Below are 144,179 nucleotides of genomic sequence, written 5' to 3' on the forward strand. Positions count from 1 at the left end.
TCCTTACCATTTGCACCACTATTTTGAGAAGAAATAAACCTTTGTTAAGTGGACTGACGTTTTCTTGGCTCTTGCATTCTAACCGAAGCCTCACAATGATAGCACTCAAACTCAGAAAGTGAACCCTCCTCCTTGACAGCCACAGTAGATTATAAAGGTTCGCAACCTTCGTTTATTTAGATAACCGAAGAGTCTACAGCCATGCTAGCAGATCTATGAGGCTGTACCTAAACACAGCAGTGCTTTGAGCTAAATGCTAACATCAGCATGCTATTCCACAGTAAGATGTGGACCACAATGGAAGTTGTGTCCATCTATTCATCTGTAATGGCTGTGATAAAATAAAGAAACGTGTTCCATCCCATATCTAACCAGCTTCCCACCTCATCCCAGCTGCTTCCCTGTCTCTTCCCCTTCATCCTCTTCCTTCAACCTCCCGCCTGATCCAATCAGAGCAAAGGGAAGCTGTGGAGCATGCAGCAGCTGTATGGCAGAGGAGAGGGTCATAAAACGCAGAAGGGCGAAAGAGGAAGTCAAGGGAGCTGGTGAGTTATTGCCCCCCAAACGTACACACCGGGCCCTGGGAACCGGGAACTTCTCACAGGGGGGGTCAGTGTGGAGTGTTTTCCACAGGCCTGGACCTGCTCTGCACTCTGTGTGTTCTTTATCACCTCATCACAAACCAACGATGACCACCTTGCCTTCATAATACTGCACGAGTCTATTTAAAAAAAAAAAGAGAAGACTTTTAACTCTGTAATAAACTGAAGTAATAAATGATCCTTTTTTCCCAGCACTACATAGATACCCACACCTCACATTGAGAACTAGGATTTAGGTGTTTATGAATATACCATAAACATAAACAGGATATAAGGTGGGAAGAGAGAAATGTGAGAGAAAAAGAGGAGGATCAAAAGACATGTCACACTTTGTATAGTCATGACATAATGCCTGGAAAACACACCTCTGCAATATTGAATTGCCCCAGATTTATATTTTAATGTAAAGTACAGTAAAGGCTGAATAATGTTTTTTCAAATCTTTCTCTCATTTCCCATTTATTCCTTCAAACAGATAACATTGTTGGTTTATTAATAGTGTCCTATCTGACACACACACACACACACACACACACACACACAATGCAGGGCTGTGCCTGTGAGAAAGTGAGGACTTGAGTGTGAATTCCAGCCATGCCTGTCTTTTAGCAGCTTGTGAATTTATGACACAATTAACCCTGGAAGATATGTCGAGCACACTCGCTTTACACTCTCTATAACTTTCAGCGTGTGAGTTAAACACACAAACATGCAGAGAAACATGGTCTGCACACATATGTTATGAATTGAAAATGGCAAAAGAAAAAGAAGTACTGGAAAAGGCTCAACCAGGTAGAGATGCTGTGCAAGTCTTTAATCCTGCGTCATGCTTCAGATTTATGCATAACACATAGTTCATGGTTTTTTACCCCTTGCATGTCCATGTTTCATATGATTTGAATCTGCTTTCCAGTTCACGTTCAGGCAAAATAAAACCAAACCAATCACTTCAACCCACATATTGTGTTTTATTTTATGTTTTACTATCATTTCTCCTCTCTATTCTGTCCCTGCTGTTCTCATCCAGTCTGTGTGGTAAACATCATGGACTGTGGCAGATTAGTTTGACCTACTGCACCCCTTGGGCCTCAGGGACCAGGGGTCCAAATGTGCATGTCAGTATTTTTTGTGTTTATGTGTGCATACATCTGTGTTTAAATGTGCATCCCTTAATGTATGATGACCTTGGGCGGGAGTTGGCAGGACTGAATTTGCCCTCACTGAGACCTTTCTCAAAACCAAATATCACCAGCAGTGGATTACATGCAGAGGCCATGGTGTCAACCTCAGGTCCTCTATAACTCCTTTTACTAAATCAGTCTCACCAACTTCCCCCATCTAAACAAACACCAAACCTTGATGCAGTTAACAACAACCACAAGTGTCCATTTCAAGTAGTTTCTCATAAGGTCATGTTAAAAAGCTATTGTTTTATCTTCAACTTTGGTGAAGGCAGTTTTGTGCGTCGTCACGTTTGTTGCAACATAGTTCAGGGTTTAGGTTACACAAGAGTCATATGGTAATTTTGGCTTAATCTGGCCATAATTTCCACACATTACATTCATTGTAATAGTTGTGTCTTCCTCACTGAATTGGGCTACAGGAGGCACCAAACTGTCAACATGACATCATGACTGCATAAACATACACACCACTTTACTAAATCCAAGTGGCGTGTTATCTGTATGCATTTTGAGCTATCCGCGTGTATGTCTACGCTGTATACAGCGCACGGCAGTCTGCAACGTCATACACAACGCTTTCTAAAACCTTGGGTTTTGGAAAAGAAGAACTGGGTTGGGTTTAGGAAAAGAACAAATGTTGAAAGGAAACGTCACATGCGGGACATGAAGGAAGCGTGACATGTGGGATGTGATCCCTGCTCTCCTGGGTGGAGGTCCTGTGTTTTACCCATCTTCCACCCCGACCAACCTCCCAACAAGGATTTTCGCCCTTTCATACTACTTGCTACGGCGTCGATTCACATGCAATCGCAAGGTAATGCAAGTCAACGGAGGCCAAACGGCGTTGATAAACACGCTACAAAGCGAGTATGCGTCTTGATAACACGCCAATAATGACATATGAATTGACGTGTCATACATACGCCACTTCATGAGATCAGTCTGAAACTGTAGAGAACACTCAAAATGTCTTTTGTGGAATTGTTTTCATGAGTCAAGAGAAGTGACTGATTGAACCATTCAGTTGCTGTGTGTTTGCATGCTTAGATATTTCAAAATGTACACCCTTATCTTATTTTTAGCTCCATATTTGCTTCCTGCAGCAGACAGTAAAACTATATTCATCCCTGAAGCACAGTTTGAGAGGTTTCATGAATGTTTGCTCTCCTCAAATGAGAATATTGCATGCATGGGTGCCTGTGCATTGTGTGTGTGTGTGCATGTGTATTTTTGTGTTTTCAAAACCCTATCAACGTATTTAAAATCTGTTAAGGCATTACAAACTATCGTGTTGCCTTGTGTTTCTAGCTTGACGACTTGTCCTCTGCACACATCTAAGTCCAATTAGTCCTAAAACATCTGAATACTGTGGCTCAAGGATAATTGCGAGCACCAGCAGTGATAACAGATTGTACAAGGCTAATATGCCAATTATGCATGAGATTGTCCTGAAGTTGTTTGTGACTGAGGGAGTTGGGAAGCGGTGTTATGTATGTATGCGTGTGTGTGGAGTATAAACCTTGCAGAACCCAGATGACACTGTCGGGGCCGTTATTTTCCCACAGTGCAATATAAATAGCCTGCTAGTGTGGGGTGACGGTGGGCAGGCAGGGGCGCTCAAGGGAGGATCCCATCCACACACAACCACATATTCCCATCCACCTGGCCCTGCCAGAGCCCTAGGTCACTTACAGGATGGGTTTTCACACACTCACACACTCACACACACACACACACACACACACACACACACACACACACACACGTCCCTCCTCCCTCCCCCTCACACCTTTCCTCTATCACCTGTTTCCTCACCTCTCTGCCAAATCCCCTTTTCTCCTCATCAGGGACCCCTTGGCTGAGGTCTCTGCCCCCATCACGCTTGGTCACATCGCGCCCCCGCACTTGCTGACTCTCCACCTTTGACCACTGTGGAACGCCATGACACACACATTCACTCGCACACACTATCTTGGTTTCTCACACCAACATACTTACAAAAGCCCTGCTTTCCTCAAGGAAGTTGACAACTTCCTAACGCTACTTTAGTCTAACATACACTTTTATATCCAAAGCAACGGGATATCGAACAGCTAATGATATGTGCTGGTGATGGCGTTACAATTTGTGTGATAGGGCTTTACAAAGTGATTCATTAGCTTGACAATGAATCAAATAATTGCACAAACTCAGCAACTTTATGGTAAATAAGTTTTGAGAGATTACATGCAATGATTACACTATAAAAGTACTCCTTTTATGTATGGCTAATCTGCAGCACAACTTTTATCTCAATATTTTACAATAAAACTGAGGCCAGTAGAAAGAACTTGCACATGTATGTTTACTTCCCACCAAGTAAATGATTACACTGATTTAGTGTGGCTTTGTGTGCTTTTTTAAATTATGTGCGCATTATCTGCTCCGATGTTGACATTTGACTCATATACCTGCAAGTTCACACAGGAAAATGATTTACTGTGATTAAATACATGGAAACCCTTGAATCAGCTCTGTAGTGCTCTGTAAATTATAACACCACGTGGGTTCTCATGTTGATGACCCGGCTCTTGTGGCCAAACTTCCCCTGTTGATGATTTTGTCATGGAGAAACTGCTCTGATATGCTCTTAGATATGCTCTTAGATATGCACTACTGCATCTCCACTGATTTCATTCAAGCCTTTACTCAATACATCTAGGGCTGTGACGGTATAGTTTTTTTCTTACCGCGGTGAAGAAGCAACGTATCACCGCGGTATGCCGGTTAACCGCAACCCCCTTACGAGAGTAGCGTAAGTTAGAGCGAGAATGGCAGGGTGCCTTAAGTGAGTGACGTCAGTGCCCGTGTGGTCGCACAAGGAGAGCGAGCGGTAACGGAGAGTAGCGTATGAGTGCCGCTGTGAGGAAAAGAGAGAGGAAAAAGATTTAGCAAAGTTGATGTAAAGTGAGTTAAAAGTGAACAATAAAACAACAAGCTAGAGCTTCTCAAGACACGGTGGCTTTATCTATTGTCAATACTGCCGGTAAAGTGAATGGCGTTACCCCCAAAAAAACATCGGCTTAAACCTTACAACATGCGTACGTTACAGCCATAGACTGTATAAAAAGATTGCCGCACAGTGTTTCCATTTCAGCTCAATGTGAGAGTCTTTACTGAGTTTTGCTGTCATTTAGGGCCACACTGGTGTCCCTCATCTTCGTTAATCCATTCCACAGACAGTTCAGAAAGCTCTTGTAAAATATAAATAAAATAGTTTGCCGACAATGCCGAGTGCAGCCCGTCTAGCACAGAGAGCAGAGAGGGCGACTCGGCAGTTCGCTAACTTGTTGCTCTCTATACCAATATAAGCCGCTTTGTTTTAGGCTACAAAACGTGCATGCAGGCTGAAATTCAATCGTGCTGTTTTATCGGGATAAAACTATAAACAGAAGGAAACTCCGCTAGCTGCTAAGCTAATGTGCGGTGATGACGGTGACGAGCTCAGACCCGCTGTAGGCGTTGCGTGACCGCGGTATTGCGGTAATGCGGTAACCGTCCCAGCCCTAAATACATCCACAGATCTTTTAGTCTATTGCAGAAGGGGGCACATGTAACACAAATGTAAAGCTGTCTGTGGGATGGCAAAAAACAGGTCAGTGAAAAGAAAGAGGTGATAATCAACCCTAAATATATCCCCCTTAGCTTCCTGTCCCCCGGATCTGCTTACACAGTAAAGAAGACATTAGATAGACGATGCTTCCGTCTTGAGGAGGGCACGCGGGGGGGCTTCAAAACTTCACACCCAAAGCTCGAGGTTCATGAATGCTCATCTCAGCAAAGCCAGCACAACATGCCTGCTGGTCAACACTTGTGTTAACTAAACCTGATCTCGGTGGAGCAAACATAGCTGCTTTAAAGGTTAACAGTTTGAAAAATGCTATGGTGCAAAAAGCAGTGATTATAAGTATGAAGTGTCTCTGAAGCGCATAGAAGCATCCAGAACCAAGAACAAAGCCTGCCTCAGTTTATACGACTGTTTATGCTAGCAAATCAGTTGCCACAGCTGGGAAAAGTAAATCAGTCCCTGCCACTACTAATTATAGAAAGGCATCATATATACACTCCATCCTGACTCTCCTACCTGCCATCTTAGAACGTAAACGCCGGAGTGACTTCTTCTTGGATTACAGGCACTGATTTGGTTTCCCATGGCTATCACGTTGGGGGAAGATGGTGTGTTTATGGTTGAGGGGAGCACATAAGAACATGCACACACCCTCATACTTTCTAGTGTAATCAGTCATTACTATCTGCCCCTCTGAACACCATGTTCTGCAGTATAAATCTACCGGCTGACAGCTGGAGTCACCCTGACTGATGAGCTCCAAATCAGTGTGAAGAGCCCCAACGTTGATGAAAGCAGCTCTCTCAACAGCGTGGCAGAGGCTGATGGCTCCGATCCAGGCCAAGTTTTATTACTTCTCTCTGTGGTATACCTGAAATACAAAGAACTTATACGCATGCTGTGGATGCAAAATGTGCTGTATCAAAGCTAATGTTCTGATGACATTGATTTCCTTTGATCCCTGACAGTACTGTATTTACTGCTATGAAACTTTAATTTACACACTTTTTTTAATGTGGTTTGTAAATGTGTTTAGTACAAACAAAGCTGTAATTATGTAATCTACTTGTATTACCTGATAAACTCGAGGGGTTGTTGATGTATTTAATACAAAGGTGGCTCAAAGGGATTTAAAGCATCGTGAGACCGAGCTTCCCCAACACTTTGCTTATTTGTCCTTGTTTTGAAATTGTGTCAGACTTCTGTGGTAGAAGGCTTTCATCAGCGCAATAGCAAGGAGGAACTAATCAGCGTGTTCTGCTCACTAGGCAGATCCACACCCTTTCTCACCCCATCTTCCCCACCAAACTACAGAGGCGCACATCTGGAGTGACATCATTAGGAAAACAGTGCTGCAGACAAAAGTGATCCTCTGATGTGATTTATATCACGTTACTATTGGCTCACCGTGAAATGAGAGAATTATTGAAGTGTAGTAGAAGAATTCTGAATTTAAATTTACAACCTTACAATCTTGTGACAAAAGAAAAATGCAACTCAGAAAGCGCTGCATCTGTGGCAGTGGATTGATTGTTGAAAGATAAGAAGAATAAGCAAACACCAGTTGTGGATGATCAACAAAAACAGCATCTGACCAAATGCCTGAACAGTGTTTGTACTGGTGCCAGCACCTGACACCCAACCACGCATTGGAGAGCAAGAGCTTGACATTGGCCACAGCAACAAAGCGTTGTCAGTACGGACTCCCGAGGAGATCAATTTGCTCCCCCCAGTTCCAGGCCTTTCAGCAGGGTTGAATAGAGGACAGAGGGCCGGTCAGAGCAGCAGGAGGCTCGGCAATGTTTCTCTAACGGGGTGTAAAGACAAACAAATCACTGGGATGAGAAGTGGTCTTGTTATTGGGATGAACCAGTGACTTACACCTGGATCATTAAGGCCGATAAGAGATAATTAGTTTGGGATTACTGTGGTCACTAACAGTTTATAAAGCCAGTGTGTGTGAGTGTGTCTGTCTGTGCATGAGTGAGCGAGTTTGTGTTGGGGGTTCACTTGTGTTTCAGATGTTAGTACTAAAGTACGACCTTGTGCTTCAGAAAAATAAAACAATAATGTGATCTAAAAAAGGATGAACTATTGTAAAATACTTTGCTTCTGGTAAGCAATGAGGAACATGTTTCATTATGCAAGCTACTGACGACCTCCGCATTTAACCTTACCTCTATGCTAACTGGGGCTGCAGCTTTTTTTCTCTGTTAATCTAGAAAATATTCAAATTGTTGTGAAAAATGCCATCATTTCCCAGAGCGCAATATGACATCTTCAAATGTTTTTTGTTTTTTCTTGTTTTCTTTTTGTTTGTTTTGAGAATGATTGGCTTTTTTGCTTGAAAAATTATGAATCAAATCAAAATAGTTGCCCATTAATTTTCTGTTGATTAATTAATTGCCTAATAATTTCGCCTCTAGTGGTAACAAAATGATAAAAGAAAATACATTTAAAACTACGGTTATAGTAATGTCTTTCTTTTGAAAAAGAATGACATCACTATAATACGTTTTGGAAAACTCCATTCTTCCCTTATACATTATTATGTTGTTTTTATTTTTATTTGAATATGACTCTTAAAGATCTCCCCACCACAATAGTCCTATAACAACATTTAACTTGTGGACTCAAACTATTGCAGAACTTAATCTGCACCTGAGTAAGTGGTGACTAACCTGAAACCTGCAGGTAAACTGCATCAACACTGATTAAAAAGCTGGAGCAACGCAAACTTGATTTATCACATCTAGGCTATTATTCCTTCATTCACAGCACCAAAATCATATTGTATGGATCTTAAACCACAACAAACATGCAAAGTTAATTGGTTTTGGTGATCGCTGGAAGTCATTTTACCCCCCTTTTTGTCTGTCTTTACAGTCTTTCAAAGTCAAGCTTCTCATGCCCATAAATTACCTGAAAACGTCGTAGACCTGAACCCTGAGACGCAGCGTGGCATGAATAGTTGTAGCTATGAAAACAACTGCAAGTAAAGAGTGGGCGTTCAAAGACATATCGGGGAAAAAACGTGCAGTCCATGGGAGAAAAAAACATTGAACGGGTTAATTTTGAGTCATACCAGGCTCCGAGAAGTAGAAAAATGAGAACAAAAATTCCTCCGCCGCGACGACACATTGAAAGAAAACTTTAACTTCTACTGCGTTTTGACGTTGTGTCCACGGTAATATGAACGAATATATCGAGTAATACGAATTTTCTAAAGCGGTAACAGACACTCTAATTGAGGTATAAGCTTTTAACGCGTTTTTACCATCTTTTCACCCCGTCGATAGATCTCTGCTGACTTCAGCGGAAGGATATGGATTTTTGTTTCTTCACCCTCAGTGACTTTAGTGACTGGTGAGCGTAGAGGGGTGGAAGACTTTTTCGGTGGCGTGTCTGACTAATAGAAGTTAAATTGTGTATTTAATGTAACGGCTCGTAGAACACATGTAACAAATTACTGAAATGTTGTAATTTGGCGCTACAAGTAGTTTTTCCCCTCTTAATTGCGTGTGAGCCATTTCCAACAAGACTTTTTTTGAGAACTTACCGTCCTGGGAGACCGCTCAACTTTGGGCTGGCGACCTTATGTGGATTTTACAGAAAATATGGAGCAGATCCCCGGTTTCTTCTCGGGCAAATCACTAGTCTTTGTCTTCTGCTTCATTCACATCTCTTTGGGTAAGTTGTTAATTATGATAAAGCTCTATTGTTATTTTCTAATAATTCATAACTTGTCATGATCACGTTTTGTTACTTCTGTATCTGCGGGACAAGGGGCAGACATAGCTAGATAGCATCTCTACACACTGCTTGTACACTTGTCTGAATAAAGTTAGCTAGGTGAGTTTCTTTGAAAAGGTTGACGTAACTTTTGAAAAAAAGCAAAGCCTGTTCCTGAAAGTAACTATATGCTTGGCTGACTTATAGAAAGCATTTTGTGGTGATTGTGTCGTTCTTTCTGCATTTGAAGAGGAACTTATGTCTCAAAACATACGCTAGCCAACGTAACGTTACTTTGATAACACTTTATCCTCCTTTATAGGGGTTGAGTGTGTCACATACTCACCTTTTTGTTTCTGTGTTATCACTACTATTACATTATTAATACCTTTGCTGGACCATTTTCACATAGTTTAAAAGACTAGAAATTGATGGATCATCACTAAAAGTAAAGCTTACATCGCCCTGTGTCTAATTTAAAGGGTTAAGGTCTGGTTAATATGGATACTATGGCAGTCCTACTGCTATTGACTGTTATCAATCTGAGCCCAGTTGCACCGCTGGCCAGATGTTGAACAGCGAGAGCAAAAGAAAGAATTCAAAATGGACACTTAACCATGTTTAGGCTGCCCTGCTGAATTAAGAGAGCTGACAGTGATGAGTGAGAAGATACATGTAGATTTTAAGGCAATTATCCACCAATATCTTTATTGTTAAGTTTTTCCCTTTACAAGACCTTACCTATGTATAACATCAATAACACTGCTACTAGGGTTTGACCACCCTGCAGTTCAGAACTTTGGGTCAGTGGTCAAGTAAGTGCCCAGCACACTCTGTTAATTTGCTCTAAAATGTGGATTAATAAGAAAGGAATGTGTGTATAAATTGAGAAATATTTGTGATTTTCTTAGAGATGCCCTAGATCGATGTAATCAGGCACCTGCACTGTTCATTTGTCATCGTATTGCTAGCAGTGTCTATGTGTATAGCATATTTAGGGACAACTGGTTTACTTTCCAGTGCAGTCTTTAATTAAGCACTGACTAGTGTCCACTAATTGGAGTCCAATAGCAGGTCCTAAAACACACAGGTCTTGGGTCAGCTCACAGTGATTAGGAAGTACTCAGATGAATGAAAGGTTCTCTTGCATTGAAATTGCAAAATCCAAATGCTAAAACATAGAAAAGCACATGTTATAAACATTTGACTGACATTGTGCATGTTTGTTTCTCCATGATTTATAGTGATATATGCATTTTAGTCTGAGATCATGGCAAAGATGTTCTACAAATACAAAGTTGTATTCTGTTAGATTACTCTGATTAAGATAACACTTACATGTTTAATTTCCTGGGGATCCGACATTTATGAATGCAATGTTGAAAACTTCATTTGGAGTGTGCCTTGTTTGTATGACCTTTTTCACAAATTTCTTTCTCAGCAACTTAAAATTTGTTTCTTTTTACGTATGTGTTTGCTCTTAGAAATGTGCAACACGACACAGCCTGTAGCCTTTTAATGGTGCCAAGGCAGTGAAACTGATTTCATCTCACATGTTTTTCTTTTTTTGCCTTTTTAGGCAGGTTTGATACATGTAGTCTTGCTATTCTTTCTCGCGTTTTTTTCATGGACTATAGGTGACTTTTGAACAGAGAAGTTACACAAAAGAAGAAAAGACAATGTGAAAGTGCTGCAGGCAGTGCAAGGAGAGGCAGTGGAATGTTGTTGGTGTTTGACATTCCTCCCTCCCTTTCTGTTCAGGCACACACACACACACACACACACACACACACACACACACACACACACACACACTTTGTGCCCCATGATTTTCTTTTCCTTCCTCTCTCCATCGATCTATCCTTTTTCCTGCTGAACATCCAAATAGTTGGGACTCTGCCCCGTAAGGTTGTATGGAATAAGGTGTTGTTTACCTTACCCACTTCACAGTTTTTTTTCTTTTTTCTATTTCTTGTTTGCAATATTTGCAAATGATTTGCCAACAAAACCGTGTAACAATGTCTGTCTTGCTGTGTAGACTAATTTTGTATCAAATTGCTAAATATTTCTAACTGCTGTGACAAATACAGCCGCACCTCCTCTAGCTTCTTCCCAATAAAAGCCTGCCAGATGTTTGCGATTGAAAGCTTTAAATGTTAAGCAGCATGTTTGCATTATCTTAACCTGCCAATTAAAGCTCCAATTTTGCACATGAATCAGAAAAGAGCTGCAAACTGCTGAATATAGAAATTAAAAAAATATATGGTTTGTATATGTCCCCTCGCATGCCACATGTCAAACAAATCAATTTAGTGCATCACAGCTCAGTTTGGGAGGAACAGTTTAACCTTACTCCTAAGCAGGGCCACAACAATGATCCCCTGCTGTGAAGTGGTGCAGTGGAAATGCTTATTATAATCGCAACTTTGCACGCAACAGCAGCAAGCAGGGTTTTATACTTAACTTTTTGTCCACCAGCCAAATGGCTAGTGAATGTTCAAATGTTACCAGCCACTCAATATGTTACCATATATTTTGGCTGTTGAGTGCGGCAAATCTACCAGCCACTTGCATATTTTACCAGCATTTTGGTGGTAAATGGTGCTAATTTTGAACCCCTGCAGCAACTAAAGCATGTTATTCCTGAGACAGTGGAAACGGGGCATTTATTGTCTGAAGTAGATGATAGTGTCTGTATTTTCTCTTTGCTCAGTGTTATAAGCTCTGAGTGCAAAAATGGATATGTGACACATTCATCATTAAACTACCTGTAACAGCATACCAGAGGCTGCATTGGCATTTGTCAGTAAGTTCCAGTGGTTTGCTTTGCTAATTGAGCTGAAAACGTTGCTAAAGTCTAACCCTAAAGAAGAAATGCTTATTCCCTGTTCAATTATAATCTGAAGGCCTGCAAAGGACAATGAAGCCCCTCTGTGGTGATGCAGAAACATGGCTAATAATACTGTGCTACATAGTGTTGTAGCTGATTGTTAAACTGATTCTAGAGGAAGCTTAGGTGCCATCTTTGTGGCACACGACATAGTGTGTTACCCCTATGGTGTGGGTATGTGGATGGTTGCATATATTTGCCCAGTGCAAACAGCAGACAGCTGACATGCTTGTGCATATCTATTTGCGTGTGTGTATGTACTGCATTGTGGATACAAACTGACACAGGCTGGCAATTGTGCCGCCCATGGTTTACTTGCATCTGACCCAAGCTGGAGCCTGGTGTGAAATGTGATTTATCTGCGCCATGCTTCGCCCTGTGCTCTGAAGACAAAGATTTTATTATATGAGATTTATTGAGCTGCCCACAACACTGCATTATTTACTGACCACCAACTCTACCCACTGCTTTGTGGCTGTAATATTAATGTGGCTCAAGACACCTTCTCTGTGACACTCTCAAAGCTTTCCCTTTGGTTTCTTTCGTATCTCTTCTCATCTCAGATACATTTGCCATTGCTTCTGTTTCAGGTTATATTCAGTTCAGCCTTCGCCACCCTTTTGATTAGTAGTGTAGTGGAAAAAACCAGGCCTCCACATGTGTTTAGGTCCCATACTTGTTGGTTGTAGTGGGAGAGAGTAGTAAATAATATGTCGACCTGTATGATTCAGTGGGTGAAAGTCTGTGGTACTTGCTCCAGATGCACGTGTGTCTGTATTTCCATGCACACATTCATGCATACGTGTGTGTGGCTTAAAATAGACGTAAACCTATAGACCTACTGTGATTAAGGTTTTGAAGATGAAATGCATAGCAGGCAAGGTGGAAGTCACAGTCATGGGCCTGTTACCATTTTGCTTCACAGTGCTAATACAGCGCCAATGCCTGCTTTACCAGTTTGCTCTTACTGACTTTGATCCTGACGCATTTAAAAAATACCAGTCAAAATGGGAATGAAGCTAGGTGCATGCCCTGCATGAACCACATGCACTGTTACTATAGTCTTTGTGGCTGTGAAGGTCAAGGGGATTACAGAGCGTTGTGTCTGCACTGTTGAACAGGTTAGCAAATTAACAGGGAATTACTGCGGACTGCATTCCTTGGCCAACACTGCCCCGTAATCCTGGAGACAGGCAGGCAGGTCGCATGGAGTAATGAACCAAGTTGGCCCCATCAGGTAGGAGAAGGAGCAAAACTACTTTGTAATAGGTCGCAGCATTAGTTTATTCATAGGCAGTGGTGGGGAGTAAAGCTTGATTTATTCTTCTGCGTAAAATCTACGCCGTGGCTTCGTACATAGGTACAGTAAGTGGAGACAACCTACGTCGGACCCTATGCCGTAGCCTGAAGGGCACATCTCAAAAAATGTAAACGTCGCTCGGCCGTGGATTGTTAGCGCTGCATCTCACCCAACTCATTTCCTGGTTCTCCTTCTCCATAAACAACATGAAATCAAGGAGAGGGTTAACATTTCCTGCTACAGATTTCCCACCGTGGTCAGAAAGCACAGGGGCGACACGTTTTCTCTCACTATGACTCTAGAATCAGTACTCGCTCCGAAGCTAATCCCCGTCACTCTCTCATTCTCTCTACCAGACACACACGCACACGCGCGCGCGCTGGCCCTGCTGAGATCTACGCACACACCAACGCACAAGTATAAACTTCAGGCCACTTACATAGGCTACGGCGAAAGCTCTGCGTGGAGCCTCCGCAGGACCACAAATCAGGCTTTACTAGTTACATTAACAGTGTTATGTAATTAAATTAAAAAATAAATGCAATTGTAATCCGTTACTGAGAATTTTTTATTAAATAAGGCTACAGGTTCTAATCAAAATGTTTGTGATTACAAAGGGCTTACATCTGAATATATTCTTTTTGGTAAAAGCTTATTTTACAGGTTTTTACAGCTAAGGCGCCGAGCCGCTGTATCAACATAAAAACAACGTGGGAGCATCTGTCCGAGTCGACGCATGATGGGACGGGACTGGATGCTGCAATGTATCGATAAAATGTTCCCGTCCCGCCAAAGCAGTAGGCTACATAATATTGCAGATGAGAGCGAATCATAAAACTAACAGTCGGGTCGGAACTGGTTGTTTACTAATGTGGGATGATGAGCACTGTTGAAACGATGATCCTCACACTAATTGAGTGCCAAATAGCTCGGCAGTTAGTGAATAAGTACAAGAAGACTGCCGCTTATTTTTGCCTGTGTTAAAAATGTTAATTTTCCACAAAATGCGAGCGTTTTTCGACCGTACACACAGTCCTTACTGTGGCTGAGCATTTCAGCAGTTCAGGTGTGCCTGAGCAGAGGAACTGGAAAATGGGCAGGTAGGGGGTCTGGAGGTGGCAAACCAGGGTCTAGGCTGTAGGCAATTATTATTAATATCATTTAGCCTGACAAGCCAGACCCACATCAAGATGTTGGGTCTGGGAACTCACCATTTACAGGGCTCAATCCGAGGGGCGGGATAAACTGTTGTCTTTCAAATTCCCTCTGCACGCAATAGGATAGCGCTACAACCAACCAGAGCAACGAAGAAGGTAGCGGAGCTGGTTGATAGATTCAACTTTTGCCGTATCCGGTCGACAAAACTCCGAACACATCTTCCTTTTTTAAGACTGACTTCAGTGCCGTTCTTTTCTCAAAGAAAAGCTTAACTCCAAGTCTTCCAGAGTCGCGGCCAAAGCCGATTCAAAAGGCCACTGTTCGCCAGCAGCAGCAGCCATCTTCTTTGTTTTCAAGTAGCAGGGAATTCACGCGGAACCTTCGCAACTCTGCCGTCGTTATGTTAAGCCCGCCCACCGACTCTGTACACGATGTGATTGGCCTGACTAAGCCAACGGAGAGTTGCTAGACTGACCCTGGCTGCAAATTACATTTGCTGCCGCTAGGGTGCGTCTAGATTTCTAGGCTAAATATCGTTAGCAAGCTCTGAGGAACTGTTCCTTATTACTTTTTTTGTGAATAAATACAGTTATGAAACCACAGCCAGTAATAAACCAAACCCTTTAAATCTCTACTCTGATTAGTCTAACTAGGAAAAGTTTAGATATTTTGCCCGAGAGTCTGAAGAAAGAAATACTAGGAGAGAGGGGAGAGAGAGAAGTCTTTGTTTGGCCAAACCAGGCCAGTGGAAATGTTTTGTAATGGTTAACCAACCATGTACGTTTGTATCTTGATATGAGAAAATATATTGACATATGGATTATCGTCATTATACTATCTTAGAGACTGGTGGTTCAGTTCTGATAACTATATGAATGCTGACAAACTTTAGCGGAATCTGTCACAGCATAAGATCTGAAATACACTCTGAAGGAAAAACAAACAAACATTTCACACAATAGGATGAAAGGGAGTTTGTCTTTTGTACCGTGTGCTTCTGAATTCATAATACCACAACATATTAAATAAATATTAGATAAATGCTGTGATAATTTCAAATGTTGTCCCTGGTCACACCTCTTATATGTAAAGTTAGAACATCCAGCGCTGTCAGCTTGTGTCTCAGGAGCCATTGTGTTGAGCCGTTTCTGCAGACATGGTATTATCACCGGATATGTGTGTTATTTACATGTTTTATATGAATATACATTTATGGACACAGTCACACAGTCTGTCACAGGTTCCAATAATTGTTGTTGCGCTAAAAATACGCCATCTCTTCAGTTTAAACAATGTAAAAACCCAATATGATGTTACTGAACATGTCTGAACAATAGTCCTGATTTTTTTAGTTTTGACGCTGGAAAAAAAAGTTAGGATGTGAAAGAGCAAGGGAAAGTCCCTACATTGCCTTGTCTGGTCTGCCTTCCCTGTTTCTGTCTGTCTGTTTCTCTCTTTCTCCCTCCAACACACACACACACACACACACACACACACACACACACACACACACACACACACACACACACACACACACAGCAGGCCAGTACTTTTAGATGAGACTCTCCCAACTTTTCCCAGTGATTACAACAGCAAGGCGATGTCTCCATTGAGAGGGTAATTACTGTGGCTGTCCCAGTCAAGATTTTTTGTCCTCCATCTTAATGTCATTTTCATTGACAGAAACTACTGGCATCTATTTGATCTTTTATGCTATTCAGTGGTTTACTTTAATTTTAATTTATTTTGAATAGGTTCAAGAATAGGTTTCAGTGTTTACCGTCAGGTGGTTTTGACAGCTGGTGTACCCAGAGTGCAATGGGTTACATAAAACAAAGTAACGGATATGGATCAGGTTTAACACTGATTTTAAAAAAAATGTGTTTATCTGCCCTGATAAAGATCTAGGAGATGGATTCGAGACATCCCTGGTAATCACACACTTTTGCTGTTTGGGTTGGCACTGATCTGTTTCTTACAGTATGTCACCACCCTCTAAACTAAAGCTGAACTTGGAGACTAAAGCCTTAAAGTCCCTGCTCTGTTGGTCTGCTGTTTGTGTGGTGCCTGTAAAGCTTCCCTCAGGGTTATAGTGTTTAGTTTGAGCCTCATCTCCCTCCTTCCATGCTGAGCTAAGGGTATTTTATTGCAAGTTACCATGACGACTGTTTGGCCTGCTGGATATAGAGGCTTGTACAGCAATTCCAGGAAATAGGGTTACTTCCTCACTCAGCGCGAACAACTTCCTGCCCTCTGCTGTATGGATGTGTGCCAGGGCTCAGGGACACCCGTTCGTGTGTAGTCTTTGTCTGTAGGTCCGTAATTACTTCCCCCATCTCAATCCTCAGCTCCAAAGCCCATCTATCTCTCTCCGTCCCTCGCCCCTCCTTGTTCTACCTCTTTGACAGTCTGTTTTTCTTCTCATGACATGGCTGGATCCCTCCAGGGACCCGCTGTGGTGTCTGTGACAAAGCAGTGGCGAGTGCTGAGGGAAGAACCAGCGTAACGCCAGCTGAGCACAACAACCCTTTTTCTTTTCCCGGTCTAGACCATTAAAGGCTGTGATTTCTGCCTTCTCTTTAGTTAAACTTTATTCACACTAAAGGCTCGGCTTTTTTTTTTTGTTTTTACACATTTTCACAGACAAATATCCAGTTTTAAAAAGAGGAGAATGGTTTAAACCTATTTTTACTTGGAATTTCTGTCACCATATATCCAAAAGTAGTTTCGGTTGCCGTTCACTGCAGTTTACTCTTGCGACGGGGACAGCTCAGTAAATGCTTCTAGTAATAGAAAGTGTATAGCAGTTAAATGAAGAGAAAAACAAAAGAGCTGCTGATAGAGAGTTGCTTTAAATAATAATAAAACAAGCAGCCATACCAGCAGCTCTGTGAGGCTGTACTTAGAAACAGCGGTGCTTTGAGTTAGATGCTAACTTCAGCATGCTAACATGGTCAGACACCAATAATAATGCTAGCACATTGATGTTTAGCAGGTATCATTTTTACCGTCTTAGTTGAGTGGGTTAGAATGCTAACATTAGCATTACATTAAAGTACGGTTGAGGCTGATTGGGAATGTCTGACCTGATGATGGCGCTTCTGGAAAGGTCATGGGATCAAAGTTTCCTCATCGGACCACAAATGTCTGTACCAAATTATACAACATCCAACAGTTGGCAAGATATTTAAATAAAAACCAGAAATGTCAACCTGCTAGTGGCGTTAGAGAAAGAGTCAGGCTAACAATGAATGAGGTGATTTGTCTGAACTGTCTCAGTGCATTAAGATGAGGCAATCCGCTTTAAAACTTCCATCCTCAGATACATGATGATGATGATGATGCAGCAAGCCAGCTGTGACACCAGCAATGATGGGCTTGCCTTTTCTCCATATTCTAAATACTCTGGAAGGTTATGTCAGGTGAACGTTAGCTGATTGATAGTTATATATTTCAATACCTGTGCCAACTTCTGTGACTCAACCTTTTTGATCTAGAGTGAAAAACAAGCCACTGACGTTTTTCTTTTAAACATTTTCAAGAGTTACAGGGCTTATCATGGCATTTCTTTTCTGCTTCCCACCTAAAGACGCTGACACACCAACCCGATTATCGGCCGTCGGACAGTCTGGCGAGGTCGGTGACTCAAGTCTGTTTGGTGTGTTCCGTGCCGTTGTCAGTCTGAGGAGCCGTCGGCTTTTAATTTGGGCCGATTTGACTTGTTGAATCGGCCAGTGGGAAGTCGGACTCAATGACCAATCTGATTGGTGGAGTGCTAGCCCTTGACTAGCGAATCAGCGCACTTATGTTAAAACACTTACCGGAAATGATGAGCGCGACGAATGCCTCAAAATCTTTGTTGATAAAAAAAAACAGACATATTCAGCAACTGTATGGCCTATTTGTCGTTTAAAATGTTTTCAGAAACACATTTTGGTGAACTATTTTCGTAAAATACGAGATCGTATTCCGAAACGAGCCGCCATTATGTTCGGTTTTGAAATTCAGGAGAAGCCAGACCCACGTGACCACGTTCGTCATTTCCTATTTTCATTTATTGGGTGACAATAGAGATTAGTGCCACCTGCTGTTATGGAGACGTATTACGTTACGCGCAGAACGTACGCTCAAGTTGGTGTTGCTTCGGTGTGTTCCGAGACACTTTTTTGACCAACTCGGGGAGACGGGAGCCGAATGATCAGTCCGACTGCCTTTTCTACCGACAGTTTGCTGTCGGGTTCGTGTGTCAGAGCCTTAAGCAGGCATCTCTTATTTTTGAATTAAGAAGTCTCCCCCGATCCTTACAACAAGGGCCCCCACCTGGAATCAAACTGGGGACTTTATGGTTACGTACCCCTTTTGCAGTTTTTTACCCTTATTTTAGGGCTTTCTGCTTTTTTTCAGCTTTTAAAAAAAAATTTACATAAAAACAGGTAGATGGAAACATACCTATCACTACAGCTTGGATGACCTCTCTTATTTTCCACCCAGCCCAACAGTGAATAGTTTTCCTTTCCCACATCTACAAACTGAAACTCACAGCAGATCAGAAGGTTCTCCTTCTTTTTGTTAACATTTTAGTATTCATTGTATACATTTTCATATATCTTTTGTTCTTTCTCTCTCAGAAGCACTTTGTAGCTATGTTTGAGAAGTGCTATACAAATAAAGTTACTTGTATTATCATGTTGAGGTCATTGAGGAAAGGGTTAGGGTTGCCTAAAACACTTTGATATCTACAGTATGTATATAGACCCTCTACTTTCAAACTGTGCAAAATGGCTTCTTTACAGATACATATTTCATCAGCAGGGATCACACACAGCCATTCTCCCAGTCGCGCCAGACTGCAGACATTGTAAATCTCCTGCTTTTTTTCTCCACTTAAACTTCCCTTCCCCTCATCACCTTTACACACACACATCAAACACGCACAAAGCTGGAAGATGTGGTGGTAGTGAGTGAGAAAAGGAATGTGGACTATTTTTTTTAATCAGGAATAGTCCACATAATAGTAGTCATTCAGTCAGGTAACCGTGTGTTTTTTCTCAGCTCTCACACCATCTGCTTGTAGTTTTACTGTTGACTTTGTCGATTGGGGCTTATCAAGGCTCTCATTCCTGGGAAATGTTCCTGTCCATGGTTCATCGATAGTGAAGTGTGAGAACAGCCAGGTAGGGAGGATACAATGCTGGTGATATGTATCTGAATCACAACACAGGCCAGTCATTTGAATGTGTGTGAACTTCTTGTTTGTTTTACTTTAGAGAGACGGATTGCTGAAATCTTTTCAAAATTTTCGGGGAATGTACATTGTGTGTATGTGTGTGTGTGTGTGTTTAAAATGACGTAATAGCAGGCAGGCTGTCCCAAATCTGGTAAGATCATTGTGTCTGGCATGACGACAGCGAGCATGGGAAACTCGTCAAACCAGGCGGGGAATGAGAGTAGCCTTTTCCGGTCCGTGCTGTCTTGCTTCCATTCCTTCACTCCCTGCAATGGTCTTCTCAGCCCTTCCTCTCTCCCCCCCCCCAACATTACTCTTTTCTCGTGCTGATTTTGCAATTGTCTGCTCGCTTCTAGAGGACTGGTATCTCGTCATGCCCTATGGTCTGATTTACTGTACTGTAATCACATTTTATGTCCTTTTTATTATTTATTCAAAAGCAGATTAAACAATACATTTAGATTTAAACATGATAAAAACCAAAAGTGAAAGTTCCATGTGTGGATTTTCTGCTGTCTGCATTTGTTACATGTGCATGATTTTCGTGTGTTGACTCGTAGAAAGCGTGCATACCGTATGTCTGCTCAGTACAGAAATAGTCCCAAAATAGCACAGTATTTTTCTGCGTACTGCAGCAGTAGCCTGATATCAACTCATACTTTATTACAGTGGGTGTCTGTGCAGTTGTGCACATAGTGGCATGCGTGTGTGTGTGTGTGTGCTTGTTGGGATTATGAATTTCACAGTGGTTTATGTATAGTATCCCCATGTCTAATGGACTATGTCTGTCAGCCTCGCTCTAACGCAATACACGCTCTCTGACCAGACCATTCAGAGACTGTACCCTGAATGTCCATCCCTTGAAAACAAACTGTGTAACTTTTTAACACCGCAAAATCATATCAAGTATGCTGTTAATAATAGTTAGGGGCCTTCACAAAGACTCCTCAACTTTAGTGACGCTGTGATTAATCTAGGCGCAGGAAGTAACACCATCGCTGAGCGCACTTCCTGTAATGCAATGACTCTTTTCTGAAGACGTGGTGTTTCTTCGAAATCAGCTGACCTACCCTCAGTTTTGTACAAAGAGCTCTGTTCTGCAGAGTGGGGTTTCATAGACATACATGGGACTATAAATGAAACCAAATGTTAATATAGCAACATTTGTATAATCTGTGCAAATGATTTTTATAGCGATTTTGCTTAATTACTCACACACACACACACACACACACACACACACACACACACACACACACACACACACACACACACACACACACACTTAACTGTGGCTTCCTTCATTTGGCTACTACATCACATTGAGACTGAGAACAGCACACTTCATGTTGGGCCGGCATGGTGTGCGTGAAGACTACTTGAGGCATGTGTTTCTAGCGGGCCACACAATAGCTGATGTGTCTGGCTATGAGTGTTTCAGTGGCGGGGAGATAGTTGGGCTTTGTTGTCTTCGTCAAGGCTCATTTCTGTCTGCCTTCCCATCCGGCTGCCCTGTGACCACAGGCTGACTTCAGGCTGGCTTTGCATAGTTGGTTAGATAGGTGGTGAGCCTTCTGCATGATCTCTGTAAGGGGGGAAGGAGGAGGAACTTGTAGACTATGTGGAGGGTTTCCCTGAGAGGGGGGGTGTGTGTGTGTGTGTGTGTGTGTGTGTGTGTGTGTGTGTGTGTGTGTGTGTGTGACAAATTTTCTGGGGGGAAACCCTGAATACGCTTTGAGAAATGCCAGCTTTGAAATTCAGCAGGAATAAAGCACTGCAAGCAAGGCTAAAACTACCCAGATTGTGAGGAGCTTTCTAGTAATTCAAACAGATACACATAAATATTTTGTTTATTTTTTTTGGCACATGATGCAGGAGGACATCATCATCATGGTGTCTCTGTATGTCTAGACACAATAAGACAAGAACAAGATATGATGGAAACTGAAAACCAGTAAACACGGTGGATAACTGACTAGATTTGGGAGCAGTCATTGTCACAAATCTGTGTATTTAAATCGGTTAAAAAAAAAACATTGCAACTTTGTACTGTTTTAAGGTGTGAATATTGTCTTTAGATACCGCCATGTGGGGACACGTAATTAAAATGTCACACTTAAAATATTGCCAATATTTAAAGTGTTTAGCAGATGAAGTGCCTCTCCGATTGTCCACTCTAACTCGTCTCTTCTCTCTTGCAGCTTTGCAGTGTATGGATGATAAGGCGCCTTGTGTTAACAACGCTACATGTCTGATCTTCAACAATGGCACTGAATACTGCAGGTAAGATTAACTAGCTGGATTGTGACCAAACGCACAACAGGGCTTTCAGTTTAACTCATGCTGTCATCCCAACACTGTAACAAAAATGTGAACACAGCAATAGAAACGCATCATAAAGGGGATTGCTGGATGTGAAAGCCAGTACAGAAATAGGGTTTTTAGATCAACCCCAGCCTGTTCACGGGACCATGAGGTTTTGCTCAGGCACGGAAGAGGGAATAAAAGGCTGCTCTGTTTGAGTAAGTACACCAGTACTGGGAACAATACCAATACACACATTTCCACCTCCAAGATGTTATTTAGGACATTTCGGGGGTTTTGTTACTAACTCTCTTGTTGCTATAAATTGATAGCTTGAGGCATTGCCAACACATTTCACTACCCATTGATTTGTTGTTGCCGTGGGATGTCCAGACGATGACGAGACATTTTTATTACATGAGAAAGTAACTATTCATTCTAATTGATGAGGGGAAAAATGGAAATGGCATGGCTCATTGTTACCACACATGTTAGTGTAGCCTTTCTTTTCCTGGCACATGCCATGTTGTTGTGGAAACTTGACATAACCTGCAGTCTACCGGAGTCTTCTCTACTACCGGAGGTGCAATCAGATCATTAAGGAAAAGGTGCTGTAGTGAAAAGGAGAGCAGTGGCCTGTTTGATCTATGCCTTCCACTCTCTGACAGCTTAGCCTAGTTTGTAATTAAGACTAAGCTATCTTTATAATTGCGTTGCCACTCCTGAGCCAAATTCCCAATGAACACACACCATGAACCTGCTCACATTTCATCAAATGTGATGTGAATCGCACTATGTGTCTGTTCCCAGCGCTTTTGGAATTTCAACACTTTGCTAATTCTGGAAAAGTAACATTCCTTAATCAGTGTTTGACATCCCCCCTGTGTAATTGAAGGTCAGATAGGCATTGTACTGCAGGTGCAAAGGAGCTCATTCTCAGTGTGTAGTGTGTGTGTGTGTGTGTGTGTGTGTGTGTGTGTCTGTCTGTCTGTCTGTCTTTGTCAATTAGACCCTTCATGATGAAGAGAAACAAGCTAAATTCTTTTATTCAGAGTCAACTGTAGACACAGGATCAGTCAGACAACCAGTGAAGTAAGGTAAGGATGGGTGTGATATGATCTTGCTAGTTGGTTAACAGCTGCATTTTGAACTAGTTTGGTGTGGGCGATTGCTGTACAGGTTAATGCAGACGTGATGAAACGTCGGCTAGGATGATCTTTAGATGGACAGCTCACGATAGGCATCTTTTAATTTTGGACATTTTTCTCAGGTGGAGGGAACATGATTGGATTGTCTTGGTTAGATGACTTTTAAACACGTCTGGATCACAAATCACATTCAGAGCTGTTTTCTTAATATTGGGAGACAGGGATACAGTACCAGTAGAGCAGTGCTTTATGCCAATACTTGCTGGCATATGTCTCTGAAACAACATTCAAAATCATTTGCAGCTGTTTAAGGTTTAACCACATCCTCCTAAGGTTTTATTTTTTTACGTTTTTATTACCTTTGCTACTATTTAATTACAATTGTAAATAATAATATGACGTATAAATGTTTTTTTTTGTACTAGGGAGCCAGTACTTTTTAATTTTAAAGTCTGACGATATATCAGCTGTATTTACTCACGCTCTTCTATGAATTAAATGATGTATTGATGATAAAAGAAAAACAGCAGAGGGGCTTCTTGCCCTGAAGACACAGAGAGGAGTCTCTCAGTTGAGAGGGGTCAGCTGACAGAGCGCAGGCCTACTGTTAGAGCGATTAACTAGTCCGTCAATTCTTTTTGCTGTGCACATGCACACACACACACACACACACACACACACACACACACACACACACACATACTGTATGCACACACTTGCCTCTGTCTGGTCCCGTCTGCACTGTGCTGCTGGTCAAAAGGCTCATTGTGTAAAAATCTAATTATGTATTTGTTAGTCTCCTCAGTATATTAAAGGCAGCCGGTTGTAAGTAAACAGTCACTTTGGCCTTTTGGCTCGGAGCAGCCTAATTATGTCACATGGATCACATCTGGGGTCACATTGGGATTACATGTATAATTAAACAGACAGTTAATAGTATACAACTGATGGACAGTTACATCTGTTTTCCAATACATTTTAAGACCTACCTACTGTACAGTTGGCCAGCCTGTTTTTAATGCTGAGAGTGGGAAGCAAGATCAAGTCATCATGTTTTTAACTTTACTCATAAACTCATACTTAAAAACATATCCTACCATACATATGCTATATACTAATAAGTTGTAGTTTGATATTTTTAATAGGTGTGTGCTTGCATGCATCTCAGTCGCATAGACCAAGGCAATGACATTTGCAGAAGAAATGCATTTGAAAATGGGTTGGAAATTCGTGTTTGCATAGAAAGCTCATATGTCTGATTTTGGACAACAAAATGTTAAAGAGAGTTAAAGTGCATGGGAGAGGTTGACTAGCAGGGTGCAGGGAAGCCATCTAACCGGTGACACTGCAAGCCATCAGAAATGGGTGTGAGAAAAAGGTGGGTGTTGTGAGTGCTTCTCTGTTTGGATTGAGCACGTCACAAGCTTGCTTGGCAAATATTTGTAACTTGCAAAATTGCTGAAGGGATACCTAAATAGTTTCTGATGAGGTATTGGCGAAGAGCACAGAAACAGTGGTCTTGTTTGTGGGCCACAGAGGATTCCTGACACTAACATGGAGTCTGACTCACTGACTTAATACCTGAGCTGTCCAATCAAGAGCGAGGCTACACACATTAAGTTGTCCAAACCCTATTTTCTTCCAGAACAAGATCTCTTTGTCTGCTGTTGGGCCGTGGTGCAAACTGATTAACTCTCCCTCCCTTTTCGAAGCCTTTTTTCTCTCACTCTCTTATTCTCTTGCAGTCACTGTCATGCCTTTATGTTTATTAAAAAACTTTTCGTGAGAGGAGAGTTACTGTGTTGTGTAGACTTGCTACCTGTTTGATCTGACAGGTCGAATTTGCCTTTGGGGCAGACAGAGGAAGAGAAAGGGCCAACAGAAAAGAGCATGTCTTTTTTCAGGTAATTTGAGGAGGAATACCTCGGAGCACAACTCCTTACTAATGATGAGAGAGCAGCGAAGGGGGGGAAGGGAGACGAGCGAGAAGCGAAGCAGAGAGGGGAGTGTAATTTCCCTCTTGCTACGCCTCCTTCATCAAACTGTCACTCATCCATCCATGCCTCTGTCCCTCTCTCTGCTTCAGAGATTTAGATGCCTCTGGACACAACTCACCAGGCCTCCTAATCCTTCTCCCACAACCCCATTATTGTCCAGATCTTTACCCTTTTTGCCTTTATCATAGCCATATCTGCTCCCTCTCTCATGCATAGCTGTGTGTTTATAGAGCTTAGTTGAGGATTTTTTGCTCTGACTGTTGTTCACTTTGTGTCCCCTCGTTACCTCACAGCGAGCACTGGTGTGATTTCACGTCCACATCCCCTCTCAGTTTCTTTGATTGAAAAGAGGGTACCAGAGTAGAGGGATGACACAGACGAAGAAATACACACACACACACACACACACACACACACACACACACACACACACACACACACACAGATTTTAAGTGGATTAGGCATTTGGGTTGGGTTTAAAAAAATAAATTGATACTCATTTGAATGATCTGATATTGATTCATAAAATCCTCAAATCGATCTTTTAAGATGCTCCGTTTTAAATGAAAATGAAACTATGATCCAAGGAATCCATGTTATGCTAAATAACGCTCCAAAGTTAGGCAAACATTTTTTCATGGACATTTTCACAGATGTATGGCTTTAGGTATATCGTCCCTACATCACACCCTCTGCACTAAATAAAGCACTTTTTCTGTCTATGTAACTGCTTTGGGGTCAATTCTTAACGATAACATTCATATTTTTAATAATGCACCAGGTTAGAGGGTTCTTTGTACAATTTACAGCATTAGTTCTCTGAGAATCTCTTTCATATTCAAGCAAAATTGGTATAGTAACTGAAATATTGCTGATCAAATCGAACTGATATATATATATATATATATATATATATATATATATATATATATATACAGGTGCTGGTCATATAATTAGAATATCATGAAAACGTTAATTTATTTCAGTAATTCCATTCAAAAAGTGAAACTTGTATAATGTATACATTCATTCCACACAGACTGATATATTTCAAGTGTTTATTTCTTTTACTTTTGAACTGACAACTAATGAAAACCCCAAATTCAGTATCTCAGAAAATTAGAATATTGTGACAAGGTTCAATATTGAAGACACCTGGTGCCACACGCTAATCAGCTAATTAACTCAAAAACACCTGCAAAGGCCTCTAAATGGTCCCTCAGTCTAGTTCTGTAGGCTACACAATCATGGGGAAGACTGCTGACTTGACAGCTGTCCAAAAGACGACCATTGACACCTTGCACAAGGAGGGCAAGACACAAAAGGTCATTGCTAAAGAGGCTGGCTGTTCACAGAGCTCTGTGTCCAAGCACATTAATAGAGAGGCGAAGGGAAGGAAAAGATGTGGTAGAAAAAAGTGTACAAGCAATAGGGATAACCAGATAACCCTGGAGAGGATTATAAAACAAAACCCATTCAAAAATGTGGGGGAGATTCACAAAGAGTGGACTGCAGCTGGAGTCAGTGCTTCAAGAACCACCACACACAGACGTATGCAAGACATGGGTTTCAGCTGTCGCATTCCTTGTGTCAAGCCACTCCTGAACAAGACACAGCGTCAGAAGCGTCTCACCTGGGCTAAAGACAAAAAGGACTGGGCTGCTACTGAGTGGTCCAAAGTTATGTTCTCTGATGAAAGTACATTTTGCATTTCCTTTGGAAATCAAGGTCCCAGAGTCTGGAGGAAGAGAGGAGAGGCACAGAATCCACGTTGCTTGAAGTCCAGTGTAAAGTTTCCACAGTCAGTGATGGTTTGGGGTGCCATGTCATCTGCTGGTGTTGGTCCACTGTGTTTTCTGAGGTCCAGGGTCAATGCAGCCATCTACCAGGAAGTTTTAGAGCACTTCATGCTTCCTGCTGCTGACCAACTTTATGGAGATGCAGATTTCATTTTCCAGGACTTGGCACCTGCACACAGTGCCAAAGCTACCAGTACCTGGTTTAAGGACCATGGTATCCCTGTTCTTAATTGGCCAGCAAACTTGCCTGACCTTAACCCTATAGAAAATCTATGGGGTATTGTGAAGAGGAAGATGCGATACGCCAGACCCAACAATGCAGAAGAGCTGAAGGCCACTATCAGAGCAACCTGGGCTCTCATAACACCTGAGCAGTGACACAGCCTGATCGACTCCATGCCACGCCGCATTGCTGCAGTAATTCAGGCAAAAGGAGCCCCAACTAAGTATTGAGTGCTGTACATGCTCATACTTTTCATGTTCATACTTTTCAGTTGGCCAACATTTTTAAAAATCCTTTTTTGTATTAGTCTTAAGTAATATTCTAATTTTCTGAGATACTGCATTTGGGTTTTTCATTAGTTGTCAGTTATAATCGTCACAATTAAAAGAAATGAACATTTTAAATATATCACTCTGTGTGTGATGAATGAATATAATATACAAATTTCACTTTTTGAATGGAATTACTGAAATAAATCAACTTTTTTATGATATTCTAATTATACGATCAGCACCTGTATATGATCCAAACTAAAGTCTACTAAAGGGTTGGTCATCATCCGATGGATGATATCATTGTTCATGGGTGATGGCCAACAGCCGTTGTGATTTCACAACAGACATTGTGATGCTTCCCAGTTCCCAGTTTGGATGACTAGCGCAGCCCATGTCTGCAGTCCGAGTGCTGAGCACTGAGTCAAGCAGCGCAGCAGAGAGGAGAGACAGATAATTATGTCGACCAATGACGTCATCGTCCATTGTGATGTTTCTCTGTGGACATCATCATCATATGGCAATTCAGTAAACATCACCCAACCCTAACCCACGGCAGTGATCTCTCTCTCTTACTCTCCAAAGACTTATCTCCTTCCCCTCAGCACAGCAATGTAGATGTGGTTTGGACTGGAACCACCACGATAAGAGTTTCTTTGTATATGTGCGTGTATCTCAAGGGCACCACACACTGGCATAGAAAGTCACGTCAGGTTCAGTGTTTGGATGGTGGACATGTAGTAATTCTATGTGACTCTTAAATGTGTGTTTTAAGGGCCCAAATGATGAGGTTAAGGAGACTGTTCATTAGTGACAGCCATGGCTGCAACTAAGGATTATTTTGTTTTATCAATTAATCAGTGAAATAATTAATTAATTGTTTAATTTGTTTAATCACAATTTCTCAGATGCCTGAGGTGACGGTTGCTTGTTGTGTTCGACCAACAGCCCAAAACCCCAAAGATATTTAATTTACAATCGGACAAAAAACAAAAACTAATAATTTTTTTATAAGTCTTGTATTTACATAGTATGTCTTGTATTTTTGCTTGATACATAACTTGTAATCAAATACTAAAACAGTTGTCAGTCAATTTCCTGTCAATGAATGAATTGACTGATTCTTTCAGCACTAGTGCTAACATGGCCTGCTGTCAGAGCTCACTGGGATCTGACCCTCTCTTTGGGGATCACCACGATAAAAGACCCGGTCAAGAACAAACCAAAGGGTAAAACAAACAAACGGATAGAAGCAGATGCACGTCGGGCTGCTTGGAGATTTGGAGATTCAAACCCACTCTCAGAAAGAGGAAGCCTTACAAAGCAGTGGGGAATGTAGCAACCAGACCATAAACCCACATACAGTAAGGTGACAAGTGGCTCTCTGTCACACATGGACGATGACACTGTGGGGTCAAAAGTACCTCCGTTTTGTTATGTTATTTTGTTTTGTAAGGTCATAAGGCATTCTCTATACATGCACTGTGATGTAAAGGCTCTGACCAGGATGAGTTTTAGTGCATCGTCACTTAGTTAATTATAAAAAAGAGTCAGTCAATAAAGTAAAGCAACTATTATTACTTCATTCGATTACATTTGACTGAACTTTGAGTTGTTATTAAATCATCAACAGACAAACTAACGAAATACATAAAAGAAACACAAAAATACCTTGTTTTTGAATTTACTACTTGGTTGTGTGCCAGTGGGAAGTTCTAAGCAGACTTTTGAATAGACCTAATAAATGCCAAGGACAAAAAAAAAAAAAAAATTAGCTGGAAGAAAATCTCCTTGGGTGGGCTGCAGCAATACATTTGGTAAACACAAGCAATTCAGTTAAGTGACCTTAAAGTGGCCATATTATGCTCAGACTTCTTCTAAATGAGGATGCACTTCCAACTTTGTGTGGAATACCTGCAGAACAGGGACATGTAAGTAGTTCTATACAATTTATTTAGTAGATTAGTGTGAATTTGTGTGTGTTGTAGCAGTGTTTTGCCATTGAGAACGAGCTAGCATGCTATACCCGGTTAGCCCCCTAGGCCTCTCGTCTCGGCTAGTTACGTAGAATGCCGTGCAGATTTTGAACAGCTCACCCGGAGACTGAAGGCAGTACACATTCAGAAACCGGTATCTTACTCAAAACAGCATGGATAGTTTTATTTTTTTCAAAGTTTGTATGCGTGTGGAAATCCCAGAAAAAGTGATTTTTTCATAATATGGGCACTTTAAGTAAAGAGTGGATACTGGACACTATATTCTTTTTTGTTATAAATAAGAATTTTATTTAATTTTATAGGCCGACAGATCTTTTGTTGGCAAGTCCACATTAAACAACTGCAGAAACAGGATAATGACAGAACAACATGGAGAGGCGGGCAGAAGGAGCGCTCAGGGAGAAAATGGGTCATGTGCTGTCTACCACAGGCACTCAGATGAGTCTTTTTAAAAATGTTTCTAAACACAGTCTGAGATTTTACCACATGTCCCTCGTTTGGACTCCACCCTGCTCTGCACTCCTTTATTCTGTCTACACTGATGCTTTTCAGTATGAATACCTGGCTCCCTTTTCTTGCTGTATGTCTTGCTCTCTTATTACTTTTGTGGCTTTTACTTGCACCTAATTGCGCTCTCTTCACTTTGTCCACCTTCCTCTTTTTTCCTAGTATTTTTTATCTATACAAAGTTGACCTCATTCTCACACCTCCCTCCGCCTGCCTCCTCTGTGATGGTATTTTTGCGGCCTCTGTTCTTCTGTATCAAAATAAGAAGTGAGAGAGTGTACCAAAAATACACCTCCAACCCCAAACTTCCTAGTCTCCCTCCCCCCAAAAAAGAACCCATAATTAAACCTTAGTTTTCATCTATGTTTGCATTTTAATTTTCCTGGCTTCTTCTCTATGGCACTGACTGATGTATGGGCCTAAATGGTACGCTGCTGCCAGTCTCCCATTGCCAGACCTATCCACACACTACATTTACACTGGCAGTAGAAGAGAAGGATCTGGCAGAACTCGCTCATTCTGTGATAGGACAAAAACCCTCTCTGGGATGTCTGAATTATAGGTGCTCTTCCTTAATGTAGTGCTGGGGATAAGGCTGTGGTGATATTGAGAAACATCTGTCAGTATTAAGCATATTATATTACTTTAGATTGGCAAGATGTGACTGTTTATTCTCTCTTGCTTTTTTGCTTTAGTTCAATTCTTGTCTGTAATTTCAATACTTATTGCATCAATGCCTCTGTAATTTAACTAACGCTCCCTTCTTTTTAGTGTACAGTAGTAGCAGCAGCAGCAGTTGACTTGACTGCCTGCAGGAAATGGTCTCAAAGCCTTCAGTGTAGACTTTCCTGAGTCGAGGTGGAACAGATAAAGGTCACATGCTGGTGTAACTCCCCATTGAGATATATTTGACCACACTCAAAGCAGTCTTGGGAGCCTTGTAAAGAAAGTGCTTCTCTGTTCTGGGTCTTATTATGACTGTGAAGGTTCAACTCAATCATCCAGGTAATATAGTGACTAGAGATGAAGACTGAAGTTTTTGATTTAAACGGAGAATTTGGTCTCATGTAATGACTAACACACTCCATTGCTTTGAACATCCCATTTATATGTGATTCTGAATGTACATTTGCCATACAGTGATTTATATAAAAAATCCGAAAGATGTGATAATGATTTCAAGCACATCATCCAGCCAGCTATTCCATCGCATGACACATTAGCCTTTGTCTCTTTATTTATTTATTATTATTTATTTTTTTAAAGCAGGATCTAAAACTGTCCAGCTTGATCCCACTAGGGAATTTTAAACTCATTTTAATGGTACTGGGAAAAAACATCTTTGGAATCTTGTTCTTGTTTTTAGTACTTTAGTGTTTTAAGTCTACTTGGGACTTTCGTTTAAATATTGTATATAGTACATATTGTGTATACTATTGGATTTTGTTCTGTAGCTGATGTTGTGTATTGTCCTTAACATGTCTCTCTTGAGAATGAGACCCTATGTCTCAATGAGATTACCTGTATAAATAAAGGTTATTATAATAATAATAATAATAATAATAAAATAAATAATAATAAATGATCTACCAGGCATCTTGCAGCTACAATTTCTATTGCTAGCCGAGGATTCCTGAGTTCCCGATTAACCTCCACCACCAAACTAACAGCATAACCATGCATTGAAGCAACAGCAAAGCCCATAACATGTTCTGCACTTGACTTGGGATGTCCATGCATGCTCACACAGGACTACAGTTCAGTGAATAGGCCACCTATGCTCTAGACAAGCCAGGGAATGATCCAGGAATTGAAATGTGAGCTGGTTTATGCTCTCTCACACTCTTTCTCTGTGATGGCCGCAGGGGGAGAGCATGATGAAGTTATTAAGCGTAGCTGAGACTAGAATAGTGGCTGGAGGAGGAGTTGGTGGTGGGGTTATAGTTGAGGAGAGGAAGGTGGAGAGGTAGGAGAAAAGAATTGGCACACAAGAAAAAGGGGAATTACGGATTTGGGATGGGAGGAGAAGGAAAGATTATGGGAGCTTGGGACATAGGAATTAAGGAATGAAGGAGGTGGGAGACGTTACATGAGTGAGTGAGAATCTCACTCCTCTCTGCTCATTGAAGCCCCCACGGCCAGCCAGGACAGGCAAAGGTCAGCATGAGGTAGAGGAGGAGGAGGGAGAGAACGAAGTAGAGACGGGGTGCAGAGGGAAAGGGAGAGAAAGAGGGAGGGGTGTGCGTGAGATGGGGGGCGCTAATGTGAACCAGCTGTAGAAACCTGACACCTCGAGAGTGGGTTAGAAATGAGAGGTGGAGGAGTGAGAAAGAGAGGGAAAGAAGGGCTGCAGGAAATTGCAGCGTAAGAGAAGGATGGGGGAAAAGAGGAGAAAAAAGTCCTCATGAAGCAAAACAAAGAATCCCATAGATGACTTTGGCTGCAGAAACCCCTCTCTGCCGAGTTGTTCATGAAAGAAGAGCTGACTGTATGTGGGTGTTAAGGTATCTATGTGCATTAGTCTGTGTGCAAATTCTTGCCCGTGTTCTGTAGTGTCTATGAACATTTGTCCCACTGAATCCCACTGCTCTGTGCTGCATTCAGTGACAGACTAATGTGTCAGTGTGTTGGGTTATCTCTTCCTCAGTGAGACACCACTCCCTGACAATAATGTGAACCATGCTTAGCCTTGTCTGTTTGCCCCAGAGTCTAGCAATACAGCCAGAGGCTAATAATGAGCTCTCTATCTGGCAGTGAAACCTGAAGGACAGGGTGGTATCGTGTCCTGACGCCATGGCATTTGGCTTGTCAATACTGGTTAGATAGCAGTAGTTGAATTGAATAGAGGTTACTATGCATCTTTACTGTCAGCACTTTGGAATTTTCACATAAATCTAAAAGTTGTAAATAGTTCTTGAAGGGTGGTATAGGGTTGTGTAGGCGACTCTATAGGAATTATAATTGTTTGTGTTTTTATAAATCAAATAAAAATCTTTCTTGTGATACCAGGTTAACTTAATAGTTATATTTCATGCAATATCATTTCAAAATGATTCATTCTAAGCTCAAAAGACTTTGACAAACATTAAAACAAAACACGTTTCAAATTTCCTCGCTCACTTTGAAGTGGCTATACTTAACTTTGGAAATGCCTCTCATATTCCCCATGTTTTAACAGTGAAAATGTGTGAAATGTTCCCAGTGAAACGTAAACCTGGCATTAAGCTGGACACAGTGTTTTTTGTGTGACAGCCTGCTAATGTGATGTATGTCACAGGGCAGAGGGCCATGTCATTACTTCTTGAGAGGGGGCGGAGAGGTTGTCCAGGAGAAGAAAGCAGTCCTAATTCCCACGACAGCCTTCTTGTTGTAATATCATGTGCAAGCTGTGTTTGTGCTCAGAGTGGGGAGGGACATCTTTGTGTTTGTGTATTTATCTGTGTGTGTCTTTTGAGGTGTGTGTAGGGTTGCACTGCAGACATGCTGATACAGCGACAGAGACAGGAAAGAGGGTGGGTGTCTAATCTGACAGAGTTGAGGTGAAGAGGCATGAAGTCTGTCTTTTCTTTGAAGATTATACGTCACTATTAATCTACCAACATGTTTATCTGTTTACCAGCACCATGAGTATATAAAATAGCAGATAAATAGCAAATAGCAAATTTTTAGTGAATATGTATGTATTTATAATATAAGGCTGGCAATAAAACAAACCAACAATGCGATTTCTCTGTCTCTCAGTACTTTCTAACGTGCCTTGCCTCTGTTCGCCTCTGAGCCCCAAGTCTATGCCTTCCTTATGAAGCTGTAAATCTTTAAAAACGAATTAACACATGTATACTTTCATATTTGTTATATTATATCTGGCCTATTTATGAAAAAAAGCTCCGTCTCTCTTTTAGCTAAGGGGTCCTTGGCCTAAAAAAACGTAGAAGACCCCTGCACGAGAGAGGCATTTCTGGCAGCAGGACAGAGTATGTGGACTTGACTGAAAATGAACTACATTGCCCATCATATTGAAGAATCATGCCACTCAATTCTACAATGGGGCTCATTAATGTGTTTTTACTCATCTTTGGACAATAATGTAGGTCTATGGAATAAGATCTGTCAGTCTTTGGCTGCACAGGCTACTAATACTTCTTAGTAGGATCAACTACTTTGTTCACTATAATAAAAAATATATATATATATATATTCTATATTTTTTTATATATATATATATATATATATATATAAAATATTCCTAAACTTGAATATTATTGAGGTTTCTGTCATATCTAGACTAAACAAAGATAAAACCGGAATCATGAACGTATTGCTCAATATTATCGTGTTGATTCAGTTTTGTGTTTTTTTGTTGGTTTGTGCACACGTCAGTGCATTTGATATACTGTATAACTGTGACCTAAATATGTTAGTTAGAGTGGGACTTTGTTGTCAGATGTTGTTTGTCATATGTGAGGAGACATTGGGTGACTCACACATCATACCGAGTCTCACAGATGTAATTGATCTGTAAGACTTCTTGCAGGCATGATTCATGACTGTCAAGCTGCTTTGGGGTGGAGTAGCCAATAGTAAATAAAAGCCAGTAAGCGTGAGACAGATGTTTTTCAAATCATTACCATCTCCAATGTTTCGTCTCTGTTTTATGTGGCTCATAACACCTATTTCTGATTCTTCACTTTGTTTTTTTCATTTGGAATGGTTATGAAAGAAGGTATTCATTTCTCTGTGCATGTGTATGTGTGTGTTAGTAACTGTGCGGTGTATCCTATTATGTTACCTGAGCCCCTCTAGGGAGGCAGGTTTAGAGGCCTGTGTAAGAGGCAGCAAGTCACTAAGTCGCCCACAGTCCCCAGACAGCGTGTCTGCCATGTGCCACACGCACAATGCAACAGACAGCTGACCAAAATAGCCTGCGCAGGAAATTACCTGACTAACATTTTAACTCGGTAACAAAATAACCTTTCTGACCAAATGCTGTCACACATAGAGAAGTGGTGAATGAAAGTGGGAGGGACGGAGAAAAACAGAGGAATAGAAAGTGACTAAGGCATCATTGTCTCTGATGAGATCTCCTAGTGGACACGTTGTGTAATATTGCAATTTCCTCCCCACTGCTCGACATGTGGCTGAATCACTTGACTGAAATAGAAGCAAAAAGAGAAATCAAAAGAAAATGATTATACTGTAGATCACATGTGGTCATAACATGATAGATAAGTGTTTCTTTTCTTTTAAGCCATACACCGTACTGTTTGTTGTGAGAAACTTGCCGTTGTCAAGAAAACGTCCTTAACCTTTACTGTGGACACATTTCTGTACATTATGGCATTATCTGTTGCCATGACTATTGTTCGTTTATTACATTGCCCAAATAATTGCTGGTGCTTTTCAGAAGTTGATTTTAGTTTCTGCCAGGCTTCAGTCAACAACTTCCAGATAGCTCCACCTCACATCCTTCTACTTTTAAACTTCTTCTTTTCGATCATTGACCCGAGTTTAACCCTTTCACCAAGCTCAGCTTCCTCCTTTTCTCTTACAGGGTTTATGGGGCAACAGCTTACTTTTCTCAGTAATCTTAGGGTTAGTGGTTTACATCTTAACAGCATGTCAAAATGTCCTTCAGCAAGACACAATACTCTTAAGTTCTTTTTTTAAGCATCTCACGGTCATATTAATGTGTGTACTTTTACTGTAAATAGCTTCATATTTCTCTGAAGGGCATTAAATAAATGCAGACTTTTAACCATGTAATAGTAAATGAACAACTAGTTTCTTTTTATGCACAACCACACATCTCTTATATATATCCCCACATACAGTTGTTTAGATCACTATACAACAGGGAGACTGTGTCAGACATTAGTGTTTGTTTACCGGTGCTGTTTCTTTGATGTGTGTGTGTGTGTGTGTGTGTGTGTGTGTACTACAGGACTCTCGTGCAGACGTTATGCTCCGCTATCAATACTGCCGTCTGATGTGGTGCATTATAGCGCATCTGACTGAAACTCACTCTTTTGTTTTGTTTTGTTTGCCTCTCTGTCTCACACACACACACATCAATATTTGTCTTTTTGTTTAACTCATCTTTCAAATTTTTCGTCTGTAGTGATTAGGTTTAAGTCCTTGTATGCATGCCTTGGCATGCTCCATCATTGTTTTCTGTGTGTGTGTGTGTTTGTCTAGGTGTGCACCAGGCTTTCTGGGTGAGTACTGCCACCATAGGGACCCTTGTCAACCTGGCTTCTGCCTGAATGGAGGAAACTGCTCTGTGTCCATGTTAGCTGGTGTACCTGTACCAGGCAGCGCTGTCTGCACCTGCCCTCTTGGCTACACCGGACAGCACTGCCAAACTCCCCAGAACTCCACATGTTACCCCAAAAACCCCTGTGCCAACAAAGGTGTCTGCACCCTACTGTCCCTTGACAAATACAAGTGCGAGTGTGCCAGAGGATGGACAGGTGAGATGCTGTTAAATCTATTCTATTGCAAATCTGTTTGCAAATCCACTTGCTAACTGTAAAGACTGCTATGTCCTGAGTAGGGTTGGGTACCGAAACCCGGTTCCTACGCAACCGGTAGGAATCGGACCGGATTACAATGAAAATTTCGGTTCTTCATTTCAGTTCCACTTAACGTGTTGAAATATTTTCCCTCTTTCAAAATGCCATTTTTTTTTCCTGATGAAGGTCTAAGACCGAAACGTTGTATTTTTTTTAAATAAATTATTGCTTGCGTAATGGTCAGTGTGCGGGACTTTCTCTAAGCTTCTGATCTGCTACTTTTGATCATATCCTACGCACCTGCAAAAAAGCTTTCCTACGTCCCTCTGGGCTCACCAAAACATACGTAAAAGCATATTAACCATTCACTTTTCAGTTTTTCAAGAATCGGTTTAGGAATTATAATCGTTTTAAAAGTACCGGTTCGGCATCGGAATCGTAAAAATCCAAACGATACCCAACCCTAGTCCTGAGTGCAGTTTGGTGACATGATAACTAACTAACTAACTAACTTATTTAGAGAGAGCTAAACAGTGTGCTCTAGACGTGCTTTTCCTCTGGTATCTAAGCCATAATTCTCCAGAGGTGGACACATTGATAAATGGCACATATGATAGCTAAAGCACTAATGCTCGGCTCCTCTCCTTCCTCTCCATTCCCAGGACTGCAGTGTGAGCATGAGGACAGCTGTCTATCTAGTCCCTGTTCCAATGCTGGAACGTGCAGCTCTCTGTCTGGTGGTAGCTACACATGTTCCTGTCCTCCTGGCTACACAGGGCCTCGCTGCCTTAATGACACAAATGAATGTGATGCCACACCCTCTATATGCCACAATGAAGGACAATGCCACAACACCCCTGGCTCCTACAAGTGAGAATCTAGTGTATAATAACCAAATGTGAAATATGTCACTATCTGGAAGATTTCCTTGATTTCCAAAATAAGACTGAATTTAATGGAATGTGCTCGGTCATTGCTACAGGTGTACCTGTACCCCAGGATTTACTGGCAGACACTGTGAAAGCTCATACATCCCTTGTTCACCCTCACCATGCCTAAATGGAGGCACCTGTCACCAGAACTCTGAAACTAGCTACTCGTGCCACTGCCTTCCAGGTAGGAGGAGTCAAATTCTGAAATGCCTAGATTTTTGTTCCTCTTTTTTTAAAGCTGAATATGAACTAGAAACTCATACCACATTTAAAAAGTTATCCAGCCACCACACGTCAAGAGACATATGGACAGTTTAGTCAGAGAGAGAGAGAGAGAGAGAGAGAGAGAGAGATTTAAGAAAATTGAATGTAGGAAGAGAAAAAGAGTGACACTGTAACTGGTATTTATCTTTAAACCAATATAGCTTTGAGTTTCTGTATTGTTACATTGTGTTGTTTGTGGTGCAAACAGTCTGAGCCTGTTGGCTGTATTGTATTAGACACATTCTATCGTCAGACACAACAAACATGCTCACAGCTGCTGTTTATATACACTACTAGGACATAGCATAATACTTACACTAGAGAATATCGTACTACAGTTTATGTATTTAAGTGCATGTCTTCCCCAATCATTTGCGCCAGGTTTCAACGGGACTAACTGTGAGAACAATATTGATGACTGCCCCGGTCATCAGTGTGCCAATGGAGGAACGTGTATGGACGGAGTCAACACCTACAACTGCCAGTGTCCTCCAGAGTGGACTGGTAAGGGATTGTTTGTTTATGTGTTCCTGTGACAACTATTGTACTCAGTGTTTGTCCACTCTGGTTTGCTGTGATGTCATAAGGTTACCACCCCAGATCCTCAAATCCATGCAAGATATCAGGGGTTTCCCTCATGTGTCTGAAGGGGATCTGTGTTATATGTTGAAGCAAAGCATTAAAAAAAGCAGTATTGTGTATTTCAGACATGTCCGCTTAGCTGGCATTCAGACTGAAAACAGCCCTGCGTTAAAACAGCGCCAGGGGCTGTGTCGTTTAAGGTATCGGTGAGAAATGAAATGCGATCCAGGAAGTCCAGTTAGAGTAACAGATCCATGAGTTTGAAGGCTTATTAGACGGCAAAACATGTATTATACTCTGACACAGGATTTCAAAACTCTGGAAAGTTTTCACACCAGTAATTAGTATTAGTACAATTGGTAACCGTACAAATAGGTTGTTCATGTTTCGAAGTAATATACCAGGAATGTGCGTTTGCACTTCTTTGATTGGCCACCGCTGCGTTCGTTCTGGATGAGTCACATTGGCGTCCAGTAGAAGTAGAACTTTTTTCCTCGATGACTGTGTTTTTTTTGTTTTTTGTTGAAGCCCTATGCGTTGGCATCGCCACTGCGTCACTGGACTCAGAGCTAAAGTTTGTCTAAACACTGCTTTTTATATTTACGTATTAAGTCTTAAGTATTTTGTATGCCTCCTGTGTTTAAAAAAAGCTGTTTGTTGAATATGTTTTGCAGACTATTTTATCGTTTTTCACATTTTTTTAAATTAAATCCACAGCGGATTGTTTGTGTCTTTCCCTTTTTAATTTTCTAGACATTCTAGCCATATCATTATGAAATGGCTTTTCTACTTTTAAGCCGGTCGAGCAGTGAGGTGGAATACATGTTTGTGTTGTGATCAGATAACTTTCCTTTCATGTTGTTTCAATGTTATACTTCCTACCAGTCTTCTGTACTCTTTCTTTATCCTACGGAGGCTCGTACTTCACACAAGGCGTGTCTCTGCTAACACACTTATGTGGCATACGCAAACTTTCCGTTTATAAAGCAAACATGCATGCATCAGCTTCCTTGGGCCTGTCTGAGTTTATGTTGCACTTATTCAACCTGGGGAAGCAAAGCCAACGTGAGCGGAGTACTTAAAAATGGCCATCGTGGATTAATAGTATTCTCACACACTATATTTTTCATGTCTGCAAAAAATCTCTCTAAATAAGACTGTAAGCATCTTAAAAAAAACGGGTCACTATTTTTAATTTCTTAACCGGAAAACCCATGAGGTTACACCTTGAGTTATGTTGTAACATGCTACATAGAGTATTAACTTAATTTGTTTACATTTCCTCCTCTTCTTGTCCACCTCCCTGCCTCTCCACAGGTCAGCACTGCACAGAAGATGTGGACGAGTGTCGTCTGCAGCCAAACACTTGCCAGAATGGAGGTACCTGCAGCAACCTGTTTGGCAGCTATGTCTGTGTGTGCGTTAACGGCTGGAGTGGACCCGACTGCTCTGAAAACATTGATGACTGTGCTACAGCTGCGTGCAGCCCAGGCTCCACATGCATCGACCGTGTTGCATCTTTTGTCTGTCTCTGCCCCTACGGAAAGACAGGTAGGCCAGGAGTGAGACATTTTTATACCTTAAAATGCATTATGCTAATAACAGCCTCTCTGGCATAGTGCCATACTTCTCTTTAGATATTGTGTTGTGTTTACAACTGAAGAAAGAAAAACAACAGTTGCTAAATATATGAAATGATATATCAGTATTGGTCTTTACACTGGAACTGTGTATTTTCAGTGCCCTTAATGTTATCCATGTCACAGTCAAATACACTAATTATACCAAAGAATAGATTTGCATTTCCTTGTATATCATTTGGTGGTTAAAGACTAATTCTTAGATTTGGATTAAGCCTTGTCTGAGAAATAAACCACTCCCTAATAGCAAATTTGCATTGAGTTTGTTTTACTTTGAAGTGGGCATAACCGTGTATTGGTAATTCTCTGGGGCCATTTTTGTTTAAGCACAGACAAGATGTTTGTTTAGTGTAGTTTTGGTTGGCAAAGCGGGGCCGGTCCTATAAACATAAATGTTTGCCCCCGGCTGAGCGTGTGATGAAGTTACACCATTGGTTTGTTGAGTGTTGGATTTTACCAATTGGCTGTTGCTCTGTCAAAAGGAATAGGCGTGAACTGCCCTCAGATTGCCGGTAGACGGCAAGAAACGTTATGAGGATAAGGTGGAAATAAGACACTGGTGATTTCATGCAAACCTCTCAGACCATCTTCACAGCGCTGCGGAGGAGGGTCTGGCGAGTCCACACAGCATTTCGGGATGGGAGAATAACGTGCTCTGATTTATTGGCATTTCTTTAAACCAATCACAATTGTCTTGGCTGGTGCTAAGCTCCGCACGGAGCTGCTGCTTAATAGCCTCTGGAAGGAACGTGTTTTGGTGGGACGTGTACATTCAAAAGTTGTTTAAGTCGTGCGATAGAAAAATCAGATTGGACGGATAGTCTAGCTAGCTGTCTCTATTTACCTTGCAGAGATCTGAGGAGCAGTTAACCATAGTCCTCATAAGTCGACCGGAGTTTAAAATGCCAACACAAAGAAAGCGGAAGGTAACGGACATCGGTGAAAAGACATGCAACCGGCGGAATTTCCTGCGGCACCAGAGCAATCCCGGAAGTGGAACGTCAGGGGATATAGACTAATGCAAAACAAACTGTGCTTTAGCTTGTATTAACAATGTGGCTGCATTTTGCTCCCAACACTCTGATACTGTATTAGTGGACATGTCAGGGATAAACTCTGGAACTCTCGACCTATTCTTGTTTACTCATTCCTTGTCAACATGGTGTTCTTTTCAGGCTTGCTCTGCCATAGAGATGATGCCTGTATCAGTAACCCCTGTAGAGAGGGTTCTCAGTGTGACACCAACCCCATCAATGGGATGTTCAACTGTAACTGTCAACCTGGATATGTAGGCAGCACCTGCAACATCGACAGAGACGAATGCAGCATTGGTGAGAAAGTTCTAACCAAGTATGCACAACATGTATCTCTGCCTGGCTTCTGATCTTTTCTGCTTTTAAACGCAGCTCTTTCCTCTTCATCATCAGGTACCAACCCTTGCGAACATGGTGGTCAGTGTGTGAACACTGATGGCTCCTTCACATGCAACTGTGTTCGGGGTTATGCTGGGCCGCGCTGTGAACAAGATGTCAACGAATGTGCTTCGAACCCCTGCCAGAACGATGGCACATGCCTGGATCGCATTGGGGACTACACCTGCATCTGCATGCCCGGTACATCTCTTGAGAAAATATAAATAACTGTACATTCCAACCAATTTGATCAGACATTCTCATCCAAAAAAGAAGTGCAGGAGTTCGAAAAAAGTGCAGCATTGCCGGTCTTGAGTTTCAAGATAGCGATATTGTGGAGAATAATTTATTTATAACTAGAAAGCATACCTCCACCAAGGCTGAAAAAGTAAAAAAAAAAACATATTAGCATCTAAATCTGAAGATCCAGAGTGATCAACTCTAATGTGACACGTGCCACAATTTATAATGTATAAAATGTTAAAAAATATAAAATATATATATATATATATATATATATTTTTATATATTCTGCATCCAGATTTACACAAAAATGGTCTATTGTACCTTGGCCCATAGCCTACCTTTTCAAGTCCCATTCAAATGTGTGTTACTATTTGTTTGATATCCTGCTAACAAATAGACAAGAAGGACCAAAAACATGACTTCCTTGGTGGAGTTGATAACAGCCTGTTGAGGCGGCTGACACCACTAGGTTTAAATGAAACTGCTTAGAAACGGCAAAGAATTGGGATTCAAAACATAACGTCTTTGGCTTCTGTAACGTTTGAGAAAAGAAGTAATCTCATAAAAACTTGTTTCTCGTCATGCATGCAGGGTTTGAGGGGACTCACTGTGAGATAGAGGTGGACGAGTGCCTCAGCTCGCCCTGTCTGAACCAGGGGAAATGTCTGGACCAGGTCAGCCGCTTTGTCTGCGAATGCCCAGCAGGTTGGTACACATGTTGATGTATTTTTTTAGACTTCCATCCACTCAAAGTAAAAATGAATTAGATTATGAAGCCCTGTTCTGTTTTAAAACTGTGTTTTAATGTATAAGTTTGTTACTATGTTCATGTTGTTCTGTTTTCAGGCTTCAGCGGTGACATGTGTCAAATAGACATAGATGAGTGTTCCAGCACGCCCTGTTTTAATGGGGCCAAATGTATCGACCGACCGAACGGATATGATTGTGAATGTGCTGAAGGTAAAAGGGAATAACCATATGTTAAGTTAAAGTAAAAGCAACATATGTGTTGTTTCTGCTCTGCTATTGTTCTATAAAAAATGGTAGACTGCATCAGATTAAACCCCATATCCTTTTTAATTTGGAAAATCTTTTGAAATAATCACTTGATCCATGATGCAATAGCCTTTGTTATTTTTCTAAGAAGAAATGTCCTCCCGCAGGCTTCACTGACCTACTTTGTAAGGAGAACATCAATGACTGCGTACCAGAGCCTTGCCACCATGGTGTGTGTAAAGATGGCATTGCCACCTTCTCCTGTGAGTGCTATCCTGGATACACAGGGTCCATCTGTAATATCCAGGTCCAGGAGTGCCACAGCAACCCTTGTCAGAACCGAGGACGCTGCGTTGACCTGGTCAATGCCTACCAGTGTAACTGCCCATCGGGAACCACAGGTGGGTACTTTGTGTGCTACAAAAATCATTGCCTGATAGTATATCGGTGAGACAAGTTAATTCTAATTTATTCTTCAAAGAAAAAGTGTCATTCAACATGTCATATGTACAGTAAATGATGCAGTTGTACAACTGTGATCAGATGTCTGTGGGCAGCATTATTCATTGATAAAAACTTTTCACTACATGAGTATAAAGAGGGTGATAGCAAGTCACTCTGAAATATCCACCAGACCGGTGTGAGTGCTGAGTCATTAATGTACAGATGGATGTAATCATCAATATGGTTAATGTGATTTCTCATCAGTCTCTCATCTTGACTTACAACACAGCTCTGCTCTTCGTGATATCTGGTGGCTATAGTAACCATACAGACTGAACTATAAACACAAAACATTGTAAGTTAGTTTTAGTTCCTCTGACACTTTGTCACTGAAAGATAAATCAGCTCTACATATTGTTATTTGAAAGAGTCTGAGCCAGATCACATTTAATTGCCTCCTGAGAGTTTTCTTGTGATTGACCCTTGTGGCTGTAAATTGGAGGTAACAGCTTGAGTTGAATGTAAAGACCCCCATCCCCCACCTACACAGCTTCCCGTATAGCTTTCGATGTATAGTGTGTAGAGCACTTTGTGTAGCAGTCACAAGTCTGGGTCGAGTGGTTCACCCGTCAGGTTGCTCTGTGGATTAATAGGCTCAGTTCAGCACGTTGTACCACCCTGAGGCCTGATACTGACATCTGTACTATCCTTACTTTACCAAAATTGCCGTCAGGTCTCACTTTCTGGTTTCATGCACTCACTTCCCCTCCTCTGATGTGCCTTTTTCTCTCTCTGTCTGGTTTTCTCTTTGTATCTCTCCCTCCTTCTGTTTCTCATCCTATTCCTCTCTCTTTCTCTCTCCCATTTCACAATTGTTCCACTAATGTTTTTCTTGTTAGTTTTCTAACTGTATGTCATAGTCTGCTGTATTAATAGTTATTGTCAACATTTCTTACTTTTTGCTGAACTACATTTTTATGGAGTCTTACTCCCTCTGGTGGTAAATCAATTAACTATCACATTTTGTAACAGCCATTTGATCTGCTTCACCTCTTTCTTATGCAACCCCTTGTTCACTTCAACCGAAAGGGACATGAAAGGGTGTTTTTGGTGTGCTACTTTTAAAATCTAAACAAACATACAGTCCGATAAAATGATAAAGCATATAACCTGGCTTTTGTTACCCTATATGAATTTGTCTTTCTATTTTTTCTACTCAGGGGTAAACTGTGAGATCAATGATGATGACTGTGCCAGCAACCCCTGTGAGTACGGAGTGTGCCACGATGGCATTAACGAGTACAAATGTGTGTGCACCCCAGGATATACAGGTATGTTTTGCTAGATACCCCAGTAAAGTCACGGTAATAACAGTACAAAGTGTTTCAGAAATGGGGCAGGAAAAAATAACCATATAGATATAGCACTGCAAGCTAATATTTGGTTGCTATTACTAAAAACTACTGGATAATCAAGAACTAATTCCCTCTGAATTGCTCTCTAATAGGAGTTAAATGTGATGTGGAAATCAACGAGTGTAACTCAAACCCATGTATGAGTGGGGGAACCTGCGTGGACAAGGTCAACGGGTTCCACTGCCTGTGCCCACCCAGCACCCACGGCCCTCTGTGCCTCTCTGGGACCGACCACTGTGCTCCTCAGCCTTGTGTGCACGGAGAATGTATTGAACAGCAACACGGGTACATTAACCTTATACTGCTACTCTGAAATGTTATGTTCTGACATCCATCTGGCCTTCTCCAATCCAATGTGTGAATATGAGCCAACACACAACAGTTTTATAGTGTACTTTAAAAGATCCATTAGGCAAAGTAACATTTTTTACATGTTGTTTTATTGTAATGGTACTTTCCTTTACTCTATTTAGATGTGGAGGCTCCCTACTGTTTCTTCCAGCCTGCTTTGCTTTTCATCAGCACAACTATGTGTTTACAATGATATAATAATCCAAGTACTGGCTATTCTTGAACTGATGCTGGAGATAGCCCAAAGACGAGCCGCCGCTGCTGCTGCTATTATTACTTTGTAGCCACAAATTTCTCATTTTAAACTCGTGCTTGCCTTTCTTCTGTGCAAAGGTATCGTTGTGAGTGTGAAGCTGGCTGGGTGGGACAACACTGTGAACAGGAAAGGGATGAGTGCAAGTCCAGTCCGTGCCAAAATGGTGGCACCTGTTTGGACCGACATAATGGCTACACCTGTCAGTGCCAACCTGGATTCAAAGGTAATAATTATTATTGTTGTGTGTCCGCATTTAATTTTTTTTAACTTAGCAATCATTAGAGGAAATGGCACTGAATTTTAAAATGAAATATTTGAATCACCCCGCCTCTCGCATTAGGTGTGAACTGTGAGAAGAACATAGATGAATGTGCATCCGGGCCCTGTCTGCACCAAGGCATTTGTATAGATGGAATCAACAATTATGCCTGCCAATGTAGTCCGCCATTCATAGGTTAGTGATTTCACATTTTCAGCATATCAACATCCACTTATTAAGATGCAATATCAGTTTTTGTAGCAGCCAATTAAATATCTTTTTAGCAAAGATTTTCATGAACCTGTCATTATGAAAAATATGTGCTATGCACAAATAGGTAAGCACTGCGAGATGGAACAGGTTCCCTGTGCCTCTCATCCATGTGAGAGGGGAGGAGTGTGTTTTCCATCTGCAGACTACACCTCCTACACCTGTCGATGTCCTGCTGGTTGGCAAGGTATGTGTGTATCCGTCAGATATTGTGTTCATATGTGTCTGTCCGATTGAGTTTGTATGGAAGTAAGAGAGTGACACTATGAGACGGTGTGCCTGATAGCAAAATCATATCTAATATTATATATTACTGCTACTGATGCAGTACTAATCCTTTTTCGTTTGTTCACAATTGTGTAGGAACACGTTGCACGGATGATACGAATGAATGCAGAATGAACCCTTGCAAAAATGGTGGTCGTTGCATTAACACCCAGGGCAGCTACACGTGTAAATGTCAACCTGGATACAGCGGACACAACTGTCAGACAGACATTGACGACTGCTCACCCAGTGAGTTTCACTTTCATCTAATTCAATCACCCTATTAATGGCTGCATGCATCCCAATGGAAGCCGCACCTCTGCATTTATGACAGCCATGTATAATGACGCCTGTGTAGTATTATTCTTTGACGTTTCATCAGACACTGGAGATATTCCAAGCCTTAGTGGAAAGCAGCATAAAAAATTCCCCTGAGATATTGAGTTACACATGGGTGTGCGCATGATACAAAACAATGTACGATGTAAAAATAGATTTTTCAGCCAGACTGCTGGTGGATTATTCATGGATACCTTGGATGAATTGTTCATTCAGTGACGGCTGTTTGGTCATTAAAAGCCTCTTTTACCCTCTCTGTATTCCCCTCTATAGACCCATGCCTGAATGGAGGCTCTTGTGTGGACGATGTTGGGAGTTTCTCCTGTGACTGCCGCCCGGGTTTTGAAGGCGACCGCTGTGAGACTGAGGTAGACGAGTGTGCCAGCCAGCCCTGCAGGAACGGTGCCATCTGCCGGGACTACGTCAACAGTTTTGTGTGCGAGTGCCGACAAGGCTTTGATGGAATCTTGTGTGAACACAACATCCTTGAATGCACTGAGAGGTCAGCCATTCATTCAAAGCATGAATCCATAAAACCTGCATTTTATTTCCATGCTTAATTGTTCTGTTCTTCTGCAATTAATTTCTTCATGGATGATTTCTACTGTGTCTCCTGCAATGACCTGACGGAAAGGATGATAACTATGTTGAAAACGAATCATATTTTGTTTGCCCTGCCTCTTCATTGGTACGTCTCAGCACTCTAAGACAGTCATTAGTCATTACTTTCCTTACTATCCCTCCAGCTCCTGTCTGAATAATGGGACTTGCATTGATGGCATCAACGCCTTTTCTTGCCGTTGCCGTCCTGGTTTTTACGGGGAATTCTGTGAGTTTGAGCAAAATGAGTGCGACTCTCAGCCCTGTAAGAATGGAGGCACCTGCACTGATGGCCTGGGCAACTACCGCTGCACCTGCCCCTTGGGATACAATGGACAGATCTGCCAGGTAATGTGTCTGTGTGTCACTGCAAGTGTACAGAGTGGGTCTGCAGGTAACGTGACTGAGCTGGGTCATATGTGTTTTAGCAATTTAATATTTGCCAACATTTAACTAAAGTACCCAGGGTTTAAGTATATAGGGTGTTGTATGCTGCACAGATTGTAAAGCTCTTTCAGGCAAATTTGTTAATTTTTGGTCTATATCAATACAGTTGACCAAAGTAGAACAAATGGTCCACACACACAAAACTGAGTGCCTCACAAACTGAAAAGGGCTTGACAATTTGAAAGTTGAGTTGGGTTGGATGCACCCAACTTAAAGTATCAAACTCAAGAAGATGGCTAGATGTGGTGTAAGTCTGTAACATTTACAGCCAAAAGTGTAACTCTCTTCTTTCGTTTTCTTTTGTATGCAGAACTTTGTGAACCTCTGCAGCCAGGTGCGCTGTTACAACGGCGGCTCCTGCTCTCAGACATCGACCTCCTGGACCTGCCACTGTCAAATGGGATGGACGGGACTTTACTGTGACGTCCCCAACATGTCCTGCCGGGACTATGCTGCCAGGGAGGGTGAGGAACTATTTCTGTTGAGTTGTTATCTCAACGACTAACAACACAATATATACAGTATCTCACAAAAGTGAGTACACCCCTCACATTTTAGTAAATATTTCATTATATCTTTTAATGGGACGACACTGAAGAAATTACACTTTGCTACAATGTAAAGTATTAAGTGTACAGCTTGTATAAATGTGCTGTCCCCTCAAAATAACTCAACACACAGCCATTAATGTCTAAACCGCTGGCAACAAAAGTAAGTACACCCCTGTTAAATTCCCATAGAGGCAGGCAGATGTTTATTTTGAAAGGCCAGTTATTTCATGGATCCAGGATACTATGCATCCTGATAAAGTTCCCTTGGCCTTTGGAATTAAAATAGCCCCACATCATCACATACCCTTCACCATACCTGGAGATTGGCATGGTCTTATTTCAGTTAGCCTAATAGCTGGTTTGATTTGCATTGAGAGATGATTTTATGGAAAGTACCCCATGCCAATCTCTAGGTATGGTGAAGGGGATGTGGGGCTATTTTAATTTTTTTAGTGTTGTCCCATTAAAAGATATAATGGAATATTTACTAAAATGTGAGGGGTGTACTCACTTTTGTGAGATACTGTATATATAATTAAGATAAGGGCAGATATCATCCCCACAATACAGTAATGATGCATTTCTCTTAGAGACAGTCACCACAAGAGAAAAGTTGCATTGTAGCTGAACAAATTTACCATTGAAATGTGTTCACTATAGCCGGACCAAGATACTTTTGTTTTCCTGCCCACAGTTTCATCAGACCAAACCTTAAAATAAGCAACAATTGCACATCTTCACATTGTTTTTCACTATATACTTTTCTTTTTTTTTTACTGTAGGTCTGGAAGTGGAAAATGTGTGTAAGAATGCCGGGCGGTGTGTGAACGTGGGCAATTCCCACCGGTGTCAGTGCCAGCCAGGATACACGGGCAGCTACTGTGAAGAGATGGTCAATGAGTGCCAGTCAAACCCCTGTCGCAACGGAGCTACATGCAAGGACTATCGGGGCACATACGAGTGTATAGTAAGTAAATTCTCAGCTGTACATGTTTGTTGCTGGTGTATGTGTGCATGCTTTGTATGTTTTAAAGCTTTTATGTTACAAGTTGTATGTTTATAACAAACTAGCAGCAGTTTTCCCACAGCACACAATGAGCTAACCTCTGTGTCTTGTTTCATTTGTCCAGTGTAAAGCAGGCTACCAGGGGGTGAACTGTGAGTATGATGTTGATGAATGCCACTCTAGGCCCTGCCTCCATGGAGGAACCTGTATCAACCTCATTAACCGCTTCACCTGCGCCTGCCCACCCGGAACACATGGTCAGTCTGCATATTGCATACGTACACACACAGGACGATTAAAACGGTCCTTTAGACATTCATAAAGCAGATTCAATGCTTTACTTGATACAAACAGTCTGTTCACTGCTCTGTAGGGCTCCAGTGTGAGGTGAACTTGGATGACTGTGCCCCCAAGCCTGGCTCCTCTGAACCTCGCTGTCTGAATGGAGGACAGTGTATGGACGGTGTGGGCCGTTACACATGCTCCTGCCCTCCAGGATTTGTTGGAGAACACTGTGAGGGGGATGTCAATGAATGCCTGTCTGGGCCTTGCCACGCTCCCGGCAGTCTCGACTGTGTGCAGCTGGTCAACGATTACCAGTGTCGCTGTCGCCTGGGATACACGGGTATGTTCGTATTAGCCGCTCAAAAGGGAAATCATAACAGCACCATACTGTATTACAGGAACACGCCGACTTATTGGGACTTTAGCTTATTCACCATATCCCCCAGAATTAGATAAGTCCATACATACTCTTCTCATCTTCGTGCGTGTTGTAACTCTGTCTGATGCCCCCACCGCTAGCCTAGCTTAGCACAGATCCTGGAGGTAACCGGATCCAACTAGCCTACTGCTCCAATTAGTGACAAATTAATGGCAACATTTTCCAATTTACATGTTGCGATTTGTATAGTCACAGTGTGTAGAAATAACAACGTATACATACTGGGAACTATATTCTCAGAAGGCAAAACACTGCTACTCTCTGCTCCTCACCACGGGGCTTCTCAGGTGCTGCAAGCAAATCACTCCACCCAAGTAGCAGAAGTAGCAGCTTTCTGAGAATATAGTTCCCAGTATGTATACGGTTAGAAGATGGCTGTGTCTCATGTGACCTTGTTATTTGTACACGCTGTGACTATACAAATCACAACATGTAAATAGGAAAATGTTGGCGTTATTTTGTCACTTATTGGGAGCAGTAGGCTAGATGGAGCCGGTTACCTCCAGGACCTGTGCTAAGCGAGGCTAGCGGTGGGTGCGTTAGACGCACGGAGATGAGAAGGGTATGTATGGACTTATCTAACTCTGGGGGATACGGTGAATAAGCTAAACTCCCAATAAGTCGGCGTGTTCCTTTAAGTCTTTTTGTATGTTAGAAAACTAGCAAGGCATTCGTGTTTTTGTCTCAAGTGTTTCAATAATGTGAATGTTTTGGTAATCCTGCAAAGTGTTTCAGTTGTTGATTAATTCATTTTCAGGTCGTCATTGTGAGTCCATGGTGGATCTGTGTCTGTCTAAGCCATGCCACAACGGTGCCGTCTGCTCTATGAACATGAGTTCAGTACATGGCTACACTTGCTCCTGTGTTCCCGTAAGTTTCTCAAACGTCACTCCTTTTTCTGGCACCATAAGAAACAGAAACATGGTGTCAATCGATTCTTCTCTTTTATGTTCGCTTCCTGTATAACACTTTTTCTATTAATTTCTCAGTGCAAACAGGCTCTGTGCTCTCATTCATCATAATCATGTCAAGCTATACTTTCATGTTTTTACATTAAGGTCTTAATTGACAGTGCTGGGCTGGTCTATCTTTCACATAACTATTGGTATGCATATGCATATTTTTGGGGGGTTTTCTGTCTTGATTTTTGCGCATAAGCTACAAAGTTCACAGTGTGAACTGGATGCAAAGTGGCGTGAAAACAAATTGGCAGCTGGCAGTGGTACGAGAATACAAAACACTTATTTTGACAGGGCTGTCAGATATTGTGTTACAATTTATTAACACAAAAAAACAATCAATACCAGTAATGTTCCTCCATTTTCTTGATATATTCTCATTAGTCTATTGGCTACCGCACATCCCTCCAGACTCGACTATCGAACCGTGAATGTTTTAGTTAATAAGGAACACCGCTTACCGTGAACTATGTTTAATGTGTAATTAAGATTTTTTTATATTTAAAAGTTTAACAATCTCCAAAATTCTATTAAATCTTCAACAGAACACAGCATTTTAGTATATAATAGTGCGTTTGTGATGCTTAATTATCCCTTAAGTCTAAGCAAAGAGGATATTGGATCTGTTTCATTAATCTGTTATTCATTGTATATAGATATACTCAGTGAAGGGTGACTGACATTACTACCTCAGTGTTTCCTTTCTTTTGCTCTCAGACTAGAACACCAATCTCTTCAAACTAAATGCTTGTTTTTCTCTGCACTAACATCTTGCTCCCTCTTATTTTCATGCTTGCTTCAGAGGGCCACACCATGGCTCAGGTATAGTAGCAGCAGATTTGTAAAACCTAGATGTATATTAGTTCTAGTAGTTGGTTTTTGATTAAACGTCAGCTGCCAAGTTTTATTGTCCCTTTACAAATGTGTAGCCAAGCCTAACTTTTAAAATGACCATATTACTATATCACTTTTATAGGGCTTTACTGGGTTCAACTGTGGCGAAATAGAACACTACAATTGTTTGAAGCTACGTTGCCAGAATGGTGGGCGCTGTGTGGAGTCACCAGGCCACCTGTACTGCAAGTGCCAGCCAGGCTTCAGTGGACCACACTGTGAGAATGAACAGAGGTGTCCATGGCGCTGCCAAAATGGAGGAACCTGCATCAGAGACCCATCCAACCTGTACCAGTATAGCTGCCGCTGCCCCATGTACTTCTCCGGACGAACCTGTGAGAACAAACTACTCACACCACGCACTCCAACCTGCCCCTATCTGCAGTGTGAGCAGCATTCTGGGGATGAAGTGTGTGACGATCAGTGTAATAACCATGAATGTCAGTGGGATGGAGGCGACTGCTCGCTCAACTGGAAGAAGCCTTGGGTTAACTGCACCGCCAGTGTTCCCTGCTGGGATCTCTTTAAGAATGGAGTTTGTGACAAGGAGTGTGACAACCCTGGGTGCCTCTTTGACAGCTTTGAGTGCCAGGAGACCCCACCGTCCTGCAAGTATGTGACCCTTCTCTTTATTTTTGTCATTGCTGTTGCAGTTATGTATAAAGTCCAAAACATTTTGAAGCCAAATCACTAAACAGCCACCCTCTTTGGTCTGTGTATTTTCAGGTATGACCAGTACTGCGCAGACCACTTTGGGAACGGCATCTGTGACCAGAGCTGCTACACGGAGGCTTGTGGCTGGGACGGCCTGGACTGCTCAGCTGACACTCCAGCCAAAGTGGTGGATGGCACGCTGGTCATCGTGGTCCGGCTGCAGCCTGAGGAGCTGCTTGGAGACTTGAGGGGTTTCTTGCGCTCCCTGGGAGCCCTGTTGCACACCAACGTGCAGGTGAAGCTGGATGAAAATAAGAAGCCAATGGTGTACGCTTACTATGGGGGGGAGGAGGAGCACGGACGACATTTACAGAGGAGGAAAAGCAAGCGGGAGCTGGACAGGGAGGTTATTGGGTAAGGATAGTTCATGTTGGGGTCCTCACATAATTTCTCTTCTTTCAAGCTCTCTTTTAATTCGCAGTAGCTTGAAATAAACGAACTGCTTGTCATTAACAGTCTTTGTATTTTTACATGTTTGTCTGTGCAGATCTGTGGTGCACCTGGAACTCGATAACCGCGAATGTTCTCAGAGCTCTGTCGACTGTTTCTCCAGCACTAATGAGGCTGCGTCATTCATTGCAGCAGCACACATCAAGGCTGAATTGCCTTACCCTCTAGTGTCTGTTAACAGTAAGTAGGCCTGTCATTCAACAGTTAATGGAATTTACCTGTTTTTTTTAATGTAAAAACCAAAATCAAATGTATCCAAAACAACTGGTATTAAGACTTGTTTTCTTCAGGTGACCCGACAGTTCCACCTCAGCCACCGTTGCTGATGATCCTGGTTGGAGTGGCAGTGGTTATTATTCTGCTTATCCTGGTGCTGGGGATGCTAGCAGCCAAGAGGAAGCACAAACATGGCATCCTGTGGCTGCCTGATGGCTTCATGGCCAATAAGAATGATAAAAGGAGAGAGCCTGTCGGACAGGATGACTTTGACATGAAGTGAGTGGATATACAGACCAACAGCTTGCTTGAGATAATTTAAAACAAGATATATGAAAACAACTACTGGGTGGGAATTCATACCAGAGTGAAAAGTGAAATCTAAGGTTTCTCAGTTGACCTTGACGTGAGCATACAAAGTATCCCTCCTAAGAGCTCAATTGCATCAGTAGAAGACTGTGGTTGTACTGCCCAGCTCCCAGTGATCAATACTGCTGTTTGATTGAGTGTAAAACATAGCATGCATGCTGCGTCCTGGAATAAAGCAGAATGAAATGTAACTGTAATTAAAAAAAAATTCTTTTTCCCATATCAGGAATTTCAAGAGCCAGGATGGAACCATGATTGATGGAGGTCAGAAATGGATGGATGACGAGGTCCAATCCAAGAAACCAAGAGTAAGTGAAAAGAAAATAAAGAGAAAATGGAATGGTTTAAGTAAAGCTGATGGATTGGAGTAGTTTAAATGAAATTGGGTAAGGGATGTTTGGAACTTGAGGAAAGGTTTTTGGTTGTCGTAAATGTTGTTTCAAGCATTTTTTTATATATATATATATATAGACTGAAGACAAACCCTTGCTGCCCATCGCTGTGGATGGAGGTGTTGACCGGAGAGAGTGGACCCTGCAGCACCGCAAGGCTGCTGACATCTCGCTGACTCCCCCACAGGCCGACCTGGATGCTGACTGTCTGGATGTAAACGTCAAGGGACCTGGTGAGAAATATTTACTTCTAAACATTCCCAATTTTCCCGACTTTTTTAAGAACTTCTCTAATATTGAATTTATTTTCTCTCAGATGGCTTCACCCCACTGATGTTGGCATCGCTGCGTAATGGTGGAGGCCCAGACTGCAGCCTGCATGGAGAAGAGGAGGAAGAGAGTGGAGGAGATGAACCAGGACCGAGTGTCATTTCAGACCTTATCGCTCAGGGTGCTTCTTTAATGGCTCAGACTGACCGTACAGGAGAAACGGCGCTCCACCTGGCTGCTCGCTACGCCAGGGCTGATGCTGCTAAGAGACTGCTGGACGCTGGAGCTGATCCCAACGCCCATGACAACATGGGCAGAACGCCGCTGCATGCTGCCGTGGCAGCTGATGCCCAGGGAGTCTTCCAGGTGAGACAACTGTTTGATCATAATCGGTTATAAACTTGAGGTGAGTTTAAAATAGGTCAGCCAAAACAACTCTACCATTGTAGTTACTAATTTAACTGTAATCATAAACAAAGGCAAAGGTAATTCCTATGAACAGATAATTACCTGTGAAATCTGCATCTCTATTATCCGTCATGTATTTTTCATCATATCTCATGTATCTTTGTCCTCTCTCAGATTCTGATCCGTAATCGTGCAACAGAACTGGATTCCCGGATGAATGACGGCACTACTCCACTGGTCCTGGCAGCCAGGCTAGCTGTGGAGGGCATGGTGGAAGAGCTGATCCACTGCCATGCTGACATCAATGCTGTAGACGACCATGGTCAGCCAACTTTTCATATATTTGCTATTCCCGGGGAATGTCTCATTTTTGTACTGTAGTTCTGGTGTGAGCATTTCATGCACGCAGGTATTTGGATTACAATACTGCTCATATTGAAACTGCAGTATTAGTATGAAGAATCATGCTAGTAGGTAAGCAGGACAAGCTAATTGGAAATGTTAGTGGTAGGAAACCGTAACACTGTAATGTTTGCTTCAGTCCTTTAAAATCTAGTAAGATAGTAACATTTAAGACTTGAAGAGTTTGATTAGTCACAGAAAAATAGTCATGAATGGAATGTTACTTAACAAAAAAACTAAATTGTAATGATTTCATTCTGGTTAAACATGGATGTGCTTCTTTGTCTTTTCTACACCTTCCCAAAATTGTAGGCAAATCCGCTCTGCACTGGGCAGCTGCAGTTAATAATGTGGAGGCCACTCTTGTGCTTTTGAAGAATGGAGCCAACCGGGACATGCAAGACAATAAGGTTGGTTGTTGTGTTTTCATTGCTGCTATTTCAAACCATTGTTCCTTCATTTGTGTGCTGATAAAAATGACTTAAGTAAAAGTTAGTCTGTAAAAAAAAAAGTAGTATCTGGAGGTGAAACAAATACACAAAGTTGTATTTAATCTAAATAAAATGTATTCATCAGACTTTTATTCAGAGATTTATTTTAAATGCACGGATTAAATTGAGACAGATCTTTTGTGTATTAAAACTGGCTGCTTGCTGTGTTTCCTTCAGGAGGAGACCCCACTGTTTCTTGCAGCCAGAGAAGGCAGCTTTGAGGCAGCTCAGGTTCTCCTTGACCACTACTCCAACCGGGACATCACCGATCACCTGGATCGGCTGCCCCGCGATACCGCTCAAGAACGCATGCATCATGACATAGTGCGCCTGCTGGACCAGTACAATTTGGTTCACAGTCCACACAATGGCCCTAACCACATGGGCGGAGGAGGAAACTCCTCCATTATGTGTGGGGCCAACGGAGCAGGCTTCATCGGCATGCGCCCCGGGCCGCAGGGCAAGAAGAGTAGGAGGGGCGGAGGTGGAGCGAAGGTGGGAGGTGTTGGCGGGGGAGCTAAGGAGCTAAAAGACATGAAGGCAAAGAGAAGAAAGAAGCCCGCTGGAGGAGAGGGGCCGGGTGTGAGTGCTGGAGTCGGAGGAGGAAGTGGAGGAGGTACAGGCGGAGGGAACGCAAATGGCGTCAAGGCAGCAGGAGGACTTCCAGAGAGCTCTGTCACCATGTCACCAGTTGACTCCCTGGAATCACCACACTCGTACACAGGCGACGTGTCCAGCGCCGCCTCCACCACAGCAACCTCCCCTCCCCTCCTGAGCAGCCCCACCTCCCGACCAATGCTGCCCCCCGTCAGCCACATGCTGGGACAGCAGCAGAGCTGGGTGGGTATGACCAAGCACGGCTACAGTGGCCACATGTTTGGCCTTGTGTCGCACCAGATGGGGGGTTCTCATCCCGGCATGGGCCAACACCACAACCAGGGCCCGATGCTGACTCCCATGAATGTCACCATGAGCAGAGAGCAGCTGCCGCCCATCGTCACGTTCCAGATGATGGCCCCTGGAAGAGGCCAGGCCATGCTGAAGCAGCCTCAGCCAGGGCAGGTACAGGCCACACAGTCCCAGGGGCAGAACCAGAATCAGGGTCACTCCCAGCAGGGGCCAGGCCACCTCCGATGCTCCCAGGGTATGATGTATAAGATGCCTGAGCAGATGAGCATGGCGCACGGGCTCTCCCACGCCCTGCAGCACCCCCACACCGTCAGCCACGGGGGGATTGAGGCCCAGTCTCGGCCGCTGCCCTCCTATCCACCCATGCAGAGCCCTGTGGATAAGTACCCCACTCCCCCCTCCCAGCACAGTTACACCACCACTAGCTCAGAGGGCACCACCCCCGGCCACTCTGCCCACCCACCCAGCGAGCACCCATATCTCACCCCTTCACCCGAGTCCCCAGACCCTTGGTCGTCCTCTTCGCCACACTCCAACTCGGACTGGTCTGACGTCACCACCAGCCCCACCCCTCGGGGGAACCCCCACCACGCACTGCCGTCTTCACACCACACACACATTCCAGAGCAGGTGCAGCTGCAGCTGCAGTCGCAACAGGCGCAGCAGGCCTCTCAACAGCCTCAGCACGGTAACATGCAGGTTTTTGCGTAGGCCGGCCCGAGGAAAGCATAAACAGACTGACTTTGGGGTTCTGTGTAGTTGAATAACAACACATAGTAACTCATACAGTGCTTTTCTCACGTCTCGTTAATTCTTTTTTTTTGTTCTTCATTATAATAATCAGTCACCTCCCCTTTTGTGTTTTCTTCTCCTCTTTGCACTTAAGATGCTTAAGTTGTTTGTATAGTTTCTAAAACGCCGTTGAGTAGTATCAGCTAGATATCAAAAGTTCTCAATACCAAAAAAACATGCAGTTTCCATGTCATTCTGCGATCCCAGCCGAGCATCCTCTGCTCTCTGTTGGCGAAGTCAAGACTTTTCTTTTCGGCCTTTGGCACTCAAACTGTTTATCGAGGGATCAACGAGGAAGTGCCTACCAGATGGCGGCCGGCTGGTATTGGATCAGAAAAACAGACTGAGATGGACTCTATGACATGACGGAGGACGTTCTGCATTGATATTGTCTGTTTTGTAGGACATTGTCATTTCTCTCTGCTATATGCTATCCTTACGTGTTGTTTAATGTGATAAGCCTGCCAATACTAACTCGTCGTTGCAACCATTCACTCTACTTTTTTAATACGATGGATCACATTCAGTTGATGCCTTAATTCAGCAAAACTACCTAGTTGTTGCCTTATTGTTTTTTTTTATTCATGCATTGTTTTTTTTTATGTGCTAAAGGTTTTTTTTATAAAATGCTGTTGCATGACTAGAAAGACAAACATCGAGTGAATTACAGGTTATATATAAATGCACACACATGCATATTGTTACTAAATGGCTCTACACTTATGCTAACAACTTAAATATGTATTTACTGCATTGATTACAGTTAATGGATATTAGTGGTTTCCATTAATCAAACCCACAGAAGGTTTAATAAATGCAGTTTTTCCTTGCATGCTGTTGGTGCAGTGAGAACAGTGTATGTTTTGAAGGCAGTTACTGTTACCGAAATACAAAAGTTTGATTTGAAAACCAAATCAGAGTTAATGTGGATGTAGTTATATCACGTCTTGGCACAGATGGTGCCACTATATGTCATGTGTTGTTGAGGGATTAATGAAGCTTGACAAACTTTATGCAAAAACATACATTAGTTTTAGAATGTTGTATGATGAAATGGACATAGATTTACAGCACATTCTGCTTGTTATTACTGAGCTCGATTTGGCAAAGACATGTTGACATTTTAAAATGTCCGTTTCTGTTTTTATATGAATTCTGTTCGCACTTCTTGAATGATTCTGAATGTTACAGAGGCACATGTTTATACCTTTTAAACTGCCTCCTTGCTAAATGTTTTCTCTTCCAAAATCATTTAACCAGTTTTGCCTTTTGCTTAACTACAATCAGTTTATCTCTGCAGCTTTTTAATTGTAGTGATTCATAAACCAAGTCTGGAGGTGAGTATGAGAAAGTATTTTGTCTTCTTAAATATGTTGTTGAACATAGCTTTGTGTGACTGCTCTGTAAACACAATCATTCACTGTATTTGTTACTGTTATTTTTGAAACTTCAAAAAAAAGAACATCAGTGTCTCTAAGACCAAATCATTTCTTTTTTTGCCAAACATGTACATCATGTCCAAATTTGTATCAGTTGTCCTTGATTCAGTTATTGTTGTGATCTATAAAAGACTAAAGTTAGACACACAGCACACACATCCAATACCAAGAAATGTTTTAGTTTAGAGTATTTGTGTGATCAAACCAAATTATTCACCAATATTCCCAGTACCTGCCACTTCAGGGTCTTTTTCTACGTACCTGTGATGTATCTGCAGTTTCACAAAACATATATACTGTACATTGAGGTACTGTGTCAGTCAGCATTTTTATTAAGAATTGCGCATGTCAGTTCCCATTCATATGCCAGGCCATGTGTCAATTTTCTGTATAGAATTTTTTTTTGTATTGTACTTTCCTCTGTTAACCAAATAGCCTATAATATACATGCCATATGAAGTAGTTGTCGCCATGTTTGTATAAGGTAGAAGAACTAAAAACTGATGAAAAAAATAATTGTCTGTTGTCAAAATACCAAATGATCAACCAAATCTGTTTACTGAAATAAAGCCCAGATCTTCATAGACTTTTCACTTGCCTTGCCTTTTTTTTAAATATACTGTGTATTTGTCCACAAGTTCAGACACAGTGCTGGTGTTTGAAATAGTTTTATAATGGTTTCATGTGGAAAGTTAAAGTATGACACAGATGAGTATACAATGCAAACAGATGGACATTTGATATTTTTTTGAAAGAATACAGTTCAGGACAGCAACTTGATTCCATCAATGAATTTTACTGTGCTTCCTCAGGGTACACAATATACCGGTTTAATAAATAACCGCACGTTGTATTTCACTGAAAATTTTATATATATATATATATATATATATATATATTTATATATATATATATATATATATATATATATATATATATATATATATATATATATATATATATATATATATATATATGCTCCCATCAATCTGAATGAATCTTTGCAATGTAAAATATCACCAAAGTGAAATATGTAATGTGTTTTGGTCAGTGGTTCGGCCTTGCCCACTCAGCACTGTTAATATCATGGACAATGTTCTACAGTACAACGTTAAGATATTGATAATACTAATTGATAAAAGTAAACATACATTACTATAGTACAGAAACAAGAAACATGTCTTGGCTTTTTGCACCATTGTACATATTCAAATCTTTCAGCATTTTTATTGAACTACTTGACACGGTGTGTTTCACTACTTGCCACTGGATGTTTAATAAACTGTTTTCATTCAAAAATAATTTTGGTGTGACTTTGGCCATACGTGTGTTATTATTCCGATTATTAGTGCTTTGTTAGTTCTGGAAAGGAAGTACCTTAAGTCACCAATTCATACTTCATTTTACAGATTGAAATAAATACGAGTAGTGCAGTTTTTTGCCAGTCCAGCAGAAGGCGCTGGGTCGCACAGGAAGCTTTGACAAAAAGACGAGGAAGAAACGTACACGGAAATCATTCAGGATTTTACCTACCATACAGTTTACATGCTTGAGATTTATTTTCATCTGCAGACTTTTTGGGTATAATTTTCTCTTTCCTCTGGCGGTTAGTTAAACCGTAATGGCACTTAACGATGGGACAGTCGGTGTGGACACCCTGATAAGATAACGTGTAGTTCTCAGCAGACGGTTGATATCCAGTGCGGGTCAATGGACGCCAGGACCTGAAGGGCTGCTGTTTTGACAGCTGGGTTGAGCCTCCAGTACCTGGTCTTTCTGCCCGACAGAGAGAGCTGCTCGAGAACAGACACGACCCGAGGTTCAAACACTAAATAGGGGGTTATTCTATGTAGAGACAAATATACGTATGTACTTACCGTGAAGTTGCTTTTAAAGCGCAATTGAAGGCACGGCAGAAAGGTGAGAGTCATTCCCAGTCAGTGTCAGCGACTTCTTCTCACCAGTGTTTGCTCTGTGAGTAAAAACCTCTTTTTGTTTCTAAAAAGTCTTCTTCCACTCCTCACTGTGGTTCTGTATTCACCTCCCAACAATACTTACATTTCGAACTACTTGGACCGTACCTTTTTTATATCGTAATTTTTACCATTTCTGTGTCCAGCTTCACACCGACTATTGGTCATGGCCTCTCCCCGGCTGAAATACCTCTCTCTGGGCGTGCTGGTGTTCCAGACCACGTCCCTGGTGCTCACCATGCGGTACTCCCGCACCCTGCAGGCCGAGGGCCCGCGGTACCTGGCCTCCTCGGCGGTGGTGGTGGCCGAGGTCATGAAGATCCTCACATGTGTATTGCTCGTCTTCAAGGAGCACAGTGAGTGCACCTGAACGCAACGCTTATCACCATAATCATTAGTAGAAAATAATGCCACAGTAGCCCATTATTTTCATTTTATTATAATAATCTAATATAGTGTTATTGATTAATTGTGAGGTCTATTAAAGGTCAGACAATTGTGAAAAAGGCCATCACAATTTCCTAGAGCCCATGATGATGATGTCTTGTAATTGATTGTTTTGTAGTATAGTAGTTTCAATAACCTGGAAATTACATCAACATTGATATAAAGCAGGAAAAAAAAACCTGGAAAAAACTCCAGTTTCAGCTGTTACCTTCTTATGTTTGTCATTTTTGATTAGTAAATGATGTAAATTATCAAATATCGGAATTGTTTTGGATTCTGTCATTACACTTAAGGAATCAAGCCCTTACTATAGTGTTAGTGTTGTTATGATAGCCAAGTTTGGTGATAAAAACAATTCTTTTCTCGATACTTTGAACGTTGAATGTAATAATCCGAAGTTGTCACGTGTTCAATGTTGTCTAAACAGAAGCAGCTGCTTAACAACTTTGCCTAAAATACAGTCTAAAAATGGCAAAATGATTTAAATCCAAAACAGTCCGATCAAAGAAATTTAAAAAGAGCTGATAGACTTAATTCCAAAATGAATTTATAAATGTCTTATGGTCTAACCTGTTTGTTTTCATTCGTTAGATTACAGCATGCGAGCTCTGAACAGCCTCCTGCGTCAGGAAATTGCCCACAAACCCATAGAAACGCTGAAGCTGGCGATTCCCTCTGGGATCTACACGCTGCAGAACAACCTGCTGTATGTCGCCTTGTCCAACCTGGACGCGGCCACCTACCAGGTACAGCAGAGGGACGGTGGGGTTTAACGGGACCGTGTGAATCTGAATGACTCACAGCATGACTCACACAGGACCTGATGTGTCTTTCTGAGACATCCTTGTCTGTGGATTATTTACAGTATACCCACTTTGTCTCCATCAGGTGACATACCAGCTGAAGATCCTGACCACGGCCCTGTTCTCGGTGTCCATGCTGGGCCGCAGGCTGGGCGTCTACCAGTGGCTCTCATTGCTGATTCTTATGGCTGGAGTGGTTCTAGTGCAGGTCCAGTACAGCTTCTTGTCTGTTTGCTACTTGTAGAAATGGCAATCACATTATTTCACCATCATCTAGAAATATGAACACAGAACATCCTCTCTGTGGTTCCTCTTGAACAGAGCCTTTTTATTCCACTAATAATCTGTGTAAAAGTCCACGTAAATATGTTGGTATGAACTAAGGCTTTTTTGCCCCAGAGTAATGATGCAGCCTTGCAATGGTTAGTGGTCCTTTTTTCACACTCTGTTTATTAATATTTTCCAAATAGAACAGATAGACAATACAATAACATTTGGTCAGTAAAATAGTAGTCTATATTGACGACGTTTCATTTCAGGGATCGTTCAGGTGCCGGCGGAGGATCCGGCGGATGTCCCTCATTTTTCGGCCGGATCTTCCGCTTTCTTTGGGTTGGCGTCCTAAACTTTGGTGGATTCATGAGGACTATGGTTAACTGCTCCTCAGATCTCTGCAGAGTAAATCCAGACAGCTAGCTGGTAGTGATGTTACGTTCTGTGCCGAGGCTTCGAAGCGTGTGTCGGGAAATCCCGGAATTTTTCCGAGAAGCGCATACCGAGGCTTGTATCGTTTTTAGACAAATGACGTCATTGATGACATCCAAAGTGACTGGTTTATGAAGTGGTTCGGATCTACGCGGTTTTATTATACATCTATGATCTACACACGCACTCAGCCCAGTTAAACCATTGCCACATACCAGTTTTAGAATAGCCTACTAAAATTTCCCCTCCTGCTATTATATTATGCCCAAAAGGATTGATTTACACAGAAAATACACACTATATTGATATAAATGGATTACGTGGAAATTGATTTTTTTGTAAGTCTTTACTGGTGCAAAATTCAGTCAAAAACCATCTGATACAGTGTATCACAGATCACTAGACCATCTGTAATAGATCTGCCTGTTTTACACTCTTTGACCAACAGCTGGTATTGTGAGCAAATGAAGCCTCGAGAAATGAACCCTTTTGCGAACCACGTTGCTGGAAAGCTTCAGCACTTCATGAGGTTTCATCTCACCATAACAACTAGGTAGACTATCTGTCCAATCTGAGTTTTCTGTTGCACGACTAAAACAACTTTCAAACGAGCACGTTCCACCAAAACAAGATATTTTCCCGAGGCTATTTTGCAGTGGCACCGTTGCTCCGTCTGGCTTAGCGCTGCCCAAGACGATTGTGATTAGTTTAAAGAAATGCCAATAAACCAGAGCACGTTTTTCTCCCATCCCAGAATGCTGTGCGGATTAGCGAGACCCTCCTCCGCAGCGCTGTGGAAGAAGGTCTGGCAATGCGAGACTAGTAAAATAGTAATAGAGCAAAGATAAAAAATAGTACAAAACCAAGACAGGACAAATACTACAAACCAAAAACAGTACCCAGACCAAGTCTAAGGACATAAAATGAATTAGTAATAAAATGTAAAAATATATGTATTATGATAATAATAACATCAAATACAAAAAACTAAAATAGTTATTTGTGGGTTCGCTGCCTGCCACTAAAATGTTGCTAAAATACCTGGTCACTTATTCAGGGACATCTGGTTAGTTCAGCTCTAGTATATTCTCAAGGGGTAAAGGGGTTCATCATGCCAAATGTTCTCTAGTTTGACAAAATTAAGGACTTCTCTTTTCCATAGGCTATGCTAAGGAGGTATTGGAGATTTCCACTTGAGCGTCTGGCTAATAGGGTAACAAAGGCTGCCTCTAAGGAAGAGAGTGCTACTGTGGGTGGGGTTACACCGAACAATGCAATCATAGCATAAGGATCAGTGGGTTTTCCAGTAACTTTCGACAATGATCTAAAGATTTCCCCCCATAAGGAATGTAAAGTGGGGCAAGACCAGAACATGTGTACATGCCTCGCCGGTGCTTAGCAACCCCTGTCGCATGGTGGGTCCACATCTTTATAGATTTTAGAGAGCCTAACCTTCGTGAGGTGAGTGCGGTACAGTTTTGCATTGGATCAATCCATGTTTTGCACATCTAGTTGATTTGTGCAATCTATCAAGGGCAACCTCCCCAGAGGTATTTAGAAATGTCCACTCCCAGATCCGTTTCCCAAAGTGCTTTAAAGGAGTGTAAGGAAACTAGACATAGGGAGTGAATCTGAGCAAAGAGATGACATCTTTCCTTTCAGAACAGCATGGCTTGAGGGATGTGTCAAATGGTGAATCAATGGCTAGTTTAGGAAGTCTATGGTTAGTGGTCTTTGAGATTATGGGGGGCAGGCTAACAAATCTCTGCTGGAGCTGAAAATAAGATTTAAGCTACGCGTCCTCTAAAAGAGCTACAACTATTCCTTCAATGTATGCAGTCTTTATCCACACGTCACGTCCAAGATCGCCAAACATTCTCTAGTTCCAGCCTTTCAAATGTGAGGATACTGTATGCTGGTCATTGTATTTGGGTTTTGCACTGTTGGTGGAATAAAGCGAAACATTGGCATTGGAAACATGGGCTCTAGGTAGTTGCTTTGGATATTTTGTCACCATTTTTAGACTCTTGTAAACTTTGGACTAGCCACTAGTTAAGTAGGTTCAGTATCTGGCCTAATCTCACCACATGTAGAATTCTCAGCATGTTTCCTCTACCTCTTTGCCTTCAGGTTGCTTTTATGTCTGTACAGAATCATACCAAAAGACTTTAGAAAATCCATCTCGTTAGTGCTTTTAAATTTAAGAAGAAAGAAAATGTGGCCAATTCTGTAGGTGTCACTTTGTTTAATTAAGCATTTACTCAGTTGCGTATTGCGTTTTTTTCTGTATTAATTGTGTGATCTTACATTTTTTTTCCCAGTGTTTAGATAAAGAAAAGAATCTCAGTGGGAGTTATGTGGATTTATATAAAGGTTAGATAAATAAAACAGAAATAATGAGGCCTGAACTGAACAAATGAATAAATATTGGCCACCAGTGGTTACGAGGGATGTGCTGATGAATGATGAAGTGTCAGGAAAGGAAAGACTGTTGTGATATCACCTCCTCCTCCTCCTCCTTGGCAAAACAAAGACAATGCCAGTCAATTAGTATTTCTCCGGATGTGATCTTAATGCTGGCTGAGCACTCAGACAGAAGCACAACGGAGAAGGAGGAGATGAAGATACACCTTAAAAAATCTACAGGATCAGACAGGTCGAAACAACATTAACTGCGGAGATGTTGACAGTGACTTATGAAAGATGCCTCCCGAAGGCTCAAACAACAGATGATCACATCACACAGCCTGTTTGCAGTCTGTATCACTGCACACAAATAAATGACTGCATGCTAAGAAATAATTGGCCGGTTTTGAATGAATGCAACTTGTTAGTTTCACTGTTCATTTAAAAGGTTTATGCTGTTAGTTCTCACTCAGCAGGGTTTGTTTTGGCGCGTGGAGGAGGTAGAGAGGTGGCAGGCAAACCGCATCTTTTTCCAAGAATTGTTTAACTTATTGAAATGATCTTGAACAAAGAGTGACTGACTCGTTTTGATATTTTGTGGTTTCATCCAAAGAAAAAGTGCAGTAGCTCCAATACTTTTCTTACTTTGCACAACCAAAGATCATGTCTTTTTTTTTTTTTTTTTGCATTACCCATTTTCCTGCTTACTGCAGCACATAACACAGGAACTCGCACTCTGCAGCATTTTTACAACTTGGCAAAGCTGTGAAGATGCCTTTGTATGAATTTCAGGTACCCAGCATCTGGCTTCAGAAAGCATGTAATTGTTAACCATTAGAGAGAGTTCAGACCTTACGAAGTTTAATTGACATATGGATATTTATTTATTGGATACACAATGTTGTATGATAGGAACTGCTTTTCTTTTTCTTCTTTGTTTAAGATTATTTTTTTGGACATTTTCAGCCTTTATTTTTGACAGGACAGCTGAAGACATGAAAGGGGAGAGAGAGGGGAATGACATGCCGCAAAGGGCCGTAGGTCGGAGTCAAACCCTGGCCCACTGCATCGAGGAGTAAACCTCTATATATGGGCGCCCGCTCTACCAACTGAGCTATCCAAGCACCCAGGAACTGCTTTTCTGGACAGAACCACACACTGGTTGTACATAGTGCTGTTTCCTTTTGCAGAACTTAAACCTACGTAAGCGTAGAATCTGCCATTCAGAATCATTCAGAATACATACGAGCGACTCGCTCGAATGACGGCCGCCATGTTGCGCCTCCATCTTTAAAATACATTAGCCAAAGAGGGACATACCTCCGCCTTTTGCCCTCTTACACCTATTGGCACCGTGACGAATGCAAGGGGGAGATTAATTCAATTCAATTTTATTTATAGTGTCAAATCATAACAGGAATTATCTCAGGACACTTTACAGATAGAGTAGGTCTAGACCACACTATAATTTACAAGGACCCAACAATTCCAGTGATTCCCCCAAGAGCATGCATGAGACAGTGGCAAGGAAAAACTCCCTTTTAGGAAGAAACCTCGGACAGACCCAGGCTCTTGGTAGGCGGTGTCTGACGGTGCCGGTTGGGGGTATGATGAACAATGGCAATAATAGTCACAATAAAGATATTGTAATAGTTATAATAGTTCATGGTGTTGTAGAGCACAGCAGGGCGTAACAGGGCGTGGCAGGGCGTTTGCTGGACATAGCAAGTCGAAGCCGGGCATTGCAGTGCGTAACAGGGTGTAATAGGGCACAGCAGGGCTTAGGGCAGGACCATGGCGACAGCTGCCACCATGATGTAGGTGCCATCATGATCCAAGATGATGATGCTGGGCGGAAAAAGAACATAAGGACTCCGGGGAATAAGCTCCCCGGAGCTTTGTTAGTAACAAGCATTTCTGTGACACGAATACACACAGATGGAAAGAGAGAGGAGAGAGAAGCTCAGTGTGTCCAAGGAGGTACCCCGGTAGTCTAGAACTATAACCGCATAACTAAGAGCTGCAGAGAAGGCGAGATAGGGAGGCTGTGTTCTGTGATTGTGGCTACACACCTTCCCCCGCCGGTCTAGGCTAACGCTGCAACTCATTACTCCCTAAGTATATGTAAGCTTTCTATGGGGAGAAGCAGAGATAGGGTGGGGGTGTGCCATGACTGTGGCTACACACCCACCCCTGCCGGTCTAGGCGAACGCTGCAACTCCTCACTCCCTAACTATAAGCTTTATCGAAGAGGAGAGTTTTAAGGTTACTCTTAAAGATGGTGACGGTGTCTGCCTCCCGAACCCAGACTGGGAGCTGGTTCCACAGAAGAGGAGCCTGATAGCTAAATGCTCTGGCTCCCATTCTACTTTTGGAGACTCTAGGAACCACAAGTAACTCTGCATTCTGGGAGCGCAGTGCTCTAGTGGGACAGTAAGGTACTATGAGCTCTTCAAGATATGATGGTGCTTGACCATTTAGAGCTTTGTAGGTCAGGAGAAGGATTTTAAATTCAATCCTGGATTTTACAGGAAGCCAATGCAGAGAAGCTAATATAGGAGAAATATGATCTCTTTTCTTAGTTCTTGTCAGAACACACGCTGCAGCATTCTGTATCAACTGGAGAGTCCTAAGAGTTTTATTTGAGCATCCTGATAATAGGGAATTACAATAGTCCAGCCTGGAAGTAACAAATGCATGGACTAGTTTTTCAGCATCGTTTTGAGACAGGATGTTCCTAATTTTGGCAATGTTACGAAGGAGAAAAAAGGCTGTTCTAGAGGTTTGTTAAAAAAAATAACTCCTAGATTTCTGACAGTAGTGCTGGAGGCCATGGCAATGCCATCTAGAGTAATTATATCTTGGGATAATGATGTTGAGTTTAACATCAGGAAATTGTAGGTCATCCATGATTTGATATCTCTAATGCATACTTGAAGTTTAGCTAACTGACTGGTTTCGTCTGGCTTGATTGATAAGTATAATTGGGTGTCATCCGCATAACAGTGAAAGTTAATTGAGTGTTTCCTAATAATATTGCCTAGAGGAAGCATATACAAGGAGAAAAGAATTGGTCCAAGCACTGACCCTTGAGGAACGCCATGGCTAACTTTAGCGTACTTGGAGGATTTATCGTTGATATTCACATGAAGATTACTCGCCAGGGAAGCGAAAAAGAGAATTAAAACGACAAAGCAAAGCAACAAGACCAAAGTTAATATTGGAGTGGCTAGAACAGCTGCGTGTAAACAATGGAAAGAGCTAATTTCGGGTTCGGCCACCGTAGGAGGAAAGGCTAAAAAACAATTTCACTGCTAGATGGGAGAAATTCTTACACAATGTAGCTTTAAAGAAATAGTTCGACATTTTCGGAAATATGCTTAGTCACGTTCTTGCCGAGAACTAAATAAGAAAATTGATACCACTCTCATATCTGTCCTTTAAATTTTAAGCTAGTCGAAGGTTAGCGTAGCTGAGTCAAACAATCAATTTTTTCTTTATTCCCACGTTGCATAATATTTTTCTGCTGAGGACAACCACTAGTAAATGCCAAGTAAAAGCTTGTAAATTGACCATTTATTCGTCAATTGTCGTTTCCAATGTCAAGATTGAGCTTTCTAGCTCAAGGTTTTTGATAAGTGTTTCTCTTGTGTTTGCAGTGGCCCTCTGAGTCTGCAGCGGCCCCTGAGCAGAAGGCACTCTCTGCAGGCTCCCAGTTTGTCGGTGTGACAGCAGTTCTGGTGGCGTGCTTCTCCAGTGGGTTCGCCGGTGTCTACTTTGAGAAAATCCTAAAGGAGAGCAAACAGAGCGTCTGGGTCCGTAACATTCAGCTAGGTCAGTATTCATCAATCAGTTGAATCAGTCCAGGCCAGTATACCAGCTATTCTTACACATGAAATTTAAGTTTATGACATTTAATCAATGCATGTCGATCAACAGCGATGTTGTGAGATGTTTGAAAAAACAAAAATCGCTACCTCCATGTTTCTGAAGCGAGCTCTTGTGTGTGCAGTTTCCTTTCTTCCCTGTGCAGAGAGCAAGCTGTGATTTTTACCTCCGATATGTTTCTGTTAAGATGAATGTTCCTGTCTAGTTTATTTTTACCCTGGAGCGTGTGAGGCATGTGTTAAGTCTCCTGCGATTCCTGGTGTGAGCTTGGAGTTTTTCACCTGCATTAAATGTTGGCGCCTAGATCTGCAACAAAAGCAGTAAAGAAAATGCTGTGTATTTTTTGTTGTTGTTGTAAACTGTATTTTATAACTTTGGGCTTTCGGCCGTTGAGCTGACAAAACAAGCAATTTAAAGTCACCTCAGATGTAATTGGCATTTTTCACAACAATTGAAATAAGTACAAACGTAATTGACACATTAATGGAAAAGGAAAATACTTGTTAGTTACAGCCTTATTAGGAAAGTAGGGGAGCAAAGCAATGTAGTTGGAGTACATGCTGTGGCAAGATATTAAAGGAGTAGTTCGATATTTTTTGGAATTATGCTTATTTGCTGTCTTGCCGAGCGTTAGATGAGAAGATTGATACCTCTCTCATGTTTGTCCACTAGATCTGAAGCTAGAGCCAGGAGAGGGTTAACGCTAGCTTAGCTTACTTTAACGTAAAGATTGAAAACGGGGAAACGGCTAGCCTGGCTCTGTTGTAAGAAAATAAAAACCGACTTCAAGCACCTTTTTTTTTTTTTTTAAAGCTCACTAATTAACACTTTATGTCTCGTTTGTTTAATCTGTACAAAAACCGAGGTGTAAATCATTATGTGCCAGACTATTTCTATTTCTGGCACAGGGACTGAAGCATTAACTAAGACACTCTAAACCAAAAATTTGCCTTGCGTTCTGTCTGAACACACAGTTGTCTTGGTACCATATGATTATTTCTCTTTAACTGAATTGTTATGGGGTTTTTTTGGTCAGACTTTGGGATGAAATCTGTGGACAGATCTTGTGTGTGTGTGTGTGTGTGTGTGTGTGTGTGTGTGTGTTTCCAGGGATGTTTGGCCTGGTGTTTGGCCTATTTGGGATGCTGAGCTACGATGGAGAGAGGGTGAGGGAGTCGGGAATGTTCCAGGGGTACAGCACCGTCACCTGGACTGTCGTAGCGCTGCAGGTAACGCTCACTTCACTGCTAGTGATTCAATATGTATATAATATCACCAAGCCTCTGAGGGTATCAGACTCTTTATTTCATGGATCAGACTCCCTGTCGGCCCATTAAGGTCATGCCTTTGTCCATCTGTGTCTGTGTGTTTGTTGTTTCTCCAGGCGCTGGGGGGTCTGGTCATAGCAGCGGTCATCAAGTACGCAGACAACATCCTGAAGGGCTTTGCTACATCGCTCTCCATCATCCTGTCAACTCTTATATCGTACTTCTGGCTACAGGACTTCGACCCCACTAGGTAGAGGAAGCAGTCACTACCTCTCCCTCTGTCTCTCTCGCCTGTATTTATTTTTTATTTTTTTTGTGTGTCTTACTTTTTTTTCTCATAATCCCAATTTCTCGAGCTGACGGTGCTGTCTGCTGTCGTCCACAGTGTGTTCTTCATGGGGGCTGTTTTGGTCATCGCAGCCACTTTCCTCTACGGCTACGAATGCAAGCCGTCCCCCAACCCCAGCAGGGCATAGGACACTCACGGCTGACACTACAGCAGCTGTAGGAGGTCCTGTTGTAGCGTCAAGACATGGAGTTGAAAAGAGGACAGAGAGCTGGGAAAAAAGAAAAGAAAAGAGGGGCAAAGGTCTTAATCGTATATTGTAAAGAGACAGAGCAGAGAAGGAGGAGAGAAGGTAAGCAGGTTGGGAACGGATGACAAGAAGGTGAAAAAACAAAAAGCAAGCACGCATCAACGCTGTCATGGGTCTCACACACCAAAAGTGCCTCAGCTGAAGAAGGGTAACCAATGAGAAAAGAAAACTCTGTCGAAACAGGATTGTATGTTTTTCTTTGTTCCTATAATTACCGCTATAGAGAGGATCCTGGCTGCCACACCTCCGGATCTGGACCGACTAATTGTGTTCATAAGAAACCTGTTTGACTGCCAGTCACTGTTACTGCCACATCAGTCACGCCAACACAATAAAGAATTACAGAGGCAGGCAGAAGTTTCTAATTCTTCAAAACCACTTTTTTTTAGATGTAGTGCAACTTTAGCTCAAATTATTGACTTGTTCACTTTAGAGTTGCAGTATTTAAGGCTCCGACCGTTTTTCTTGTCCCATTTTGAGCTCTGAAAGCACATTTATGTGCCTAATGAGCCTTTTTCCAGCCATTGTTTACACCAAAGCTCTGTACAATACCGCAAGCTCTCACAGTCAAATGGTTTAGGAGGGTGCCTGGGAGACATAACTCTGCATAACACTCAATGCACCAAGAGCCTTTAGACTATGGTAGTTACAGTGACAATAACTAGTATTGTTTGCAAAATGGTTTCCATGTTACGTTTTGTCCAGCTATTTTTGGAAACGTTTTTTGTTGCCAGGCAACATATAGTCATTGGGATGTCGTTGATAACTAGTGACATCATTACTGTATGACTGGTGTGTGGTGGGGTTGAATGTGTTTTACAGTAATCTGGGTGTATGATTAAATGCTACAGTAATAAACTAAACGGACACTTGAGACACGCTGTTCTAGGCTGTAACTGTGGTAATGATGATTTGAAGATATTGATTCTTGAAGGGAGTTTGATTATGTGGTGAGGAGTATTTTGTACAATTTTGAATTATGTTAACCTTGAATAATAGCACCATTTAAATTGTAATCTATAAATCTAATCGAATTGTCTGTTTAACGTATCTATTAATTGGTTAGGCTTCCACGTGACTTTTCAAAGCCACTGAATATAAACATCCAGCTCCTTACGTCCTGTGCTCGTGTAACAATACCCACTGTTGCTTTTGTGGCAAAGTGATCAAAAATGGCTGAATGTGGCCCAGCTAAGTCTGAACGTACTGAATGAGACTGATCACATTAGACATGCGTGAGGCATTATTTACATCAGTGGTTCTCAACCTTTTCGAGTCGCGACCCCCCCAAAATAATGAGGTTGGTGTTTGCGCCTCCCCCCCTCGACAACAAGCGAAAGAGAGCTGCAAACTGGTATCTACATGCCTCCCCCTGCTGATTTTGAGTGATTTTTGTGAATGCTCTGATTAATGCATGTAAACAAATAATGCTTTGCTTTACAGTTTAGTTTTAGCAGCTAGCCCCTAGCCTTGTCCAATGTGATCCAGGCTCTGTGGATTTATTATGCATTTGTCCTTTTTTTTCCTCTCCCCCTGCCCTGTCTTCAGACCTGTTTCTGTGTTCCAGGAACTCCTGATTTACAGCTCTGAATATAACACATTAAATGTGCCAAACTCACACAGTAATGTAAAAACCATTCCCCCGTCTAGAATATGTTATTTCATTTTTTTTCTCCCCAACCATCTGGGGACCCCCAGAAATGATCTTGTTACCCCCCCTTGGGGGTCCCGACCCCCAGGTTGAGAACCACTCATTTACATCACAATTTGACTGGTGTTTTTCTTCTGGAATGTGTCTTGGGATAAAGCGGGTATAATTAATAACTTTTATTATTTTAATTATCAATATGTGAATCTTTTATAAAAGAAAAATGTTTCCTTTATATTTTCTGAATGTGTTATTGTGTTGAATTCCTCGTGTATCTCCCCTAAAGATCTTTTCTACACTAAAAAGCACACATTTTTTAACAGCAGCAGTAGCAACAAATCAAAAGTAATACGACATTCTTTACAAATTATCATGGAGCCATTTTAGCAGCTTGTCATTTATTCCACTCCCCAGCCAATCAGTCTGATTTAATTTTTTGCACAACTACCTTGTCTAATTTAATACTTGGCATGTTGCTTTAGAACTGCAAACTACATGACATGAATACATTCACACTTTGATATTTTTGGCATTTGTTTTAATGCGTTTAAAAACACTGCATGCAAAAGCCAGACAGTCAGAGAGAAAGGACTGTAACATGGCAGAGGGCCATGTCCTTCATATTATAACACTGTAAAACACCTTTACCCAGCCATTTTCAAAACCAATAACAAACCAATCAATCAGCAGAACAAGTCGAAACTAACGTGTTAAGCTCCTCATGAAGGGCCGTGAACTGCGCTACCTCCAGTCCTCAGGCACATCTGTTACTGTAAAAGACACTTGAGGTCCTGATACACACAGACAGCAGACTGTGTGACCTCATGGTCAAGTATAAATGTATTTTCGCTCAACACTTAATTATTATTATTTTTCTTTTTTAAAGAGAATTTTTTAGGGCATTTTTAGGCCTGTATTTCCACGGGACAGATGAAAACATGAGAGTAGAGAGAGAGGGGGAACGACATGCAGCAAAGGGCCGCAGGTCGGAGCCGAACCCGCGGCCGCCGCGTCGAAGAGCAAATCATATATATATATATATATATATATATATATATATATATATATAATATTATATTATATTATATATAATATTATATTATATATATATATTATATAATATATATATATATATATGCGCCCGCTCCACCAGATGAACTAACCCGGCCACAACACTTCATTTTAATAGGGGCAACATGTGAAAAAGGTTTCCGCTTGCTTTGCCCTCTATAAAAGACTCTATAAGATCACCTACTTTGATTCTCCAGTTAAAAGTGCTGCTCTAGCTGTTTCCCTTGATTGTCAACGTGGGCTCTCAGATGCCTCACAAACTGCTTCAGTGTCATGGCTACAATAGGCATGTTAGAATATCCAGTGTCCATGCTTCTTTATGATGAGTGTGTTGCAGGACGTACAATACACAGGCAGGGACACTCATAGGGTCGTTCCAGATTTTGTGTGTGTGTGTGTGTGTGTGAAGGCTTATTTGGTTTGGTTAATGAGCAGCAGCATGGGTAAGATAATGTGGTTCCATCCTCCATCTCTCTTCATCTCTGTCTCATCTGGACCAGCTCAGCACTTCAGCGGCACGTGTTTCACTGGCCCGCTCAGTGTGAATAAACAGAAATACAACGTATAGACCTGCTTGGAAAACAACAAGCAACATTTTCTGATATAACATGATTGTGAAATGTTCATATTCTGTAGTCATAAATCCTCATAAAAACACATTTTATAAAAGATCATAATGGCACAAGAGACGGTTTGTCTGTGTAAACCAGATACTGCACCAATCTTTAAAGAGTCACTTCACCCAAATAAAAACAAAACAAAAAAAAAACACTTTTTCTTACCTACTTCTGTCATGTAGAAAGTTCCGATTTCAGATATCTGTCACTTACATTTCTGCCTCCACCCAATACAATGGAGGTGAATGGAGGGCCACGTGTTGGTGTCCAAAGCTTTGACATTGAAATTAAAAAATCAATAACATGTCTCATCAGGTTTTCATTGTAAAAACTTTCTACTGAAATAGTTCCTATGAAAACTGTTGATATCAAAGTCCATGGATTATTCCCAGTAACCGAGACACTGTTTTTGGAAAGACATATTGCTGTTGAATCTTAGTGGGAGTATTGGTCAATCGGTCCACCACTTTGGTCCCTATTGAAATATCTCTACAACTACTGATAGTCTGTACAGATATTCATGGCTCCTAGACCTATATATATTATATGTCCTAATTATTTGATAACTCTTCCTCTAGCGCCACCATATGTTTGACATATTTGGTGCTTAGTAAAGTATTCCAAGACTACTATATGGGTGGTGAGATATTTATGGTGCCCAGAAGATATTTTTTGATTACTTTGGTGACTAACTGACTTTTCTACTAAAAGTCCAAACATTTATTTGTCCAATACTTTGCTTATGACCAAATACCTGCAAAAAAAGACACTACCATCAGCCTTTGCTGTACTTTGTGCAAATTAGCAATTGTTACTAGCTAACACTCTAAACAAAGATAATTAACATGTTAAACATACTTGCTAAACATCAGCACGTTAGCATTGTCATTGTGAGCATGCTTGCATTTACTGTAACTATAGCCTCAGAGCTGCTGGCATGGCTGTTTAAATGCACTTTTGTCAAAGCTTTGATCACTAAAGACATTTAATTCATCTCCATTGTATTGGTTGTGAGACACAAATCTCACTGACTGATATTTCAAAACTTGGACAAATAAAATCAGAAAAAGTCTGCATGGCTAAATATTTTCTTTGTAATTTAGGTGAAACGATGCTTTAAGTAAATGTTCTCGTGTAAATACAGTTCTCTTTCACTACAATCTTTGCTCTTCAAGATTTGTTATAGCTCTGTTTGTCCTCTTACAGCCACTGAAGGCAGACTCATTTAATTACTTGTAAAATAAAGTAACCTTGCTTCTTCACCTCACAAACCTGATTAGATGGAACAGGGTAAAAACAATGTTTGTTTACCGTTGGAGGCTGTCGTCAACACAGGCATCACTGGCTTTCAAAAGGCAGGGAGGGAGAAGCTCTGCAGCTTGGATGAACTGGCCATTTGTGATTGAAAAGCAAAAATCCCGCTGCAGGGCTTCATGTAAGATTCTTTCTCAACGCACAAATTGTGTGCATATCATGAAATCCAAAAGCTGTGATTTCTACATTTTCTGTGATATGTAAAAAAGCAAAGTAGCTCTAAGGATGCATGTGTCTTGGACAATCTTTCTGTGTATAAATCATCTTGAAAAATGTCCCTCCCTGTAGCATAACCACGAATTAGGCCCGTGTGTTTTGTGAGGGTGAGAGAGTAGCAAGCCTGGACCCAACCCTGGGTCTCCATTATAGAAAACACACAACACACATGCCTGCACATCATCCTGTAACATTTCAGTTGATATTATAGTTCTCTCTGTCCGTAATGAATACACCCCGCAGCAGTGTTGTATGGCACATAAACACTATCCCCTTTCCTTGGTTGCACTCTTACACAGCACTTTACAGTACAGAGCAGGCCAGTATTATGTCATCATTAAGGCTGAAGAACCTTTTTTTAAAACAGGGTCTGTGTTTAGGCTTGATCATTTCTTTCTGGGCCTGAGTAGCTACAGTACAGGTTTGAGTTACATCCCAGCACTAATGGTGGATTTCAAAGTTAGCTTTGCTCAGTTGTGCTGGGCTGCAGTGAAGGCCTGGATACCCAACAGCTCAACAGCACCAGAAGTGGAGACCAACATACTTTCTTGATCGTCAAAGGCAGCAGTGGGGGAATTAAGGCAGCTGTCCCCTCGATACTTTACACAAAAAAAACTGCAACTCTGATTTGCACCATTGGCACACGTCTCAGCCTGCTTATAGATCTTAATTTTGCCTGGTTTTTGTCTTGTAATCTGATTATCCTTTTTAGCCGTTTCACTGCTGAAGTGACCCACTATGATATGATATAACTAACGGCCAATCAGATGCTTTCAATGCTCTACTTGGATGGTATGACAACAAGCGGAGGCCCTCTCCTTGGCCTCCACATCAGAACCTGGGCGTCGTTGGCGTTGGGCCTCCCCATGGCGTTAGCAGTGATGGGCTCCATGCGGGTCAGCACCCGTGGCTGGTCCTGGTGCACCCGGCCCACCAGCCTGGCCCTGGAGCCCAGTGGCAGGGACGGATCCACCGCGATATCGACCCTCATTCTCCACTTGATGGTGTGAAGCAGGATCTTTTCCCTGGACGTGGTGTTGAGTGCCACTAGCCAGGTGGTGAAGCTCTGGTCCCTTTTGATGTTAGTCAGTAAGGGCGTGTTGGATTCACTGACCGGCACAGCCCAGGTGACGCTGGGGTAAAAATTGTCATTCATGCTAACGATGAAGCGGGATGGCTTAGAGGTGGGGCCCACAATGGTGACAGTCTCTGTTGTGTTTCCATACCAGGGGTAGCTCACACCGTCTGAGTCGCTGATGGCCCTCACCAGGCCTTCTCGGAGCTGAGGCAGCTCCCAGCTCGACCTGAAAGGAGACAGACAGTATGAAACTGGAAACAGGAGAATTCTGAGTAACTGTGTGCCATTCATTTAAAGGAATACGTTTGGTGATATTCTTTATTTTCATTACTATCAACAAAAGACCAAAACCAACAATGATTTGATCCTACTAACAGTTATTGTCTGTGTGGCCGAAGCCTGATATAGCTTACAGCACGGTACACTTCTCCCATTACTGCAGCAAGGTGAGAATTTAAACTACTCAAGGTCAGCAGAAACAAGATCTTCAACTGCAGTTAAGTTGCTTTTTTAAAGCCCAATCAGTAATGTTTTACACATACACGTACATTCTCAAGGTTGGACCTACAGATGAACATAAGCATTTTGTGACTTTCTCAACCGATAATTGAAAATAATTAGTCCTGACATTGAAGAAAATCCCTTTCTTGTTGATTAAATGATTAATGGTTAAAAAAAAAAAAAAAAAGTCAATTAACAGTTAAATGATATGACAGTCTTGGTAATTCATTCATCAATTATATTATTAATCATTTATGTTGTTTATCAGGCAAAAATGCAGTCTGAGGTTCCAGCATCTCAAATGTGAGGATTTGCTGATTTTCTCTGTATCTCCAAGCGAAGCAATTTCAAGATGTCATCTCGGGCTCTGGGAAATTGTAAAAGTCAGCGATTTTTTTTTGACATTTTTTTTATTGAAATAATAAATATTGACAGATTAAAGTGATAAAGAAAATGATCATTAGTGTCTAGTTTTACATCAAGAAACATTAGTAAATGAGCCACCAGTCAATTTAGGAGTGATAGCAGTTCCACTGTTTTAGACTGTGGTGATGAGGTAATTCTTTTATTCACATTTGGATAAGGGATTGCTGGCATACCCGTGTATCTGAGGTGTGAAAAGTTGTGAAATTTAGTTTACAAGGAAAATAACAAGTAGATTTCAGAAAGGCTTTAAAATTCTTTATCCAGACACAATCTTGCAATGAGACTACAAAAGCCGCCTGTAATTGCTATATGGGGTTCAGTATGTCAGTGGATTAGCTCATCTCTTTGTTGTGCCAAACAGTTGTCATCTGGTGTCCCCCTTCCATCTATTTGTTGTGCTTTCAATCCTAAAACCACCATAAACCCCAATCTCTCACTCCTAAACCCAACAGGATTAAACACCCCCTCACATATGCCCTCAGATAAAAGGCTGTGTGTGTGTGTGTGTGTGTGTTGTGGGGGTGTGAGGGTGTGGGGGAGGACATGTCTCCGTGGTCACAATTTGAGTGTGAGAGCATCAACTGTTGTTTAGCTCCTCTAATAGCAGCTTTTCTATTTAGGTGCCAGAGTCACAGGAACAGAATCTGTCGGTGGGCGTTTGAATGAAGGAGGCTGACAAGCACAGTTAACCTGCTGCGTGCACAAATGCTCCTCTATGCAACTCAGTGTGGTGCACAAGCATGAACACGTTATTATAGGTACACAGTGTACAAGTATGCACGCAGGCTAAAGCGCACGCGGAACACGCACACTCTTTCTTTTTTTGTATCTAAAAACACGTCACAAGGGTGTAATGAGGACGCAGGTGACAGAGGTGTGAACTCACATGCCGACGTCTCCATAGGTGTTGTAAAATTCCATCTGGGTGCACGCCTGGATCCAGCCCACCACCCATGTCTCATTGCGCGAAATGGGGGGCATCACAATCCGCGCCGAGGCTTTGAAATAGGGCGTCTTGTATCGAAGCACTATGGGAGAGTTCTCCTCAATGACAGTCGGGCAGTGGTCTATGGTAGCGGACAGGTCGTACACCACTATGTTCTCCCGTTTAATGCGAGACTTGTTACAGGCGATACTCTGAATGCAGCCCATGGCTGTGCACGTAAATGTGATGGTCAGGAGCAGCCAAGTGAGCCTGCCAGGCCTGGGGAACAGCACTGCTGACTGGGACTCGACCAGTGTCAACACTATGAGGCCGTGCATCAGATGAAACTGTAAGGCAAAGGTGGGTGCTACCACGCTGTAGGCCCAAATCAGAATCACAATAAGGCTTCAGTGAGATCACAACAAGCGGGGCAGCTGGGTCCAGTGAGACCAGGATCCAGGTTCAATCCCCCTGTGTCAGCAGGCACCTGCCTTGCTGATGTATGGGCACATCAACCGGCTCCGGGGGCGCTGCTCAGTGGCTAACCCCGTGCTCTGACCTCTCTGGAAGCTGCAAGCCACAAGAGAAACACCCTGCAGGGATTAATAAAGTCTCACATGAATTTTTAATACAGGTATGATTGTATCCTCTCCACTCAAACAGTGCACACTGTCTGTTTCCGTGTGCCCTCTCCTCAAGGATCCGAGCCGTCTGCACTCCTGCTTGGACCCCTGCATGTAACCTTTGATCCTCTTCTTCCTTCCCCGAGCTGTCATGTCACAACAGGCGTCCGGGGACCGGCGGACACCGGGGCGCAGGCAGGGGGACCCTGTGGTCGGGCGTCGAGGCTTGTTGACGCGCCACTGAGCATGAGATGCTGCTGCCTGTAACCTGAGCGGCGGCGTTACTGTCCGTCATGCCTGTCGACTCGACGGGAGGGAAACCCGGTGAAACAAACAAAACCTTGGAGTCCGAGCATTTGTGATGGGAAAAACAGCTTCCTCCTGCAGAGTTAGACGACACAGGCGGGTCTTTCCCGATCAAATCGGGGGAGACAACGAGCTGCAAATAAACCGACTGTCAACATAAGTTATAGACTGATGAAACATTGACATTATGGCTACAAAATATCAGACAAACAGTATCATATTAACCGTGTATATGGCCGCTCGGCATCCTCATTTGATGAAAGCTGCACGGCTGTGTGTCGCTGTTCAGCCTGCGTGGTGCTGAAGATGCTAAATGGACCAATGAACGGCGGAGGGAGACTGAAGGCGTAGGAGTGCCCACGTCTGCACAGTAGTAGCTTTGCGACCTATTTCCTCCATATTGGAATAATGCTTTCTAATCGCATAAACACAAAGTAGACAATGCCCACATAAGCCCCTAGTCGATATGCTGTAATTCTGTTGAATGGGCCTGCAAGATAAAGCAACAGGTGGATCTTTGCTGAATCTCAGGAACGATTTTTATGATTATTTAGCCCAAATATTGCTATAAAATACCACTCCATCTCTTATTGTTAATACATTTTAATAATACACACACACTGTAATGAAATAGAAAGAGATGGGGTGTTTCTGATTTTGTAGAGAAACATTTGATTGGTTAGTCAGATGCAAGAGGCGTTTTGACCCCTTTCAAAATAAAACCGCCTCGCCAAAACAAACTCACCACAAGGTAAATTAGATGTTGTCCCAGTGCATTATTGTCATGGAGTTGTAGAAGTTTAAAAAATAATCTAAGCACTTTTAGGACTTTTTGCACATAGACTCTGTAAAAATAAGGTTCAGTATGATTTCACAGGAAGATGTCATTATAAATGTAGCACTAAATCAAAGAGTGTAAACAGAGAGTAATAACGTTTATACTGTAGATGTGAAAGAAGAACTATTTCTCTTGTCAATAGAGGCTACAGAAGAAACTGTGCAAGTCCGTTTTTGTGTATGAGAACTTTTATTTTGAAAACAGACGATGCACAATGCGCTACATCATCATTTCCGTTTGACAAGGCAGGCAGGCTGCTGATTCACATACAGAAGTAAAACAACGTCATGCATTTATGAAACATAAACATGTCACTGCGATAAACTGTGGAAACCCAGCGACAGAATTTTCTGCCAGGTTACAATGGTGAGTATCTGACATTGTATGCTACAGTTAAATGTCTGAGAGCCTCAAAACTAGTAACGTTACTTCCACATGTGCTAAGCTAATCAACGCTGATGTTAAGGCTAATGTAGCTAAAGTTGTAGCTTTAGTGTCCGGGTTAACGAGCTGCTTGTTACCTGTAACCTTATTCTCACAAGCTTTCATTTTATTTTCTCTTCATAAACACTAATTACAACCAGTCAAGTCTAGTACAATGTAACATTATTCAAAATTATATCAATAATATAGTGTAGTATTGGGACCATAATATGTCAAAAACCACACCATATGAGAGCTCTAAATGGAAAAAAAGTGCTTGCTTAGTCTGTTAAAAGGCCAAAACATATAAATTCATAATATGGATACAAATATTTGCAAAGCTTTAACAACATATAGCTTAACTAATTTTTTTTTCATACGTTTATACGTCTAATTGAGTGACGACAGTATTAATAATAATAATAATAATAATTATCCTGCTTGGATAGATTAATATTCTGTTAATTCTCTCTGCATGCAACCTTTACTTTAATGTGATTTCCTCCCTGTAGGTCCCCACAGACTTTAAAGCCCTGATCCAGAGGTTTTATCAGCTTCAGGCTGAGCGAGTAGAGACGTATCAGCTCTTTGAAGAGTAAGTTTAAATCTAGTAATGAACCAACCCCCCCCCCCCCACACACACACACACACTCTCACACTCTGTTGTTAAATTATTGTAAAGACACAATCACATTTCCTCCTGTCTCCAGGGATCATTGTCCTTGATTTCAGGCACATAATTATAGAAATCTAAATTGTATGCCTCACTTTTATTTGTGTTGTTTTTGTGCCTTCCAGAGGACATGAGGCCTACTTGAGGACAGGGCCCCATTATGACTTCGACCACTACAGGCAGCTGGTCCATGAGATAACACAGGCCTTCTGCGGCATCTCCAAGGAAGTGCTGGGGATCAAGGAAAAGCTGCACCATGAGTTTGACAGGCCAGCTCTTTCTGAGCACATTGAAAAGTTGCAGAGCAAAGAGAAGCAGAAACTTGAACTGGTATGTAACCACTCGCTGTATGTTTCATTTTTTTAAATATTAAATCCAGACAACAGCAGTGTAAAAGCCAAGAAAATCAACATCAAATAAAATGAACAAGTACACTGGTTGACCTACATATATAGAAGGTGAAGGTGATATAATCAGCAGACTAGTCTGGATCAACGGAAGTACATTTTCCAGGATAATTGCCTGACATCCCGCGCATGGCTCATGTGCTAGATGTTCCTCACCTTCCGCTCTCTGTGTGTTGCTGTTCTCAAACTCTGTTCGCTTTGGGAAACAACAACAGACTTCAAGCAAGGTACGCGCTGAAAATGGCATGTCTTTAAGAAGATTTGGATCGTGCAAAAATGCAGACTTGCTTGGTTTGTTCGGGGAATGATTGTTAAGATTAACCAAGAATATGTTTACGCCATTTACTACCTAACTGGGACGTTTTGGGACCGATTGGAGAGGATTGCTATGGACGAAGTACACATGGCGATACCCTGGTAAGAACTAATGACGTATAGCCATGTATCCAGCTATTTAAATAGCTGATGCTACTGTATTGTGTGAACAGTTAACTTCATTTAATATTGTATGTGGCCTTTTCTTTTGGGGTGCGAATGTTCCACTAAAACAAGTTCCTCTCAGAGACTATTTTGCAGAGCCACTGTGGCTGTGTCTGGGACTTGGCGCCGCCCAAGATGATTGTGTCCTAGAATGTATCTGTGGTGTAGCCAGACCTTACTCCACAGTCTGGCAGGGCTAAATACAGACTAATGATAAGTATACACAAACATCATAGTTCAGATCAAGAGACAAGCAAATGGTTGAGAGGGAAATTAAGAGATTGATATTTAAATAAAAAATAAAAAATAGTATATTAAAAGGGGGTTCATAAATAAACGGTCAAATGAATCAAATAGCTAAATTCAGAAGACGTTTAAAATAATTTTCTCAAATTGCACTTTGATTTATTTAGTAATATGTAGATGCCGTTTCAGTTCATCTACTGTATGTAATGGAGGATTAATTTGTTTTTAAATCTTTTTTTCCTTTGCAAATTCTTTGTATAATTTTTTTTACTGTTCAATATTAGTATTGCCGAATAACTTTACAAGAATCCATTTAACCTGCCACAATTGTTTCAAACCTTTAATAAATATTTAGCATGTAATGCAATTCTATTACAAGTGCATACTTTGTTTGATACAATTCCACTGTTTTACCACAAGGAGGCAGACTTCTTATTCAAAACATGTCATCCTCTCTCATTTCACCACGGTCATGTTAAGGATTCAGCGGTTCTTAATATGCTGGCAGCTCAAGTCGTAAATGTCTTAAAGCAAACACCATTTAAGGAGGATAACTGCAGATGCTTCTGATGGGAATATTTGGTTTCTGATTCAAGTCAGTGACATGATAGCTGCAGTCTGTGACGCTCATCGTGATTGGACAGACAGTTTGAGACTGGTGTTAAAATGTTACGCCTCAGTGCTTCCCACATTCTTCAACAGTCCACATTTCATACATCTGGTGTTCAGAGGTGATGTGTAGCACTTTTGTGTGAAGTTTTACACTCCTATACTATTAACTCAACGTCCTTTCTGCCAGTAACATCACGTCATAAAGCTCCTATTATCTTAGAGTTCATCTGTCTCCCCTCCGTCCCCCACTGATGAATGGTTTGCATAAATCTTATCTGATGTGCCTTCTCAACAGACAGCCAAGCTGCAGCTGGCCAGGCAGCGGGCCCAGGATCACCCGGAGGACGAAGACTGTCAAGAACAGATTCAGGAGATCAAGCACGAGTAAGAGCAGCTATTACCACCCCTCAGTTTACTGCGTTCGCTCCCTGCTGACCCAGCCACTCGCTCACTGTCAACCTGCTGTCAGCTGTACAACTTCCCGTTTATTTCCTCATTTAACAGACTATTCTTTGGTTGTAAAAAAAAAAAAAAATTCAAATATATTTTGTAACAAAGTAACTAATGTATTTTCCAGGATCATCAAGAACAAAGAGGCTCTGAGTGAGATCATGCAGGACTTTAAGTATGACTCTGAGGAGTGTGATTGACAGGCGGCTCCCAGGAGGCCTGCAGCCGCCCTCTCACATCACCAGACGGCCGAGCTGACAGATTGGCTCTGCTGCAACTTCCATCTTGGACTCCTCGGCTGCACTTATCGATCCCCCTCTGGCTCCACCCCGCTCGCTGCTGCAGTCTTACTCCACCCAGGGGACCTTTCACATTCTGGCTCTGTGTTTCTATCTGTCATGGGTTTGTGTTAATGCATGCCTCAGCAAAAAAAGAAAGAAAGAAATTGATGAAATGTGTACATACTCTAAAAGGTTAAATAATTCCTGGAGGCTTATCCTGCTATCTTTGTTTACTTGATGAATTGTATTTTAAAGAAATATATAAAAAGACACTTTCCAAGACAAGTTTGACTTTGTACTGTTTTATACATTATACTCAGTATTTCTCAGAGGCACTACTGGTGCAGTAAAAGAATATAACTTAAACTTTAAATATGCAGTTATAAAAATATAAACAGTATGAAAATGTCTTCAAACTAATGGTAGACAGTATATACATTGTACAGATAGTGAGGCCTTATTACATGGGAAATTAAATTCAACACCTTCAGGAATATCTGAACAACTGGTTTAATCCATTTTATTTTAGGTAGCTCGCTACTTGATGTCTAATTAGTGTTAAAGGGCTCAGTGATTTCACATTTCGTTTTCACTGAACTAGAGCTGAAACAATCAAATTAGATGATCAGCAGAAAATTATTTGCCAGCTATTTTGATAATCGATTAAGTCAAATAGGCTATAATCAGATTCTCCGATTTGTAGCATTGTAAATTGAATATCTTTGGGTTTTGGGGCAGTTTGTCAGACAAAACATCTGAAGATGGTGACTGGTATTTTTCACAATTTTCTGAAATTTCATAGACAAAACGATGAATTGATTACTTAAGAAACTAATAGCAGATTCATTGAAAATAATCGTTAATGGCATCCCCTGCTCTAAACATTATTTCCGACAGTATTAGATGTAGAGATAAATTATCCTAATGGCCAAAATAATGTAAATCTCACGTATTCAGATTAGCCTGGAGAAAACCACAGCTCTACAAAAATACTTTGCAAAAGGTTTCTTGACCTGGAAAAGTAAAGTTAGGGTTGTTTTGTACATTTTGTTCCCAGTTCCCTCATGTTACTACCATTGCTTTAGTATCATTAGACATCAAAGTATCATCAAAGACTTGCATTACATTAAGTTAACTTAAAAAGTCTAAACTGACTTCTTTTTTTTTTCCAGAATAAAAGTACAGTTGCTGAAGGCTGTACCATTTGTGTCCGTGCAAACGGATCTAACCGATAGATTTGGCCAGCGGAAAAGGCAGAAAAAGGCTGAATTGTCTCACTTCAGTTATCTTCCAGTCGGGCCATTTAAAGTCAAGTTAAGGCGGTATGACCAAACACTGCAGTATCCCTCGCACAGCTGGGACCCTCGGGGCCAGTTATCTGTCAGTTTCTTGATGCTGTTCTGGAATTAAACACCACAGTGGTGCTGAGCGGTGCTGCTATGAATTATCGTCTTGTAGAATCTGAAAAGACAAAAGCAGATGGTTCACACTGGGATAATCAACGGGAAAAACCATGTCATTTACAATCATCACGATAATTGCTCTGTCTGGCTACCACTTCTCTCTCGTCCTCTCTTCGCATCATCTTCTTATTCTCTGCGTATCGCTCCCAGCCCACTGCTACCTTTCTCTCAAGGTAATCAATGAGAACCTGTCAAGGTTTGTGAACAAAGACATTATTCAGGTGACGCTGCCGCCCCCCCCCCTTTAAGCACAAAAACCCAGAGACTGCTGGGCTAATTGAGTCAGGTGGAGTGAGGGTTTCTGTGAGTTCAAGGACTGAGCAGCAGAGGATGTGGCTGATGATCGGAACTCCTCACAAAGTCACATGCTGTAAATGCACAGAAGATGCCGGAGCTCTGCGTGCCATTTGGCCCGAGTTATTTTTGTGAAAGGGGCTCCTTACGCCAAGAGAAAACAAAAGGAACACATAACAGTGCGCCGTTAATGACATTTACATGCTCGTTGCTCTTTGCTGTGGTCATCAGCGGAAGATCAAGTCTACATCGTTAAAATATGTAATAAAATCGGAGTGCATCTGCTTTCATGCTCCCACTTCTGGGCCAGTAAAGTCTAAACCGCACATTTTACCTGATCATAAAGTACAGACTGAAACTTCACAGAGCCAACCAGTTCAAGAGAAATTGGTCTTTGTGTTTGTAAATATGCTGACCACATGGCATAACAAAGGCAGGGTCAGAAATTCAGTTCAGGATTTGTGTGTGTGTGTGTGTGTGTGTGTGTGTGTGTGTGTTTCAGGAGAGATAATGAAAAGCGGGAGATTTTCTGCTTACCTACCTGGTTGCGCGTTTTGTGCGATTTCTGCAGCCACACCCTCCACTGATCGTACAGTTTGATTGACATGCCGCTGCAGCCGGACGCGTGCTTGCGGACCCAGCCGAAGAACTGTTTGAGTTCCCGCCGCAGGGTGGAGTTCTGCTCACCAGGCTTAGGATCGCAGGAGCCGCTCTGCAGCCGCTCTGGGAGAGGCAGGGAGGGGGGTGAGGAGGGGAGAGACAAAAGGAGAGAGTGTGAGTGAAGAAAGGAAGAGGTAAGAGAGAAGGGGGGGGGGATGAGAGAACAGCTTCAAGGTTATAGTTAGGACAAGTGTTAGTGCAAGGTGCTGTAGTGGCTAGATCCTGCACCATCTGCTTGATGTGTCAGCATAAATGTGATAGACATGGCTCTTATTCACATGGCCTATAGTTTGTTTTCTTTTCACCTCTCTGGAAAGCAGCCCTGATATGGATAGTAAATGAACCTGGTGAAAGTAAAGTAAATTTAAGTGTTTTTAGCCATGCTAACAGGCACAGCGTGGCTCTATGGAGGCAACATTGGTCTGTCAGTCAGGCCAGCACTTTGGTCCAGACTGAAATATCGATCACAACATACCCGAGTTTAGTTTTTAGTTGGATAGAAATGACACTTATTTAATATCAGTCCCGAACCCTAAGATAATGCTCTGGTGTATTATTAAATAAAGAAACATTTACTGTTGCACACCTCTCTCTACTCTACTCAATTTCTGGTAAAAAGAAACGCAGTCGCTCAATGAACATTTATGAGGATTCATGTTGCTTAATTTCACAAAACCTGATGTACACAGTTTCATATAAAAGAGAAATGTTACTCAGTGTAATGTCCTAAACTGTGGAGGTCATTTACCATATTTCTATTTTTGGTGAGGAAAGTCGTAAGTCTGCTACAATCGATTCTTTTTGGCAAAATACAGAGCCCGATAACGACTTCCTCCCTCTGGGGAGTAAATACCGCATGACCTATGTAACTCATTATCTGCTCCTGCTGCTTCTACTCAAGCTTTATAGGCCCTGTGTGTGCTGCGACGACAGACAACCAGCTTTTTAACTTGATCAATCTTTGAAGCCGACGACAAAAATCTATCAAAATGTCCCCCTGGCTCTTTGCAGTTCCTTCTAATCCTCTGCTGGGAGATCTCTATCAAGGTATCTAGCCTATTGATGTTTGGTTTCTCCTGGGTCACATGCGGTTTGGATCTGCTTGTTCAGGATGTTGAAACAGCGATAAGGACATTGTTTTTTTCTGGCTTCAATTGGCAAGGAAAGGTTGATTATTAGAAAAAAAACGAACGGTCAAGATTTGTGGGCATGACAGACGTTTGGGAAGCATTTAAAACATTAGGCACCATTTTGGTAATTCAGTCTTGGATTAAAATTTCCTCTGCAACGTACTCACCACTGCTGGGTGTGGAGGCGGCAGCCGGGTGGCTCCAGTCACTCCAGATGCCGGGCTTCCTGGAGCCATAGATGCCCACTGGATTGCACCTCACCTGGACAAAATAGACGGTCCCGGGCTGGAGGCCTGCGAGCCGACATGACGTCTGGTTACCAACATCATCCACCACCTGTGAGAGGGAACAAAATGAGAGAGGATGTAATAAAAACGGTCAAAATCCTTCTCAACGCCAACTAAACAGAGATATTGGCTACATCTTTTATCACCGTTATTTTTTAGCTGTGACCAGCAGCTTTATAGCTCCATCTGTCACTCTACAAAAACTTCCCCACCTTTTGGCGGCCGACGTTTTCGCCCTAGGAGGCTGAAATTTGGCATAGACGTCAAGTGTGTGTGAGGTTGTGTGAATGCATGAACGCGTGGATGCATGCGTGTACGTGGTCGCATCTATTGCAAATTTGCCTATAGCACAGATGTTAAAGGATAGATAGATAGATATTAATCCTCTTATTCAAAGACATATTGTATGTACCTACACAACATAGAAAAACATATAAAGAAGCTGTGGGGAGAAAACATCAAAGAAGAGGTTTGAAAGAATGAAAATGTTTCTAAAAGCTTCACTTTTGCACTTCTGGATGAAAGCCAGCGTTCAAAATTTGCCAGCAAAGAATCAGGAAGCAGTCAAGGTTTTTACACAAGAAAGCAAGAAAGTTTGCAATGAAAGCACACGCAGGAGGCTGGAGAGGCAGCAGGAGCAACTTTTATGTTCATCGTTTAATGGATCAGTCGATGCTGCACATCAAATATTTTCACAGCTGCCTCAGAGGTGTCATAGCTACAGAGAAAGTGTGCGTAGGCTGCAGGTTTGTGTATGTGTGTGTGTACCACCTTCCATTCAGTGCTATCCTCCAGTCTGTAGCGTATCTGATATTTTGCTTGAAACAGGATGTCCTTGAGCTCGGGGGGGCTGGCCCAGCGGACTGTCAGCTGGTCTTCAAGGTCGCCGACACGACTCACCTGCACGTTGGCAGGAGGGTCAGTGGTCACTGCACGAACAAGGACAATTGTTCACAGGTTTGCATTCAGCAGATGTACAGTAATCAGGGCAAGGGTACAAGCGGTCTGAATGACCTTGAGAGAGAGAGATGAAACCTACAGTGAATATTGTACTATAACACCGAGGGCAGACAAACATCACACCTCATCATTCTTCATGGTGAGGATGATCAGTGCCGAGCCAGCAAACTGCCATTTGTCTCATATACAGGTTTGAAAGGTATAATATGTAGTAAGTATTGCTTACTGTTTGTAAACACATAGCGTTCGAAGTTAGCCCCTCCTCCCCGGCTCAACAGCCAGAGAAAGAGTAATGCTGCGTTCATGCCACCTGGGAATAACAGGGACCGCCCCCGTGATTACGTTGTTTTTGCGACTGCCAGCGTTCACATGGTCGGGATGCGTGTTCTTCTGTTATATTGGCGTTTGGCATAACAACTTGTTGCATGACTGCCACCAACGGTTGGCCGTAGCCTAGAACATCAGGTGTGTGAAAACATGGAGGCCACGATAACAAAAGAATTACTGCTGTTTTCTTATACGAGCATAGAAACAGCACATGGACAGGTGTTTGTTTGTGTTATCTGCAGGACAACAAACTGGAAAGGACACGGATAAGGTGTTTTTTTATACATTCATTTATGAATAATATGAAACATATGTCTGTGTATGTTTCTTGGCAGAGGCATTTGTCCACAATAAACAGTTTATTGTCATTGAAATATGTTCAGTGAACCAAAGTCGCCTACATCAAACATCAGTTGTCAATGCGTCACCAACTGGGAAACTTGGTTAGCAAAATCTAGCCCAAGTTTCCCACCTCAGATTCCCACAGGAAGGGACGTGAATGATGACGTTTTCACTCGGAAAATATTTTTCCGATGTCTATGAACACAGCACAAGAGAAAGAGCAGCGGTGGTCGAGCGAGCTAGAGAGTGAATGAAGAGAGGGAGCGCCGAACAAAGCAGTGAATCAGAGGAATACAATTTTTTTTATTTTCTGATTGTTTCACAGCAGTTATGTTCTAAAGCACAAATAAACACACCCACACCTCCGTGGGAAGGTGCCACATTGCAGAGCTTCATGCTGTCTGTTTCTGTGCGTCGGTTAAACTTGCATGTCAGAATGAGACGCGAAGGGGCAAAGCGGCGGTTGGGAAGTCAACATTTATTATTATTATTATTATTATTATTATTATTATTATAATATCACATCTTTGTTTCTGTGACTGGTCTTTTTGATTCTTGTTTTGTCTTTTTATTATATTCTTTATAATTTCTTCTCTCTAACTGAAACAAAAAAGGTCAGTTAGTAAAATGAAATACGGAATTAACTTATGAAGAAAAAGACAATAATTGCATGTACGTTACTTTTTGGGATCAAATAAGTAACAAACTGGGCCAACCTGCACCACGAACCATAAACAGTGTTCCAGCCAATAACCAAGTTTTTACAGTGGGTTCCGGGGACAGGCAGCTAGCAGATAGTGAGGAGATGTTTGCTGTATGTGACAAAAAATGTTGTAGCCTAAAAAACGCATCACATCACTTAGAGCAGCTCAGCTTTTCTTAGACATAAGTAGGGGGGGCGCCAAGGAAAAAAGGTTGGGAACCACTGCCTTAGAGCACCTTTAAAATGTCTCTCTATCAATTTAAACACTAATAATGCCATCAGGTTTACCTCAGCCTGAAGTGCGATAAGTTCAGAAACATGGGCATTATGGGAAGTGTAGGTTCCAGTGTTTTTTGGAGCTTACTAGTCCGGGTATCTCTGCCACAGCTGCTTCCATTTTGACCAGTAAAACACTTTTGATCTGCTTTACAACATGGTCAAAGTAATAGTGCATTTTCCCCCAATACATACTATTCCCTTACAGCAGTGATTCCCAAAGTGTGGAGTGCACACCCCTTGGGGTGCTTGAGGTGTCTCTAGGGGGTGCACAAGAGGAAAAATGTAATGGTGTAATAACTACACCAATGCTTTTTAGTGGGATTTTTCATGAAATAAAAACCTAAAATTGAAAACTTTGCTTTATAAATTTTGAATTAAAAACTTACATTTTAATAAATGTACCCAAAATGCTCTTCAGTTCCTGCCAGTCAGCTTGTCTTTACGTAACGTACATGTATCGTAACATTACTAGCTTTAATGTTACCCATGTATGCCTACTAACTGAAATAGTTCATTTACGCAAATATGCACAACTGGCTAAAATCAGGGAAACTGTCAGGTGGGACATCTAAAGTTATAAGTCATGAAAGAGGAGCGAGGAAGAGAGAGACTAAGGAATCGGAGGTGAGAGAAACGGAGAGATGCGTTGTGGCCGGAAGGACCAGGAGAAGAAACTGAGCGGGAGACAGAAAGATGAGATGAGGGAGATCGAAAAGGAGGATCGGAGAGCACAGACAAATCCAGGACATATGCTCATCATCCAGGCAAGTTGGGAAAAGAGGCAACGAGAGTGGGCATCAGACTGGAAGAAAACAAAGGAAATATGATGAAACTTATTTGGGTCTGGGCTTCATTTGGACTGGCGATGCAGATTCCCCAAAGCCACAGTGTGTGGTGTGCAGTGAGGTTCTGGCTAACAGCTGTATGAAGCCCTCTTATCTACATCGCCACCTGAACGCAAAGCATGCCAGTGTGAGTCAAAAGCCCCTTACTTTAATTTGGCCATAAAAGGAAAAGATCAAAAAAAGATTAGGGGTGCATCAACCCGGTCAGGATGTAGAAGTTTCCTAAAAAGTTTGGGAACCGCTGCCTTACAGTATATAATAGCTTTCTCAAACTCTGTGCGGGGGAATAGTCCTAACATAATGTAATCGATATATGCATACATTGATTGAATATTTGCCAGCTGCGAGTGAAAGAAATACATATAAATTAATCCGTTAACAGAATTATGTACACAAGAGAATAATTAATAAAACTAAATCCTACTTCTACTTAAACCGGGCAGTTCCAGATTGGAGTGCAAGAGAATTAATTTTCCAACAATTATAAAAATGATTTTTCAGAAACCTTTGGACAGTCACCATATGTAGAGGTTCCTAACTTGTCATTTCAACAATGAGAAAGTGGAAGATTTAGGTATTTTCATTTGAATAGAGAAAAATTGTACAGACTGGCTAGCAGGCTTTGGTTCAGATCAGTCCGTACTTCCTGTAGAGAGCGTGGTGTTCCCTCAGTCAGTATTAAACTGAACATTTTATCTACTGCAATAAAGGTTGCAAACAAATCAAGTGCTTTGAAGGAGAGAAAGACGGAGGGGGATATGAAGGGGATGGCAGCACGAGAGACAAAGAAAGGAACTTATTAAAAGAACTTGTAAAAGTGTTTCCTGTTTGTAACCTCCTGCTTTAGACATCCTGCACTGCTGGTGCGTGACGCTGTTTTTCAGCTTTATTTGTTCTAACGCATTCAGCTCAAGGGAGAAAGGGAAACCAAGCCAGAACAAATATACTCCCAGCTCATTGTTTCTGTTATTGAGGCAGTGCAATGCATCATACATATGGTAACACTCCTCCAACCCACTCACAGCTCCAACTTCTCTGATCCTCAGTGTGAAGTGAGGATGAATGGAGGGAGAGGATGCCCAGTCACGGACAATAAACTTGCTTTCAAAATGTGGCGCTCGCTGGAGGCCACAACACTAAGCAATTCCATTAGCACCGAAGAAATTGTAAGATGTACCCGCTATCGCTCGTACATTATAACCTAAATTTCTCACTGAGAAACCCGTGAGGCCTTTACCACAGAGGCATCGGATGTGCGGTTAACTTGTACAACAAAACTGTTTCTTTGAGAGTTGCAGCCTGAAACCATAACGCTGTTACAGAGGGAACGAACAATAAAAATGAATCCCCCTCTCCCCTAGAGATGTGTGTTAGCCATATGCAGGAGATCTGCAGACAAACAAATGGAACAGAGGAATGGAAAAGACAGGAAAGAAAGAAAGGATGAGACAGGAAAGGAAAGAAAAAAGGACAAGAAAGGAAAAGACATGAAATGAAAGAAACAACAAGAAAGGAAAGGACAAGACAGAAAAGGAAAAGAAAAAGGACAAGACAAGAAAGGAAAGGAAAAGACAGGGAAGGAAAGAAAAGAAAAAGGACAAGACAGGAATGGAAATAGCTAGATTATTTAAGCTCCACAACTTCAGACGTCCTCAAAACCTTTGCTTACCCACCTACATCAAGGATGTCCAGCGTGGTTATGTCAGAGGTAGCAGAGCCCAGCTGATTGGCTGCCTCCACCCAGATCTCATACGGGGTGAAGAGGGCGAGGTTGCGGGGGATGTAGCAGGAGTAACGCTGCTTCCCTGTGTTGTAAACTTCACACTCCTTCTCTCTCCCGTACCACCTGGACAGAAACAAACAATGCCTAAAATGAACTATGACGTTTGTTTCTGAAGAGGCAGACTGACTGTAACAGTTAGCACACGAGCAGGAACGACACACTGCAGCCTCTAAACGTAGTGCGTGTTGCAGATGATAACACTGTACGCGGCACTAATGCATTTATTGCTAGTCTACCTGAGTGGTGTCGGGCGAGGTGATCACCTGTGAGCTGCAGCAGGTCTGGGGCGCTCACCTCAATTTGTACTTGAGGGTGTATTTGGTTTGGATGTGGGTCTCACCCAGCCCCCCCGGGCTCCACTTGCAGCTCAAGTCCTTGGTGTTGTGGGACCAACACGTTAAATTGACCGGCTTTTCTGGAGGCCCTGGAGGATAAAAAGAAAAATGAAAAAACACATTTTAAAAGAAACAAGATGTGGAAATGAAGTTCAAAAAAAAAGTGGGGTTCAATATACTAGGCCTACGTAGTGTTAATCTTATTTTATTCTGAAATTTACGAGAAAGAAAACATAAGGCCAATTTTTTCTCCACTCATGTGAAGCGTTCACTCCATCAAGCCAATGCACTAAAAAAGCTGATTATGCAACAGACCTCATTACAGACAAATTATAATCAAAAAGGATTTTATGTGGAACTAACAATAAAAACAGAGTTCACAACAAATAGTTTAGGTTCCCCAAAAGGATAACAATTTTGTCTTAAAGAAGCTCTGACTATTTGTCAATAATTATGATTTTGTAAGGAATTGCATAAGTTATTTTTAAGGTGGTGTGATAATGCCAGTTGAGAGCGAAACAATCTTCTTTATTTTAATGATTTTATAACTTAATTGTATCTTTATTTTAAGGTCATATCTCAATAAAAAGGAACATCTATTAATCTACAGTGTTCAAAAACATATTCATTTACAGAGTTTGTGTGTCCTCAGATATTAACACCACCATAGAAATTGTGGTTGTGCTCAAAAAGACTATAAGACTGAGCTCACTACATCTTTTAAGTCATTCAGTCTCCTAAAAGCTGTGTGCCAGCCTGACAGCCAGCCTCCTGAGCCCAAGTGCATTTCAATGAGACATTTCCATATATGACTCTGCACAGCCAGAAAAGCCTCCACTTACTGCCCACATAGAGACACGAACCAGCCAGGACGTGTCCATCTGCTCCGTGACACACAAGGTTGTCTCCTGACTGCTGCTGGGAGCCGTTGAGGTTGTGAAGGGTGATGCTAAGGGTGTCAGGGCTCAACACACTGTATGCGCTGCTGGACACACTTATCCCGTTCAGTGTCCAGTACAATGTGCTGGCGTGGAGGCCGAGCTCAGGGCTCAGCGTGCACGTGGCTGTCAGACTGGAGCCGATATGCAGGACGGGATCCTGAGGGGAGATCACTGCTTCATCTGGATGGTGGAAACACACATACATAGTATTACCTTTCCTTCTCTTGTATTATTATGTACTTTTCTTCATGTCATGCTTTCATTGAATTCCATTAGTGAAAAATGTCCTTCGCAAATTCCCAGAGCCCAAGATGATGATGACAACGACTTCAAATTACTTTTTGTCCCAGCAAATGTCCTAAATCCAAAGATATTAATAAAAGAAATATATAAAACTAGGAAAACCTGCAAATGTGTTGGATTTTTTGATTAATCAATTTAAAAAATATATATATTTAATTCTCTTTCAATAGACTAAATGTCTAATCAACTAATCATTATAGCACTAATTTGGCTAATTAATGTAAATTTGTTTGGTTATTCATGTGATTTCACCCCGTGTTTGATGGTTGCTACAGTGCAAACAAATCCACTACTTTAATGACTGGATACTATGTACCTACTATACACATTCACCAGATGTTAATTAGTGTATACATACAGTATTTTTATATATATATATATATATATATATATATATATATATATATATATACACACACACACACTTTAGGGTTTTGGCCCCCTTTTATCATTTAATTTCCATTGATTTGACCCTCCTTAATAACATGCACATTAGGTCCTGGGCAGCTGTTGAACTTAAACACAGAGTGTGTCCAAATTTTGTTTGTGTGAGGCTGCAGCGGCAGCACTGCACCACAACAGAGCAGGAGCTCAGCACATATTTATGACCAAGTAATGAAGTGGATTTATGGAGCCGAGAGAGTAGGATCGGTCAGAAAGGTCACCCTGGCTTGTCGGTCAAATCCTTGAATGCTTTTCCATACCACGACCCCTCTTAGACTTAAAGTTTGCCTTTATGATTGATGCTCATGAGAAACCCTCTGCTCTGTTTGAATATTACCACTGGGCTTCTTTTTCTCTGAGATGTGAGGGTTAATGTGTAGAGGTTAGTTTTATTAACTGTGCTCCAGGTGGGCGGTGGACAAGCTTTCCAACATATGTGCCACTGCACTATTTCCAGCCTCACTGGATTAAGTAGCAATGAATATGAAGACAAATGTACACAGATCAAAACTGTATCTACATGTAGAGGAAGAGTGAGGGTTGACCTCTAGGCCTCAGTGAGTGGGATTCAATACAAAACATGTTGGGTATGAAATATACATGAGATAAAATAACGTGCATGTGTTTGACATGTTTTTTCATCACACATATAGAAGCTACTTGCAGATAATTTTCTCAGTCTTAACATTAGAAATGTCTGCATGATAATAACTTGGAATATTATTATCTTTCCTGTATTTCTTTCATGCAACAGTGCTGATGAACACCATTTATTTCAATTTGTCTCATCACCACCATCTCTAATAGGTCTTGCTCTCAGTCTAATTACTCTCATAATCATGTGCTGTCACTGCATCGAGATTTATTTTAGTGGAGAATAATACAATTAGGCTATTTTTTTTTTTTTTTTAAAGATTTTTTTTGGGGCATTTCCGCCTTTAATGGATAGATAGGAAAGATATGAAGGGGTCGGACTCGAACCCTGGACCTTCTGCGACGAGGCATAAACCTCTGCATATGTGCGCCTGCTCTACCAACTAAGCTGTCCTGGCCACCAATTAGGCTATTATTTGTGTTTTTGCTGGTTACAGTGCAATCTCTATTCAACAAATATTTGTAAATTGTCAGAGATTTTTGCCAAACTGTTGATACCATGGTAGCTATCCCGAATAATATTTATGCATTAGGTCCTTGTAGACAATATTGGATTTTCATTTGAAGTAGACCCCCTAAATTATCAGCTGACATTGGTTTCTTGTAAATATATTGGTATCTGCGTACATGTCATCTGATAAATAACAGAACAATCTAAAGATATGTTTACGGTTATATAACAGACCGTAATTTCATACAGAAAGTGTCTCTATAACATAATTTGTCCACCAGAGAACACTGACAAAAAAAAAAAATGTCATTGTAAAATATCCCACTCAGTACTGGTCACAAAGAAGTCAAGAATTAAGGAATTATTATCAGAAATGTTTATGTTAAAAACTTAATATTGGCTGATATATAGATTTTTTTTAAACTGTCATATATCAATGGTGATATTGGTCTAAAAAAATCCACTAGGTCAGACTGTAATTTGTATATACTTTTAACACAATATTATTTTTTTTATTTATTTTTTTTCTCATTTGGTGAGTTTAACCATTAACACTTTCTCTATTGATTTTCCATAAAAATGTACTATATCAATATATCGATATTGCAATATAAAATGACATATACTGTGATAGAGGATTGCATCCATATCACCTCCTCCTAATAAGCACTGGAAATTCTTGAAAATCCACCTTCTGTGGCTGCCTATTATAATTATTATTGGTGGGGTGATAGCACCTGGGCAGGTGAAAACTTTGTGCTGATTTTTTTTTTTAATTTATTTAAAACTCTTTTTGTTTTGGAGCCTCCCTACAGCAGCTCACTCTGGAAAACACTGACTTTATCTTTAGCTAACTCTGCTGTTTTAAGTTGACACATATATCCTCCCATACCACACTGAGGTCTGCACCGACAGAAACACGGTAATGTTCAGTCGGTTGTGTCTGTCTGTCGGTCAGTTAACTAAAGTTTGGTACTTACGTGTCGAGGACAACAGCACATGTGGAACAAGGAGGAGGAGAAACATGAAGGGAAACATGGTTCTTTCAGCTGCTTTTCTGCTTTCTCGGTCCTTGTCGAGTTTCCGGGACGTGAAGAGCAGACAGGAACCGCGCAGCTTCACTCGCTCTGCGGCTCTTCTCAGATCAAATGGTGGCTCTTCTTCACTGGAAGTCTGGAGACCAAACAGGCTGCTGGCGTGAACACGAGGATTGCTTCCTTAAATGCTGCTGCTGCTGCTGCTGCAGCCGTAACACCCAGATTCATACTGTTTGCTCCTCCCTTGTTTTCCCACTCAGTCACAAGTCATTAGTGCTGCCTGACACACACACACACACACACACACACACACACACACACACACACACACACACACACACACACACACACACACACACACACACACATACACAGTGCGTGGCACTATCTTTGTGGGGACCCGTCATTGACATAATGCATTCCCTAGCCCCTTAGGCTACCCTAACCTTAATCATCACAACTAAATGCCTAACCTTAACCCTTAACCTCACCCTAACCATAACCTAATTCTATCCCTAATCCTACAACCAAGTCTTAACCCTCAAACAGCCATTTAAAGTTGTAGGGTCCAGCATTTTGGCCCCACAAAGCTGTCCGGACCCCACGAATATAGGTAAACAAGAACACACATATATACACACGCACGCACACACACACACACACACACACACACACACACACACACACACACACACACACATACTTTGCTTATATTACACACTAATATTTGTTATACTAAAATAACACCCTTTTCTGGAAATATAGGCCAAATAAAGCCTAATAAAGAGTAACTACGTTGTAGGGTCCAGCATTTTGGCCCCACAAAGCTGTCCGGACCCCACGAATATAGGTAAACAAGAACACACATATATACACACGCACGCCCACACACACACACACACACACACACACACACACACACATACTTTGCTTATATTACACACTAATATTTGTTATACTAAAATAACACCCTTTTCTGGAAATATAGGCCAAATAAAGCCTAATAAAGAGTAACTACGTATATTCACTCAAGTACTTAGTAGACGAGAACAATAGTATTATATTCCCATTTTATTCTATGTATGCTATTACTCTACTACATCACATTACTATGTCAATTAAGATTTTACATATAAATAGATGATGCTACATCAATTAATTATATAGGCTACAAAACTACTACTACTTTGAAATATTCTCTATTGTTATAGATTCAACTGTCCAGCAGTAGGAATGAAAGAGAATCAGCTCCACTTCACTCAACATTCAATTGCTGTCTACATTGTCCACTGTATATCAATACAACTAACAATATAACTCTTAAAAGGGGCAATTCTGCATAATGTGTACTTTAACATGTTAAGTGCATTTAACATATTGAATGTTAATACTTGTGTAGGCTACTTTTACTGATGTATTTTTTTTAAATGTAGCCCTATACGTTTACTTGTAACTGAGTATTTTTACTCTGTTGTAGCCTATTTGATCTGAGAACTATAATAAGGTACACAATATCCCTACAATGTTCACAATAATCAAACAGTCATCTTCACGTTACAATGTTTTATTATTATTAAAGCACATTTATAAACCAAAGTTACAGAGTGCATCACAAAGAAACCATCAAACAGACAATGAAATATATTAGTTGTTGGTTCAGGCAATCTCTCCTCAGCTGATATGTGTTGTCGCCCACATGTCCCAGCAGGATCTTTCCATTCAACGGATAGGCCTACATTAATTATGCATCAACAAACGCTCCATTTGTTTGCTCTGTGCAGGGCCTTTTCAACTATCTGACACATTTTTTGTTTATATATGTCATCACTGTCACTTTGTGCACTGCAGTGAAGGCAGGTTGTGTGTGTTTAGGGGGGGCAGTTTGGGCGTGATGATGATGATGATGATGATGATGCGCGTGACGCCACAGCAGAGGCAGACCAGCGGAGCAGACAGGACCCGGGCTGAGGCAGCAGCATCAGCAGCATCCGCACCAGCAGCAGAGCCGCCACAAAGGGAGCTCAGTACTGGTTGACGCTCGACTCTCCGCTCCTCTTCTCCAGGGTTTCAGATGCTCCGGCTCGGCGAAAAGATGTGCGGCTTCTCGGCCCTACTCTCGGTGCTTCTTGCCGGGCTCGCTGCAGCGTCTTCGGATCTGTTTGACAACCAACTGGGCGACATCAATTACTGCAAAAAGCAATGCCAGCTCACCATCAAAAACAAAAGCCCTGCTAAAGTAAGTTGTTCATGTGTGCTGTAGCGTAGGCTGTCTCTGCAGAAAGCGCATTATCGCAAAGCTGACAGAAATGCTACATTCTGCTGTCCGACATTTCAGCGCCCGCACGGATACACAGACGTACACCATATACTCGGCATAAAAAACAAACTCTATCTTGACATGAAAAATATAAAAGAAATGTGTTTAGGTCTGCGCGTAATGGCATGCTCGCTCCGATTTTTCGCTGCATCCTCTTAGTTGCTACGGCGCACAATTAGGCCGAAAGATGGATGCAGCTCATTTTCTTCTGCACCTAACAGACTCGTCCAAGAAGTGCGAACTGCGTTCATTCAGCTCATCTCGAGATGCACTCGCTTTAAACTGCGCCAATAATTGATACATCCTTAATACGCAATTAAGATCGGTCAGGCGTAGCGCATGCTGTGCACGATCAGTGAGACTATTATGAGCCATGAAACAATTACCTTTTAATGACAATATAGCCTACACAGCATCTTCCTGCTTAGACGACGCCAGAATAGACCCTAGCAGGACGGTAAATGATTGCTGGTAATCTCACCATGGAGTTTATGTGGTTTATAGCCTTACCTAGATTTCCAGTGTCGGATGTTTTTCCTCCCACCACCTCCCCCTCTTCTTCCTCCTCCTCCTCCTCCTCCTCCTGTGCTGCCTTCAGGTGTGGTTCAGGCATCCTGCAGGGCAGCAGGAGCAGAGCTGCAAAGCAGTTCACAGTCACCTGCTTTGAAGATTGTGATTGAAAACGAGCGACTTGAGCATAATATGTCGAGTTTTAGGGCCAACATACTGGGCAGTAACTACAGAAATACTGAATAGGCAGTCGCCTGACTCGCCTCCAAACTATAAGTTGAATGGTTTGAGATAAACACCCTCTGTGAATAAACCGGGACACGCAGTGAAGATGATGACAAGCACAAGGCTGTAATAAACCGTTCATGGTCGCGGTCAGGGAATCTCTTTGTCTCTCCTGTTCCCAGAGAGGTCACCAGAGGGCGCTGTTTCCTTATTTCAAACCGAGAATGTATGCATTATAACAAGAGGAAGTACAGTAATGTGCATCTTATTTTCTCACCACCTCATTTTCCGGCACAGGTTTTTTTTTTTTTTGCTACTGGCTCATTATCACTGGGTTTCATTTGAACGCTTCCTATCAACTGTTTATGATATAATGCAACAGCTGCACCGTGTCATTAAGGGATGCCATAACCCATCTTTGTCATGTTTTCTAACAAGGTTTATGCAAGAGTGCAGGAGACATCTCTAATTTTGCATCTCCTTTTCTTCTCTCTGTCCGCCTGGTAGGACTCCATAATGAACGCCTGTCACCGCGGCTGTCGTCTCTACTCCATCTGCCAGTTTGTCAATGGCAACGCCGGCTTCAACACCAGCAGGGAGGAGTGTCAGGGAGGTGAGTCAGTGTGTCAGTCTGTCTCTTGGACTGTCCGTTTGAATGGCTTTGCCGGTCTGACAGTCTTGCTGAGCAGGCCGAGGCCAAAGTTTAAGCTGCTGAGTAGGGCTGCACAATATATCGGTTTTTTTTATCGTCATTGCAATGATATCGTCTTCGTCATATCAACTGAGGCAATAAACACATCACGAAAGGCTGCGACATATGGCGAAAGACACTCAGAGATGTTTGTGATAGTTGAAAGAGAATATCAGAAAATTGCACTTTATAATGTATCTGTCATTGTGTTTTAGTGGTGCCTTTTATATTCAATACAATGTTCAATAAAAGAATGTTAGAAATGATTTCCTTTCATTTGTTTTAAATTAAACAATCAATTTGTTGTATTTTAGCAGTATACGGAAAAGCAGCAGAACTGAGTACATTTTAATATCTGTTTATTTATGGCAAGTAATATCGTTATTGCGATATTCAACAACGTTGTGCAGCCCTACTGCTGAGTCCTCAGTTCTTAACATGTTGTCAAAATGAATGGCAGTGGGCCGAATCCTCGTAAAAATCAAATCTAAGTGTAGCCCATATGATTCATTTCAACCTAAGTTTACTAAGTGCAACAGTAAATGCAGGTTCAACTTCCAGCTATTTCTTTTTATATTGTGTCTTAAAACCTTGAAGAAGTGAATCCTTTTGACAAGACTGGACTCTTTTACCTAAACATCAAAATGTAAAACACAACAGCTCAGCTAATATTGCACTGTTTCCTAAAAGCTGGCAGACTTATTCAGTATTTATTCCGGGTGTTTGGGGCTTTTTTGAACTGCTGCATTGGAAATCAATGATGTGATTTGTCGTCCAGAAGGCAGATGCCCGATGCCCTCTGTTTTAATCACGGCAACGTGGAGTGAATGGTCTCCGCGGACGGCCAACAGATACATCTCCCTTGCATCTTTATCTTCCTACCACATAAACATGCTCCATGCCCACTGTCTTTTGTGCTTCTTCTTTATCGTTTTGCTCTTTCACACCCCTCTTCGTCTCTTTCTTTTTTTTACCATCATGCTTATTCTTTCATGCTTCACAACTATCTCCCTCCCTCTGTCTTTCCCTCTCTCTCTCTCCAGCCTGCCAGGAGGCATATATTAAGCTGCTGGAGCAGGAGGCCTGCTGCACCGGCTGTGCCAGCCAACCCTCTGAACCTGAGATCAAGAGGAGGAAGGTGAGAAAGGCTGCACACACAAACACTGCAAATGCAGCTATGAGAGCCAAAGTGACTTTAGATGTCTGGATGTTAATATCACTAATACCAACACAAGTGTGCACATACAGTATACTGAAGCACATACATAGTCAAAGTCAGTACTTCTCCTTGTAATAGAGGATCTTGCTCTCTCTTTCGCAGCTCAGGGCCATGACTCTCCGCCCTAAGCCCCCCTCTGTGATGGAGGCCGTGTCCAGTTGGTGCAACGACATCGTCAGCTCTGCCCAGAGCTTCATCTCCTCCACCTGGACTTTCTACCTGCAGGCTGATGATGGAAAAGTTGTGGTTTTTCAGGTAAGACAATTCATACATAAATGGTCAAAGTTAGATTCTGCTAAATGTTCAGGTAAATGAAAGTTTTCTGTTCACTCTTCTATTCACAGTTTATGTAACCTGGTGGTGTTTAAAGCTTAACCCAGCTCCTAAAAGTTCTCAAATTTGCCTGACATGATGTGTTTTTGTGTTTGTGGCAGCAGCAGTATGTTGATAATTTAGAGAGGAAAAACGATGGAGTTGTGGTAAACAGCAATGCTTCCTGTGGCTACACTGAAAATGAAAATAACTTCCAGCTACACTGACCCAAACGTCACTTCCAAAAATGTAAGAAATTAGGCTGACATGTGATCTCTGCACCTGCAATGCTGCGAGAAAACACAGCAGCAAAGTCAGCTTTTAAAAGTGAGTCCTCTTCCTGTTTGGGTTGAAGTCCATCCAACACACTTCGTACCAAATCTTATCAGTGAACAAAAGCAAAGAGAAACACAGAATACACCACTTTATACTGTGATGGTGTGAATATGTGTATTTCTTTACAGTTTATGTCTATGTTGCATGAATCCGAATTAATTTAGGAATTATATGTTTAAATTTTAGCTGTAGTACTGCAAGATTTTACCGCGTCATTCTGAATATCTGCACTGACAACACAGTTTGGATCTTTTAGTGCTTTGCTGCAAAAGACAGGCAATTGCATACTAAAATCTCCATAGATGAACTATCCTCATACACTATATTATGGTCCACTGAGTCATGATGGGGGGAAATGATAAGATTAATATCTACAAAGCTTTTTCATGTCATATGTTTTTACCTGGAGGTTAAACGCAAGCAAGCAGACCTTTATAGATTATTAGTTGAGCTAACCCCTGCTTCCTGTTAAGATAGTGAAATATATCCTCTAAGCTATACGCTGCCGTAGAGCTTGGGTCACTGCCAAAACAACTCACAGCCCATTTTAGAGTCAGTGCATCTGTGAAGGTTGAGTGAGCAAGGGCGCACAGCGGGATGGGAACAAGGTGGCTGACTTCAGAGAGCTGACTTCAGAGAGCTGCACACATTTTTTCAGCACTTTAATTGTTTATAAATGTCCTTTTAAATTATGTCAATTACTTCAGCACCATGCATATTTGATAACCGGCAGGGCCAGCTGTGGTAAACTCACCTCGGGATGGAGACTCACTGGGAGATTTAGAAAAGAGTGGACTGCACTAAAGAATAACCTTCTGGCTGTGACAAATACATATTCAAAAGTTTTAGTTCTGTAATTTGAAATGGAGCTGTCAGACTCAGTTTCATGACTACCCCTACCATGGAAATTATATGTTGGCCCCCTTTGGTTTGTCTGTCTGTTGAACATCTGAAAAACTGTAAAAGTGGTTGAAAGTTTGGGAACCATTTTTTTTTTTTTTTACAGGATTGGAGTTAAGGGCTTTTTTGAACATTTTTACAACTGATGAACTACTTACGTTGGTACACATATACATCCAGTGATTAGCTGTCACTTTGTGTGTATTTTCCATAGACTGTATAATATTAATGGACAGAGCATGTGTGACGTCACCCATTGGTTTGTGGAGATCTGCTATCCATCATCGAGTTTGCCGTTACGGGCACAGCCATCCTGGTTGCAGATGTGACGATTTTAGGTGAGAGGGAGGAGTGAGGGAGGAGCTGCTTACACTCTACGTTACGTTACACACTTTCACTGGCAATCACATCATAGCCACGCCCTAAAACGCAAAAGCATTTGCAGCACTTTGCCGAACCGGATGCTTTGTCCATTAATATTATACAGTCTATGGTATTTTCATGCAGATCTGTATCCAGATGCAGGTTAAACATTTCTTCACATTTTCTATGATTTCATAGCAAATTTATAGGTGGATGCATAAATACTCTGGCTATCTAGTTGAGCTTGCACATATTGCTAAGGTCAATGCAGTAAACCACCTATACATTAAGGCTATAATAAGTATTGGTCTGTCTAACCACCAGACTACCCAACTGTGTCCTCCAAAAACTGGTCAGAAACCTGCATCCCTGTCAGGGGGTTTCCCGTTTGTGACTTTGATGGCATTTTTAGCTACATAATTAAAGGGCTCAATGGGAAATTACAGTATTCATACACAGTAACCCATACAGAAGGGCTACTGTATAACAGAGGAGTCTTTTATATGCTGAAATTTACTATTAGGTTTAAGAAACTGTGTGCAGAGTGGACTCTGAGGCACCACCTCCTATAGTGATGCACCAGCCACAGAACATGAAATTACTAACATTTCTTTCAGACATAGTGATGGATGTTTGCTCTTTATGAAAGTGACATGCAGGCTGAAGCAGCGAGGGGAAGCCAGGCTCCACGGGGGCTGTGAGAAGACTATCAGGCCTGTGTTTAGTGGGCAGCTGGCAAACCGCCACCAAGTTGACAGATTGACTCTCTGAGTGTTGAAACAACAGAAAAAGTCCAGCTAAATTGAGGGACAGCAGAGAACAAGCCAACGCTGTCTGCCATATAAATTATGTGGATGGCCATAAAGAGCTGGCTGTCCTTATACATCCATCTATGTGCTTGTGTGACCTCAAGTTGTGAGAATAACTGGTCATGTGCATAACAAACAAACATCAGTGGTAGCAGTTAGTTCAGATTATAAGGGTGGAGTAAGTTACTTTTAGGTCACAGCTGCGGTTTGTCCCCCAGTGAAGGAAAAAAATAAAGAAAACTTGTAATTTTGAGGAAATATTGGCAAAACAGCCCTTTACCTCAGTCATTCTCTTCTCACCTCTTTGTTGTTTTGACAAATCAGCCCATGATAGTGCAATGGAGTCAGAGTGGAGTCGATTTAAGACTTCCTCCAACTGAGCTGTGGTTCTGTTAGCGAGCTGGCCTGCAGAACAAATTGAACTCGGCGTAAGGCTGAATGCAAAGAGAGAAAGTCCCTACCCTATTTATTCTTGACGATTGCATTAGTCATCCTGCCCGAATACATTTTAAAGAAACAAAAACCCTGAACAGAACTGAGAGCTTCCGTAAAATAGCAGTGTTTGAAGGAAGCGTGACTTTGACTTATGATGCTACACTGAAAAGGAAGTCAGTGTACTTTCTCAGTTTAGTTTACTCCTCCAGGCATAATACACTGAAAGTGACTTAAGCATGAACATTACATACAGGATGCTCTCAGCCCCGAGCGAGTTCCTACCGAAGACAAACTTTTAAAATTGGGTCAAGTATATTTTTCTAATTTTTAAACAAGGCTCAGCGTTCTAAAACAAACTGATCACAATTGTTTTGCTGTTTGTATCCTATCATCTACTGGCTTGACCTCTGTGAGATGATTGTGAAAGCATTTCGAGATCTCGGAGAACAAAGTGACACGAAGCAGGGTTCAGTTCACATTGTTCTAAAGGCTTAATGAGAAACACAAGAATATATAGATTTTCTTACAATCGCTTCATTCACTTAGATGACGTAAGAGAAGATAGATAAGAAAGAGGCTCCAGAGGAAGAGAGGAATGGTTCAAGGCTGGTTCATGCAGATACATCTTCAGAAAGGAAAACAGTGTAAAAATTCACGATACAAATATATGACACCAATTAAAACAGATGAGAGAGGCTTTGTTTATAGTTTTTAGAGAATGGAATGTAATAGATTCATAACACTCAGTAGTTTCCTAACAAAGCTGGGCATTGTAGTTTTTAAACAAACAGGAGTAAATAGTGCATATGTTGGCATCAGCAGATTTCATGACACATTTGGTGCACTCATGTATGTGGGATTTACTCACAACAAACTACAGAGCCCATGTTTATCCTAATGAAGTTGTCACTCAGTTTGGGCAACAATGGAGCTCTATGGCACACACCAAGAAGCTATATCAGGATTTTGATACTCTTACTCACTACTTTTGGTCTTTTCATGAGATTTGTTGACAATTAGAGAAATGCAGAATATCACCAGAAATGTCTTTTAATCCTACTTGTGTTTCAGTCTGAGGTGTTAAACCCTTTAACACATGTTGTTTTTTGCATTTTCTATACATTTTCTGTTTTCCTATGTCGTCCCATGCCTAATGGAGATATAAAAAAGTGGTCTTAATTGACCACATGGGGGTGCTGCAATCAAAGTTCAGATTTAAGGCCTCTAGATTAAAGGCCATGATTTCAACAGTATCAGTCCAATTTAAAGTCCAATTTACGCTAAATATTTCCCCAGGGTGTCTTTCTTTGATGAATAATTTGCTTACCTAATGCACAGCCAGAGGGGCCTTGGATACCTTTTGTAACCATTTCCCTTTTCCATATGGAGGCAAAGAGACAGTGTTTTGTGATTAAAGTCAGTCAAAGTTCTTTCACATTACACGTTTGAATTCATTTGTCGACCCTCAAAAAACAGACTGTATCCAAGCCCAAAATCAACAAATTAATAGGGTGAGATACAGTCTAATTGTATCCACCACTCCTCTGCCTGAAAGCTTGTCTCTTCATGGCTGAGACGTTTTCTGAACTTTCCCCCTCTTTATTTCTTTCTCTCTGTCTCTCTCCTCTCTCTTTCTGTAAGCCAGAGCACCTTTTGCATTCCCTCTCTCATAATGCATGACAGATGCAGATCAGGCTCCGCTCGTTCTGATGGTTAGAGCTCCTCAGTCTGCAGCCAATGAGAATCAGCCCCCTCACGTCTCCCCAAACCTTCACACTGCCGCTGCATCTGGTTTCAATGCACCCTGTCCGAAAACATTGCTCGCTAGGGGTAATAAACCCGGTTGTGAAATAACTTTTTCAACAGAAGAGGTTTGAAGGATTGTAAGGGTTTTGGGAAGCAAACTAACCGGCCATGTCTCCACAGTTGACTACAGTATGTTGTTTTGTTATTCTGGAAAAGTGATTGAAATCATTCAGTAGAAAACAGATCAATCGTTTTCGTCAGTAAAGTAATGAGAGTGAATGAATTTTGCTGCTTTCCCATTATAGTGTAAGACACAGCAAGAGGTTTCAGAGTTCATTGATCCACTTAGTTTCAGAATCGATAAATACTGGGAGGTTTATGCTACTGCAGTGGGATTTACTGTACTGCTCTGATGTGTGTGTGTGTGTGTGTGCGTGCGTGCACGCGTGTTAGTGTGGTTGTTGTTGCTGAGGCCAGCAATAGTATAGTTAAAGCCGACTACTGGAGGGAGGGTCAGCAGTGGGGAACCAAAATCCTCTTTTAATGAGTTCTCCAGGGGGGAACCAGAAACACTGTGCACATAATGAAACACACAACAGTGCAAATACTGTCTGTAGCAGTCGTTTTTAAAGAATTTTTTTCAGAGGTGCTGTCCCAGTTCAAGTGGTTTTATTAAACTGGTTTAGGTGAGAAAGATACTGTTGTACATGTTGAGCAGGCAAGAACAAAGGAAAGGAATCATTATTTTTGAAGGCTGTTTGATTAAGTTATGCAACATATTGAGTGCTCCAAATTCATTTAGCTAGTTAAGTGTTCAGATTGATTCGGGAGACTTTTTACTGAACAGAAGAGTTAATTCAGATGGTGCAGCACTCCAGCTTTCGACATAAATGTCTTTTCTTCCATTTTTTATTTGTACTTGGCTACCTCACCGTGATCGATCTAAATATGATGTTTCTCTCATTCAAGCTTCCCAGCCAACTATTGTTAGTTGGCGCGCCTCTGTGGTCTGACCTCACAGCGTTTAACAGACCCGTTCCTGGTAAATGACTGTGGTATAATCTCTGTTATGATGTCTGAGTGTCTATGTTGTTGTTTTCTCTCCTCAGAGCCAGCCAGAGATGGAGTACTCTCTGCCCGAGCTGCAGGCTCCTCGATCCAACGTGGCGGACAAACCCTGGCCTCAGGTCCACTCTCACACCCAGAGACCCCATGGTGAGAACATATTCAACACATACAGTTATTATTTTATTGATTTATAGCAGCACATGCATGTCCCTCATTAGCATCCAAATGAAATCTTGTAATGAATGAAATTAAATGAATTGTTTGGCAGGTGTGAGGGGACATGGTGAGAGGGGAGCATCCAAAGCAGGAGGCAAAGGGAAGCACCCTGTCCAGCACACAGACGACCCCACAGCTGAGCACGACTTCCTCGGCTGCATGTCACGGTGAGCTGGAGCTTGAGTTACCCTGTTGAGAATTAAAGACTTAAATGAGAGAACTAATGCTTTCCCCATAAAAATATACTTAATATTAGTGACAACCATTTCCAAAAGCAAACCACTTAGTCTTAGTCTTGTATTTCCATTTTACTGTCAGCATGAAAAGGACCTTGCAGAGACTTGAAACTTACTTGAGATAGCTAATCCATCACACATATCTAATTTGTTCATTCAACTGTGATACCTGATACCTTGCAGTGATATTGTAACTTCGACAAAAACAAAGGTAGACATGATGGATTGAGGTGCAGCCACTGAGATGGATTATCTAACTTAATGTTTTCCATACTGACATTAAGGAAACTAATAGCTGCATGTATGGTACTGTAGGAAAAACACAATAAAAGATGTAAAACAATTATATATGCTTTAAAAAGCAATTTAAAGTAGTTGGGATTCGCAGGACAACATTAAAAAAGGCTCCAAAATGTATTTTTCACATATTTATTTACATTCAGGCGAGTTATATTTGTTGATGTCTTAATGTTTAGTTTCTCTGTATTTCTAGCCCTCTTCGGTCTCATCCCCTAACGCTCGTCTCCTTCCTTTCCTGTCCGACTCTTTCGTCCTGCAGACGTTCAGGCCTTCCGCGGTGGATTTTAGCGGCCTGTCTCTTCCTGTCCATCATGGTCATGTTGTGGCTCAGCTGTGCCAGCCTCGTCACCGCACCAGAGCAGCACATCAAGACGCAGGTACACACACAGAACCCACAACCAATGCATACGCATCGCACCCATACCAGCAGCTTCAGAGGAAGCTTCTTTCCTGCGGTTGTCACCCTACTGAACTCTTGCTCTGCATCCCGGTGACAATTAACCTATTAACCCCCCCCCACCCCGGACCCTTCCCCACCCATACTGTTCTATTTATTTATTTACAAATGTACATACTGTAATTACACCTATACAGAGCCATATTCTACTGCTATTCATACTATTCATCCTGTACATACACTTATTCTTACTACTCTTATAATGTTACCACACTGCACATAGCTGTCTATATGGTTCATTCAGAATATGTAAGGGTTATTATGTATTCTGCTAATACACTGAATATATATCTATATTATTCTTACTACTAGTATAATGTCACTGCTACTACATTGCACATATCTGTACATGTTGTTCATACATTGTTCATATTACATAGCCATATTTATTCAGCTCTTATAACACTTTATTATTTTTTATTATTATTATTATTATTATTATTTATATACAATTTATTGTCTATACTTTGTATATCACATTGCACTTTTCTGCTTTTTTGCACTTCTGGTTGGATGCAAACTGCATTTCGTTGTCTTTGTACTTGTACTCTGCACAATGACAATAAAGTTGAATTCTAATCTAATCTAATGTGAGGGAAGCAATGACTTGAAAACATTAAGTTTCACTCACAAATTTAAGGGTTCTCTGTCTGCAGTGGTTTGGTGACTCAGCAAACATTGACAGTGCACTCTAAGTGAGTCTGAAAGTCAAGGTGAAGTTGTGGCTTGTTTTGTCGCTGTTCTCACTCGTTTCTTCTTTGTGTCTTTTCAGCTGAGCATCAATGGAGATAAAGAGTTTCTGGATAATGCCCACAAAGTAAACCCGTATCAGCTGAGTCCTGTGATCGCTGTCGCCATAAAACAATCGGAGGAGAGCCAGGAGGCGGGGCCGCTGCCGGTGAAAGTTGACCTGAACAAAACCTGCGTTTAGAAAAGGACCAGTGGGAGAGCTGCTGTCTTGTTTCCCAGGGTAACCATGTCTAAAATACGTGGCCCGTCAGTGCAAAGGGTGAAACAAACGCATCACGGGACTCAACCAGTCACCAGAATTTTTAAAAAAACATATTTTTAAGAGCATGGCACCCGCTCCCATCATTTAAAATTATGATACTAAAACATCTAGCTTGGTCTTGTTGGTCTGATGGCATTTCATTTCCTTGTACAGCCCAGATTTCGTCAAGTCCATCCTCAGATTATCCTTAATGATCAGCCTGTCCATTGCTTATTGATAAGTCAGTGAGAGCCACGCTGGAGACAAGCAGGGAGGATGGATTGCAGCTGAGAGCTTTCATATCATTTTTCATGTCTAGCGTGGACAAGAGAAGACAAATGCTGATATTCATTCTAGATTTAATTTTGCCTCGTTCTCACAGAGAGTTTGGATTAATTGATGGGTTGCTGAGAGTGAGAGGGGGAAGGAAGATGTATGGAGAGAGCACTCTTTTGAGCGCTGCAGCAATTATTAGAAATGTAAAATCATGGTTTCCCCTTCGCAACATAAAACAATTTGCAGGTGAGGTACACATTCTCACCAAGATCAGAGAAACAAAGGCACACGTACTCCAAAAACTAAAAGAGTGTCTTTTATCAACTTATTCCTCTGTGTGTTTGTGTAAGTTTGGATATGTCTGGGTGTGTGTGTGTACATCTACAACAGGACACAAATACTGAAAATATGGTAGATGCAAAACTAGAACTGGATAAAAAAACTGGACACTCACTGGAGAATGAGCTAAATAAACACTATTTATTTTCTACTCTATTCAGAATCATCAACATCTGTTAGATAGTGTTATTAAAGTGCCATGTACAGTTAATTCATCATACAACTGCAATTGATCTGTATGTAAAATACATTGCAACACAGATTGGAAAGAATCACATAGAGGGGAGATTGCATCTATTACTGTAGTATTATTATTATTATAATTATTATCATTATATTATTGCTCTAATATCACTCCAAGAGTTCTTAGCTGTTATATGTGCCATGTGCTTTCTAATAACTGACTATTTTGTATGTCCTAGGAGCACACACTGAAGGATAACCTCTGTAACAATGTGTAATGCAAAGCTTTTAACATAGACCGTTGTTATTGAACAGAGTTGCACAGTCTTAGAGAAGATTTTCTGTTTCCCTCTCAGTGCTTTTGATGTCCTGTAACACTCTTTTTTCATCCAGGCTACGTAGACAATAACCCATGCATGCAAGTGACGCTTTGATAGTTTAGCTTAACCGCCCGCCATGCCCGTATGGCTAAACTCGACTTGTGTGATTTTTTGTGTTACTATTTACTGTAAACATTGAATAGAATGTGTAATAATGATGAATGACGATATCCTCGTGATTTACAGGAAGGACTCTTAATTAAAAAGCCATTCAATCGATATCTGCGCTGGTTCAAACTGAAGGTATATCACAAGGAGTATTATATGAATTTCAAACTGTATTGTTTCCTTTTTACTGGTCTTTTTATTTTCAATGAAATGATACTTACAACATGAAGAAATAAAGTGTTTTCATTGTAAATAAATTAGACAGTGAAGTGTTTTTTTTCATTTACACTAAAAAGATTAAATGTAAAAGTATACTGACATTCGTGTGTGTGTGTGTGTGTGTGTGTGTGTGTGTGTGTGTGTGTGTGTGTGTGTTGCTCGATGGTGTCTTAAAGGGATACTTCACCGATTTAGCATTAAGCTTTGTCTCAGTAGAAACACGGTAGTATTTTTGAATGACTGTGCTTCCCTCCCTCATGTCCCCCTGACACCAGAGATTTCTGTATTATGGGTCTGCAAAAAAATCTTCTGATGACGTAAAATGACGATTTTTGCGTCATCGGAAGATTTTTGCCCAGAGGCAAAGGACTACAGCCAGTACTAGGAGCTACTTCCGCATAGCCCATAGGGGGTTAGACTCCGGGATTCTCCGAAATTTCACGAACCAAAACGACTGTCAGCCATTTTGAATCCTCGCGTAGCTTAGTGGCTTCTCAGCATCAAAACTTTAGATAGATTTATTCATCCCGAAGGACGTTTTAGAACAACAATTATGTGCATTCAAATTACCGCACACGTGTACCACCGGGATACATTGGTACAGATCGGAGAATATGTAGGACACTTTATTACAGACTTTAATACTCGACACAGCTTCGCCCGCCTGCTATAGATACCAAGTCTCTGGCCGGTGAAGGGACATCATCAGCGGGGAATGTTGAACGAGTTTGCCTGTGGAAAACTAACGCTAGTTGGCCACCTGTTCCATCAATCCTGCTTGCAAGTGTCCACTCATTAGACAACAAACTGGACTACATCCAACTTCAACGAAACTCCCAACGCGAGTTCAGAGACTGCTGTGTTTTTGTTGTTGTGGAAACAATTGCTGTATCGGACTATCCAGCTACCAGGCCGGCTGCTCTACGCCAGGTAAGACTAGCTAGTGGAGGTGGGCTGTGTTAACACTGACTGCCTGGTGCAGAAATGGGGGTGCTTGTATCCAACTAACTGCTAACTGCTGGTGGAGTTTGTGACTGTTAAGTGCCGACCATTCTACATCCCATGCAAATTTGTATACTCAGTGATACAGCCCACCAAGCGCTAATGCTAGTAGCTATGTGTTAGCTGAACTTTACAGAACATATCATGTGTGTGCACTAAATGTAGCCTGTTTCGTATGTCGTTTTTATATAATGTCGTTTTCACATATTTTAATTGTGTAACCAATTGAGCCACGGTGAAACGTTGTTTCGTGTATATGGTTGAAATGACAATAAAACACACTAAAGTTGAGTTGACTGTCTCACTGTCTGTCTGTAAACGGTAGGCGTGGCTTGGGAGTAGACGCTAAAGCAGTGAAGCAAGTGCATTGTGGGATTTGGTGTCTTTCATCCACATGAGCCAAAAACACATTTTCTGGCTTTTCTCGGCCTAGAAGCCACCAATTTCTAAAAAAATGTCCCATTTCTACTACATTAAGTGACCCAATTTAAAGATATATTCATCTTTCCAACGGTGAAATATCCCTTTAAGCCCTCAATGTCTCCTTCCAGGCAGTGCTGCGACCGTTGACTTCAAGGCACCTAACCCTAACCATAACCATTGCCTAATCCTAGTGACTTCCAGGCAGCGCTGCCTAGAACATTGGGGGCTTAAAACACCGACTGTTTTGTGCGTGCGTGTGTGAGTGAACCCCCCCCCCCCAAGACAAAATAAATAATTTGAACTAGTATAATAGCAGGATGGATAACTAAATGAATACTGGGGAATTCAAAATACGCCGCATTTCCAAAAATATGTGGACACCAGTACATTACAGTTTTGTGTGATTGTTGAACACCTAATTCCAAAACCATTGGCTTTAATACAGTGCTACACCAGCATACACTTTTCTGGGAAGGCTTTCCACAAGATTGTGTACACTGGCTGCAGGGATTAGTTAGGACGGCCACTAACGTTGGGCGATAAGAACTAGCTTACAGTCAGCCTTCTAATTCATCCCAAAGGTGTTTGTTGGGGTTGGGATTGGGCTCTGTGCAGGCCAGTCAAGGTCTTCATCAAGTATGCAGACATCCACATTCTTTTGGCCATATCATTTAGGTCATTCAGTCTCTTTTTCAAAAATCACATTATTACACTTAGCGCTGCTGACTTTGTAAACAAAAAAAACATTGTCTTTAAATCTGTTCAAATCCCACCAATCAATCTTTCTCTCCTAAAGTCTGACTCACTCTGACAATGAAATCAGAATGTGTAATAAGTTCTGCTGTCCACTTGGTGGCAGCATAGTTTCAGTAGTTCTTAAACTACCATGATGTGTGCCTTGTTTTGTGTTAAGTGATACATTTAATAACTATACACGTTTATGCATCAGAGGAGTGTTTTTATTTTTAACATTTGATGTCAGAGAGAAGGTTCTGTAGATGACAGATGTTTGCTGTTAGTTTTGTTGTCATGTGGCTTTTTCTCCTTACTACACTTAGACAAGAAACTGATGTGGTGGGCATAATAGTCGAGAAAAATAATGGGCGACCTTTACCCTACAAAATACATTAAGTTTGTTTCTGAAGGGATGAAAAATGCTCAATGAAAACATAACAGATGAGAGCCGCAGCATCAAGTGAATGCAAACTTGCTGGGAAGACTGCTGAGAGAATATATGAAGCAGCTGCCTGCCTTTACCTGCAGGAGACAAAAACATGTAATGAAGTTCTTAAACTTTTGGCTCAGATCATACACTCATAATCTCCACAACAAAAATGTTGACTTTTCAAATGTGATCAACTACAAACTTAATATACATATAATCTTGTATCTATATTTGTATTTTCTCCTGACAGTGAATATATCATTTATGAATGAACAGTTGCTCAGAGTTGTTTGCAGGGTTGAATGATCCTCAACTTGTACTGAGACCGTACAGAAGAGTAGATTTATTTGCATTACATTCTGGTACCATGGCCAGAAAATCTGTATAAATCAATCCAAATAAGAGCAGATTACAACAACACACCTTGTTCTTTCTTCACTTACCTGTAACAGATTTGCTTAAGCCATTTAGGTTCATTTAACTAAGCTTCTTCTAAAACAAGATTCACTCAAGAAAAGAAAAGAAAAACATCAATTTGTTTCGGCGTCCCTGTCATTGCATCATAATCAGACCAGATACAATGAATACATAATCAAACGCAAACCAGGGGCAACACAACAGAACTCCCAGTGCATGTGTCCAATTAGCATAACATGCTGGTTGGCTGTGTGAAAGATAGACAGACAGAAGGAAATATCAAAACATTCCTCCTTGTTGTCAGCTGTGACACATAATCAAAGGAAAGAAGCTTCTTACAAGAGGGTGTTACATTACATTACCCTCTGATGTTTTGGCAGGACTTTTTTGTGTTAAGTGAAGTGTGGAAAGCATGGTGCTGCTGGTCACCATACATACTGTGAAGGCAGCACTGACACTACCCATTAACACTGGAGTGTGTGTCGACAGGTGACAACAATTAGTACAAGCCTTTAGGGACGTGAGAGGAATCATGGGAAGTTAACTGGCCTAGACCAAACTTTTTAGAGCAAGAATCCATAAACTTTTTGTTGTTTCTTCATACCAGGTCAATGCCTCAAGCTGCGTGGATAGACAGTGCACATTTGTGTCTTTGACTCCCTTTTCACCCACCACACAGGAGGTGAAGGCTGGATCAGAGCTCTGATTTGTCTGCCATACATTCAGACACTTCAGGTAAAGAGAGAAAAATTGCCTACTGTAGTGCCACTTCAGTAACTTGACCAGGCCCGGCCTTCGCTCTGCGTGCATTGAATGAGTTTGGCAGCAGCTGGGCTCCTATTGATGATGAGCTGGAGAGAGGACAATAGAGAAAGGTAAGGGGTGTCGTGTGTGTGACTGTGCGTGTCTCTAACAGATCTGGCAACAATAGATCCCATATTTGTGTGTGGACATGGAGGAGGAAAAACAAAAAAAGTAGGAACTGATTGTGCTTTTCACAATCTGTGGACTCATTTAATGCAAATGTGCCCTGTTGTCTCACTCTTTTTCTGTCTCTCTCACAATCCGTATTACTCTGTTGACACAGGGAGAGAGAAACTGAGATTTTATGATCCTTGAAGCCTCAGGCTTGGGACAACACACACACACACACACACACACACACATATATGTCACTCGTACTTTAAACGCAGTGTGTGCAGCCCCCCATCAAGCAAATCTGGGTTTAATCCATTTCAGACATTGGCACTGGCTGGAAGAAATCCTTTGCACAAGGATGGTGTTTTCTTCTTTCTGCCACAAGACAGTGGCTCAACACAGGGCCTAACCCATAACTTGATATATCAATGCTGCGGTCTTGAGTCCAAATTCTCCCAGCACAACCCCACTCCCACTTAGAAATGTTTGACCGCAATGGTGTATACCGTAGCTATGGCTCTGGCCCCAAGATTTTCGCTTTTCCCCTTCCCTCTCTCCTCATGATCTCTCCTTTCCCTCACTCGTTCAACCCTTCACGTCTTCATCTACACATGCTTCAAAACAGTTGTTGCATCTTTAAGTCTATTCAACCCCAAATAATTGTCATGAGTGCCTCATTCAGCAGCGGGGTGCACAAACCCAGCACAAAAAGGACCCCTGTCCCTTGGGCTGTCACACAGCTTATCACCTACAGGGGGCGCTATGGATCCAGGTTTGAGTGCTGGTGGCCCCATTATTACAATTTAATGGTTTATGTGAGTGAAGAGGCAATGTTCCTCTCTCTCTTTCTCCCTCCCTCCTAGCAGAAAGCTGTGTGCTGCTCTTATCTGGTCAGACCTGCTGCAGGAGCCAACCTGCAGTGCATTAAACAAGCCAACACACACACACACACACACACACACACACACGTGTGAATACACACAGAGCAGCGTGTGTGTATCTGACTGTGGAAATGAACAGAATAATGAGAGAGGAGCGACAGAGACAGTTAAAGGAAGGATAAGGAGAGTTCATCAGGGGGATTGATTGGACAGTCTATTGTAGTGTATATTTGTGAATAATTCATCTCAGAGATTACACTCAGAGAGAATGATGACATGTAATGTGTTCTTGCTCTGTATACCCTGTGCAAGAAAGTGACCTGGAGATGAGAAGTTAAAGAAAGAAGCCAGAGTAATGGTCTTAGAATTATTAAAATTAAAGATGCCACAGAGTTAAGATAAATGTAACACTGAAATACATATATTTGACTATTTTGGTGTTAGGGGTTGATTGAAGTTGTTTGACAAATCTTGAAATTGAAATCTTGATTGCTGGTAGCCTATTTCTAGTATACCTGTTTTTTGTTTTTGTTTATGTTTCTTTGTGCACATGGACAAATAACAGAGGTAGCTGCACATGTCACCTGTCAACTTCGCAGCCATCTGAGTCATGCCAACTGTGTGACAAGTGTCAAGATGATGTGATTCTCTGTCAGATCTGCTTGGACACAGTGAAAAGTTTGTTTTTTTTATTGGGAGGGAATTGGGAAAACACACACACACACACACACACACACACACACACACACACACTCTATCTCCTTGTGTGCCATCCGCTTTGTTTCACACATTCTCTCTCTCTCTCTCTCTCTCTCTCTCTCTCTCTCTCTCTCTCTCTCTCACAAACAGAGCTAGAGGGGAACATCCACTACACCAGAGCGGACTTGGTTGGAGCAGTAACTTTATTTCACCTGTCATAAACCTCCGCAGCACCTAAAACAAAGATTCAATCAGAGCTTTAACAACATGTCAAATCAAAATTCCGAGCACATTTTTTTTGTTTTCTCGGTCTTTGTACAGCCGTTACAGCCATGCACGTACACATTGGGAGACAGCCATGTACATACAGCACGGATGCTACCCGGACTATTAAACTCCAAGCTGCCCGACACGCCACTCTCCCCAAACTAGGCGCACAGGCATGAGCGGCCGGTTTCAAGCTGCCCTCCCTGTGAATTGATTCTACTATGAGCCTACACGAATCTCTGCTCTCAGAGGCGGGGGAGAGCGGTACAAAACAACGTGTCCAATATGGCTTAAAACCTCACTTAATGTCACACAAGTAGAGCCACGTATGTTTAAACGTGTGTGCTTGTGTTTATTTCGCTACAACAGAAAGGCAGCTCGTTTTGCGAAGGATTCGTGTTATCTTCCATATTCCGCCATCACCACGCCGCGAAATGGAACATTCCACAATTTATTCCAGGGAAAGACTGACAGTTTTTTGGGTCATGAAGCAGCTGTTCAAGTCAGCGGCCGGTCCCCCCTCCGCTGGAATAAGAAATTAGTCCATTTTAAAGTAAATAACTAAAGCCTCTGGCCGATAAGAAGGAATTATAGAATGGTGTGCATGCTCAATTTGACGGAGAGAGCCCCCCAAACAGTCAAATCCAATAAATATGATTTCCCCCCCTCCTCCTCCATCAAATTATTAAACATTAAACAACATTGGTGCTAGAGTTAAGCTGGAGATGGGAGACTATATAGGCTACCATAAGCAACTTGCTCCCATTATTGAAGAATTACATTTGCAAGGCTGTCCTATGTGGTGGCAAACAGCCTGTAAATGCACATATAATGACGTGATTAATTTTTGGTGCTTGAATGAAATTTTAGGCCCCTGAAGGTCATGCAGAACATCATCTGTGTGATGTTTGAGTCCTGATTGCCAGAGTTGCTGATGATGATACTGTTTTGCTTATATAACTGTCATCACAGGCTCTATTTGTGTCAGTTATCACTCAACTTAGTTGGAGTTTGACAATAAGTTGATGTATGGAGAGAGCGCATGACAATGATCTGTATATTCCTAAAGTCATTATTCTGCACTCTGACTTATTAGACACATAAATAAATACATTTGTTGAGCAAAACTTGTTTGCCATAGTTAAGTCACTTATCGTGTTGACCGTTTCACTGCAGACGCTATGTAAGACTTTCTGTGTAATTAACTCCTCTGGCTTTAAACAAATGCCATCTAACACCTTGAATCTATTAATTGGAACATATTTCAGATTTTAAAGGGCTGCATTAGTTAAGTAGGCCATTAGTTAAGTAACAATCAGGTAGTGTGCCAACATATAATTACATTTCGTGAAGCATATAGTACATGCTGGATGAGATTAGCAATTTGTATCATTTTCATTCGTTTTCATTTCATTCTGTGTGTAATGCTTTTGTAATGTTTTAGTGGAGCTAATGCTAAAAGTGATTCATATAAAGTTCATGGTGAGAATTGTGATATTAAGTATAGGCCTGGTGTATGTCATAGATCATCAATCAGTTTATCAAATATGAAGACCTACGCTATCAAGACGTACTGTGTGCCGCAGAAGGAACTGTGTAGTGGAGTATTGATAATACCATTTGCAATCTCTTCCCTGAAAACACAAATTTATTTTCATGACTCTAAACTGCTCTCATTTATAGCTATTGTACTAACTGTGATGGATGCTTACATCTTCACGTGTATGGAGTAAATGACTTTATTAAATAAATACTAAAACAAAAAAAAGTTGAAGGAGACTGATAGGCTTATATATTCTTCAAAGACATGTTTGACATACAAAATACCAATAACATCATTAATAGCGATGACTTTTATGTAATAAATGAACAGATGGTATATGATGTGATGATGTGGTCCATCTGCATATCTAAAAGAAAATATACATTTCCTTAGCGTCATCAACATCTGGTGTGTGTGTGTGTGTGTGTGTGTGTGTGTGTGTGGTAGCCTAAATGTAAAAGTCTGAAATCAAACCAATCACTGACCATAAATTGTAAATTAAAAAGGCAGGTTAGTTATTAAAAAAAATCAGTAGCCTACTTTTTTCTGCACACAATTTTTGTAAGGGACAAAACTCTTACTTGTACACCGCTAAATATGAAGGAGTATGGGCCTGGCCGCTACTAAACTGGATTGAATTTACACCAAACCCCATTCACTTTTCTCACTTATTCCTTCACATGTTTCTGTTTTTTATTTTCATTCATTTATTTAATCCATTTCAACATCTCTTCTTGGCTTGTCCACCTGATCTTTGTCTTTCTACTTCTACATTTCTACCTCCACGCCAATCTCCATCTGTTGGCCTTACTCCAAACCCCCCCCCGTCTGCCCAGAGTCACCAGTCATCCACCAGCATGCGTTCCTGCTCTGGTCATAATGGAGATCATATGTTGAAGCCAGCTCTGAAACCCAACACGGGACATCCACATCAAATAAAACCTGCTGTCAGCAGCGAGGCCTGGCTCTGCCAAGGGGAGTGGAAACAATATCTGTCGGCCTCACCAACACGCCGTAAAATGGAAGCCTAAAAGACAGACAGACAGATAGACCTCACCTCTCTGGGAGACATTCCATTCTCCCACTGCAAAACTGCAGTTTTTGTCACATATTGGTTGAGGTGTGCTCAAACCTCTGAGGTGAAGTTTGCAGCCTTTTTGTTACCTGCAAATACACCTGCAGCTGTCAATCATTCAGAAAAGAGTGATAGGCCTATGTCTGATTGGCAAGTGAGTTATGGAACCATATGAAGATTCATCCTGTCATCTTAAAAACATTAACACTTTCTTTGCAGTTCCGTCATCACTGTGCAATGCTCATAAGTCACCAGATACTCTGTTTATTGCATTACCTTCCTTGCCTGAATACATGGATTTTCTGTACTGCACGCAGAGTAATGTTGCTTATCTTTGTGCGCTTAGTTGGCTTGTGAAATGTGCTTATATTTTGCCAATGAACAAAACAGCGCAGACAGTCTCATGGAGAACTTAAACTTGCAGCATCGCTGGACTATCAACCTGCATTACACTGTGAAAAGAATGTGAATACAGAGGCTGTTTATAACCTTGATTTGGCCGTGTCGATTGATTTTCAACTCCATGGAGACTCTACACTGATCTGCAGAAAATAGGACAAATCACCCTGGACAGTTACCATCAAGTATCTCACCTCCCAACTGAGGATCAGACCAGTCAATGCGGTCACAATTATATAGAAGATGTTTGATAATGTGTTCAAACTGAACCATGGTTCGGACTTTCGGACCAAATAGCTTACAGCAAGTTTTGTCAGGCTATGTTTGTGTTATGAGACCCAGGAAGCTCCTTAAGGAATAGCTCAGTGCTTATAGTGTGTAGCCTACATGAGAGAGAGAGAGACGGTGAATGCGCCCAGAGCAGACAGCTGTCAGCTATTTGAGCAGCGAATAACTGGCAGTTTACTTGTTAAAGGTCCAATGTGTGGGGAATTTCTCCCATCTGGCGTTGAGATCATATATCGCAATCAACTCTCTCGCACCACGCAGTTCAAAGTGCGTATTACAGCTACGTTAGCCTTCACGCTTTTTTCTGATGACGCCGGTCTCTTGCTCTTTTCAATATCCTTTTTTCTGGGCGAAGAAGAAGACTCCTGTTCCTGAAATTTTGATTTTGAATATGTGTGGTCCTCCATGTTTCTTTCTTCAAACTTGCCGGGGCCGGGAAGCTACGATACCCATTAGCAGAATAGCAGCACCTGTGAGGTTATCATGTGACAGCGAAAAAGCGAAAGGCAGAGCAGTATATCCTGTATGTCCCTTACCGGCTAACGTATTTCAAGATGGCGCATGAATATGGAGCGTCTACCCCAGTTCATGCAAATGCAAATGTAAAATTTCAAGCCAATAGGAATATTTGGAATTGATGGTGGTGGTAAATATAAATGAAAAAGGACAAGTTTGTGAACGGGCAACACAGATTTTGATAATGAACAACTAAAAACGTTACACACTGGACCTTTTTAAGTGGTAGTAAATGTAGGCTACAGTCTAGGTTTCAGTTTGTCTCTGAATAAATTCTGCCGCTCCTCAAAACCCAAGTAGGCTAAAGTTCCCTTGTCTTGCTTCTCAACAACGCAACAAAACAAAAAGAGCCGCGGTTATTTATGACTGAGATTGAATTGCCCTTCCAGTCCCCATGTCTGAGCAGTAGAGATAGAGATCCGGAGTAAGAGCTGGAAGATGGATGGAGCATTGGCGGTGATGGTACTGCTGCTGGGGGGGGAATGGAAGCCGGAGTGTCCTGTTGTTCGTCAAGTAGCTGAGCGATCAGATGCTATCGGGCCAGGAGGTGTCTGCTCCGCTCGGCTCCACTCTACAGCCCGAGCACTGCACACAGCAGTTAGTTTACGTAAAGGATAAACAGTGACCCGGGGGTTGTAATCCACTAGCAGGCCGAGCAGGAGCTGTGTGGATTACTGGAGGCTAACTGTAACCTCTCCACTTGTTTTACACCTCAAGAGGATCCTAATTGAGCTAAATCTCATTATTTATGGCCGGCTATGGAGACAGTAATCAGAGTGGCTGGTGTGTCTTTAAACAGATCAGTCAGGAGCTGCCCCTGCTGAAGAGAGCATGTGCGCATGTGCCCAACACACACACACACACACACACACACACACACACACACACACACACACACACACACACACACACACACACACACACACACACACACACACACACACACACACACACCTAGGTTCAATTTCCAGGTTGCTCTCTTGAGAAGACTTAGCAATGGGAGGGAACATTTTCTGTGGTCATTAGAGGCTCCAGTACACTAGTCATCACTGTGTTGCACATGTGAGTGTGTGTGTTTGTGTGCACATGAGAAAGACAACGAGAAATCATATACATTTATTATTATTGTTATAATATTTTTTATATATTTTTGTTGTAGACAAAATGTACCTGGAGAAAAGAACATCATTGTCATTTGTAAGTGACAGATCTAATTTTCTATTCATAAAACAATGGTTAACAGGATATTTTCCTCTCCTTTATTTCTCCTGATTTAATGAATCCAGCTGATATTCATTGCAAGCAGCTACCTAGACCAGCAATTTCCCGTGTTATTAAAAGGCAGGGATCGTTGATATGAAGATATGAAGTTTCATTGCTGGCTGATATGAGAATTATGAATGGCGACAGAGGGCAAGAGCTGACCCTGTGTGGAGCCATGGCGATGAGGGGTCTGCAGCCTCACTGAGACAATGGGGAAGAAAAAACTCCAAGAGCAGTTCAAATAAATGTCACACTTTCTAGACTGCTAATAAAAAAAGAACAGGGCTCACAATAAAAGCTGCATTGGAAGAGCAAAAGAAGGGAGAAATTAAGCAAGAAAGAAAAGGAAGAGAGGAAGAGTATTAATATATTTCAGACAAAAGGGGATAAAAAGAGACAAAATGGCGGTGGAGAGATTTTGCAAAGATTTTGAGATGGGATGAGGTGATGTGGAGCAGAGTGAAAAAAGAGAGAAAGGAAAGAAGAGAGATGGTGGTTTGGGAGTTTAGAAACCTCTCAACCATATGCATTTCTATGTCTGCAATATACATGCAAATGACGGCATGCATGAGTGATAGAAAAGCATGGAGCAAAGATAGTTTTTATTTTTTTCAGAGCCACATTACCCTAAACGATGCCAAGCTCCAGCCCACCTCCACCCATCAACACAAAACACACAGAGATGCAGATGGCAATGGACATTTAACTCTTTAATTTAGCATTTTCCCCCTTCAATCTTCCATCTCTGCAAATCTTAATCTGTGTCTGTCTGAGTTATTTTAGCAGACAATTAGAATTGTTTTGGCAACACACAGAATGGGAAAAGAAAAGAAATAAAAGATGATTTAGAGCCAGGGACAGACAGTAAAACAGAGAGAAAAACAGACAGATCCTGGTGTCTGTAGGAAGGGGGACCTGGCTTTGATTTTGGCAAACAGCTCATACATTTACAAAGCAGCTCCAACATAGACATGGAGAACCCAGGGAGACATAAAGCCCAAAAAGGAGCTCTGTTTTTGAATGTCGATCGCCTGCTGGATGGAGGGAGAACCTGTCTGGAGCAGATGTTTTATTGGTACACATGAATGCTTGAGAGGACAAAATACTGTCCATTTTACATCAAAGAATTTGGCAAGCTGTGTGTGTGTGTGTGTGTGTGTAGCATTTTGGCTGCTGCAGGGCTTTTGCAGATTAAGACTTTGTTTTAGGGTAAGGTTAGAATTAGGTAAAGTTTAGTTTGCTGGTTAAGGCTAGCTAATGCATTATGTCATTAAGGGCCCTCACAAGTATAGAAGTAGGCTACAAACGTATGTATGTGGGGGTGCATTTTAGCACCTGCTTTTTTGCCAGCACAGTGAACAGAAACCATTCAGTGATCACTAAGATCTACCTTCCTTGACAAAGCACTTTGCAATTTGCCACACACACACACACACACACACACACACACACACACACACACACACACACACACACACACAACCGTGGCAAAGCTGCCATGCAAGTAATGTACATGAACAGATTTCTAAGTTTCTAATTTCTGACTTCAAACAGCTGAAGTGCCATTTGTCATTCTTCGGAAAATGGACGTGAAAAAAAAATTTTTTTTTTCTTCTTTATCTCAAATATAACGTGATAAAATGTTTCATTGTGTCAATTTTAGAATCACAAAAACAAATGTAGAGCGTTTAGCATTTGTTGGCATGGCAACATACAGCACAACCTGTAGCGTGAGGGTGTAAACTGTTGTGTGGCGGTGTGTGACAGGGCTTGTACAGTATGTGGAAGGTCCGAGCGTTACACATGGGAGTGTGTGAGCCGGGCTCAATAAACACAGGAGTGTTAGAACAGGAGTTTAAGAGGTTGGAGAGGTGAGGAAAAAGGGGAGCCAGTGTAAATGTTTGTCCGAGAGAGCGCAGACTGTAAAAGCATTAATGTATCGTGTGTTTTAAGACCGAAGTGTGTGTGTGTGTGTGTGTGTGTGTATATGTGTGTGTGTATATATGTAGTCTGAAATGGCGTCTGGGTATGCCAACAGTTCTGATTGTATCTCTGTGAGTGAGCATCAGATTTTTTTTTTTTAATGTATAGTAAAGTGAATGTACTGTCTGTATTCGTAGATACAGTGGTGTAGCAGCCAGCAGAGAGATTTATTGTTTCTCTTTGTATGTGTGTGCATGCATGTATGTCTATGTACAGGTGCTGGTCATATAATTAGAATATCATGAAAAAGTTGATTTATGTCAGTAATTCCATTCAAAAAGTGAAATTTGTATATTATATTCATTCATCACACACAGTGATATATTTCAAATGTTCATTTCTTTTAATTGCGATGATTATAACTGACAACTAATGAAAATCCCAAATTCAGTATCTCCGGGAAATTAGAATATTACTTAAGACCAATACAAAAAAGGATTTTTAGAAATGTTGGCCAACTGAAAAGTATGAACATGAAAAGTATGAGCATGTACAGCACTCAATACTTAGTTGGGGCTCCTTTTGCCTGAATTACTGCAGCAATGCGGCGTGGCATGGAGTCGATCAGGCTGTGTCACTGCTCAGGTGTTATGAGAGCCCAGGTTGCTCCGATAGTGGTCTTCAGCTCTTCTGCATTGTTGGGTCTGGCGTATCGCATCTTCCTCTTCACAATACCCCATAGATTTTCTATAGGGTTAAGGTCAGGCGAGTTTGCTGGCCAATTAAGAACAGGGATACCATGGTCCTTAAACCAGGTACTGGTAGCTTTGAAGTCCTGTTGGAAAATGAAATCTTCATCTCCATAAAGTTGGTCAGCAGCAGGAAGCATGAAGTGCTCTAAAACTTCCTGGTAGATGGCTGCATTGACCCTGGACCTCAGAAAACACAGTGGACCAACACCAGCAGATGACATGGCACCCCAAACCATCACTGACTGTGGAAACCTTACACTGGACTTCAAGCAACATGGATTCTGTCCCTCTCCTCTCTTCCTCCAGACTCTGGGACCTTGATTTCCAAAGGAAATGCAAAATTTACATCATAACTTTGGACCACTCAGTAGCAGCCCAGTCCTTTTTGTCTTTAGCCCAGGCGAGATGCTTCTGACGCTGTGTCTTGTTCAAGAGTGGCTTGACACAAGGAATGCGACAGCTGAAACCCATGTCTTGCATATGTCTGTGCATGGTAGTTCTTGAAGCACTGACTCCAGCTGCAGTCCACTCTTTGTGAATCTCCCCCACATCTTTGAATGGGTTTTGTTTCACAATCCTCTCCAGGGTGCGGTTATCCCTATTGCTTGTACACTTTTTTCTACCACATCTTTTCCTTCCCTTCGCCTCTCTATCAATGTGCTTGGACACAGAGCTCTGTGAACAGCCAGCCTCTTTAGCAATGACCTTTTGTGTCTTGCCCTCCTTGTGCAAGGTGTCAATGGTCGTCTTTTGGACAGCTGTCAAGTCAGCAGTCTTCCCCATGATTGTGTAGCCTACAGAACTAGACTGAGGGACCATTTAGAGGCCTTTGCAGGTGTTTTGAGTTAATTAGCTGATTAGCGTGTGGCACCAGGTGTCTTCAATATTGAACCTTGTCACAATATTCTAATTTTCTGAGATACTGAATTTGGGGTTTTCATTAGTTATCGGTTATAATCATCAAAATTATAAGAAACGAACACTTGAAATATATCACTGTGTGGAATGAATGTATACATTATACAAGTTTCACTTTTTGAATGGAATTACTGAAATAAATCAACTTTTTCTAATTATATGACCAGCACCTGTATGTGTGCAGATCATTGTGAGAGGAGCTGGCAAAAGCCTTCTCTCTCCTCTCCTCTCCTGCAGTAATCAGTAAGAGTGGAGGCCTTGCCTTCTCTTCCTCTCCCTGCCTGTGGTTTGTTCACATTGTGTGTGTGTGTGCGCATTTCTATGTGTTCTCATGTGTCATACCTATTGTGTGCACAGTAATGTGTGCATCTTTGTGTGTGCACATCAGGGGGGGGAGAGAGAGAGAGAGAGAGAGAGAGAGAGAGAGAGAGAGAGAGAGAGAGAGAGAGAGAGAGAGAGAGAGAGAGAGAGAGAGAGAGAGAGAGAGAGAGAGAGAGAGAGAGAGAGAGAGAGAGAGAGACTCAGAATAGGGGGTGGGGATTGAAGAGGCCCTGTAAGGGAGAAGATAGAAAACCTGAAGGTAGTTAGTTGGCCTTTTCCCTGCAGGAAACAGCACATGATACACTTGAATTCAAATGAGCATGTTGTGAAGTGTATGTATGTCAGATGAAAATGATAAACATTTAAACAAACTGTACTGAAGGTAGCTGGCTGAATGTCAGCTCAGGGAAGGTTAATATTATAATTGGGGAAAAATGAAAAGAATTACAGATCAGAATTTTCCATCAGAGTGCAGGCTTCCTGTGCAGTATGTTGGTCTGTTGTATTCGAAGAAATTCAGCTGGAGAAGTGTTGTTTGTTTTGGCTTTGTTCACTAGAAAGTGAAGCACACATACAAGCCCGTGAGCAGTGCTGTTTTGCAGTCCAATGCGGGCAGAGGAGGACAGAGGAAAGCATTAAAACACCACTATTTATGCCTTTTCCCAGACAGTCTGCATGCCTTGGTGAGACTGTCTGCTGGTTCCCAGAAACTGACACACACACACACACACACACACACACACACACACACACACACACACACACACACACTTTCATACTGAATTAGCAAACATGAAACTCTCTCTTTCTGTCTTACACACATTCCCACAATCAAGTTTATAAATGAATTGCGGCTCCCGAACAAGGCACAACGCGGGGTTTATATTACACCGGCTTGACGTGATCCCTCAGCTGAATTATTATCACAATGTGATGAGAGGTTGTGATGACACGTGAACAGGGAACATTTGGTGCCTCTCCAAAATATGTTACTGTTAAGATAACCCACTTACCACAATGTTATGATGACTTTGCAGTCATGGCAAGAATGGCTAGCATGTTTCCGTTGCAGCTATTTGATTCTGTTATGGCTTTATTGAACCATGATGTCATTACAATAAGAATTGTTGCCTCATCTTATGTGTTTAAGTGAGCAAAAAAAAGTTATTTCCTTTATTGCAAATCAACTATAAGTCAATTAGCACTAAAAACAAGGCAGTCTGTGACGTTAATAAGAAAAACGTCCTGCAGCTGGTTCATCACCTGTGACTTGGCCAACTGTGACTAAACGCTGTGTCATGCCAGGATGATTTTCTGGACATGTAACTTGTTTATATCATCCCAAACTTGAACAGCTATGATGAGATCAACACAATTTGCGTAGAAACGCTCAAACTAATTGATTCTATGAAAACGCAAAAGTAATTTGAACTTATGCTGTTTTAAGGTTAAAGTGATGCTAGTGATACTTAAGGTTTTTATTATTATGAAATTCCCCAAAGGACAAAAACCAACAATGAGTTATTACCATCCAAATATAGCGATAGTGGTGTAATGACCTTCAGGTTGAACAGCAGCTACCATTATTTGTGAATAGTTTTGTTTGTGACAAAGATGATTCAAAGAAGACGTTATTTTGGAGTTCTTCTGTCATTTTGGGTTTCTTATCTCTGCTGATCTCTGCAGCCTTCTCTGGAACTCTCTGTTCCTCATGTATGTGCTTACATATCAAGCAGACACGATTAACATACGTACTGTATTTATTCTTCAGGTTTTCGTTTCTCTTTTAAAGTGTCATTAATGGCCACAAGTGACCGAGTTATTATGCTTGTTTTTCCAGCCTCTCTGCTGTCAGGAGACAGGGTCAGGGTGGTGGTCCAGCACGGGGGGGAGGGCACGCGCTCTTCCCTCCCAGCTGTTGCCTGGCTCTGACTCATGAAAAAAACACGAGTAAAATAAAAGACACTGCATAAACTCCGCTACTGTGTGTTTATTTAAATATAGGTACACCATGTAGGCCTAAGAGCCATGTTGTAAATTGTAGGGGCGAGGCCTCAAAACCCAGAATATATTGGGACGTGATATTTAAATTACAATCGTTTCCAGCCGCTGCATTTATCAATGTACGACCATTCTTACGCTCTGATTGGTGTGATACGAACGTTTCATGAATCACACGTGAAGCCTGTCTCAAGAGGATTTCTGCGCTCATATCTGCGCTGGTTTCTACGTTAGGTTGATAAAGGAGGGCCAATGAGAATAAGATCACTGACTCTCTTGTACAATCCATATGCAACAACGCTGCAGCAGAAAAGCTGCACTTCTCACTACCCAAGTGTGGCAGCAGGTCAACTGGAATCTATAATTCAGTGTGAAGTATGGCTGGAGTATTAGCACGAGAGCAAACTAAGGAAAGACAAAGAAAGACATTGAAAGAAGGCGAGAGCAATGGCAGGATGGTAAAATAGATAAATGGGCTAAATTATCAAAAAACTGTTATGTATTCATTCAGAGTCAAAATCACATTTGCCTCAGAGGCCTTTATAATCTGTGCAACATATGACACCCTCTATACTTGGGGGTAATACATACGTGTAATACATAACAGACCTATGAAATGTTGCGTTGGGGGGGGTTCCGGAATAAGACGGGAGAGACAGGATTTTACTTTTAACTGTGGAATAGTATGTGTCAAACATTTGATCTTTTGTCACGATTGCGTCTGCGTTGCAAAGTAATGTACCAGGAATTTGTGCTTGCACATATTTGGTTGGCCATTGCAGTGCTTTTCCGAATGACATTGCGTTGTAGCAAAAGTTGAGCCTTGTTCAACCAGGCGACCCTGTTTTAGCAACTGTTTCGGACATTTGTGTTCTCACATAGAGCTCCATCTAATTTCTGGTTTGCAGTGCATGTGTGGAAGAGGCTTTAAATATTGAAGCTTTTCAACATTGTAAATGTCTTGAAAGTGGGGGCATTGCCCAAATTGGTCTGAAAGTGACATTGCCTTGCAGGGGCGTAGCACAAAATTCTGGGCCCTGTAGAAAGGCATTTTCTATGGGCCCCTCCCTGCATCCACAACTAATCATTCTAGCATCTTTTTGGGCCCTCCTCACATGAGGGCTCTGGGTACTCAGTCCTCTTTCCCCCCCCCCAGTCCGACGCCCCTGTTACACTGTACAAAGTCAGCAAAAAGCACAAGACAATGCACCAACTTTTCACTAATTCTTTGCTGATCCTTTTCTTTGGTCTAGAAGCCCTGATTTACCTAATTTGATTTACCTTATTTTCTCTGGAGAAAGACAAAGAACGTGATCAAGTGGGACCAGAATTAGCTGATAGCCTAATAAAGTGACTGTACGTATAATTTACCAACTCAGATAAGTGGATTTCATTTTAATTTACTCTTTAAAAAAAGGAAAAAAGGTAGATTTCCCTCCATAGCATCCCTTTCACATTTGGACACATGTAATAGAAACACACTGGGTAACGATTACAGGACAGTGATTTAGGTGCTGCTGGGTGCATCTGATTGAAGCTGTTTGTGACCCACCCTGACCTCCCTATCTCCACCCACTGCCACACACTCACACAGTATATAGCTGTATCTCCAAGTAAAATGGACAGTGCGATATGCTCCCATCTCTCTTTGAGCTCATCCTAAGCCACCGCCCAGTCTAATTCCAGCCTGCATCTCAGTGCCTGGAAAAAAAAGAAGGAAAACACAGAATCATAAACACACCAGATTAGGTCAGAGTTGGTTTCATAACCACTCCATGACCTCTTTACTCTCCCCCTCTATTCCTTTCTCTTTCCCTTTCTGTCTCTCACTCTTTTTCTCTTTTCTGCATTTTCTTTTCCTCTCTCTTTCCTTCCTGCACCCTCTCCATCTCTTCTCCCTGCTCTCCACTTTGTGCAGACCAATCTGTCTTCTATTTGGCTTCAGTCTCTTTTCAAATCTTCCCTATCCCCCGCTCTCTTTTTATGTGCTCTATCTTCACACTTTTTCGCCCACTTTATAAGGTTCCGCTGTACCTCTAAACTTCACAAGTCCCGTGCTCCTTGTATTTTCCTTTTCTGTCTTTTCTTTTTCCCTCACCTAGGATTTATTTTCCATTTTCTGTGCTACAGCCATCTTAGTCACCAACTCTCAGCAGCCCGCCGTCGCAACGCGGCAAAAAGACATTTCATAACCGCATCTATAGCCAAGTCAATATGTAGATGACTTCCAGCAGCCATAAAGAAGACAGTGAGATTGATGAGGATAGCATTGTGGTGGCGTGTGAAAAGAAATTGTACATGTAATACAGAGTTGTGGGTTTACAGTCATCCTACACATCTTCACTGTTTTTTCTCTCTTTTAAGTTTTGACTCATTTGTTCTGTTTCAAAACTGCCCACGCAAATTTGGTAACAATAAATGTTTTTAGCAAAGATTTCCTTCACATGGGTATTGATCTGAGAAGGACCAGTTTTAACATTGCAAATAAAAATTAAAAAAATTAAAGGGGCACTCCACCAATTCTAGTCATACAATGTTTTCTGTGGCTCTGGAGGGAGTTTTGTTAAGTCTGAGAAAATAACCCTGATGATGTCATAGGGATGTTATCAGGGTTATGTCAGCTTGGTTTTAGAATTTAGAGATTACAAAAAAAGCTATCTGTCTCCTGCAAGTCACCCAGCTTTACACAAAGTACACAAAGTATACAAAGTATAAATACTGGAGTATTCTTTACTTTGTATTTTCCCACATTACTTCTGGGAAAACCATTCCAAAATTAGGATTTGACATTTTGTTGTAATATAAGTAGACTAGTTCTTCTCTTAATGTAGCTCTAAACAATGTTTGTTTATTTCCTAACATTCTTAAACTTATTCAAAGTTGTGGAAGTCTGGATCCAATCTGCAGAAGGGACATTAGTGAGGCTGTATAAGTTTATATTTCAACATGACATAAATATTCCAAAATAATACTACAAACTGCTCCACTCAAATTTCATTTGTAATTCCAGAACCAGACCAACTAACTAAACCAACCAACTCCTATTCCTGCTGGGTTACTGTGAGGGAATGAACCAGGAATAAAACCATACAGTGCGGCTTAAGCTTGGATAAAACTGGTCAACTAATCTTTATCTGGGCCAAAGGACAGTATGTACAGTATCAAGAGAATACCCTACAGTTTACTACTGGGACAAATGTATTGGGGAATTCTAATGTTTATGTTTTGTAAAGCACAAACTCGGCTTCAGGAAGGGATCCTGAATGATTTATTGGCCATAAAATTCATTGATCATAGCTTTTCAGAAACACATAATCTAACTCAGAGTTCTAACAGCATGGCTGCCGGGCACATGGCCAAATATTCTGTAATCTGTTGTGGTAATTTAATTAGGCAAGTAAGACTATGATTAATCAAATCAATTAGATTGCACTATGAAACATAAATCATGTTTCCCTAGTCTTATTATCAACCTCGGGGTGGATGTGTGCACGTGTGTCCATGCAAACGTGTGCGTGTCTCAATGTGGCAATGTGTCCAAGCATGGCAGTGAGAAAATGTGGGTCTATCATTTAGCAGCATGTGTGTGTGTGTGTGTGTGTGTGTGTGTACTGGAGAGTAGCTGGAGAGGAGAAAGAGAGGGATAAGCATTTGCAGGCTGCAATTATGGGTAATTTTCCAACAGCAGCAAAATTAAAGCCCCCCAAACAAAACAAAGTGGGCAAATTTACTCCCTGGACGAGTCTGTCACTGACGAGAGAGAGAGAGAGAGAGAGAGAGAGAGAGAGAGAGAGAGAGAGAGAGAGAGAATGAGAATGTTTACATACAAAGCTTCAGGCAGCATCATAATACAAATATTGAATAGCATTGTTCGTCATGTTGTTGAGTCAGATTGGACGCAGGGACTCGAGCAGCTTTCTCATCTCTTTCCTTTGGGCCCTGACCAGGAGGAACCTTACTTGGTTGCTATGGCATCACATTAATCCGACCACACACACGTCCTTTTATGCTCATGGCTGTATGTTGAGTGCATATTCAGAATAGACTTGCAGTGTGTAACCAGCTCTAACAGGGCGAATACCTCCATAGTGTGTACGCTGTGGTGATATATGTGCTATCTAGATGTTTGTTTTTCTCAACATTTCGTTGATTTTGCGTTTGCTCTACATGCATTTCGAAAGACATTTTTTAAAGCTGCATTAATTGCTGTTGTTTTGGCCACTTGGGGGGAGCTATGGAACAAGCTGAAAATACAATATGTATCAATAGAGAGCCAAAGTAAATTCGTAACACCCGGATCCTGTTCCGAAAGTAAGAAAAATCAATGTAATGTCATAATGCAAATTACTAAAAATCCTGCCTTGTGCAATCATCATGTTGTTCACTCCTTATATCTACATACTGCAGGCATGGTAAATTTGTAAAAAAATTAAAAACATTTCTGTTCCTAGCGTCTGGTAACAAACACCATTTCACGTGAATCCCATGAGGCCTAGATCAGGGGTGTCAAACAAACCGGCTCCACGAAGGGTTCGGTCTGGCCCACTTTGCAAAGTGTAAATTTTGCAGAGAAGTCATTGGTTTCAAAATTGTCAATATTCCTATTTTTGGGGCTCGCACTGTCCTAATAAGTCTAGTCTGGCTATGCTAGATTCGTTAATATAGATTGCTCGTGCTTACATACAGCTACACACTGTTCATGCAGGAGCCACTGGTGAAAATGTATATGTCAAAAAGGAGAAGAAGAGAGAACCCTGTCAAGTTTTCCAAAACAATTGACCAGTTTCTATTTCTTCAGCGGTAAATGGGAAGCCATTGTTCTTGGTGTGTTCCTATCACCTTTCAATGCTCAAGGACTATAATATTTAGACTTCCTTTTCCATCCTGACCAGCATACAGTTATAAACTGAGACATATTTTTGAAATTGCCCTATATATGATCAAATGACACCAGCTCGACTAAATACAGCAGTCCATGTGCAAGTTGAGAGGCTTCATTTCACCAGACATGTTTATAATAACAGCAGGACAGACAGAGAGAAACAAATTGTGTTAAAGAGTTTGAAAAATTTGAAAAATTTGAAAAATAACATTAGAAGTGAGCATTAGTGGATTTCATGGATACAAAAGAAACCAAGTTCCATGATGTAACTGTAACTGTTTCTTCTGTATGCCAATGAATTAATATTGTTTAACTTTGTTTGGATCTTGAAGGTTTCATATTCTAAAATGAAGTGCTGTAACATATTAATTTAATTCGGAGTATGGATAATAAACCCCAGGCAGAAACACCTCATTTTTCAAAAAGAAATGCTCAGACACTGTTCAGCTACAGAAGCTAGTGTAACAGGGGCTCATCCGGAGATGTCCATTTACACATTCTCCAGTGATCATGTAACATAACTGTCTGCCGTTTGCTGCTTGGCAATACAGTTTTCGCTGTAAGGAGTCAGGTGGTAATTATCTGTGGGTTTGTCACTACCAGTGATGCTTTTCACCTTATCATTTGATCCACTGTTAACATAGCAACACATTCTCATGAAAGGGTTTGCATGATATTGTACGAAAACGTATGCACAACAGTTTGTATGACACCTTAAATTACGTGATGACCGGTCACATGACAGTTAAGTTTAGCGGTCTTTATGGTTACATTTAGCCCAAAAAAAGGTTACTGTGAACCAGTGATGGAGTACCCGAGTCCAACTCTAGTCGCTATTCTCTGGACTAGTGACCCGACTAAGACTCAAACTCAGGTAATGGTGACTCGGACTTGGACTCGGACTGGAACACTGGAGACACGACAACTTGACTTGGACTCGACAGTTGTTGACTCGACTACAACACTGTTGTGAGCTGGTTACCCGTCACCATTTCAGAAGCCATTGCAGTTGAGTTTAGCCGACAAAAGGTGACCGTCATGCGGCGACGACAGTAAAGTTTAGGCACCAAAACGAATAGTTAAGATAAGAAAAAAAGGTTGTGGTTTGGATTAATACACTGATCCCCTTAAGTACACAAACCCAAACCCGGGACACAAACACCATTTCCTGGGTAAAAGTCTTGCGTTTTCCCTGGGACACAAACTCTTGAAAGCCCTGTGTTTTATGAACCACCCATCCACCCCGACCTCGTCTCTAAACGGACGAGAGCGGTCTTAACATGATTTATGCTTCTGCGTTAAATCTATGTTGTGGCTACGTACGTAGGTACGTGGAAGAACGGACTGTGCCGGACCCTACGCAATAGCCTGACGTGCAACTCTCGAAAACGTAACTACACGTCACGGTGACGCACATCGCTTAGCCGTGGCTTGGTAGTGTTGCATTTCCCCCTACTCATTTCCTGGTTCTCATTCTCCATAAACAACATGAAATCAAGGAGAGGGTTAACTTTTCCTGCTACAGATTTCTCACCGTGGTCAGAAAGCACAGGGGAGACACTTTGTTTCTCTCACTATGACTCTAGAGTCGGTACTCTCTCCAAAGCTAATCCCCATCACTCTCTCACTCGCTCTACCATACACTCTCCACGCGCACACACATGCCGGCCCTGCTATTCTCTTAAAGAGATCGACGCAGACACAAACGCACAGGTATAAACTTCAGGCCACTTACGTAGGCTACGGCGAAAGCTCTGCATGGAGCCTCCGCAGGACCATAAATCACGCTTTATCCAGCAGCTGTCAATGTTGTGCATACAGCATCAATATGTGCAATACATACGAATTATAGTGCATTACTTTTCGTAGCTGTACGAATGGTTCATGAGAACAGCCTGAACATAGATAGTATTGATTAGTGGAGTGTTATTTGTTTGGTTTTTGAGGTTTTTATCCATGCAAGTATTTGTTGTTGAAGACGGTGAACCACGGTCAATTTTTTGGGTGCAAACAATATACTATAAGTAAATATTATGTTTTCCAAAGAGAGAAAATGAATAGATTAATTCAGTCTCAAGTTCTCACAAGCCAGCTCTGACAAAGAGGAATAATAGAGAGTGAAGTCGGGTAGGTGTGACTCATCCTGTTCTGAGAATCACCAGAGCTGAAATTATAAGATGGTATGCATATCAATGACAATTGAACTACCCGGACAACTCCCAATGATCTCAAATATATCTCACAACATGTATACCTTTCTGCTCATTTATTTTTCACACTTTATTGGCAGGGAGCACATCAGCATTTTACACCAGCACTTGATATGTAGCAGTTCAAAATGTTAGCAGTGTTTTCTATGAAACATCCCTTTAATGCTTTGAGTGTCTCCCAGAGCGAGGTGATAGCAGAGAGCAGCCGCGGTGCAGGATAGGGGTTAATTAACTAAACCTCACAGTGACACTGCACATCTCCTTTCCTCTCCTTTCCTTTCCTTTCTTTTCTCTCCTCTCCTCTCGTGCCCAGGGCCACTTTTTTAGTTGATGTTGTTTCCACTGACATTACAACAACCATCATTAAAAGCCATCCAGCATAGCTCTCAGCGCAGTAATCCCATCAAAAGGAAACGGGGTAACAACCTCTGTCTAATCCCTCATTAGCCTAGCTCCTCCCCTCACATCCTAACCCCCCCTCACCCCTCCACCAAAGCACCAGTAATTAGCTTGGCACTAACGAGTCGCCAGAGGTAGAAATAGTTCATCTCAGCTGCTACAACTCATGTTAAAGTTCAAAAAAGCTTCTGGAACAATGGCATACGTCTATGTCTATTGCTCAGTATCACATATTCCCCAACCATTCCCATTAACGACAACTGTAACAGATTACTGTTTCAATTTCAGAAATCATTCTAACCCAATCAAAAGTAAGTTGCTCTGTTATGAATCCATCTAAAGATGAGGCTGAATTATTGAAAACTAGAAATCTTTCACAGGATCCTGTAGAAAATGTCGATGAGGAGCAATCATTATGGTCTTATTCTTACGATCATTTATAAGGAAACACAGGAGTTAATTTCTTTGTCATATTTTCAAAAGCAAGACAGGATGCTATTGCTAATTTAGGCGCAAAATTGCAAATTACAGATGTTTAAAATGTATGGTTTAATAATTGCTTTTCAACATGTGTCATGTACGTGAGTAATACACAAATGTTCAGCTCGGGTTGGATTTCTGTGAAATTCGTGGTGCCCAGAGGATGAATCCTGGTGACTTTGGTGATCCCATGAATTTTCCTCTTGTGCCATCGTCAGCCCAAAATGTGTATTTATACAATACTTTGGTTTATGACAAAATACCTGAAAAACTATTTTACCATCAATCTCAGCTGCACTTTTTATTTTGTGCTAATTAGCTAATGTTAGCATGCTAACATGCCAAACTAAAATGTGAAAAAAAGTGAACATGGTAAATGTTATACCTGCTTCAACATCAACATGTTCACATTGTCATTATGAACATAGCATGCAGAGCTGCTAGCATGACTGTAAACCTGTTGCATCTTTGCAGAAAAAAAAAAAGTTTGGTTTTCTTTTAAAATAGACCTATATATGCTGAATTGCTGCATTCACTGTATTTGAATTGAGAGCGAGAAAGTACCTGCAGTGATATATCTGAACTAAGCAACATGTGGCATCATCAACACAGATATCATCAGTGTGGCAAATTATAAAGTTTCATGTGTTGCAGAAGCCTTGTGCTCACAAACGCTATGAGAACATACTGTTGAGTGTGTCCCCGACCTAAACAGTCCACTGGCTTTTTCTCACACACACACACACACACACACACACACACACACACACACACACACACACACACACACACACACACACACACACATATACAACACACAAAACATAGACAGTGACACCCACATTGGTGCCATGAAGAACAGGTTGGACATGTAGTGAATTTATGTTAACTTCAGTGCACATCTGATGAGAATGACTCTAGTGTTATTCATGAAAAACTGACAGGCCTATACTTAAGTGTCACAAACTCTCTGTGTGTCTGTGTCAATGTACACTGAGCCATGAGCATGCATGAATAGGAGAGGGGCAGGTTGAGTACCTTCATCAACTTGCCAATAAAAGAGTTTCGGTAAAGGGGAAAACAGGAAGTGGAGAAAACTGTTTTAATGGTAGGCAATGGCAGAGGTTCATGACACAAAAATAATAATGCTCTCCGCGTGCACATGTATAGTTATGAGGTTCAGTATTACTGGGCCATCTCATTGAAAAACATAACTGATTTAGTATGTGCACATTCTCCCAAATGTTCCAAAATTATAAATCAATTTATTGCATAAATACATTTGTTTAATGACGTATTGAACGTCAGTGAGCTGAAATATATCATCTGAATGATGAAAACTAGGAAAACTAGCTTTTATAATTTTATAAAGCTTAAAGTGATTTAGCTAATACAATATTATTTTAAAGCTTATAACAGACTTGGTACAGTCAACTCAGGAAAATCCTGAAGTCAACAAAGCAGCAAGGCAGTGGTGCATGTAGATGTGTTTGTATCTGGGGGAAACCCCCTTCAAGGCAACGAGAGTAAAAATCGGTATGGTGTGCATAATACCTACAGTATTTTAGGGGGGCAACCTCTGCCAGTATCATTTAATTTAATGCAATATTGTTGAAGTACAATCTGTGGTAATTGTGGTGCCTGTTGAACTTTCCATGTCCATTTCCTTGTTTTTCTTTATTTTATTGAAGTTTGAGTCTCTGTAACTGGCACTATTTCTTCTTGAGTTCACTGATCACAAGTAGACAAAATATGGGCGGGAATGCATCCAAAGGAAACATTTTTTTGAAACATGGAAACAAAGGTGAAGCCAAACATTTTATTATAATCACCAATGTTGTCTTTTGACCTGCAAATCACCAAAAACCATGCTAACTGGCTTGAATCAGGGAGGTCTCCCGAATTGTAATAGCCATTAGTAATAGAAAACTTGTGTAATCGTTTTAACGTTCATTCTATAAAGCTAAAATGGGCTTGTTTAAAACCTGTCTGATCACTTGTATCTGTAATGACTCACAGGCTCTGTTGTAATACTGTGTTGACTCCCTGGTAAGTAAACTGTTTTAAACAACCATATTTGTTATGCAGTGTGAATGTGCATCCACAGCTGAACTGAAGGACATACATATTCAGCTTTGTGTGCACATAAATGACAAAGCTTCCAAACAGTTGATTTGCCTATGCATAATTCAGAAAACATTATAAAATCTAATTGGAAATAGCAAATAGCCACTGCAGTCCTCTTATCTGCTGATTTTTTTTTTTCTTCAGTTTTGCAGCATTCAGTGTCCCCACAGATAAAATCACATGTGAACAGAGAAGCAAAAGTCTCATCAGAATTGGTCACTGGAGACACATTTGAGATGCACTCTGCAGGCCATCTGAAATGGATCTGGACACAATGTAGATCAATGACTGGATATAAGCTATCAGGTCTGAAAAGAGCCTTTGTTCAGTCATGGTGGTTATCACTTTTCATGCTAAATACATCGTTCTTCTTCTGTTGTTGTTGTTGTTGTTGTTGTTGAGGTCAGAAACAAACATTTTCCATTTTTACCCCCACAGACACCCCTGATTCTGCATGAGGAGACCACATTACATAAAAGCTTTTATGACCTGGCTACTGTGTCACATCAACTGCTAGAAGAACATACACAAAAATAAGGTTATACGTTCTTGTTATTATTAAACAGTCGAGAGGCAGACAGTAAATGCGGAGTGAGAAAGTGAGGGGGGATGACATAGCCTACAATTCTTTGAGAGTATGAAAATATGAATAGACCTTACCTTTCCCTACCTAGACGATACCACAAACGCTTTTTGAATTGAGAAAGGTCGTGTAGAAAATGTCACACAACTAGAATTACACTTTGATATATTATCTTTTCATCATGGATATCATTTTGTAAAGACTTTTTACACATCAAGTTGTTTTTTTGGCAAGTCAATGCAGTAGCAAATCTCATATTTTACCAATTTACCCAGACTTTTGCAGTTTTTGTTTTGTGCTCTGAACACAAATTAACCTCTAACGCTTTACCGTCACCTTGGCAGTGTGGGTAAACCCAACCTTTTACCCTGCAGGTGTTCACACACTATGATTTACAACTTTGGTAACATACAGTCGGAGGATCACATCCCTATAAACTGATAAATCTCTCTCTTCCTATCTTCCACTCTCTTTCTGTCTCTTTCACTCTGTCAGGCTGAACCCGGCTGATCTGTTCAATCACCCAGGAGCGCTGAGGCAGGACCCTGTAAAAGGTGATTCACTCCATTTCATCCCTCCATACACCATTTGTCCTGCTCCTCTCCTCCCGTCTTCTCTCTGTTTATAGTTCCCCTCGGTCAGCCGTTGTTGACCTAACACTGCCGCGTGACATTGGAATAAACAAAGTTTCTATTCTGCATAGATAGTGTAGTTTATATTATTTGGCTTTCTGTACGAAGCGTGCACAGACACTCCCATATGTATTTCCCAAAGTAAATATTTCTGTTATGCAACTGCCACTTAAACTAGTTTATTCTGGTTTAGTTTCTGAGAGACATTTCTGTAACTTTTGTGACATTTTGAATTTTTTGACAGCTTGAAAAGCTGTAGAGTTTTAACAGGCACACTGTGTCTGCTACCAGTGTCTTGTTTGCAACCAATGACTGACATCATGTTATTGATGCGGACCCAGATCCTGGGGGTTTCTAAACAATCACTATTACACATGAAGAGTTTGACAGCCAAATGTATAAAGTGGCTGCGAGGATTAGCCGAGAAAGAAAACCTGGCAAATAAAATGAAGAGCTACATTTTATCTCTGCCCCTCAGTTGACCAAATTGAGATCTTGATTTGGACAAAAATAAATTGAAAAACACTGTCTTTGTCCAAAAAATATGGTAAACAATTACCCTATGTTCCTTATTGTTTTAGCCACTGACCCATGAAGGCTGAGAAGTGACTGATGTCTGATTGTATTGTATTGTGGCCCCTCATCTCGATTCAGTGTAGCCAGTAAATGTAGGGGAACTGGGCAATTATTTCTGATTTATCTACTTGGACAAATCCTGGCATATTGGGCAGGGCTCCGGAGTCTAGTTGAGGTTTGTGTCCTCATTATCGATACTTTCCATACTGTTGGATTATTTCAAGCTTTGCCAAGACGTCCAGTTTGTTCTTTGGGTCTATGGTGCATGACTGATCTTTAAGAACCATGATTTTCAGTCATGTAAATGAGTTCATGAGTGAGTAAGTCATTAAAGGAGGAGAAGCTGGCCTGATTTTGTCTTAGAATTAAACATAATTGCCGACCTTAGATCGGATATGACGATGAAATCAATCTGTATATTTGTTGGTGTACAGGAAATTGTCTGTAGCTGTAATAGGAATTGTTAAAAATGTAGAAGGAGAAAATTGCCTGGTGAAGTAAGAAATAGTGTAAAAACCAAGTAATAAGTTAATGTTTTGGGGTCAGAGTTCGTGTTTTATTTGTAGAGAAACATGTTACTTATTTGCCCCAACATTAGCCACGTTGGACCACAGGTGCCTGTTTACCAAAGGGACACAGCAGGAGAGCTCATTTAGCCTCACAAACCTAAGATGGTGTTGTTGACTCACTAAATGTGATGCTCCACCAAAGTTTACGGTTGCAAAACTTGATCAGATGCCATATGACATCTTACAAAACGCTTAACTACCAGTTTAAATATGAAGACATGACTCAGAAATCCAGTCCAGAAATCCATCCTCCTTGTGTCTATTACTGTGCTCTGAAACTGCTGCAGCTCTGAAACTGCTGCTGTGGCAGTTGGTGTGTCTTTAGGCTGCTTTTCATCATAGCTTTAGTATGTTACATGTACAATAAATACACAGCTATATTTGTGTGTACAGTGTGGTAAATACTAATGCTATAAAATATACTGTACACTATGTGATAATGTTGTTAATGAACTGTTTTGGCAGTTAATATATTGAAGATGATTAAAGTTGTGCCGCGACAAACATAAATCAAACACTTCAGAGCATGACATCCAGTTTAAACTTTACAACTGCAGGCAAACATAGTGTATACATACTGTCTCTTTATTTATTTCCAGTGAATATTCCCGTATTTATGCATACTGGCATTTTTATACATAATTTGGTCATTTTATCTAGTGTTTGATTAATCAAATCATGGTTAGAACTAGTATTTGTACCTACTGTACTTGCATGCAACAAAAGGCACAAATAACAGTGTGGCTCTGTACTTGGTCTGTACAGGTACTTGAACCAGCAACTCTCCTGTTCTTAACCCAACTCTCTATGGGCTGAGCTACTGTCCATAATGGTAGTGTGTAAGGGACACTGAATAAAAGCACCATTAATGGTGTTACATTATGCATGTGGGACAATAATCTCCCACCAGAAATCCTCACTATAAACTATTCCCCATGCTTCACTTCCAATCTATTATAAACCAGCAGATCATCTTCATCCTTCTCCATCCTGCTACTTCCCTGCTCCACTCATCCCCCACCCCTACAGTAAATTGACACTGCTTGACACATAGAGCATGGTCATATTCTTGCACATGGAGTGGCCCATTCAATTAATTCCCATGCAAGCAGCTAGTCATCCAGCCAGCCAGTGAGGCGGGCAGCCAGGATGGAAACATTCTTCAGGAGGGTGCCATGTTGTCTCGGCCAATCACTGGCGCACCTACAGTCATGTGAAAAAATTAGGACACCCATGCTAAAGTTGACTGAAAAGAGGAATATGCATCTGGAAATAGATGCAATAGAGGACTAATCATAACTGTTTGCAAAATTGATCTTTGAAATGCATTAATTAATAGAAATGAGGAAAAAAATTCAATCTTAATGACATCTTTCTTAGATCAGAATACAGTAAGTAGTCACTCCCTGATAGATTAAATATTCCCTATAGGGCCAGTGTCAGAGGTATTACTGCTGCCACGTTTCAGGGTAGACATGCATCTTTTATATGCCAGTTCTGACAGGATCATCTGGCTCCATGACATAGCCTCACTAGTCATCACATCACCATCTCTCACCATACCTAGAGATTGGCATGGGGTACTTTCCATAAAATCATCTCTCAATGCAAATCAAACCAGCTATTAGGCTAACTGAAATAAAACCATGCCAATCTCTAGGTATGGTGAAGGGGATGTGATGATGTGGGGCTATTTTATTTCCAAAGGCCAAGGGAACTTTATCAGGATGCATAGTATCCTGGATCCATGTCCAAATAACTGGCCTTTCAAAATAAACATCTGCCTGCCTCTATGGGAATTTAACATAGGGGTGTACTTACTTATGCCCCCTGTATTTTAAGGGAGAACATTTATTTATTTACGATACATTATTCATTCACAAACAAAATTGACATGACTGTATCTTGTAGCTACAACTGCGCCTGCCTCATAGCCAACACTGTGGCTCGGATATGCCTCTTTGTTCCAACTAAATCCTCATTAGTCATGCCAAACTGACACACACATACACAAACCTTGATCCAAATCCCTCCAACATCCACCTCAAGTGATTTGCGAGTTACTATAGAACAATGACATAACTACTATGGGACAAGAAACACACCAGGCCCCTATAATGTTTGTGCTGAGATGTGCAAGTGTGTGACACCATCAACCCCAGCACTGCATGATACCCTGGTACAATGTACAGTGAGTTTATAATGTCCTACAAAAACCTTTTACAATTGATAAAAATGTTTAAATGATAAAAAAGCGATCAGCCACATAGTGATTTAAGTCCAGTTAGTTTGTCAAGCCTTTATTCCCAGTTACAAAGTAAATGGGAGTCACATTATTAAACATTTATCAAAATAACCCTCCATGTGCCCTGACACACCAAGTCCAACTCAATGAATTACTGCATTAAACTTTGCATGACCTCCTCTGTTTAAAGTTACACTTGAACACATCGCAAAAGCTACAGCGATGGCCAGCTGACCTATAAGATGCACTGATGTTCTAGAAGAACAATAACACCAACATCTCTACGTATGTCCATCTCTGTTATAATGGTTTATCCTTTAAACCAGATAGAGGCAGGGATACTATATGCTGTTTGCCAATCAACAAATGAAGCAAAAGAAGATATTTGACCATTTTCATATTGTTTTGCCATTTCAGATTGCAGAATAACCTAGAAGTATCTTAGAAAATGATCAGAACCTATGTGATATGTAAATTACGTTTTCAGTTTTGTTATCATAAGGGGCCAATAGAACTGCTTGTCAGATGGTCCAACATTCCCGTATTTATCGTGTCTTCCCCCTCTCCATGAAGCCTGGCCTTTTACCCCATATTCTAGTCAGTGGCTGTTCAGGACAACCAAAGTTCTCCAAGTCCCTCCAAATATGCGATCACATAGGTCACTTGTTTTTATCCTCTAATGCGACCTTTAGGAGCATTTTATAAATTAAGACCCCTTGCGATGGCAGGAAATACGACCAATAGTAGCGTACCTAATCATAACGGTTGCGGTTTTTAACACGTCATCGACGTTGTGAAATCGCACAATTATTATTTGGTTAGGGTTAAGGTACAAAAACTACTTGGTTAGGTTTATAAAAAGATCATGCTTTGTGTTTAAATCAGAACATTTGTTATGTTACTTCACTTCCGTGCATATGGACCGGATGTAATTATGCACATCATAAGGACCTGACGTAGTTCCGTAAAGTATTTTATACTTCGCTGCCACAAGTTTGAGGGTAAAAAACAAATTTTTTACTTTTATTTTATTTTCAAACAGGACACCAACTCTGGTCTCCAGGGTGAAAGTCCAGGGTGAAAGTCCTGTGTTTGTTTGACCCATCCACCACCCCAACCTACCTCGTCACACGGAGTTTGGCACTCTTATACTTTGTCACCTTACTTCCTGCTTTGCTCCCATTATATTTGCTAAGGCCACTAGATGGCGCAGCCTAACAATGAAGGAAAATATGGGTCGTAATTGCTGCTTGCACAAGGGGTCGTTTTTCGGGGGAGAACAGTTTCGTTCAGAACAACTATAAACACTTCTGACTTATGACGGGGTTAAGTGAAATGTCGTACGTACTGGTTCTTTTAAAGCATACCTCAGCCTTCAATGTGGACGTGGTCTTAGCAACTTCAGGATACCTAATGGAGCTACGTATAGATGCTCATCTTGGTGG

General features: G+C 41.4%; 6 protein-coding genes across 8 annotated transcripts; 4 read left to right on the forward strand and 2 right to left on the reverse strand.

The window, feature by feature from the left end:
* The first annotated feature begins 8,516 nt into the window (after window positions 1–8,516).
* On the forward strand, window positions 8,517–58,752 carry notch2 (notch receptor 2). Of its 2 annotated transcripts, none has more exons than XM_078259167.1 (35): window positions 8,517–9,083; window positions 21,902–21,983; window positions 36,143–36,417; window positions 37,122–37,329; window positions 37,442–37,575; window positions 38,037–38,159; window positions 39,555–39,788; window positions 41,053–41,208; window positions 41,284–41,490; window positions 42,127–42,240; window positions 42,382–42,495; window positions 42,699–42,932; window positions 44,196–44,306; window positions 44,483–44,675; window positions 45,075–45,220; window positions 45,338–45,451; window positions 45,594–45,713; window positions 45,890–46,042; window positions 46,406–46,634; window positions 46,879–47,080; window positions 47,490–47,643; window positions 48,513–48,697; window positions 48,861–48,993; window positions 49,110–49,361; window positions 50,218–50,330; window positions 51,396–51,925; window positions 52,040–52,381; window positions 52,515–52,657; window positions 52,768–52,972; window positions 53,289–53,370; window positions 53,534–53,687; window positions 53,771–54,090; window positions 54,307–54,454; window positions 54,847–54,944; window positions 55,203–58,752. In XM_078259167.1, the coding sequence occupies exons 1-35, from the start codon at window positions 9,011–9,013 to the stop codon at window positions 56,643–56,645; spliced, it is 7,524 nt and encodes a 2,507-aa protein (XP_078115293.1). In that variant the 5' UTR covers window positions 8,517–9,010; the 3' UTR covers window positions 56,646–58,752. The 2 variants fall into 2 exon arrangements, with proteins under 2 accessions (XP_078115293.1, XP_078115294.1); XM_078259168.1 differs by having other exon boundaries at window positions 8,518–9,083; window positions 41,305–41,490.
* An 895-nt stretch (window positions 58,753–59,647) lies between these two features.
* slc35a3a (solute carrier family 35 member A3a) lies at window positions 59,648–70,601 on the forward strand. The gene is made up of 8 exons (XM_078259169.1): window positions 59,648–60,139; window positions 60,285–60,494; window positions 61,177–61,331; window positions 61,474–61,596; window positions 68,159–68,333; window positions 69,498–69,616; window positions 69,772–69,905; window positions 70,041–70,601. Exons 2-8 carry the CDS (start codon window positions 60,305–60,307, stop codon window positions 70,129–70,131), a joined length of 987 nt encoding a protein of 328 aa, XP_078115295.1. The 5' UTR covers window positions 59,648–60,139; window positions 60,285–60,304; the 3' UTR covers window positions 70,132–70,601.
* Window positions 70,602–75,898: 5,297 nt separating this feature from the next.
* Window positions 75,899–78,385, reverse strand: fam78bb (family with sequence similarity 78 member Bb). The gene is made up of 2 exons (XM_078258179.1): window positions 78,009–78,385; window positions 75,899–76,421 (listed from the first exon to the last, which is right to left on the reverse strand). The coding sequence occupies exons 1-2, from the start codon at window positions 78,383–78,385 to the stop codon at window positions 75,899–75,901; spliced, it is 900 nt and encodes a 299-aa protein (XP_078114305.1).
* A 1,663-nt stretch (window positions 78,386–80,048) lies between these two features.
* rex1bd (required for excision 1-B domain containing) lies at window positions 80,049–83,671 on the forward strand. Its single transcript, XM_078259172.1, has 5 exons — window positions 80,049–80,180; window positions 80,750–80,832; window positions 81,036–81,240; window positions 82,951–83,039; window positions 83,233–83,671. The coding sequence occupies exons 1-5, from the start codon at window positions 80,178–80,180 to the stop codon at window positions 83,303–83,305; spliced, it is 453 nt and encodes a 150-aa protein (XP_078115298.1). The 5' UTR covers window positions 80,049–80,177; the 3' UTR covers window positions 83,306–83,671.
* On the reverse strand, window positions 83,235–96,797 carry crlf1b (cytokine receptor-like factor 1b). 2 transcript variants are annotated; one of them, XM_078259170.1, is made up of 8 exons: window positions 96,568–96,797; window positions 93,637–93,915; window positions 92,754–92,883; window positions 92,350–92,522; window positions 87,992–88,149; window positions 87,101–87,269; window positions 85,685–85,866; window positions 83,235–84,847 (listed from the first exon to the last, which is right to left on the reverse strand). In XM_078259170.1, exons 1-8 carry the CDS (start codon window positions 96,623–96,625, stop codon window positions 84,824–84,826), a joined length of 1,173 nt encoding a protein of 390 aa, XP_078115296.1. In that variant the 5' UTR covers window positions 96,626–96,797; the 3' UTR covers window positions 83,235–84,823. The 2 variants fall into 2 exon arrangements, with proteins under 2 accessions (XP_078115296.1, XP_078115297.1); XM_078259171.1 differs by having other exon boundaries at window positions 85,681–85,866.
* Window positions 96,798–98,572: 1,775 nt separating this feature from the next.
* Window positions 98,573–111,350, forward strand: tmem59l (transmembrane protein 59-like). The gene is made up of 8 exons (XM_078259173.1): window positions 98,573–98,860; window positions 100,184–100,289; window positions 101,411–101,505; window positions 101,689–101,841; window positions 107,597–107,702; window positions 107,824–107,938; window positions 108,567–108,684; window positions 109,537–111,350. The coding sequence occupies exons 1-8, from the start codon at window positions 98,696–98,698 to the stop codon at window positions 109,693–109,695; spliced, it is 1,017 nt and encodes a 338-aa protein (XP_078115299.1). The 5' UTR covers window positions 98,573–98,695; the 3' UTR covers window positions 109,696–111,350.
* Window positions 111,351–144,179: the final 32,829 nt, after the last annotated feature.

Source organism: Sander vitreus, chromosome 9, assembly GCF_031162955.1.
Source record: "Sander vitreus isolate 19-12246 chromosome 9, sanVit1, whole genome shotgun sequence".
Classification (NCBI taxonomy): Eukaryota; Metazoa; Chordata; class Actinopteri; order Perciformes; family Percidae; genus Sander; species Sander vitreus.

What these genes read in the sequence shown, in the direction of transcription:
- fam78bb (XM_078258179.1), bottom strand. Translation starts at nt 78,385, where the DNA reads ATGCACGGCCTCATAGTGTTGACACTGGTCGAGTCCCAGTCAGCAGTG. An exon ending in ACCTATGGAGACGTCGGCAT is followed by an intron (nt 76,422 to 78,008) that starts GTGAGTTCACAC and finishes GTCTCCTTTCAG; the next exon opens with GTCGAGCTGGGAGCTGCCTC.
- crlf1b (XM_078259170.1), bottom strand. Translation starts at nt 96,625, where the DNA reads ATGTTTCCCTTCATGTTTCTCCTCCTCCTTGTTCCACATGTGCTGTTG. An exon ending in TGTGCTGTTGTCCTCGACAC is followed by an intron (nt 93,916 to 96,567) that starts GTAAGTACCAAA and finishes TCCACCATCCAG; the next exon opens with ATGAAGCAGTGATCTCCCCT. An exon ending in TTCGTGTCTCTATGTGGGCA is followed by an intron (nt 92,884 to 93,636) that starts GTAAGTGGAGGC and finishes TTTATCCTCCAG; the next exon opens with GGCCTCCAGAAAAGCCGGTC.
- tmem59l (XM_078259173.1), top strand. Translation starts at nt 98,696, where the DNA reads ATGCTCCGGCTCGGCGAAAAGATGTGCGGCTTCTCGGCCCTACTCTCG. An exon ending in CAGGGAGGAGTGTCAGGGAG is followed by an intron (nt 100,290 to 101,410) that starts GTGAGTCAGTGT and finishes CTCTCTCTCCAG; the next exon opens with CCTGCCAGGAGGCATATATT. An exon ending in GAAAAGTTGTGGTTTTTCAG is followed by an intron (nt 101,842 to 107,596) that starts GTAAGACAATTC and finishes TTCTCTCCTCAG; the next exon opens with AGCCAGCCAGAGATGGAGTA.
- notch2 (XM_078259167.1), top strand. Translation starts at nt 9,011, where the DNA reads ATGGAGCAGATCCCCGGTTTCTTCTCGGGCAAATCACTAGTCTTTGTC. An exon ending in ATGTAGTCCGCCATTCATAG is followed by an intron (nt 45,452 to 45,593) that starts GTTAGTGATTTC and finishes ATGCACAAATAG; the next exon opens with GTAAGCACTGCGAGATGGAA. An exon ending in ACACTTGCTCCTGTGTTCCC is followed by an intron (nt 50,331 to 51,395) that starts GTAAGTTTCTCA and finishes TCACTTTTATAG; the next exon opens with GGCTTTACTGGGTTCAACTG.
- slc35a3a (XM_078259169.1), top strand. Translation starts at nt 60,305, where the DNA reads ATGGCCTCTCCCCGGCTGAAATACCTCTCTCTGGGCGTGCTGGTGTTC. An exon ending in GCTCGTCTTCAAGGAGCACA is followed by an intron (nt 60,495 to 61,176) that starts GTGAGTGCACCT and finishes TTCATTCGTTAG; the next exon opens with ATTACAGCATGCGAGCTCTG. An exon ending in GGACTGTCGTAGCGCTGCAG is followed by an intron (nt 69,617 to 69,771) that starts GTAACGCTCACT and finishes TTGTTTCTCCAG; the next exon opens with GCGCTGGGGGGTCTGGTCAT.
- rex1bd (XM_078259172.1), top strand. An exon ending in AGAAGCAGAAACTTGAACTG is followed by an intron (nt 81,241 to 82,950) that starts GTATGTAACCAC and finishes CCTTCTCAACAG; the next exon opens with ACAGCCAAGCTGCAGCTGGC. An exon ending in ATTCAGGAGATCAAGCACGA is followed by an intron (nt 83,040 to 83,232) that starts GTAAGAGCAGCT and finishes TGTATTTTCCAG; the next exon opens with GATCATCAAGAACAAAGAGG.